We start from the raw sequence: 126,921 nt of genomic DNA on the forward strand, positions 1-126,921 counted from the left end.
TCCGTGGGCTTTGCAAGGAATGAGGCTGTCCAAAATGCTGCCTGCAGAACACTGGATTTTTTTGTTTGTTTAAGCATAACAGTGTGGGATTTTTAAAAGTTAAAAGCTTCATTATGTTTGTTTTTTAAATTATATGTTGGTCTGCTAAAACTAAAACACTCAGAACTTGCCAGAACTCTGGTTGTTTGTAAGTTGCTTTGGGCAAGATAAAGCAACTAACAAATTTAATAAATAATAATAAATGGTGGAAGACTTCTTTAATATAAGACAGTTTATAGAAGGAACAAACCATGCAGCAGGCTGGTGCTGAAGTCTGGAGTAAAGCTGCAAAACATTAAAAAAAATGTAAGCAATAATACACAGCACTTCACCACTTCTTAATTATTTTAGGGAAGAGACAGCCCCCTTCTCCCACCTCCATAAGGAATTCCTGAGAAATTGGATCCCCTTTGCTCCTCATATAAACAGCGCCTGGACTATCTGTCTGCATGGCAGGCTTAATCCCTAGAGACGACTGCTGCCAGCCAAACCACTTACATATGTTTTGCCTGTTGTATTCCAATCCTAAACAATTTGACTGTGTTATATCTAAGTGCTTTGTGTGCTGGAGTATCAAGAGATCATCCCACTACTCACTCTGAAAGGGGCTGGCTGAGCTTTAGTGAGCACTTGCTTTGAGCACTCGAGAAAGGTTTATAGGTGCTCAAAAAGCACCCACCTCTGCCATCTCCCTCTTCCCATAGCTCTTACCTTTTAAGGAAGGGGAAGATGGCAGTACAGTAAGTCCGCAATTTATGCACATTTGACTTGTGTGCATTCAGCTTTACGAGTGGCAAAAAAATAAATAAAAGGGGGAGCAGAAAGGGAGCAAGGTTCTTGGGGAAAATGGCAATCCCACCCGCCATTGAACCCAATGTGTTTTGAGTATACGTAACTGTGGCAATCGAAAGGTCGGTGGTTCAAATCCCCGTGATGGGGTGAGCTCCCGTTGCTCGGTCCCTGCTCCTCCCAACCTAGCAGTTTGAAAGCAGGTCAAAGTGCAAGTAGATAAATAGGTACCACCCCGGTGGGAAGGTAAACAGCGTTTCCGTGCGCTGCTCTGGTTTCACCAGAAGCGGCTTAGTCATGCTGGCCACATGATCTGGAAAAACTGTCTGCGGACAAACGTTGGCTCCTTCGGCCAGTAAAACAAGATGAGCGCCACAACCTCAGAGTCGTTTGCAACTGGACTTAACTGTCAGGGATCCTTTACCTTTTTAATTGTGGCTTTAGGTGTAATACCTGGAATGTAACTCCCACATGAATTGTGGGCATACTGTACTGGTGGAACTTGTTTCCTCACCAACGATGGGATTGGGATTCCCAGTCTCATAATCCCTAAAAGGAAACTGATACTATTTGTGTCATTTCCACCAGACAGAGGAAAGGCCCGGGGGGGGGGGGAGGGGTGTATCTGCAACATGATAGCAAAGGGAGGAACTAGATCTCTGACAGGCAAGGATGTTCTAGACACTAACCAATACTGCCCCACCCCCATTTGCTCCAAAGAAACAGGCTGTATTCTTGGGGCCTGTTTCTTTGGAGAAAAGGGGGTGGGGGGGTAGTGACATTGCTTGAAATATTAGTGCTAGCAAGCAAAGTGTTTACTGAGCAAGAGGCTGCATAGTCTTCCCAGGAAAGCCCAGTTCCTGAAAAGGCTCCTGGTGACATACAGTACTTGGAAATAAAGTGCATAATTCAAGCTTGGGCGTTTTGCTGTTCTGATAAATATGATGAAATCTCATAAGGAAATGAATTGTGTTTTCTAAGAAAACTTTGCAGTATTCATCTGAATCATCTGAATTTATTTTCCGTATGCCTGTTTCTTTGGCTGTTGTTTCTCCAATAATATTTTATTATTCTTGTGTGCTTTTAATGTTTTGTGCATTTTTTCTTTATTGTCCCAGACTGGGCCAAGGGTGGCTGTCGTGCAATCACAATCATACCCCATCTCTGGCCTGGTGTTTTATTGTAGACCAAGCAGCATGATAATTTAGGATAGCACAGAGCTGGCCCCGAAACATTGCATTTGCATCGACAAACATTGCATTAGCACCCAGTGGGAATGAAACCTGTTTGCATCTGTGCAGCCTGCCAACTTTCCATTCCTGTTTGATCCAGAGAGATCGTAAAGCTGGAAAAAGACAACAGATTTCAAGAGCATTCAAAACAAGTTGAGAAAGGCAAACCACTTTTGGTTGATTTGTCTCTTTTAGTGGAACTCTCCAATACCCTGCAAAACCTGGTTAGTAAGGCCCTGTGCAGGTGTCAAATTGTGGGGATAATGTGGAGGAGTAGGATTGTGCCCAGTGGTCTGGCTCCTGACCACTATATACTGAACATGTCTCTTGTGCATGTAGAAGCTCAGCAAAGAAGATTTGTTGGAGATGCTGGTGGGGTTCAACCTGCTCCTCCATCCATGCATTGATCATGCCCACATTTTGGTCATGTCCCCAGGAATTAGAGACAAAATTATTATTGATTGATTGCATTGATATCCCACCTTTTTCTCCAAGAAATGCAACGTGGTGTACATGGTTCTCTCTTTTCTCATTTACTCCCCATAACAACCCTGTGAGGTAGGTGACTAGCCCAAGGTCACCCAATGAGCTTCATAGCCAAGTGCAGATTTGAACCTTGTTCTCCCTGATCCTAGCTCAGTACTCTAACCACTATATCACACTGGCTATCAACTAGATTACTTGCAACTAGATGATTCTATAGGACCATGAGCAGTGATCCCTCTTTCAAATTACCAGAACAGAAAGCCTGTCATCTGCTCCCATCCTAGGTAAGTAAATAAGGGTTTAGAACGGACCTTTTCTATAGCTTTAACAGTGCCCAAATGCCCAAGTAACTGAAGTAGTTGGGCAACATGACTTTTTAAGATGCTGGTGGAACATCATACAGTCCAAAAGTTGTGCCCTGGGAAGGATTCCTTGAAAACATGAAAGAGCAATGCCAAAACACCATGCCCAGGTAGCATAAGCTGAGAGATGCATGTGCATGGAGCATATATTAAGGGCTGCAAAATGTCTTAGGCCAGCATGAGATCCAAACATAGATTGCTGTTTGCAAGCATCCCTGCAGATTTAAGCATATTTGTATAAATGGTAGCAGTAAAAGCTCTGCTGAATGAAGTACAATGGCCTCCGGTCTATTTTTTGGGAACTATGCATCGTGTTTAAGTTTTTTCCACCTCTGGCAATGGCATGACAGAGATGGCTCTGGACCTTGCAGCTCCCTGATGAGCCAGAATATGATGCACCTGCTTCCTCTTTTTCCTGCCCTGGTCCTTGTTGCCCAAACAGCCATGACATTGCAATGTGTCCATACATTTATCATGCCTCTTTTAGACATTCCCAATAACAGCTGTTATTTTGGGGGCTAACAGCAGCTCAGAGGAGAGTTTTCCTCAGGATGGTGGCATGGGGTGAAAGGGGCATACTCCCCAGTCCCCACAGACCTGCTCCTGCTCATCCCATGCAGTTGCCATTTTGAAAATTAAAGAGAGAGAGTCAGTGTAGTGTAATGCTGAGACTGTTGGGCTATGACCTAGAAAACCAGGGTTTGAATCCCCGCTCAGTCATGAAGCTCACTGAGGATGACCTTGGCCTAGTCACTGTCTCTCAGCCAAACCCGCTTCACAGGGTTGTTGTGAAGATAAAATGGGGAGAGGGAGAAGCATGTATGGCACCTTGGGCTTGTTGGAGGAATGGGGGGAGTATGAATGTGAGAAAGACATACAAGATCAAGAAGATGACTTTCTCAGCTGGGTTAGGCACAGCCTGTTGGCCGGGAAACATCTAGTGTAAAAAGTCTCAACTCTTGTGTTTTCCTGGGAGATGACTGAGACCTGTTTATCAGATCCCCTCAGTCCTTTCTTGGTTTGGGGCCAGGTCACCATGACTGAGTAATCAGGCAGAATCAATGGGAATTGTCCAGTATGTATTTTGCTTACCATCAGTCAGTCCATGATTTGGCAAAATTGGCCGGGGGAGGGGGGGCTTGTGTAAAGTTCTTGGGGGTTCCATTTTAGTGCTATGTGCATTGGCAGGGTGTGTTCCTATGGCTGGACAAATTCATGGATAATAAGGCTGTCACTGACTACAAGCCATATTAGCGACATTCTGCCTCCACTGTTGACGGGAGTATGCTTCTGAATACCTCTTTCTGAGAATCACAAGAAGGGAGAGTGCTGTAGCATTCAGGTTCTGCTTGTGAGCATCCCATGGGCATCTAACTGGCCACAGTGAGAACAGGATGCTGGACCAGATGGGCCTTTGGTCTGATCCAGCAGGCTCTTCTTACAAGGAGGGAGGGAGGTACCTGTTTATTTCTGGTCTCCTTCTAGGAAAGCTAGCTTTCACCTCATTTGTGCTTTCTTGGCCATCTTACTTTTTTGCTCACCAGACTCCTGCTTCCTAGTTTCACCCACTCTGCTCTCCACCATCCTTTCAGTCATCTACTGCTAGATTCAATCCATATCTGTTTGGGGTGAAACTCTCACATACCTGAAAGCTGGCAAATTAGGCCATTGCCTGCAAGAGATCATGCCACAGCATGTTGCCACACTGTTCTAGATCTGGGCATTTTTATATTTTTATTTTTAGCTGGTAGGGAATAAAAGTAAACCATGACTTCCGAAAGCAAAACAAAACAGTTCAAAGAAAGCAGAAGGCAGAGTTCCAGGGCTTTTCTATATTTGGTAATTTACGAAGGAATTGGATAGCGAAAGAGCTCTGTTTTGCAAGCTCCGATCGCCCTCTACTGAGCATTTGCTGAACTAAAGCTTCATGGATATTGTTAGGCCCCCCCCCCCCACACACACACAGAGAGAGAGCGAGAGAGAGAGAGAGAGAGACCAGACACACAAACACAAGAGTTATCAGCAATCTTGGAGGAACCCCAAGGTTTGCAAAAGTACAAACAACTGCCTACGAAAAAATTACAATGGGAACTCTGCAAAAGACTTATGAGGACTCTCTGAAGCCACAGAATGCTGGTTGATTTTGGTTGGGGAGGGAAGGAAGCTCAGAAAAGGAAAAACTCAGTGGGAGTGGAAATGACATGGAGTATCCAGGAAGGCGGGAATGGCTGGCTGGTTGGAATTCTCAGCAGGAGAACTCCATGCTGCAACACTTCGTTGCAGATTCCACTTGTGGCAATCTAACAGTCCTTTGTCCTTGGAGCTCTGTACTTGGAGCTATAACACTCTGTGAGGACTCAAGAGCCAGCTTTCAATCTCAATTCAGAGACTGATAAGGTTACATCCATACCATACATTTAAAGCCCATTTGAAGCACCTGGCTCCCTCAAACAAATAAAATAAATCATAGCAACTGCAGTTTACCTCTCATAGATTTACAATTCTCAGCACCTTAACAAACTACACTTCACATGATTCTTTGGGAGAAGCAATGTGCTTTAAATGTGGGTATGGCTTGAATAATACATGGAAGCCTCTTTTATTTACAGGTCTAAAAAAAAAGTATTCGTGGGGCATTCATGCAGTTGGGGCTGTGGTTAGTCCTAGAATTAATTTTAATGTCTCTACTGTGACTAGGGCCTTGTTAGATACAACTCTCAATCCCCCCCCGCCCCGGTGTTTTTACTTGTGTAGCTCCCAAGCTCTGTTGGATGGTTCTGCTTTCTTGCCTCTGCCATAACTCATGAAAAAGACTGTCCTAGTCAAGCCTCCTTGAAACAGTTCCTTTTATTCTCTGTTTTCCATTATCAGCCTTTCAGTCTTACTGTGCCTCTCTCTCTGTCCTTGTCAGGTAGCGGAGAGTGAAAGGAGATATGTGCTCCGTACAGTTCATTTTCACTGGGATTGTCATACCAATTTCAGGTGCTTTAAATGAATAGAACTCTGTTCTGTTTAAAAAATAAAGAAAACTTGGCAAGTGACTAATCAGTTGTGTTTTGCATGCATTTACATAGTGCAGTACCTTAATAAAGGTGCGTCTTGAAGGTGACAGTTTCTCTCGAGTATAAGGTAACTGAACATTTAAATGTTCTGAAAGCGACCACATTGCTTATGCTAGAGATGCCTGCAGGCAATACCCAGCCTCCCCTCTCATTCCCTTGTCCTCATTCATCCTCTCCCCACTCCTGGCAAGAGTGAAGGGAGCAATCTCTGCTTTCTGCCTGGCTAGCATCACTTCCAGGATGTTAGAAAACTGTGCTGGCAGAGCCAAAAGGGAGTGTGTGAGAACTGGCACTCCGGAGCTTTTTTCAACATAATAGCCAACAACAAACAAACAAGCAAGACTTGGCCCACTACAGACTGTAAAAACAAAAAAACAACCTTTGTGTTTTTACAGTGGATTTACATCTAATTGTTCCAATTTGTTTGCAATTCCTTTACTTATTTATTTCATAAAATTGATATGCCTCTCGAATGTAAAAAAAGAAGACGTCTGCACTTGTCCACAGGTTTCAGGATACAGTGGTACCTCGGGTTAAGTACTTAATTCGTTCCAGTGGTCCATTCTTAACCTGAAACTGTTCTTAACCTGAAGCACCACTTTAGCTAATGGGCCCTCCCGCTGCTGCCGCACCGCCGGAGCACGATTTCTGTTCTCATCCTGAAGCAAAGTTCTTAACCTGAGTTACTATTTCTGGGTTAGCGGAGTCTGTAACCTGAAGCATATGTAACCCGAGGTACCACTGTAGTCTTGTTGTACATAATATGCAGCTGGTGACACAGTTCAATGTACAGTATGTCTTTACATTAACCAGTGTCACTGGCAGCAGATTGTAGCTGAAAGGGAAATGGTTTTTTGCTCAAAAGCATATGAGCAAAGAGTGCAGTAAGGGTACTGGAGTGATCCCCACTGCTCCAGTATTTCTCACTAACAGTGATCCCAAAGTCAGCTTAGGACATCATCCCAGTGCTTAGATTCATCAGTGTCTTCCTGCGCTGCTTTCACTGCCTGTCTCTGAGATTTCACCTTCCTTCACTAGCTTTGAAAACTTGCCACATGCTTTGCAGTGCTGCCCATATGCTAGGCATTTTTCTTTTCTCTTTACATGTTGGTTCCCACAATACAGGCCTTGTCTCCTGCATGCTCCTTCACTAGGTGGCACATCCTATTTATAGTGATGTCCGGACTGTTGGACAGCATGCACCTGTGTCTCTTGGGTGCCTGCTAGTATTCTAATTCTTGCTTTAGAAAGTTCTGCTGACCTGCGTACGTCCAGGCAGCGATGTAGTGTTAAACTGGTTTCTCGCAATAGCTACTCATGCAAATGTTGATCTCTTGTCCCCCAAACAATTGTGAATCTGATGAGTCACCCTAAAATTACAGGTTGATGCTAGAGTCCTTAATACAGCAACATAAGCATCTGCCTTCAGCACCATGTTCCCTCATAAAGAACTTGGCAGTGTCCCACTGTTTCATTTTGTTCAGGTATACAGTATTCATCCAGTGCCTTAAAATATCTCCTCCAGAGTACTGCCAGTGATTAGGCCAAGAGACATGTCCTTCTTGCCCCTTGTCTCCAGTAAAGCAATACGACAGCTTTACTTTGTGATTTTCCTCCTCTCTCTTCAAAGCAAGAACCAGATAAGAGTTCAAACTCTTCTCTCTACTGCCTCCATGCCTGGGCTAGATTAGCTGCAGTGAAATTTGATGGTGAAACTACCCTCCTCAGTGTGTAGTTATTGTGGATGCATCAGGAAAGAAAGGCCTGTAAGAGCTTTTTTGTTGTTGTGATTGTATGCTTTTAATAGAATATCTATCTACCTATGTTTGTTTTTTGGCAGTTTCTAAAAACCTCACCTTGAGACCCATGAATGAAAAAATGAGGGTGCACACACAAATATATATAAAACCACACTACGGTTTTATATTTGCTGTAAGCCACCCAGCCAGATGGGTGGGGCACAAATAATATAATTCTTCTTATTCTTATTCTACTGCTACTATTTCTCATAAGGGAAAATGCAGCGTGAGAGCATTTTAGTATAGAAGGGCGCCGGAGACGTTCCCCCAAGGCGGGGCGAGGGACGACAACTTGACCCAATAACAACAGCAGGAGCAGCAGCAGCAGCCGCTTGGGGCGCTGTTGCTCTTTCCGCCGCCGGCCGTGCTTCCCGCCTCCCTCATAGAGCGGCAGCCCAGCAGGTGGCGCCGCAGCCCCGCGAGCCCGGCAGGGGGCGTGGCTGCGCGCTGACATCGCCGGCGAGGGTGACGCAGCCCGGGGCGGGGGCGGAGCCTGGGGAGCCGTGTTTTGCATCGGGAGCCGGCGGAGGAGGCGGCGCTGGCACTTGACCGGAGGGTCCCCTTCGGGTCCGCTGCCCTGTAGTGTGTTTTCCCCCCCCCACCCCGCCCCACCTTCGCGGCCGCCATGTACCGAGCCCTGTACGGCTTCCGCTCGGCCGAGCCCAGCTCCCTGGCCTTCGGCGCCGGAGAGACCTTCCTGCTGCTGGAGCGGAGCAACCAGCACTGGTGGCTGGTGACCCGGGCGGGCTCCGGGGAGACGGGCTACGTGCCGGCCTCTTACCTGCAGCGCCTACAGGTCAGGCGGGGGGCGGCGGCGGGGGGGGGCAGGGGGGCGAGGGAGGCGGCGGCGGGGACGGCTGCCACGAGGGGGGCGCGGCGGGGCTCCAGCCCCTTCCTCCTCCTGCTGCTGCTGCTCCCCGTCTGCCATGGGTGGGGGGTGGGCCTTGCGCCCGTGTCCCCCCCCTCTTCCAGGTGTGCAAAGCACAGGCACGCAGCTGGTCCTGGGGGGGTTTTCCAGGCGCAGCCCATAACTTCGAGGGAAGGAGGCCAGTCCGGATCTGCCTCGCGCGCCGCTCGTGTTTACGCCTGCTTCGCTCTCCCGCGCACACCTTTTTGTCGCTGCGCAGGTCCATGGGGCAGGAAGGTGCCCCTGGCCAGGGCTTCCTAGTGCCGCCTATGTAGCCTGGGTGCAGCTCCGGGCACAGAAGAAGCACTTCGGGACTGTGGAAGGAAGGGGCGGGAGCGTCCCCCACCCCCGGAGGCTTTGCTGCCTTTAGAGAGCTGCTGGGCACCCGGTGAGAATGGTGCGCGCACCTTCCCCTGGAAAGTTAGGCGGCGCTGGCCTCTGGGTCTCGGCGATGCCGTGCAGCTTTGAGATGTGTCAAGTGGCGCAGGGCCTGCTCCGAGGAGATGGGCTGCTTGGCGTGTCTCACATGGTGTGTTGACAGGGTAGGGGTCAAATGACAAGCCTCGTGAGACTTGAAGGTGACTCTGGGCTAGAGACAGTGTCTCCTTGCTAAAGGAAGCCTCACTTTACGGTGCTTCCTAGTAGTGACTGTGTCACTTAGCACCTCTCCATTTCAGGTCTTCTTCAAAGCTCTTTTGCGGATGTTTGTCCTTGGTTTGTCCCTCAGTGGCCTGGTATTGCTCTTGCGATGCACTTTAATTGACTGTGATTTCTTATAGTTGGGCCAGGCAAATGGTTAAAAATAAAAAGAATATTTTGCAAAGAACGCTTTGCAATCTTACATCAGTATCTGCTTCTAGTGTGCCAAAGGGGGGGGGGGCATTTCTCGTTACTTCCAAATATCACTATGTGAGATGGAAACTGATGGGGATTGGTACATAGGGAGAAATGAAAATATGCAGTCTTGCTCAAGTAGCAAGGAAGAGAAACAGTTGCAGAATGAAAGATGGGATAGTATATCAGATGAGGTGCACCCTAAGATGCTTGGCCTATACCTGCTTCTCATTGCCCAAGGGATGTGATACATGCATTTGGTCCAAACGTTCACAGCAGAAAGTCAAGCTCTAATGTGGGCACGTTCAAGGGTGAGTTGCATACAACCAAAGGTATTCATGGTATACTGTATTCAGAAACTGATCAATGGGGGGGGGGGTGAGCTAACACACACTACTTCCCTTTATCTCTAGTGTTTGCAAATCCAATGACCCGTCTTTCACACCTGATCTCCATGTGCAGAATATATAGTGCATTGGAGCTCGAGTGTATTGATGTGGATGAAATGTGAAGGCATTTGTAATGCTGAAAAGGAAAAGGAAAAGCTATGTGGCAGTTACTCCCAAAGGGAGCCTGTGTTGGATGATAGCCATTACAAAGGATTCAGAGCTCGACTAATGCATGTATTTCTTGATGTTTATGTATACATTTGTGTGTGTGTGTGTACGTACACACACACAAAATCAGGCAGCTGTTTAGAAAGTATCTCTGAAGCTGGCTTTCTGTGTCTACTGAGAATACTGTGACTCCTTGAATGCAGAGGAGAGCAGCAGTGGTTTCAAACCTCCTTCTAATGTGGATTATAATAGAGAGAGGCTAATAACAGGCCTGTCCAACTACTGATGAAGGGGCCAGACGGCTAAGCCTGAGCAAATGTTGTAACAATAGTGGCAGTAATTATAGCCAAGTCAGACATGTTAGCAATTATGGAAAGTGAAAGAACAGATTGCTTCAGCCCAAATAGGAATCAGAGTGATGAGTGATAACACCCTCCTCTCTAGTGTGAGGGTGTATTTAGTGGAGAATTCCTAGGGATAGCATAAACATTGAAATGTGAATTTGCTTTGAAACAAACACAGCTTGGCTTAAAGCATTTAGTTCTAATGCTAGAAACTTGAACTTGTGCCTGAAGCAGCTGCATTAAGAAACCATGCTTTTGTGCTTAATAGTTATAATTTACTTACTTAAGAGTCAAACTAGAGGTGATGTTTGTCACATAGTTTACTCTTGCACCGTTGATTCCCTCCCCCATATTTGGGGTGGGGGGTAGCCTCTTTTGGAACAGGCATGGAAGAAGGGGATCATAAGTCTCTAACCCCAACCACTGTCCTAACCTCCCTCACACTTGCCGTTTGCAGTGGGAGAAACACTCCCCTCTATCAATGATGGGAGCATGCAGCATATTTCATTGTAATATTTTAATGCATATATAAAGCTTCCAAATTTTTGAAAATGCAAACATCCCCCAGTTCCCTCCCCCCCAAACCCCCACAGCATGTGTACAAGGCCCTATAATGTTCAGAACACACTTGTGTCTTAATATAGGCAATTAATTAGTGTGCAAATTTTAAAGAAATTGTGTCTTAAAACAGGTCCATGACTCATCAGAAGCACTGGCCTTTGTGCTGTTCAGGCTTCCCTATGTTTCAGTTGCTTATTTTTGAAAAGGCCTCTTTTGCTTCAGTATCTGCCTGACTGCCAAGAGAAAAATGGGGCCAGTGTAAGTATGGTGAAGCCTTGCCCCTTCCTATTAGAGGCCCTGCCACATCCTGCCAACACACACCTCTGTGGACTGGATAAAGTGGATATGTGGGGTTGGAGCTGATGCAAACCAGCCCTGTCTGCTGTCCCATGCTCCTTATTTACATTGATGTGGACCTAGAACTTGTAAGTCATATTAATTCATGCTCCTTACTTCACGGGTAGCATTTTATATTATGTTGTGTGACGAGCTCTGAAGTAAATGGGACAACCATGACTGGTTATGGGAAGTTGTGCTTTCATCATAAAATATTTTTCGGCAACTGCTTTATAATGGATATTGGTCTGGAGCCTGTCATTAATTTAATGTCCTGTCAGAATGTACCTGAAACATTTGTTTTTTCAGCCTTGCCTGGTGCATGATTATAGGAGTGTGTGCAAGAGAGTGTGCAGGGGAGCAGGGAGCAGAATACATTCAAAACAGTAGACTCCACACTGACCTCTGCAAACAGCTCAATGCCAGAATTCCAGTTTTGTATAAAAAAACTGTGAAAGGATCAGACTGCATTGGGGGTGCGGTCTTCATTGATGATGTGAGGGTGGGAGAGAACTGTATTGGTTTTTTTTAAATAACCAAATTCAGCCAAACAGGAGTAGGGCATTTTGGAAATAGCTTCAAGCATTTTTAGAAATAACTGCACAAAAAAAGTTGTATGTGGCGCCTTCCATAGGGAGATGCCGAGTTCCCTGGGGAGACGTAAACTCCTCTCTGCCCTTGTGTAGCATGGAGCAAAATGCCAGCCTATCCCCTGTCTATGCATGCAGTAAGAAAGGGTGCTCCAAAACTTCTTTATTTTTACAGTTGAGGATCAGTGTCTCAAACTTGTATTTAGCAAGCATTTTCTTCTTCCAGCACCTTAAAATGCATTTTTGAGTCCATCTTTTGCCATCTTTTTGTCTGTATACAGAAGAAAAATAACTAGTGGACTAACTCATCCCTTTTGGTTTAGGGATACTCTGTATTGGTTTTTAAGAGGATTTGCTTTTTGAGCAATCCAGAGAAGTGAACTCCCAACTGATGAGTTATGCTTTCGATGATCAGTTTCTTTCCAGGTTAAATTGCCAGCATCTATAGCACATACTCAGGGATGCGGTTGGTGCTGTGGTCTAAATCACAGAGCCTAGGGCTTGCCAATCAGAAGGTTGGCGGTTCAAACCCCCGCAATGGGGTGAGCTCCCGTTGCTCAGTCCCTGCTCCTGCCAACCTAGCAGTTCAAAAGCACGTCAAAGTGCAAGTAGATAAATAGGTATCGCTCCGGCAGGAAGGTAAACGGCACGGTGCTGCTCTCGTTAGCCAGACATGCTGGCCACATGACTGGCTCCCTCAGCCAGTAAAGCGATATGAGCGCCGCAACCCCCAGAGTCGTCCACGACTGGACCTAACGGTCAGGGGTCCCTTAATAATAATAATAATAATAATAATTTATTATTTATACCCCGCCCATCTGGCTGGGCCTCCCCAGCCACTCTGGGCGGCTTCCATAGAAACCAAAAATACACTAAAATATCACACGTTAAAAACTTCCCTGAACAGGGCTGCCTTAAGATGTCTTCTGAATGTCAGGTAGTTGTTTATCGCTTTGACAACTGATGGGAGGGCGTTCCACAGGGCGGGTGCCACTACCGAGAAGGCCCTCTGCCTGGTTCCCTGTAGCTTTGCTTCTCGCAATGAGGGAACCGCCAGAAGGCCCTTGGCGCTGGACCTCAGCGTCCGGGCAGAACGATGGGGGTGGAGACGCTCCTTCAGGTATACTGGACCAAGGCCGTTTAGGGCTTTAAAGGTCAGCACCAACACTTTGAATTGTGCTCAGAAACGTACTGGGAGCCAATGTAGGTCTTTCAAGACCGGTGTTATATGGTCTCGGCGGCTGCTCCCAGTCACCAGTCTAGCTGCCGCATTTTGGATTAGTTGTAGTTTCCGAGTCACCTTCAAAGGTAGCCCCACGTAGAGTGCATTGCAGTAGTCCAAGCGGGAGATAACCAGAGCATGCACCACTCTGGCGAGACAGTCCGCAGGCAGATAGGGTCTCAGCCTACGTACCAGATGGAGCTGGTAAACAGCTGCCCTGGACACAGATTTGACCTGTGCCTCCATGGACAGCTGTGAGTCCAAAATGACTCCCAGGCTGTGCACCTGGTCCTTCAGGGGCACAGTTACCCCATTCAGGACCAGGGAATCCTCCACACCTGCCCGCCCCCTGTCCCCCAAAAACAGTACTTCTATCTTGTCAGGATTCAACTTCAATCTGTTAGCCGCCATCCATCCTCCAACCGCCTCCAGGCACTCACACAGGACCTTCACCGCCTTCACTGGTTCTGATTTAAAAGAGAGGTAGAGCTGGGTATCATCCGCATACTGATGAACACCAAGCCCAAACCTCCTGATGATCTCTCCCAGCGGCTGCATGTAAATGTTGAAAAGCATGGGGGAGAGGACAGAATCCTGAGGCACCCCACAAGTGAGAGCCCAGGGGTCTGAACACTCATCCCCCACCACCACTTTCTGAACACGGCCCAGGAAGAAGGAGCGGAACCACGGTATGACAGTGCCCCCAGCTCCCAGCCCCTCAAGACGGTCCAGAAGGATGTTATGGTCGATGGTATCAAACACCGCTGAGAGATCCAGCAGAACTAGGAAACAGCTCTCACCTTTGTCCCTAGCCCACCGGAGATCATCAACCAGTGCGACCAAGGCAGTTTCAGTCCCATGATGAGGCCTGAATCCTGACTGGACGGGATCCAAATGGTCCGCTTCTTCCAGGCGTGCCTGGAGTTGTTCAGCAACCACTCGCTCAATCACCTTGCCCAAGAATGGAAGATTTGAGACTGGGTGATAGTTGGCCATCGTGGCTGCATCTAAAGATGGTTTTTTAAGAAGCGGTTTAATAACCGCCTCTTTCAGCGGGTCTGGGAAGGCTCCCTCGCGGAGGGAAGCATTCACCACCCCACGAAGCCCATCGCCCAGTCCTTCCCAGCTAGCTTTTATAAGCCAGGATGGGCAAGGATCCAGGAGACAGGTGGTTGGTTCCACTCATCCAAGCAGCCTGTCTACATCCTCGGAGGTAACAGATTGGAATTGATCCCACGCAACTTGACTAGACAAAACTCTAGCACTCTCCCGCCCCGGCCCTGCTCCCACGGTGGAGTCTACTTCTTCCCGAATCTGAGCGATTTTATTTGCAAAAAACTTTGCAAAATCATTGCAGGAGATCATGTGGCCCGTACTGGGCCCCAATGTTGCAGGTGGTTCCGCTAAATTGTGAACCACCTGAAAAAGTCTCCTGCTGCTGTTTTCTGCAGATGCAATAGAAGCAGTGAAGAAATTCTTCTTCACTTTCGCTATCGCCACTTGGTAGGCTCGACGTTGAGCTCTAACCTGTGTCCGGTCAGATTTGGAATGAGTTATCCGCCACCGGCGCTCTAGCCTTCTCAACAATTGTTTCATTGCCCTCAGATCCATGGAAAACCACAGGGCTGTCCGGGCTCCATGCAATCGGAGAGGGCGCTTCGGAGCCAAACAGTCAATAGCCCTGGTTAACTCCACATTCCAGCGGGCCACCAGGGAATCAGCTGAAAGGCCATCAACATGGGATAAAGCATCCCCTACCACTCTCTGGAAACCATTTGGATCCATTAAGTGGCTGGGGCGGACCATCCTGATTGGTCCCACCTCCCTGCAGAGGGGATGGGTCATAGAGAAGTCCAGTTGCACTAGGAAGTGATCTGACCATGGCACTTCTTTCGTTTCACTTTTATTTAGTGTCAGATCACCAACATCCATAGAGGTAAACACCAGGTCCAAGGCATGTCCGCGGCTATGGGTTGGGCCAAACTTATTCAGGGACAGCCCCATGGAGGCCATGCTTTCCACGAAGTCCCGAGCGGCTCCTTGTAAGGTCGTGTCGGCATGGATGTTAAAATCCCCTAGGACGACCAAGCTAGGTGTCTCCAGGAGAACATCTGCCACGACCTGAAGCAGCTCGGGCAGGGAATCCTTGGTGCAGCGGGGAGGTCGGTATACCAAAAGGAATCCTGTACTGCCCCTATTGCCCAACTTCCAGAACATGTACTCGGAAAACTGGGTCTTCCCAATAGGATGCCTGGTGCAAACTAATGACTTCCTAAAAATCACTGCAACCCCTCCTCCCCGCCCACATGACCTGGGTTGCTGTGCGTAAGAGAAACCTGGTGGACAAGCAGCGGCAAGGACAGGCCCATCTGCTTCATCCAACCAAGTCTCTGTTACACATGCCAGGTCAAGTCCTCCATCCATGATGGCAGTGGTCTTATGAATCATTGACCTTGCATTGCACAGCAACACTTTCAGGTCATGTGGGTATCCCTTGCTGATTCTAGTATCCATCCGGTCAGGACCAGACCCGGACCTTTACCTTTATAGCGCATGCTCTGTTCTTCATAACACACTATTTTCTCTTTTGTTGTGTTCAAGCACCAGAAACTTAGCTCTTCTTGTTGTTCAGTAACTTGCTGTTAATTTAGTTGTAACTTTCCCCCCCACACCAGCCTAAAGACATTTCTCCCATGAGTTCATTCTGGTAGGTACTTACAGTGGAGTTTAGCTAGCCTAATCATAGCATCCTGTATTGTAGAATAATTAGCCACTGATTTCAAGGATTTGCTAAGTTATCCATCTATTGATTTTCAATCAAAACAAGGTTTATTTTTTAAATTGCTGTAGCATAGCTAGGCCTAGTGAGCCCAAGGCTTCAGTTGCTAGGAGACAGTGTTCTGGTTGTTTACAGTGATCCGAGCAGGAGGTTTCCAGTGTCTCGGTGACTGTAGGACGGCAACCTCTGTCCCAAATATTTCTGAGCTGCTTTCTAACTTTCAGTGTACGTCTATTGCTTCCAGTTTGGTGGTGATGCAAGTGTTGATGGATCGAAGATGCCAGTAATAATATTTGGAAATGAACCAAATCTTTTATAGAAAATTCGTGTACCAAAGAGTAGCTTAAGGGTTCAAGAGCTGTCTGTTCTTGAGTCTCATTTAATAAGTGCATTGATGCTAATTAGCAAGATGCTTAAAGGTAATTTATGTTGCCACGCTCGCTGCAAGAACATTGCATCAAATGATAAGTGACAGTGTGTTGAGATGAGAGAGGATGTGTGGTGCCAGTGAGAATCACTGTTGCAAAAAGTAAGCCAGCAGCGAACTTCATTAATAATGCAGTCAGGTTCCAGGTAAACTCCACATGCTGCAAGAGCTACAGTCAGCGGAAGAAAACCTCCCTCAGCTGATGGAACTTCCCAGTGGGAGTTATGAACTGATATCACAGCATGGCAATTGAAATAATGTAATTTAAAGTGGGATCTCTGACTTAAATTAAGGCATTACACCTGTTAATGCCACCTGCATGTTTCCTTTGAGTTCTTCCGTCACATCTTGGCTTCAAGAGGCAAAATGCACAACTAGCTTTGTTTTAGAAAACGTTCTGCCAGGCCGTGTGAGTTTTCTCCAGCTTAGTGGTATGCCAAGCTATTTTTGTTCTGTGGAACTACAGAATTCATAGTGCTTCAGTGCAAAATGGGGCACATCTAGGGTTTCACTGTTGACCTGGTTGTAAAGAGCAGCTTGAGAATTTGAGGGCCATATCTGGTGAAACCTAGAACACCAAAGGGTGGTTGATTTCAGCTGGAAGTGCATACTTGGTGAGGCTTAGTACCCAGTGAACCTACTGATTCCTGTCCCTACAGGTTACCTGGAACAGATGTCCAAATCCATCTTTTCTCTTGCCTTATCCCCTACAATCTTTCTCTTCAGTAAGAAATGCCAGATTAATTCATGCAAGAGTCCAATTCAGTTTTACTTTGGTGAATTGTTTTTCTCATGTTCAGGATTTGTCACAACATATTTGAACCGAAGAAGCTAGCAGTGATCCTGGGCTTTCTTTTTTTGCCTTCCCCTTGAAATTGTGGCTTGAGTCACCTTGAGCTCGTTTCCTGACTGCGTGGCTATTATATTCATTGTAATTTTGAACACAGATGTAGAAAGGGACATAGTGGTAAATGAAAGGTCCTTTTAAGCCAGCCGTGCTTCTAGGAAATATGTTTAAATTCATGATGCAGATTTTAAGTTCTTGGGCACAGAATTTGTTTGAATTTGCATCCATAGCGTTTTTCCTCGCATGGGGACGGGACGGGACAGCAGCTTCCATGAAGTTGTGTCAACACCACAAAGATCTGGTAAACTGCTTCTTACTCAGCTGCAACGATAATGGGAGAGTTTAATGTAAGCAAGCCTTTAGTGTCTAGAGTTTTGGATACAGGATCTGAGGTCAGCTACACTGTAGGGAACAATGACTCGAACAGGTGCTACAGCTGAGAGGTTTGAGAAGCGCACCTGACAGCATCATCTGGTTAATTGCTTGGAGTTACTTGAGAGTCCCTAGTAAGTGCTGCCAATAGTTTAATGCAAAGCAGATGTTGTGGTAGGAAAACCAGCCTATGAACTTCACAGTGTCTGACTAAACAGGAGGATGCCAGTTGTTGGAAGATCTCAAGAGTGTAAGAGTGATACTTAAATAGGTTGCGAACAGCAAAAAAAGTGTGGTGGCTACAATGGAAGCTTTCATCTGAGGCAAATAATAATTTATTGTAGATAGAAGAGTGAAGTTTTATATGGAGTAATAAAAAAAAATCAATTTAAAAGCTTTCTCAGGAGAAAGGGATTTATTCTGTGTGTCAAGGAAGTGAATAGTTGCTGAATAGGAAAGAAAGCCCAATGTAACAAATGATGGCCTTATGGCTAGGTTAAACAGTCCATACATTATCTTAATAGTAAAACATGTAATCACTTAATGGGAATCTGGATCTCTTCCAAGTTTCAGCTTTTAGGCCATAAGGGTTTGGATTGCACCATATCTGTACAGGATCTTTGTCATCAAAGACGAAAGTGAGAACAATATTGCCTCTATCTCTGCAGTTGAAATCATGACAAAAAACAACAACAATTTATTATCTGTTACTGTAGGACTGTTGTCTTCTGTCTCTGAGAGTGAGATGAGGAAAAGACTGGCTCAGCTGTCACTGTAGCCTGTTTATTCAGTTGCGGGAAATGGTCTGTGAAATATTAATCTGTTTTGAAATCCTCATACGTGCAAGCAGGCACATGGGTAACCAGTTGCAGCACAGCTACATGGGTAGAACTCAACATGACAACGAGCAGCTCATCAGGCAGGTTGGATGGATTCCAGCCATGCCAGTGCAATTCCAGCATAAATAAATAAATAAATAAATAAATAAATAAATAAATAAATAAATATTGGGGGGGGGGTTGCATTGACATGGCTAATCTATATGAACCATGTAGAGAGCTTCTCTTACATATGTTTTGCTACATGTAACTGCTCCCTTGCTGCGGCTTTATTTAAGAGCACTTGTTACCAGCTTAATATCACAAAAGATCTTTTAAGTGGCATACAAAACTCAGAATATAGAACAGTATAAAACCACGCATCCCACCTCATTGTAACAATGGATAAAACACAAGTCACAGTTGTCAGGTACAGGGGTCCAGCTTCAGCAACCAAATGCAGTGGTCAGGGAAAGCGTGGGAAAAGAAATATGTCTTTTAAAGATCTGTAAAACATAACAGAAGTATGGCAGAAGGAAGAGCATTTCAAAATGCAAGGGCACAAGAGCCCACAGGACTTGTTGCTACAAGTAGGATCTCATATGATTGAAGTGATCTATCTATGGGCAGGCAGTCTTTCAGGTACCCTGGCCTGAAGTTGTTTAGGGCTGTATATGTCAACAGCAAGACAGCCATGGACCAATGGATGAATCAGATCTGTCTTTTGAGCACTGTGGATTTTCATTGTGGCAGGTTAATTCAGACTTTTATTTCATGTCAAACTCTGAGCATTCCACGCAGCTGATTGTAGAAAGGATGAGTGGTGAGGACAGAGCAATGAGAACACAGCAGATGAGTCAGGGCAGGAGGTTAAGGGTAATGGCCAACAGAAGAAGCAGTTCAGGAGTGGGGAACCTCCAGTTCACAGGCCAGACTTGACCTGCCAGGAAACCACAACTGCTTGCCCTACACCTGAAATCAGGTGTGCGGCAGGTAACTGGGGGACTTCAAAGAAAATGGGCTGCCTGTTGCTCCTTGGCTGGAGCAAGATTACTTTGTTGGAATGTGCCTTGCTCAGCAAGGAGAAACAGTAAATATTCTGTTGGAACTGTGTCTCCCTCTCTGCACTTTGAAGCCTCCCCATGCTTCTTTCCATCCCTTCCGTGGTGGTCAAGGAACAACTGTGCTCCCAAATGTTCTTTTGCAGTGAGGCTTCATTTGGTGCTGGATCCAATCCCTGCTGAAAGCAGTGGGACTTGCATTTGGTGCTAAATTTTAAAAGAACTGAGTGCATGCTTCACTGCAAAGGGACAACTGGGATGACACTCTCAGCAGCTGTGCCCTCCCAGTTGTTCTTTGGCAGCAGGGCTTGCAGTTGTCACTGCTTAAATTCAGTGCTGAATGCATCTCTTCCACACCCCATTGCTTTTGGCAGGGATCAGGTCCACCTTAAGCCAGGGGATTGGCAGGTGGGCAGACCCCACCCACCTGTCAGAGGTGGCCCACAGAGGGTCGGCCTCCTGGACAAAAGTGGTTTCTCCTTCTAGGAGTTAAGGAAGTGCACAAGTCTAAAAAAATACAAGCCATTCTGTTTAGGTGGCTTCCTGCTTTCAGTGAGTTCTCATTGGAACGGCCTGTGTTCACGCGCTCAGGCTGGTTTGCTGCTTGAACGCTGCTTCCAGTCTTTAGCATTGTATCCTTCCTTGTGTGAGTTCTCTTGTCCTTCCCCCAACAGTATTGACCAAGTTCAAGGGTTAATCTTGCACTAACCTTATTCGTGGTTAATGCTACTGGAGTTCCCTCTGTAAGCAGAGATTGAAACCAAGACATGAACCTGGTTTGCAACCCATGGTTAAAAGGGAACCTATTTAGCATAAAGCATGCTACTGTAAGTCTTGGACTGTACCTGTGCACCTCAGAGTACCTTGGGCCTTTATTGGACTGACCTCTGAGTAGAAGTGGACAGGATTGCACTGCACACTGAGAATGCAACTACAAAATGCTAGCCATGGGACTGTGTGCTCCCTACCCCAACCCATTTCTGCTTACTCTGGTGACAAGATTTCTACAGTTGTATTCTCAGTGTGCTAAACTTGAATTTGCAGTGAAATGGTGTGGAAGGTCTACTGTTGCTTTTGATTGGACACTTCTTCCAGTCTGGGAATAGGATTTTTAATTGCCTAGGTTCACTCTCTAGTGTGATTAATACTGGGTTATTTTAAGCCATGTACAATGGAGCTAATACTCCCTCTCTCAGTGGACTAGAGGATTTTTGTGACAAAGGAGGTACCACTGCAATGCCAATTTTAAAAGGAGCTGTTCTCCTAGTTTATTAGTCTAATTTCGAGTCTTCTCTTTAGAGGAAACAAAGGCATTGCCCATGGATTATAGCAAGGTTTGTAGCTTCTTCCTTGCTCTGATCCCCCTGCCTTAATCAAAGCCTCTGAGGATCAAGTTCAGTTCTGACAGCTCTATTATGCTGGCAGTTAAAACCTTTGTTGCTTTACAGTGCTAAAGAGGGCAAAAATAACTACCTTAGTGGCTCTGGCTAAAATTGCAAAGGCAGGCATTTAACAGTCTTAGATCAGGTGAAGCTGAGTAAGACCAGGTGGTGTTCCTTCCTCCTTTGAGGCTACAAGAGCTATGTGCAGAATTGGCCTGATGTCCTGCTGCAAAAACTTGCTCATACTTACTCGGGAGTAAATTCCACCGTGTTCGGTGGGCTTGCTTCCAGGTTCATGTTCATAGGATTGGAACTCTAATGCAGTAAATACCGTATTTTTCGCACCATAGGGCGCACCGGACCATAGGGCGCACCCAGTTTTTAGGGGGGGGGGAAATCAAGGAAAAAAATATCCCCCCCCCAGCCCCAAAGAGCAGCGTACAGGCTGCACACAACCTCTCCCAGCCAGAGGGGTTGCGCACAGCTATGGAAGAAGGCAAGGCAGCGAGCGGGATGGATCCCTGCTGGAGGGGTTGTGCGCGGCTATGGCAGAAGCCTGCATTCACTCCATAGGACGCAAACACATTTCCCCTCAATTTTTGGAGGGGAAAAACTGTGTCCAATAGAGCGAAAAATACGGTACTTATGAAAGATTTTCTTCGATAAGCTTATCAGTTTCTGCAGAATTCTCTAAATGTCAGATTTAGTGATTATCACTGAATCTCAGTGCTATATTTTGTTTCTTATTATAGAGCCATAGGAACAGCACCACGGCTCAGGCATCTTGTTTGTCCAGCATTTACAAAGTCTGAAAATCCTATTTTTCTAAAACTGAGGGTTTGTCCTTTTTAGTACGTGTATAAGGTTTGGCATGGGCATCTGCTTCATAGGGGATGTAGGTGGCCAGTGTGTGCTTTTGTGTGTTGTGTGTGTGTGTGTGTGTGTGTGTGAGAGAGAGAGAGAGAGAGAGAGAGAGAGAGAGAGAGAGAATGAGAACAGTGCTTTGTGTTTACATGTGGGAGGAGGGAAAGGGGTCGCTGCATGAGAGAAGGTGTTAGGAGTGAGGTGCTGCATGTGTATGTCATTTGGTCAGGTCTATTTCCCGTTGAAAAATGTGGATGTGTTTTCTACATACCATATTTTCTCTCTCTCTTTTACTCTTACTCTTACTATATACTTTGTCTTGTGACTTCAGTTGTAGCCTCTGGGTTGACTCATTCCTTGAGCCATTGAAATTCCTGCCATGGATTTACTTGATCTGCACTCTGTGATAATAATGGGCTACATTCCAAAGTTGTTATAAACTACTCGGTCTCTGTGTTAGCCCCCACCCCACCCCTTTGGGCCAATGCACAATACTGCATTGCAAAATTGTATGCCTACTATACTTCTGGACCAAATGATGAGCAAAACAAAGAGGCAAGGTGGGGGATAATTAAAATGGCCTACATTTTACAGGGCTGATGTAAAGTGATTTCGACACATAAAAGTGCAGTATATAAGTATTTATAAAGCCACAGTGATGTTAAATCTTTCTACTTTAAAGATGGCTCATGTGATTCTGTGAATTGTTTTCAAAAACAAGAAATTGTAGCATTATAAAACCTCTAGTTTTAAGACTTCAGACTGTTACAGATTCACACATGTACAAAAAAATCACGGAAATTTCAAGTTAAAGGAAGAAAGACTCTCCTCCTGCAAGAGAGGGGAGTGGTTGTGGTCGGGAGCCGGACTCTGCCTCAAGCAGGGGGCGTTAGCCCCCTGCCTCCCACTCACCTGGCTGGCGCCCACGCCCACGGGCAGGCACCCAACCAGGTGCCTGCGAGGGGGTGTGTTTAGCAGCCTGAATTGCTGCCGCACCAGCCTTCCGGCCTCACTTTTCGCCGTCCCGTCGCGAGTCACCCACCCTCCACTCCCTTAGAGCTCAGGGTCTCAGGTTTTTTTGGCCTTGCTATGGACCTTAGGTTGGTCGCCCTGGTTGTCCAGGGGGCCTGGTAGGAATTTTTCCATTTGGCATTAGGCTTTTTGGTTTTTTCGCCTACCTCGTAGCAATCGTCACAACTTTTGCGGTATTGGTGGGTAGATTAGGCATTGGAATAATGTGTTGTCGTGTGTCGAAAGGCTAGGTGTGGCCATCGCCTGCGCCTTCAATTTTGGGTATTCCGTTAAAGGAATCCGGCCGTCATGTATTCTGTCCGATGCCTGCGTGGCGGGAGGCCATGGCACAACCCTCGGTGACATCAGGGGAGAGCTTATAGTTGGATTAGCATCAACAGGCTCCACCTACTGGTGAATAACCGCCCCTGTTTTAGACTCACCCCTCTCTGAGGGGGTGGAGTCAGCTGACGTAATCCAATGCCTAAGCCAATACCTTTTCACTTGCTGTAATCAATAAAGTTGTGGCCTTTTCTTGCCCTATCACGTGTCCTTGTGTTTTCATTCCACTATGCGGGGATCGGGTCCTCGAACCACAACCTTAAGTTGTATGTCATGCAAGCAGCAAGTACTCCATAGGTACACTCATTTTTGTTCTGTGCACACTTACAACTACTTTCCTTTGTCTTTCAGCCCCAGGCTCCTTTCTCTGCTTAGGGGAGCCACTGGTACTTGCTCTCCCAGCTCCATGGTCCCAGTTCAGATTGGCTCTGATGGCTGCTCTTATTTAGCAAAATTTGAAAAGATGGAAGATTCATTCACAGATCTGTGGTCTCTCTTATTTTGGCATTTAAGATACAGTGCAGGCTTTATTCAATCGTGGTTCTGCACAGTTGTTCCATACCTGTAAACATTTAATTTTGACATCATATTATATTTAGCTAAAAGATAGCTAGGTGTAGCCTTGGTCTCCTGTTACTAGGATGATAAAAGCAGCAGCTTGAACTGGAGGAAGCTCTTCTGAAAGTGACAGCCCTTTATCATAATATGTTTTACAAATGAATAGCTTATTTGGAAAAACTAAACAAATGTAGAACGAATGCAGAAAATGCATCACCTGGGTTATTGGTAAGTTTTCAATTCCTTACAGTTAAAAGTAATGATACAAAATGTAGTAGCAAACGTTGAAAATATGTTGATGGAAAGTTTAACAGTTGGGGTGGCAGGGTTGGGAAAGGAGATATGAACAGAGGAGCTAAAATATTCTAGGCCAGAATAGCTGAGGCTCCCTTTCTCCCTGTCTTCATACAAGAATAACCTGGCATGCAATGAATCGAGAGTAAATACTCTGCCAACAAGCAGTCTGTGAAATTCACACCCACAGCATACTGCTGAGGATATATATAGGAATAACACTGCTGCTTTAATAAAATTGTGAAGATAAGCATTTGTTTTTGTGTTCCAGAGTGCCTGCCACAAGGTTTTCAAGCAAGCCAAAGTTCCTCTAAATATCTACCACACTTGCTCTTGAACTGCAGGATTGGGCTATTTGGGGGGGGGTGCTTAAGAAGACCCTTGATGGATCAGATCAAAGACTTACATGGTCCAGCACCCTGTTGTCAAAAGTTGTCAGCCAGGTGATGCTTTGGAGTTCATATGAAGGGTATTCGGCCCCCTAGCAACTGATATTTAGAGAGATACTGTATCTGAACCTGAAAGTTTGATTGACTCATCTTGGCTGATACCTGTTGATAGTTCTGTTCTCCATGAATTTTTCTGAAACATGGGATCTGATTGTTAGGCCAGTTCTTCACCTCCTCCACTCCATGGACCAGCTTTGACACAGATGGGCACAGCCACCCACCTGTCAATTCTCTGACGTTACAATGACGATCAGTTGTCCTGCTTTCCTTTGCCCACACAGACACTGGTGATCAGCTGATTTTCAGCATCTGCAGAGCCCTGTGCCTTTGTAAGCAATGCCATGATGACTGGCACTTAAGAGGCGCCACAGGGCTTCACAAGCCTCTGCAGCCAGATGACCTGCTGTGCCTTTGCATGTGGCATTCATTGCAGTGGCTGTAGAGGGCTGTTGCCCCACATTTCTGAGCAACAGATGCATTTCCACGGTTCTCTGCCTCTAGAGTTGTTGCCAGAGTTTCTCTGCCATTTCAGACAGGGTGTATCCAGAAACGCTTGATACACAAACTGCTCCCACCAATGACTTCCACTGGGAGAAAGCTACTACAACTGCAGTAGTGTCTTAATTGCAGGCAATGGTAAGGGCAACATCCCTATGACTTGCAGTTCCTGTCTTCTTCCTACAGATTACAGGGCTAGCCCTACAAAGGTTTGAAAGGTTGCCCTGAATTACCAAGTCTTTCATCCTCTGCCACCTTAGGAAACTCTACAGATACACAATGTATTGACTGATTGTGGAATGGGGGTACCACAAGCAATACCTTGGTGTAAAATTACAGCACAATACCACTTGGAGTGGTATTTAACAATTTCCCTACCGTGCAATTCTGTTCATAAACCAAATAAAGTAAAAGGAATGTGTGCAGGCAAATGCAGGTGAATTGGTACCTTTTCCTGCTGGGTCAGACTGAAAGTCCATCTAGTCTAGCATCCTGTTTCCAGCAGGGACTGGCCAGATTCTTCAAAAAAAAGAAAGAAAAAAAAGCCCCAAGCAGCACTTGAAAAGTAACAGCCCTCCTCTGTTTGCCCTCCAGTTTCTTGGGATTCAGAGCTGTACTGTCTCAGAACCTGAAACTTCCCTGTGTGCTTTGGCAGCCCTAAGAATTCAAGGAAAATCCACAAATCTTGGCAGTTTATTGCCATGGTGATTTTTAGTCTGAACTCGTTGATATATTTGGCTATTATGCTGTTAATTGCTTTTAGTTTTTCAGGGGGCATTGAAATGGTTTTTTGGGGGGAGGTTGTATTTTGAAATAAGGGTGCTGTGGTGGTTGTAATGGTCTTTGGCTAAAAGCAAGAAAAACGTATTAACTACAACAAACCAGAAGAAGAAGAGTTTGGATTTGATATCCCGCCTTTTACTCCCTTTAAGGAGTCTCAAAGCGGCTAACATTCTCCTTTCCCTTCCTCCCCCACAACAAACACTCTGTGAGGTGAGTGGGGGTGAGAGACTTCAAAGAATATGACTGGCCCAAGGTCACCCAGCAGCTGCATGTGGAGGAGCGGGGAAGCGAACCTGGTTCCCCAGATTACGTGACTACCGCTCTTAACCACTACACCACACTGGCTCTCATGGAGGGGAGGGGGATATTTCCTTCTGCCTGTTAGAATAGCAAAGATACTCAGTTGGAATTTTATTTGAAATTAGATTGATCAGTTGCTATAGTTAGCTTCCACTAATTACTATAGCTATACAGTATTTTTATTGGAAATCCCATTTTTACACCATTCATAGTAATTAAAGTTTATAAGCTAATGATTTTTGGACCTTTTAAGTGTGAATATGGATAGACTGTCCTCATTTCTGGCATTTTGAGCAGAAATAAATTGAATCCTTGGTACTGAGTAAAATTGACTACTATGCTTGGATTCCCAAGTGTGAGTGACATTGGCAGCCCAGGGCTGACTGTGCAGTCCATTGTTCACACATTCTATCAGGCAACACCTCTGCACAAACAACTCTTCACTTATTCAGACAGCATAGCACTGGAGCATGCTAGGGATGTGTAAACCTCTTTACAGAATTTGCTGTGATGACATCTGTCATCTAGTGTTGCCCTGATCACACAAGTTGACCTCTCACTTAAGCAGTTGTTGTAGAAGATTCATTTTGAAACAGGTTTCAACCCAGTCTAGAGCTGTGTTTCTAGAGCTGTGGGGCTGGGTTAGAAGCACTCTATATTCATTCCAAACACTTTCTCTTTAAAGGTTATGCTCAGGAAAAAGGTTATTTTAAGTCTGTAGCATAGGCCACCATACATGGTTCTGATTGGTTGCCATTCTCAGAGGGTTAGAGTAGGGTCACATATGTCCAAAGCCCTTAGCCTTAACACCGGCTCACCACAGGGTTGTGTGTTGAGTCCCCTGCTCTTTACTCTCTACACGTATGACTGTACAGCCATCTATTCCAGCAACAAAATCATCAAGTTTGCTGATGACACTACGGTGGTGGGGCTCATTTCAGGAGGGGATGAGTCCGCCTATCGGGACGAGGTGGAGCGGCTCTGTGTTTGGTGTGGAGAGAACAATCTGGCTCTTAATACAGCTAAGACCAAGGAATTGGTGGTGGATTACAGGACAAAAAAGGCGGTCATTCAGCCCTTGTATATCAACGGGGAACGGGTGGAGAGGGTGGCGGAATTCAGGTTTTTGGGAGTGACTATCGATCAGGGCATGACTTGGAGCGCAAATACCACTGCTCTGGTGAAGAAGGCTCAGCAGAGAATTTATTTCCTCAGACTTTTAAAGAAGAACAATCTGAGTGAGAAACTGCTGGTGTCCTTCTACCGAGGCTCCATAGAGAGCATTCTCACATACTGTATTTGTGCTTGGTTCTCCAGTTGTACAGCTAGGGAGAAGAAGGTGCTCCAGAAGGTCATAACCTCAGCCCAAAGGATTATTGGTCATCCTCTCCCATCTTTGGAAGAACTGTACGGTTCCCGTTGTCTTAGGAAAGCAAACAACATCCTGCAGGATTCATCTCACCCGGGATACAGTCTGTTTGCACTACTGCCTTCTGGCAGGAGATATAGAAACATCAAGTCAAGGACAAATAGACTGAAAAATAGTTTCTATCCAAGAGCTGTGGCCTTTTTGAATGCTGTAACTCGATAGTGTGACCTGGAAGTTTGATGGGTGTGGGTGTGGGTGTGGCTGGAATGTGGTTTGTTTGGTTGTTGTTGCTGTTTTGCTTTTGTTGTTTTTTTAAGGGATGGCATCCAATTTCGTTGCACTGTGCAATGTTGCACTTGTGTAATGACAATAAAGAATCTATCTATCTATCTATCTATTCTATGATGTCACCAAGACCACCCACCCTCACATTCAGAACAGCTTTGCACTTTATAACGTCTAGATAATGAGGGCATAAATGTGCACGCAGCACTTAAAAAAATGAAACAGGCAGATCACGGGGAGCATGTGGAGAAGAGTAAAAGTCAGCTTCATGGTTTGCAAGGCTCATCCAAATTGCATAGCAAGGGTGAAGCCAAGCTTATCTATGCCTAAGGTCATGTTGTGAATTCTTTTTATACTGGGCTCTGTCTTCAACCAGAGGGGTAAAGTCCACCTTGTGAAATACTTTTGAAATACTACATGTTTTGGAAATGGGGAAATGGGTTGATGTCCTTTCTAAGTGTCAACACATTTGAAAGATGTGTTCATGCTAGCAGTCTGGTTTACTGCTATAATTACCCCTGGAAGTGGCTCTGCCCTGCAGATTTATCCTTTTTCAGTAGCAGATGGGTGTTAAATTATCACAAAAAGCACATAGCAGAAGTTTCAAGCATGCTGGGGATACATGTTAGAAAACAATTAAAGGGTTTCTGGATAGATAGAAAGTTCTGCATTTGCATTTTTCTGGGCACATATACTTGTTGGGGTTTTTTAAAGATAGGAAGCTGAAAGTATTCTCTTTATGCAAGGCAATATGAAAGGGACTTCTATTGATATTGGGGAGGGGAGTAAAGACAGATTCAGTGCACATGGCAGAGGCAGTACAGACCACTCAGAAATGTGCTTTTACTGCTGAAGTTAATGTTAGGTTAGTCTACTAATGTTTGAAGGGGTAAGTGTGAATGTGTCTAATTTTCAATTTGGGCTCCCTTAGAGGTCTTTAGACTACTTGACGGATGCATCTTAGTATCTTATTTTAGAAAAATAAAAATTCAATAATGCTTCTTTTCCTCGTGAGATTGGGAATTAATGTCTGCGAAACCATGATATGCTGAATTGGAATGGAAAGCACTAAAGAGAAATACAGTTGCCATTGGTACTAATTGAAATGATTTGCATTTGCTGACATGTTGTGTAACAGCAGAGATAATTGAGCCATACTAGAAGAAAAATGCCTGTGTTGTGAGCAATAGGGTTGCCCTAAGGAGAGGCTGAGATGTAGGGTACTCTGACTCTGAGCACAGGACATACTGCATAGTGCCCTAGTTGCAGCTATAGCTGTTATCATGCCCCTTGAGACATCCAGCCAATCTGCTTGCTTCCAAGTAGGCATTCACTTCCGTTCATCAGATGTAAGCTGAGAATCTCTCTCCTATCTTTTACAGGAGCAATACTCAGGGCACTGCTTCCCACCTTAGCTTGAGGGATCCCTGGAAAGAGCAAGGCAAGTGGTAGAGCAGCAGCTGATCTGTGGCTTGCCTCACGGCAACTCTTAAATGCTCTCTTAGGATTTTGCCAGTGGTCATCAGATCCACCCATCATGCAGGTGGATCCCAGGTGCCTCAAACAGGAAATAGTTCCCCCCTCTTAAACAGTCTACGGACAGTGCCCATCTTACAAACTCTCTTGAGGCCAGTCACTCTTCAAGCATGTAATCTGTTGCCCTTTCAAGTCTTACATAGGAGCCATACACATTTGGCAGGGATTTTAAAAACCATCTTCACCCTTCTGTTTTGCTTCCTAGCATCTCTCATTAAACAATCCCTCATAGCAGGGCCTGGAAAAACCTTTATCTGAGACTTCTGGTGCTGTTGGGGAAGACAAGACATTACTGGGTTGGATAGACCACGGGTCAGACTTTCCATATCAAGCCACAACATCAGCATGTGTTTCCTTGGCTGCTTGTTTTATCTCAAGCTACAAAGTTAGAGGGATGTATGTCTCTGTGTGTGTGTGTTATGTTGAAGCACAAGTGTTGACACATGGCTTGTGCTCAAACCCATGTCCAAATCATGGATGTTATGGAACATACTGGAAGGGTGCTTCATTATTGCATGTACATAGTTTACCCCTATACACAGCTAAAATGAAGGAATGGCCATGCCCACAGGATTAACATCAAATAAAATTAGGTTAAGGTTGTTCTTCTAGGGAAGGAGAAAAGGGGCCCTGTAAAGATTTGGTGGGATAGTTGGAGTTGTATCTAGCTAAATCATTGGATGCATGGAACAACATCCACAAGAAAAACAGAATTTTGCTTCTGCCTTTTGGAGCAGATTTGGGGGTGGGAAGGAGGAGAAGGGGAAGTTCTGTTGCACTCATGGAAGGGATTCTGTGCACAGTGATCTATTTGGATCCAACCCAGATCCTCTGAACACAACCTCCATGTGTGTAGTAGAATGATGGGAGTAACAGCAGAGGCTTGGTTAGAAATCTAGGCCCTTAAAAAGCACTGATAAGTAAGTAGAGATCGTTTTTTGCAAGCGTTGACATTTGGCAGTGGCTATTCTGACCTTGCTGATAAAGAGATCCTTCCTTTATAGGGTGTGTCAGTGTCTCAGACCTGGGCAAACACTTAGGCCTCTGTTTCTGTTACAGAGACCAATCTTTGCTCTTCCTCTTTTGGTAGAGTTTCAGTGTAAATAAAAATAAACAGAATTTTTAATAATGTCTTGGCGCAGTGCCCGGTGAACAATTTAAGCTTCATTCTGTCTCTAGCTAAGATTATGTATTCAGCAACTGAGCTGTCAGGGAGCTAGTAAAAGGATAAATCCTGAAGGAGTTTTGAAAATTAAATACAAAATAGCCCTGATACACAATCATAGTATCAGTCTTCCAAAAAACAAACAAACTCCTTTCGTTCTCTAAACTTGAAACACTGACACGAGTGGTCAGCCGTAACTCAGATTACATAGCCACCAGGTTTTGAAGGATCCACAGTGTGCAAAGTATTAAATAGGTAATTATATTATTCTGTGATTCCGGAGAGGCTTAAATTGCATCCTTTCTTCATTACTATAGCAATTTCAGTTGTATAATTTGCTTTGCCACCAGATGCATTTTGAATAAATCGTTGCAAATGCCAAGCAACCATTTGGAGCCCCATTGATCCTAACAAACCCATACCAAATCCAAGAGCTTTCCTTTCTGATATATAAGATTAGAATGTATGTTTGTGAGTGCCAGCGAAGGCATCTTCAGAACTGGCTTGCTACATTGCTGTGGAAAGTGCAGCACCTTGCACAACACCATGTTAAACATATTTTAACTCTGCTCACGAACAAATGCAGTAAAGCAACAAAATAAATCTGCCTGACAGGTGACAAACTAGATTCCTTCTTAAAATGCTGATAATCAATAAAAACGAACCTCTTCTAATCCATTGTTGCTGCTAAAATAAAACGGAGTACTTCATTGTAAGTCAGAGAGGCGACTTAAACACTACCAAGAAAACACATGTGTTTTCCCCTGCTAGAGACGGTTGCCATCTGTCTGTTTTTGCTTTTGTTCTAGCTGTGGGTTGGATCAAGTCTGGAGTCATTTAAGCGTTTAAGAGTTGAAGTTAGTATGATGCAGGCATCATTTTCCGTGGTACATGCACTCAAATTTAGGGCCCACTTTAAAAATAAAATAAATGCATTCCACAGGTGACCCTGGAATGACTGAACATGCCAGGAACAGTTTGGTATCTTCAACGTGTGTGAACTGTTACATTACCTTCACTTAAAATGGATCTGTTAGCTTTCCTTTTGATTCTCATGGTATGGTGCAGTGTGTTTCCATTTCTATATGTGCTAGCACATATATTTAGAAAATGATAGTTTAAACTCAACAAGAGTCTTGCTGGATCAGGCCAAAGGACCATTTATCCAGTCTCCTGTTCTTACAGTGGCCAGTCAGAAGCAAGCAGGACTTCACCTGCAACGGCCCACTCTACGTTTGTGATTTTCAGCAAGTGGTGCTCAGAGGCATACTACCTCCCACTGTGGAGTTGGTTGTTGTTGTTGTTTAATCATTTAGTCGTGTCCGACTCTTCGTGACCCCATGGACCAGAGCATGCCAGGCACTTCTGTCTTCCACTGCCTCCCGCAGTTTGGTCAAACTCATGCTGGTAGCTTCGAGAACACTATCCAATCATTTTGTCCTCTGTCATCCCCTTCTCCTTGTGCCCTCCATCTTTCCCAACATCAGGGTCTTTTCCAGGGAGTCTTCTCTTCTCATGAGGTGGCCAAAGTACTGGAGCCTCAGCTTCACGATCTGTCCTTCCAGTGAGCACTCAGGGCTAATTCCCTTAAGAATGGATAGGTTTGATCTTCTTGCAGTCCATGGGACTCTCAAGAGTCTCCTACAGCACCATAATTCAAAAGCATCAATTCTTTGGCGATCAGCCTTCTTTATGGTCCAGCTCTCACTTCCATACATCACTACTGGGAAAACCATAGCGTTAACTATATGGACCTTTGTTGACAAGGTGATGTCTCTGCTTTTTAAGATGCTGTCTAGGTTTGTCATTGCCTTTCTCCCAAGAAGCAGGTGTCTTTTAATTTCGTGACTACTGTCACCATCTGCAGTGATCATGGAGCCCAAGAAAGTAAAATCTCTCACTGCCTCCATTTCTTCCCCTTCTATTTGCCAGGAGGTGATGGGACCAGTGGCCATGATCTTAGTTTGTTTGATGTTGAGCTTCAGACCATATTTTTGCTCTCCTCTTTCACCCTCATTCAAAGGCTCTTTAATTCCGCCTCACTTTCTGCCATTAAGGTTGTGTCATCTGCATATCTGAGGTTTCTTCCGGCAATCTTAATTCTGGTTTGGGATTCATCCAGTCCAGCCTTTCGCATGATGAATTCTGCATATAAGTTAAATAAGCAGGGAGACAATATACAGCCTTGCCATACTCCTTTCCCAATTTTGAACCAATCAGTTGTTCCATATCCAGTTCTAACTGTAGCTTCTTGTCCCACATAGAGATTTCTCAGGAGACAGATGAGGTGATCAGGCACTCCCATTTCTTTAAGAACTTGCCATAGTTTGCTGTGGTCGACACAGTCAAAGGCTTTTGCATAGTGAATGAAACAGAAGTAGATGTTTTTCTGGAACTCTCTAACTTTATAGGCTTATCCAGCATGAATCTGCCTTAAGCCCTTTAAAGGCCAGTCAGTTTTATAGAAGGCACCAGCACCACTGGAAATTGCTATTGCACCCAGGTAGTTTCCTTTCAGTGCTAGGAAAGGAAAACACTTAAGTTTAAATAATAATAATAATAATAATAATAATAATAATAATAATAATAATAATAATATTTATGGCCCAGCCACTCTGGGCAACTTACAGCACATATAAAAACATAGTAAAACATCAAACATTAAAAACTTCCTGATACAGGGCTTCCTTCAGATGTCTTCTAAAAGTTCTGTAGTTCTTTATTTCCTTTGCATCCTAAGGGAGGGCGTTCCACAGAGGGTGCCACTACTGAGAAGGCCTTCTGCCTGGTTCCCTGTAACTTTGCTTCTCGCAGGGAGGGCAACAAGACACATGTGGACAGAAATGCCCATGCTGTTATGCCATTGTGGTATTTATTTATGAGTCGAACTACTCCAGTTTCTCTCTTCTGTAGCCTAGCTGATGTTCTTGCCTTTCTCCCGACTCCCATTTATGGCTTGCACGGTAATATCATTTGGGTAGTGCATGAGTACATAGGGGCTAAGTACTCTGATGTTTTATTAGAGGTTTATTTTAAAAGATTGAGCTACAAGGCAAGCAAACACCATGTACACACCTGACTTCTATGTTACCTGGGTGCATAACCTTACATGCTCTCGTTTGCTAAGTCGTTTGGTGTAAGTGATGGTGACATTACAAGCACATAATGCATTAGTTGCATTTTTCTAAGTGATCACCATTTGAATTCACACATGAAGAAACATGGACTGACTCCCCTCCATGGAAAGAATTAAGTGTTCTGCCATCAGTAATGGTGAAATTTTATGATTATGGTTCTTTTGGTTGTTGATCTCACCACAAAATTGGGCATTCTCTAGAAAGTTGACCCTGAGGGACTTATACCTTATTTATTTGTGTACTTACTGGAGAGTTGCACAGCTATATCTCTGTCATTATGCCATTCTTAAATAACATACTGTATACTGTGTGGATATGTGCATTTTGACAAAACCATTTATCATATCAAATGTATGTGAAGGCCCATCACACATGAAATAGCTGTATTCTAGACATTTTTCTAGTCCTTCACACCAATTTCCTCCAGTTCTCCTCCCCTTGTGTTAGCAGAGATCCATTTAATAAGCAGTATTAGAGAAGGTTATAGCCTTTTGAATTGTAGTATCTTGCCTCTTGCATTATAGAAACCTAGGTGGTGTTCCTTATAAAATATAATGCTAGATATAATAAAGGATGAATGCTTTTGGAGGTAACAGCTATGTGAGTAGTAGAAATTTATTACTTACAGTGATGACATAAATATTCATTCTTTCCTTAGCCTGTTGTTCACTGCTGTATTTATTCACCCAGATTTTAGTGTGATGTTAAAATGCTGCTAACCCTTTTCTTTGTTCTTTGGATATTTAATACATTTATTTATTGGTTGAAGCATAATTGGATCTGTTCTTTTTTAAGCAATGTACAAGAGCTTGCCCTAAAGTGAAGAGAATGCAGACTACACAACATAAAGTCTATTTAAAGGCTGAAAGGCAGAACTTTAAATTGCAGCTGAGAAATTTTGAAGGAAGCTGTTTACATCTCACCACTATGCTAATCTATTGGGAAATATGATAGACAGCCTTGCTTTTTTCTACCCAAGTTAACAGGCTCCCACTTGATATTGGCTGTGGAATTGTTGCAAATACTTTTAACTGCTTGTAACTCTTAATGCATCTTGTGTTTTTTGAGAGTAGACAACAAATGGCAAGTGAATAGCACATATTAGAAAATGGTGCTTGCAAAATGTGTTGTGAATTAACAGTGAGCCATAGGAACTTGCTGACACTTATCTGACCCATAAAAAATTACTTACTTGGAAGTGTTCCTCTCTGGTGGCTTGGATATCTGGGCAGCCCATGTATATATTTGAATTTCATATTGTACCTCACTTTTTTAAAGGCTTAGTATAGGCTAAAGTAAATTTAAACTGCTTGAATATGAAAACTCATTATACCATCCAAATAAAATGTACCTTAGTCGTCTGGGCAGCCCAGGACCTCCATATTCACTGCCCAGGCTTGTGCCCCATGGATATCACTTCGGTGCTGCCAGTGCAGCAGTTTGACTTGACTCCCAGAGGTACACTCCATTGTCTCTTGAGACTGACAGGGACTCAAGGTGCCTTACAGATAAAATAAGAACAGCTAAAAACATAGGGAAAAAAAAGCATTCAACAGTTATAGTAGGCCAGCAGCCTAATTTTCCCCTGGCTATTTTTAGGACAATAAATGTGCAGTTGATAACTCCATTTTGTGTAGCATTCCAGGTCTTTCTCCACTGAAATATCTTGTTGCTGGGAAATTTAGGGTTTCCCTCAGGTAGTGTGTATGTTGCAGTTAGGAGTATTGTGTGGAACATGTAAAAGCACTCTATTGCATGGACCCTGTGATAAGCGACACAGCTTTACTTCCCTAATTACCTAATACACTTTGGAAACTTTTTAATTTTATCACTTTTTCCTTGAAGGTTTAACAACTTTTGCTATACGGTAAGTGCACAGCTTATGCAGGGGTTGTGTTCCAGGGATCTCACCTAAAGCAAAAATTGCACATAGTCTGTACATATTGGGTTAAAATGGTGGATGTGATTGCCAAAGCCATTTTCCCTGGAAGCCTACTTCCTTTCTGCCCCCCTTAAAAAAATGGCAACGCACATAAAGCTGAATGAACACAAGTTAAATGCACGTAAGTTGCAGGCTTATTGTATGGCTCATTTGTACCTAACTTAAAAACAAAATATAAACAGGAACACACCCACCCACCCACTCCCCTTAACTGTAGAGATGCTTCACTCTATTGTGAAACCTCTGTATGGAACGTGTTGTCTTTCATTTGGAGAGTACCTCACTTGTCACGAGGGTAACTGAGCATTGTCCATTTTGCTTCTGCTAGTAATGATTATTATTTGTTAAAGAGGGCAGGTGAAATTTGGCCACAACCCATTTCATGGTTGCTATGAGACTTGTAACATTTGCATTCCACCTGTTGCTTTTTGCATAGCATGCATTTCCCTGGTAAATCAGGGAGCTACTTGGGCTCTACATGTGAAAGCAATCAAGTCCATAGCTCCTTCTACCTCACCATATCATAGCAAGACTAGATAGACCTTTAATGGGAATGCCAGCCTTGTCAACCAGAAACATTCTTGGAGCTTTCAGAAATCCATTGGATTCTGTAAGCCTGCGCAAGTAGAACATCTTAATGGCTCCTACACCACTGCAAAGGGGATTAGCTACTTCCAAGCAAAACTACACCAGGAAGCGGTCTATCCATGCCCATCGGGTTATTAAAACACACTAATTTCAGACCATTACCCTCCAGCCCTGTTGAAAATACTAGATCTGGAGTCTGTCCTGCAAAATGTTGGACCAGTGATGTTTTGAGGCAGCACTGTGGTTGTTATAGTAGCCATGAAGCTCTGAGCTGGTCCGCCTAAGGCAGGCCCAACATGGATGTTAAAATCCACAGGGTAGCTGTATGTGGGTTTTCCCAACACTGCAGCTCAAACAAGGAGACTGATGGGCAATGGGATGATTTTTATAACAACAGAGTTTATGTGTATTACCTGTATATCGTGACAAATGTTTATACGTGTAGATTAAAATGGTGGGTGGGGGATGATGTGTGTGAGTCTTCCAGTATTTTTGTAAAAGACAACATGAGGGGATTCTAGCCTCTCCATACAAACAGAATCCTATGCATGGGAAATAATAATAATGTAATATTCCATGCTGAGTAATAATGGTGAGTTTCCTCCACGTAGATAAATGCGGTGCTATATTGATACCTGAATTTTTTTACCATGTACAAGCCCTCCCCCCCCCAAAAAAAACCCCATATGAAAGTGACTTTTCTGTACATTCCTTGTGATGGAGATTCACATGATCATAAGCTATAGTAGGAGTTATTTTGAATGCGTATGACATTAGAATTTATGTGGGTGTTTTTGTTGTGAAGTGATGGCCCAAAGATAACCCCGTTTTAGGAAAACAGCCGCGTGAATGACCTTGTTTAATATGAGCATGTCCCGTACGAGGCAAAGCCTTGTCCTTTAGATCAGAATAAAACGTGTTCAGGGAACATCTCAAGGTCTCTTTAAAGTTTGTGCTGATGCCTTTAAATTTCACAATGACAGCTTTGTAGGAAGAAGTGGAGGCTTCTCTGTCAAGCCCCTGGGTTCTCTTCCGATTGCTGTTAAAAAGATCCTTGGGATTTGTGTCTCTGGTTTACTGTTCTCTTTGTACAATTTCTCTCACATCTGTCCAGGAAGAAAAATGTAACTAGTGGCATTTTCTTTCCAAGTCCGTCCCTTGAGCATAAGAGGAGTGCCTTTCCCTCATTAGTGGCTTTATTAAAGTACACATGGCTTTCCTTATGTAGCTTATACCTGAAAGCTATGTTTTGTTTTTGCATGGATTTTAAGTCCATAGCTTCCCCACTGGCTTCATTGATCCCGTTCCTTCCCCCTTTGCAGCTGGGCAGCTGGGCTGTTGACTGTAGAGCTGTGTGACTGCTGGCAGCTTCCCTTTTAATAACTACTTGCTGATGCTGGCTATTGATCAAGCAACAAGCTGAGCTTCAGCTCAGGGGAGTAAGGTCAGTTTATTCTTCCTCACTTTTCCTTTCCTGTCAAGTCAGTGCAGAACTCCCTTTTGAGCTGTGAAACTTCAGAACTCATGGCTGGTACTGTGCCTGTGGCAAACAGGCACTATCTACCAGGCATATGCCAGTCGTGAGGAGTGTAACCCGACTGTGCAAAGGAAGGGAGGGAATTTACCCCTTGTGTACTAAATATCTGCCCCGTAAACTATTTCTGCATGTAGCCAGGGGTGTTTTCGGTGCGGGGAGAAGAAAAGATGGAGACGTGGTTATGTTCCCTTGGTAAGGAATGGCGTTTGCTAAGATGCCAGGGTTCTTTTGGTTATCAGCACCTCCACAACTAGAGGATAGCCAGGGCATTTATTCGTTTATTGCATTCACTCCACACCTTTCACCAAATGGGCTTCACTGCAGCATACAATATAAAACAATATAAAACTTGATGGGGGGAGAGGGTGGACTTCATTGGGTGTCTAAGAAATAACAAAGAAAGCACCAGGATAACATTTCTGGGGTAGGTGTTGCATAGTTTGGGCACCATCAGACTAAAGGCTGTGTTACTGTAGTTTAGCCGATAGGTTACTAGTGCATGGATAATTAGCCAGACTGTGGACACAGTCCATGCATCACTTTAAAGTGAGCTGGTGCATATTGCTTGAAAGTCCCTGCAAGCAGCTCCTCTGCTCCTTGTTATTACATGTGAACCAGGCCATTATCAAGAGCTCTGGAAACTAGTTTTAATGGACAAGCGTATGAAAGAAAGTCATTGTGTCTTGACAATTTCATTGAGAGCTGGTACCTACTTGTATAGTATGCCAACCAGCATTCATCCTGTAGACATATTGCTAGAATGTATGAGTAGTTCTAGTTGAATATTTTACCTTATAATTTCATGGCTATTCTGCTATAATTCTAACAATTTTTCTACCTCTATGACCTTTATTGCTTCTATCGCTGTACTTGTACTCTCAGTGCTTTCTATGTTTATAAGGTTCAAAATTTATTTTTCTCTTCATTTTTATTACTCTTGTGAAAATCCATAAAAATGTAATGAAGAAATGAATCCTGAAACAGGGATGGCTTAAAGCCCTCAGTATGCACTGCCAGGAATCTGCTTATACAAAAAGCCTCACAACTTGTTTTTGCCTGGGAGAAATCTAAGGGTGCTATCCAATACTACTCAGAGTAGACCCGTTGAAATTAAAATATGTGACTAACATAGGTCCCTTTATTTCAGTGGACAGGATTTGCCTAATGTCATGTCAGCAGAAACCCTGCTCAAGAACTTCTTGCGCAATGGGGCTTCCCCTCCTCCTCCTGTGTGCCCTTGCCCTTGAAATTGGATAAGCCCCCCAGAACAGGGTTCAGGGGGAGGAGAGTGGGGATTGTTTCATCTGTGAGATGCTTGCACCGGTAGGAGGTTTGTAATAGTACGACATTGAATTCCACCCATTGGGTCTAGCATTAGGTTTGGAGACAGCCCTAATAGGGTTTCTCTCTCTCTCTCTCTCTCTCTCTCTCTGTGTGTGTGTGTGTGTGCTTTTCACATCTAACCCCTAATTTAAACCTCTTGTCCATTTAGATTCAAGAAACACACTCACAGTTCAAGACTTATTGCTTTTACTTTGCTCCATGTAGACATGAGTTTCCCACTGGCCTTTTTGTAAGTGTGAGATACTAGTTTTTAAAAATACAGTGGTACCCGGGTTAAGAACTTAATTCGTTCTGGAGGTCCGTTCTTAACCTGAAGCTGTTCTTAACCTGAGGTACCACTTTAGCTAATGGGGCTTTCCGCTGCTGCTGTGCTGCTGCCGCGCAATTTCTGTTCTCATCCTGAAGCAAAGTTCTTAACCCAAGGTACTATTTCTGGGTTAGCAGAGTCTGTAACCTGAAGCGTCTGTATCCTGAGGTACCACTGTAATGTGAAATGGAATCTGTAATGTGAAATGGAAGAGCTAAGTAATAGCATTTCTGCCCTTGAATTGCTATAGACCTTTACTCATTTCCTGGATTCTAGTTACAGGTAGGTAGCCATGTTGGTCTGCCGTAGTTGAAACAAAATTTAAAAATTCCTTCTAGTAGCACCTTAGAGACCAACTAAGTTTGTTAGGAATTTTTTAAAATTTTGTTTCATTTCCTGGAGTCTCTGCTTAATGAACCAGTCCAAATGTGATATGTACAATCAGTTGGAAAGTGGGATTCTCAACTAAAATCTGATTTTGTAGTCCTCTAAACTTAGCGCTGGTGGAACAATTCTTTCTGTCTTCATCCAGGAAAAAATGGCTCACTAAAACCAGAATTTCCACTGTTAGCAAATGTTTATTATAACACAAGGCTTTCTGAAACAGTTTCCTAAGTTTATTTTATTTATTCCCCATGCAAGTCAGCAGCAATGTAAAATGTCTGCCTGGCCCCACTGAAGTGCTGTAAATCCACGAACTCAGTAAGCTGGCACTTGTGTGAGTCTACCACATCAAGGCACTAAGAAGCAATCAAAAGCAATTTCAGAGGTATTTGACCCAACTTACTGGAAAAGTGGTCCGTTCAGCTGTCATATGTTGGCTAACACCATGTAGTTTGTGTCCCCAACTTGTATGGCAGTGATTAGGGCAGTTTCCATGCTTCTTCGCCTATATTTTTATTGCAATGGATGTATTTTTCAGATAAGAGGGGGGAAACATGGATGTATTGATCCTGACAATGTTGAGCTCCTATCTCCTTCATTTTAGCCCTCTGCTATTAGTGTTGGAACTAATGCTCGATAGCCAGATTTGTTTGGGAAGGAGAGGAGCAGCTGCTGATAAAGGAGAAGGAAGGTCTTATTTCTTCCCAGTAGTGCTGTTCTTCTAGGCTCCTCAGGTGGGGGAAGGGAGCCTTGCACATTGTGTTATCCAAGGCGATCCAAGTTGGTAAAGGTAAAGGGACCCCTGACCATTAGGTCCAGTCGTGACCGACTCTGGGGTTGCGCGCTGATTGTACTATTAATATGTATATTTTGGTCCGAGTCAGGGGTAGACAGGCTGTGGCCCTCCAGATCTGCCTCAATGAACCTGGCAAATGGCCAGAGATTTGGGAAGTTGGAGTCCAACAACATCTGGAAGATCACAGCCTTCCTATCCCAGGGTAAGAGTAATTTAGTCCATTATAATGGCTTGCCCTATAATTACTCTGAGGGGAAAACTGTCATTTGGAACAATCAGGCAACCCCTAAGGGAGCAGAATGTTCTGGCCGCTTATGGTCTCTGAGTTTGTATTGTATTCTTGGGTGCACCTTCTCTATTGAAATGGGAATTTAGAAACAATGTAGCTATTTATTTAGGCAAGTTTTTTAAAAAGAATTTACACTAAATTCTTCCATGGAGTCCATATTCACAGTACATAATCACATGGACAAAAGTTAGGGGGAACCACATGTACCTTCATGCATTACAGTACTGAGATCATGGCTAGCGTAAAAAGTGCAACTATAATCATAGATATGTTTTCTTTTTCTCCATGTGTACATGCAGGTGCACACCAACCTTTTTCCATGTGGCTGTGGACACTTGACTATATGATTTCACAGAGGAATGCGACAACTGGCCTTTTGTTTCTACATGTGCAATAAGCCTGGCCCTTGAGGACATAACACTTTAACCACAATTAAGTGTTGTGTCTGAAAACTTAAAGCTATTCTTTGCTTTTTCACTACCTCTATATCCTGCCTTTCCTCTGAGTAGCTCAAGGTGGCTCTCTCTTCCCCCTCATTTTTATTTTCACAACAATCCTGTGAGGTAGCTGAGTCTGAGAGACAAAGACTGATCCAATTGTACCCAGTTGAGATTCATAGTCCAGTTTGGATTTGAACCCTGGTCTCCCAAGCCCCGATCCAACACTTCAGGCACCACACCACCACACTCACTTTTCAGTGCTTAAGAATTGGTCACAGAGCAGGTTGTAAGCAATGTTTAGCACTAACCATGGTTAAGCATTTACAGTGGTACCTCTGGATGCGAGCGGGATCCGTTCCAGAGCCCCGTTCGCATCTTGAAGCGAACGCAACCTGAGTGCACAGCTCGTGATTTGCCGCTTCCGCGCATGCGCATGATGTCATTTTGACCGTCTGCGCATGCGCGAGTGGCGAAACTCAGAAGTAACATGCTCCGTTACTTCCGGGTCGCCACAGCACGCAACCCGAAAATACTCATCCCAAAGCTACTTTAACCCGAGGTATGACTGTAATTTGCACTGAGCAAAGTGTGATTCAGGCAATTTCTTCACCTCACAAGCTGGTTCTGATACCGCCTTCACACTGGCATCTTTTGGGTGGAAAGTATTGAAGAAAAGTGCAGCTAGCAGCAGTGGCAAGCATGATTTCTGTTGCTTCCAAAACCTTACAATTTTGCGGCAACAGCAACAAAAAGGTGAGTGTGTGTTTTCACATACTCTTCTGTTTTCCTGTACTGAGCTGAAGAGTCTCTAAAGACCTTCTGGCATGGCTCTGATTTTAACTGGGTTAAGTCAGCCAGCCATGGTTATGCAAAATATGGTTAAGCATTATGTCTGCAGGAAGCCACTGTAGCAGAAAACACCTGAACAACATCTTTCTTTCCCCTCTGTCTGCTTCCTTGGGAGGGTATGCAAACTATTGTTGACACTTGCTTGAATGTGGTACATTAGCTTCTGTAAGTAATTCAAATTCCTAACCTTGAATGTAGAAAGCATCTTGCTTCTAATTTAGCATGTGACCTCTGGAATGAAACCATTTCGGGCCTGTGTTGCTGTCCCCTAAATTGGGAGAGACAAGGAAGGAGTAGAATATTATTGTGCTTAATCTAACCTTGCCAAAGGAAAGGAAAAACTTGGTTTGAAAGGCACATTTTTCAGGGGCTTGTCATATCTGTAATAGGCCCATTGCCTTAAATATGTAAATTGCGCGCACAGCGCATGCCTGCAGTCCATCTTTGGTTCTGTCAGCAAACCCTATAAGATCCCATTTGTCTAGAAAAATGCTTTTCTGAAAGGTATGATTATTCTAGACTGCTGAACAAGTTTTCCTATGTGACTGGCATTTAAACAACCATGGTGTTTTGTAGAGTGACACTTAGAGAAGTACTCTGCAGGAGTGATATAAGTGTGTTGGAGGGAGGCAGAAAATGGAAAAGAGAAAAGTGGTTGGGGGATGGGGTGTAGAAAGAAACATACTGTACTATCATTACGTCCCCCCTCCCCTTCTGATCAGCACAAAAGCCTGAATCTTCTACAGTCAGAAGATTCCGAGCAATGACTGCAAAGAGATGGATTTTTGATGGAGAAAGGGGTGAAGGCAGTTCTTTTGGGAAATGCTGATTAGTAGCTTGAACACTTGCATGAATATTCTGTAACTGAGTTTAATTAAAAATGCTTCTGAAAAGTGAAGATAATCTGTCCTGTTAGTTGTTGGGAAAGGAGCAATTTCTTTTTATGTTGGTCTCAAATGCAGGCTCAAGCATGTTGTATGAAGCTTTCAAGCAGGAAATGTCTTATTTATATTATTTGTTGTCTTAATCCAGCAGAGAAGTAAGAAGCCCTCTGAGATTCGATGATTAAATTGCCTGTTTGCTCATGTTAATAACAGAGATTGGAAATATCTGTGTCTTGATTCAGTTCTATAGTTTTGCCTCTTGCTAGACTATAAAGAAGGTATCCTCTGCACAATTAATGTTTGAGGATTCAGGCCTCTTCCAGAGACAATCTAACATGTTTGGGCAACATGGACCTCTCATAGTACCATGAAAACACACCATGGGGTCAATCACCGCTATAAGGAAAAGCTTCCACATTTATTTGGTTATAACCAAATTTGGTTATACCAAATAAATAGTTATACCTGCTTTGACTCCTTTATTTGAAACCTGCTCTGTGTTTCTCACATCTTTAAACATGCATTCTTACAAAATTCATTCTATTGTACAAAGACATCTACATTTCCCAGCAGCGGTTTCTTTGCTGGTAGTGATTGTGCAGGGATTAGGAATGCTAAACCATTGAGGTATCTGTCGGCATTATAAAAGGGCAAAAAGCCTACTAGACCCATACAGGTGAGTCTAGCATCCTCATTGTATAGCTTCTGTCACAAATGCAACTCTTTGCCCTGGTCTTTGACACCTAAGATACATGTTTTAAGGTCCTAACCTTATTTTAAATGGTTTTAACCGATTTTAATATGGTATGTTTATATCATTGTAACCTGCCCTAGAACATTATGGTGAAGGTTGGGTAAGAAATTCAGTTAATACTATATGAAGGTTATCATTATCATCACCACCTTCTTTCATGAATTTATTGAATAATGCTCCTTTTAAACTCACATCTAAGTCAGACTGGTTTTGTCTCAGGGGCATGTCATAAAGTCCTAATAGCATGGTTTCCTTTTCAAAACAGCTGTCGATTGAGGCACTTTGAAGCAGTGAAGGAGCAGAAGGGAAGGAAGGGTGTGCTTACCCCTTTCCCCGCCTTCCTATTTTCCTATCAATCTCCCCATCTCCTAAACGCTGTATAATAATAATAATAAAATCATAATGAATGCATTTTATTTATAAGAATAATAAATCTTTATTGCAGTCCAAAGACCCATAGAGCAATTTCAGAACAAAATACAGTTAAGACAGCCAACCACAAAAGAGAGAGAAACCGAGGCGGTCATTTTGTTATGTCTCAAGCATGACAGGTCCAATGATATTACACTGGCCGTAGCATTTTATTTATATGCCATTCTTCTGCTGTCGTACCCCAGAGTGTAGCCAGGGCCAGCCCAAGGCCCTTTGGCACCTGAGGCAAACCACAAAATGCTTCCCACCCCAACCAGGGAAGAAGGTGTGAATGAAGATCTACATCAGGAGCAAGGGCAGGAGGAGACCAGCAGCCCCTCCCATTCACCAAGAAGCCCCTGTAGGAGTGGCATGGGGTTTGATTTGTAATTTACAATTGTAATGTACTGGTCTTTATCCCTGAGCTATAGGCAGGGCGAACCCGTGAAGCAAGATAAGACAACTGCACCAGGCAGCAGGGCGAAACCGTGAAGCAAGATAAGGCAACTGGACCAGGCAGCAGGACCCACGGGGGCAGCAGATCCAGCTTCCAAGGAATGCATTGCCCACTGCTGCTGATACAGTGGCAGTGACAACTGTGGCGCACTCCTTGGGAGTCGGATCTGCTGTCTCCTTGGCCTTTTGGCCAAGGCAGAAGGTGAAGGTGGACAGGGGAGATGCCCCTTTACTGTGCCGGTTCTCAGGCTGGTGCAGTGAAGAGGCCTGGATAAGTTGTTGCCATCATGGGCCAGCTCCTGAACTAGCATTTCAGGATATTTTGTTGGCTGCTGCTAGCAGAGATGCTATCAACAGTACCTTCCCCTACATTTTGGGTTGGGTGAATTGGGGTGCTCCTTGCTGGTGGGGCTCCCTCACTGATGAAGGCTGGGATGGACAGAGGAACACACCCCACTTGTATAGGGGCTTGGATGGTTCTGTTAAACAATGGTTTAAAACACTGTTTGAAGAGATCTGTCTAAATCAAGTTTCCACTTTGTCATTCATAGATCCCCTGAAAAGGAGTACCTGCTACTTGGCTACTATACCAATGGAAACATGATAGTTTACAACTTTTTAAAGGGTTAAAACTACCTGGTTTTAGCATGCTCTAAAACCTCTGGTCTTGCAGATCATGCTTACTTAAGAAACAAGGGGTTAGGACTGGAATTGTGAAATAATGAATTTCTGTCTGGCTCTTCTGTACACACTGAAAGGCAGTAAGCAGGGTCATTTGCCTAAAGGTAACTTTAATTCAGGATAGAGTTCAGCGTGCTGGGTTGTAGGTTTGTTTCCAGAAGCAACTTACTGCTTACTATTTGATAAAACTGTATTTCTCCACAAGATGGAAAGTAAATTTCTGTGAAGCTAGTTATAAATATTCATAATTTGCTGTAATACATTGTCTGCAATCCATTTTAATACAGAATTAAGCATCCTTAAATCCATTGAAAACAATTGGCTTAAGCATACTTTATGTTCTATTTATAATGCTTGACCTGACAAGTCTTCTCCACAGAGAAGAGTAGGCTTAAACTCAGGGTGTTTGATGGAGGGCCATGAACAGAGTTTCATGAGCAGCGCAGAATTTAATACGTTAGTATTAAATTCAGATTTTATGTTTAACTGGATTTTTAAAAAAGTGACAATTGATCTAATGTGGGAGGGGAGACTGACCTTTAAAAATATGGTTGTACATGATGGTGGTTTTGCATCAATCATGTGATCATTCTTCCTACTGATCACAGCCCTTTGTGCCATAACCTGTACTGTTTGAGGGATCCCCAGTGCTTAGAAGAAGCCAGCGGTGGAACGTATGCCTGTGCTGCCCAGGGTGGGTTCACGGGGCATGGAAGCCACCCTCCGTGCGCCACGGTTCAGGGTTAGAAGACGGGCAGGGAAGCTGCTGTCCACTCTCCTGCTCTCTACCACCAGGTCAGGCACCAGGCAGAAGCACTGCAGCCCAAGGCACAGCTCCTTCTGGAATGGAGCCAGGCTCCGATGAAAGAGTCTGCTGTGGGGGTTCCTGTTTGCGCCCCTCTCAACATTGCCCCTGGGGCCACGGCACCCCCTGCTATGCCTCGGGGAGAAGCAGGCATCCTGTCTTGTGCAAGGAGAAGCAATTCTGCTAGCACTACAATTTGTTAATTTTTACCCGCTCCGGATGTGATGCTGGTGGCATAATCTGCAGCGCTTCTCTTGAAAGAGAGGTGTCTGTTTGGGGTGGGCTGTCAGTCCCCGTTGCAGTTTTTCTACTCGGAAGAACAGGTGGTGCCTAGGGCTAGGAGCTGCTTTTAACAGCAGATCAGCTGTGCTCCTGCTCCAAAATTGGGAATTTTGGCATCTTTTATCATGCATTTGTAGTCTTGAGGATCATTTTAAGATTATGCCATTCTACCAGGGACTGCTTTGAATATGACTTGCAGCTTTAATTTAGTGCAAAATGCTGCATGTTGCCTCCTTGTAGAAGTGTGAATGTGAGGATGTATTCAGCCAGTGTTGTGGTCACTGTAGTGGTTCTGTTGGTTTTCTCAGCCCCTTCACAACCTGTTAACTATATATACCACCCGCCTGGGTCGCTTTGTCAAGAACCTCGAATGTAAAAGAAGCAATAACTGCTGTGGGGTGGAATATGACGTTTGTGCAGCAGCCCCAAGACTTTAAAACATGTCCCTCCCAAGTTATGCTTTAAAAAGATGACATTTTAAGAAACCATTTCTTTAGGTGCTGGTGGTTTTGAGGGCTAACTTGGTGCCGCTTATGACGTAGTTTAAGTACTTTTGTGTGTGACAGAAGTTACTTGAATTTTAAGAAAAGAGGGGGTGCTTTTTAAAAAAGACATGCAATGTTAACATGATAACTGAAGGGCTGTGTGTGTGTGCATTGCGTAGCATTGTTAAAGTCAATAAAGGCACATAGCTTATGTTCAGAAGCTTTTGCTGTGAATTCATAGAAATGATGTAGTGCCTGACTCAGAGGAGGGAAGAAAGGAGGGGAAGCCCAAATGAGATGATAGCTGACAAAGATGCTCTAAATGTCTTAATTGTTCAGTTTTAGTTGACGCCAGTAAGATGATGTCACAGGAATAAACAACAACCTCTTCTTTGGAGAAGCCTGCAGAGTTTGATACTGCTGTTCGGGGGGCGGCGTGGGAGGGTGAGCTACCCAAAAGGGTAGCTCATAGTTGTACAAGAAGCATTGTTTGTGGTGAAGGGTGGGATTCTCAAGGAATTACCTCAGCTGTAAACTGACTTCATCTACATCTCCTTGCCTGATGTATGGATCAAGCAAAGTTGCTCTCATATTTTATCAGTTTGTAGAATTGTTAGTAATTAACATTGTTAGTAACTTTTGCACATTTTTTAAAAAACTAAAAATTTTGGTAACATGATGGAATGGACTTGGTGTTAGCATATGCAATGACACAAACTGGAAATAGACTCTTCCATTTGTCTCTAGGTGACGGTGTTAAATTGATTTAAGAACTGGTTTATGTGGTGCTCTTATTTAAATGTCATTCTAATAGCTATTTTAAATTTTGGAAATGTGTTGATCTGTTGTAACCGCTGGGCCTGCACCCAAAAAAAGTATGTGAGACCTTCATAAAATGATAGTGAATAGTAAACTATTTTAATCGTGATTTCGTTATTACTAGGGCAACATCTTTGGCCTGTTGGTAAAAAGATCAGGGAAGATTCCCAAAATAACTTCTTCCAAGCATGAGAAGCAATTCTCATTTGCTGAGCTTCATTGTCATAGAAGACAAGCTGATTTTCTCCTCAAGTTTTTTACTAGTCTCGTTGGGGCCATGTCCTCTGCAGCCATCACCATGACTTTAGTGGTCTTGAATGCATGAATTGTTTGGGAGAGGGTGTGGCAGATTTACAACTTGGGTGGGAGATTAGACCATGTGACCATTTGGATCCTTTCTACTCTGAATTTAAATACGTAATAGCTTTCCCTACAGAAAGCTAAGATAACCTGCAAATGTGATTCAGTTATCTTCTGCTTAGATTATTAATCACACAGTATCTCACACTCTCACTCTCCATAGGAAAGGTTTAGAGAGGGCTTTCTCACAGATTTGTATTAAAAACACCAAGGTAGCTTAGCCCCATTTTTGATATTTTTAATGAGTCCACAGAGTGTTAATGAAATTCAGACTCTTCTCTCCCATTTCTTCTCCCTATCTTTTCTCTTGTAAGATAATTATTTTGAAAAAACCCCGGAAGTTTCATCTTGACCTGAAAGCTCAGCTGATGACAGTGTGGTATCTAAATTTTGGAGGACTGCGAGGTCACTTCCCTTTGTCATCTTTGAAAGTCTATTTCCATAGTATTCATAGAATTCTTTAAGTACAGATTTGACATAGTAATGTAATGCCTTCATAATGTACAGTGCTTTATGGCATTCATATTCCTTTGTATGGGCAACAAAGATCTTAACCCCCTGGGGAGCTGGTACCTTCTGCTGTACAAGAATCCTGCCTAAGGCAAATAAAGTTTCCAAACACTCCTTAACTGAGCAGAGAAGATGGTTGGCATTTAGATGGCATTAACCCATCTAAGCAAATTGGGTTTTGCCCACTAAAGGCTAATACGTGAAGGCTAATACAGCAAATGTCAGTCAAGTACTCTTTCCTTAAATGTGGTAGGGCCACAAAGCTGATCCTGTGCTCTGCTTCATAAAATGAAACATTAGGCTTACAGTACTGGTAAAAGGAATTTTCTAAATATTGCTCTGACTTGGGGAGTTGCCGCAACATCCGTATCTAACAGATTGAGGTTGAATCCTGACAAGACAGAAGTACTGTTTTGGGTGGACAGGAGGTGGGCAGTTGTGAAGGACTCCCTGGTCCTAAATGGGATAACTTTGACTCTGAAGGACCAGGTGCACAGCCTGGGAGTCATTTTGGACTTGCAGCTGTCCATGGAGGTGCAGGTCAATTTTATGTCCCTATCTGCCCGCTCTAGTTATCTCTCTCTTGGACTACTGCAATTCGCTCTATGTGGGGCTACCTTTGAAGGTGACCCAGAAACTACAACTAATCCAGAATGCGGCAGCTAAACTGATGACTGGGAGTGGCCGCTGAGACCACATAACACCGGTCTTGAAAGACCTACATTGGCTCCCAGTACGTTTCCGGGCACAATTCAAAGTGTTGGTGCTGACCTTTAAAGCCCTAAATGACCTTGGTCCAGTATACCTGAAGGAGCGTCTCCACCCTCATTGTTCTACCCAGACACTGAGGTCCAGCGCGGAGGGCCTTCTGGCGGTTCCCTTTCTGCGAGAAGCCAAGTTACAGGGAACCAGGCAGAAGGCCTTCTCGGTAGTGGCACCTGGCCTGTGGAATGCCCTCCCACCAGATGTCAAAGAGAAAAACAACTACCAGACATTTAGAAGACATCTGAAGACAGCCCTGTTTAGGGAAGCTTTTAATGTTTGATGGACTATTGTATTTTAATATTTTGTTGGAAGCTGCCCAGAGTGGCTGGGGAAACCCAGCCAGATGAGCGGGGTATAAATTATTATTATTATTATTATTATTATTATTATTATTATTATTATTATTATATCTGGGTAGTTGTAGCTAGAACTCTGCTGCACTAGCATGGGAAGAGTGGGGAAAGAGTGCTGGGCAGAAGCCTTGGAGCCAACCAGCCACCATCTCTAGAGCTAGATCCATGTCTATCAAATACTGGAATAATTGAGTGATGGCAAATGTAATGGTGGGCTTTGAAGCAGGTTTTAGCAAGGAGTGGAGGGGCACAGCTCTGCCCCTCCCTACTTTCACAGAATGCCCCTAAAGCTGCAGACTTGCAATGGAGGTTGGGATTGGGCTTCCCAACTTCATAACATGCTGGCCTTTAGTGGGTCAGAACCCACTACCAGCCACAGCCTGATCTAAGTTGGGTTGCAACAGCAGTATCCAGCACCGTACAGATATATGTAAAATAAAAATAGGAATGGGTCCTCAATTGCATGTTTGGGTTAAAGGTGGGTCCTGAGTTAGCAAACATTGAAGACTATGGATCTATTGAGCTCCTGGTTGCTTTTCCCTTCAGATCAGGGCCTTTTTGTACTACGTAAACACTTACTGACTAGTCAGTGGAAGTTAAAAGAATAGCTATGTTCTTGACCAGCAAGAATTCCTTCTCCTTGACTTCACCTTCACATAATACTTTCCCCATTTTCCACCTTCCAGTTTTATAACTTTCATTTCATTACAACTCCTTCAACTTTCCAACAGGACCTTGCCACTGCTAACAGCAGCATATATAACTAATCCAAGAAAGGTCGCACTCAGTATGTCAGATCATGCAGAGCCAATATGTGAGTGTCAATGATGACTTGTGCCTGCAGTGAAGCGAATGGAAGACTGTAGCCAGCAGCCATCAACATTCATTTGTTTTCATAAGCATATTAAATGTCTGGAGTAGATAACACTTTGGTGAATGTGAGATTCATGATTTGCCTTAAAAAGATTTGACAAAAACAAAGCTGGTTGATGAAAGGCATGCCCGTTTGCTTGGAGAACAATAGCGATAGGGATAACCTTACCACAAGGTTGCTGTCTAAAGGGGCTATAGTGCAACAGAAGTAGGATGAAAATAAACCTGAATAGTTGTGGTATAAATGGTACAGGATTTCAGAAGTAACAGGATATGCGCTGACTGGAAATGAAGCAATAGGACCACCCTACAACTTTTGCCGGTGCAAGCAATATTTAAAGTGGGATCATGTATGATTGCCCTGATAACAGCATGAGCACAAATCATCATGAATGTGCAATAAAAGAGGCTGTCTGGAGGAGCCTTAAGTAGTATGAATCATGGGATAGCTGTTCTCAGGTGTTTGGTTGCCTGACGTATTTCAAGTCAATGCTTGCGCCTATATTTTTTCAAGATGGGTGTTGGCAGTATGTGGGGAATCTAGCCCCTTCGTTCTATTCTAAAGTCAAGCAAAGATAGTGGAAGGAAACACGCTTCAAATTGTCACAACTTGCAGTGGAGGGTGGAAGAGTCACTGTGGCAATTTGAATGTGAAATTGATCTGAAGAGCTGCTTTGCGCCTCTGAAGTCTTGCCATTGATCTTCATGTAATGAATTGCTGGGGCTCCAGGGCCCAGGATGGGTGAGTGGAGTTGTGATGTATCCTCTGCTGCTTCCAAACAAATGTTTTTCTACTCCGCCAATAAATCTTGCACAGACAGAATCCATTTTGTATATTACTTTTTAAAAACACACGCATACACACACACACCCCTTGGGGTTTATTTTTTGTTTATTTTTAAAGAAACTTTTATCAAATACCCATAAGAAACAAAATGAGGGAATTGATTTCTGTTACGAATGTACGTTGTGGTTGAGTACCAAAACAATGAGAGAGTTTCTAAGTCTGTCCATAAAACAGAATTAAGATGGCTATGCTTGTCAGGTTCACGTTGTCATTATAAGTGTTGATGGGGAGATGAAAGTGAAGGTGTTTAACCCAATGCCTGTTACATTCCTTAGGTGCTGGAACAAGATGTGGTTCTGCAGTCTATTGACAGAGCTATTGAGGCCATTCATAATGCCGCGATGAAGAATGGGGGGAAATACAACTTGGAGCAGAGGGATGTCCTCCAGTAAGTACAGCAAGCAGGAATATTCAAGACAGTATGGAAATAATGTTAGGGAAGGCACATCTGAAGGCCAATGACTGTAAGGCATGTGGTTAGCATTCAGGGCCAAGCCAGGTGTTTAAAAGACACATGGAGCGGTGCCTGCTCTATCACTTTTTTGTACTCCAGTCTCATCAGGAATTGTTGGAGCTAACACCTGATTGCTTCCCATCTCTGCATAATCACAAAACCTGCTCTCTTAAAAATAAAATAATACTAACAACAATGTTATTATTTGTACTCCGCCCATCTGACTGGGTTGCCACAGCCACTCTGGGCAGCTTCTAGCATATACAGGATATGATAAAATATCAAACATTAAAAAGAACCTGGTGCCTCCAGAGAATGGAGAGGGAGGAGGGAGCAATGAGTCCTGGAAGCCTAGAGCTTCCTTAGCTAGCAACTCCTCGCAGCCACTTTGAACCCCAAGAAGCGCAAGGCAGACACATTTAGAAAAATCGGACTAAGCACAACCCAATAGTGGACAAAGAAACATGGGTTTTCTGGAGAGGGTCCAGGGCAAAAGTAGAAAGTGCACACGTGAACCTCAGGATTTTGCTAGCAATTCTAGATCAGCCCTGAGAAACTATCCATTTACTACAGATTTTCTCATGTTAGTCCCACCTAGAAAAGGCTGCTGGGTATGTGGGCTTGACATGTGCAGACACAATCTTTCTTTTGTAATATATTTTTATTTGTTTTCCAATTGGTGAGTGTTATCTGGCACTAATAATGGTGGCTAAAACTACTACCCATTCCCTTTCCCAGCCCTGCCCACCCAATAAAGGAAAAGGGGAAAAAACAGAAGAAAGCAGTAGGCTACTAGAATAAGCAACCCAATGTGGTAAGCAATAAGGAAGACAAAAGGCTTGAATATGCAAGAAGAAGTGAGAAGGGTAGGGAGAATGGGATATAGGAGGGATGTGCAGCAGCAAAGGAACCCAGATAATATGAGAGTCACAAAGAAAACCATGCCATATAAATGGGAAGATGTCAGCATGCTTGCCAGTGATTAAGTGATTCTAATCCAGACACCCTCCTGGGGGAAACATGAGGATTTCCATGTAATTTCCAGTTGTAATAAGATGATCCTTTTGGCAACCAAAGCACCTCTATGAATCCAGAGCACCTGATTTTTCAGAAGTGCCCATAGAATTGGTATGTATTCCAGATCAAAGTATTAAAATTTAAGGAAGAAGATAAAGCCACAGTAGTTTCATCACAAATTATGTGCAGGTGCCAAGATACCAAAGAGTTGTGTAATCTTGAAATCAATGAAGCTTCGTTTCCAAGGTGGTAACCAAAGCTTAAAATGCTGCATTCACACTGTTTGCAATCCAGTTTCATTGGAGGGGAAGTAAAGAGCTTTGCAGAGTTTCTTCCTCTAAACTGAACTCGTGGTTTTCTAGGCTAAAAATGTCTGGTGCCTGCAAATCAAAACAGGTTTGCTTTCCAACATTGGTACTTCAGTTTCATGAGAGATACTCTCTTTCCTTGCACATCTTTTTGTCGTCAAATATCTCATGAATCATGAACAAAAGGGCAAGAAATAGTAAAATACTAAACCTTGCACACCATAAGTAGGAGATGGGAAAATTCATTGGGAGGAATTCGACATTGCACAGTGGAAGCTTTTCAACTTGTCAGATGGAATGATCCCCTCCCCGCTTGCATGGGAGTTCTCCCAAGCCCCTCCCAGAGCCAGTTTCTATGGGCGCAGGGATGTGGGGGAGCCCTGTTGTGAAAGTGGAAGACCTTGCAAAGGCACTCATTAGATGAATGCTGCCCATAGCTTTCGATAGCTCAGTGGAATTGGATTCATTCTGCCGTTGAAGTAAGATCTTCAAGGTCAGTCCGTGTTCACAGTTCAGTAATATGACTTCAGCTTTGGAACTCTGGACCAGTCCTGTGAGCTCTACTTCCTCAATATGGCTGTTGTTTTATGTTGCCAGGAAGCTGATACATCATCGGAAGGAAACTGTTTCCCGCAAAAGTCACTCACCATCCACTCAAGGAATGACTCCATCTTCCAGTGATCATCACCTGGACCTAGCCAGGCAACCCAATGGCGTCTGCAGGACTGGATATGAGCGACACCATAGCTTGCCTAACACAGATCCCCAAGAGGAGGAAGTTGGTGTTTACCAGGTGAGATCTGTGGCATATTTAATCCTTTATCTTACAAGATACCTACTCCATGTGCTAATCGTGTCAAATTTTTTTCTTGGGTGGGAAAGAGAGAATTTCTACCTCTTACACTTAACCATTTATAGCTGGCTGTGAGTGTTGATCCTACAGAATAAGTAAAGAGCTTCTTTTTTATTGGACCTGCCAGCTATTTAGAAGCTCAGCCCCCATGTGTTATTTTATTGAGCATAGGTGAAAATATGTTACATGCCACCTGCTGCTTCTTGTCGGTGTTCTATTTTGAGAATGAAGGAGGTGACTGCAGGTGATATTAACTGAACAGCAGCTTGAGATCAGTTCTTAAGTTGTGTTCACTACAGTTGACAAGCACTATAGAGTAGCTGAACCTATGATAGACCTGGCTACTGTGTGTGATGGTTTCATTTGTAAAACTTTGGGGAACTCCCGGGAAGAGGCCAATAGGAGAGAGATTTGTGAGAGCAGATTAGGGCATTCAGCAGTCTCGTAACTCGCTTTTAAAGAGATACTGATTTCTCAGATAAGTAGGAAAAATGTATTTGGGACAGTGTTTCTTGTTGTTTTGCCCATTCTTCGACAGATTAGTTCTTTTAACTACAGTGACTGCTTGTTCCCCAGTTTACTGCATTGTGCAATATGCCTTAAATTTTCTGTGCTGATGATAAACTAAGGAAGGAAGCACAGGAAATATGATTTGTAAGCAGAGATTTGTTTATTTAAGGCATTTATATCCTGTTTCTCTAAAAAGACTGTTGGAGCAGCTTACAAAAATTAGTTCTAGGCTGGTTCATGGCACACTAGGAAAAAAAGAATGGGAGGGACGAAGGAAGCAAAAGCAAAAATGTAGACATTTAAACATATTCTGAGACTTCTCAGATGCCTGTCTAAGTCTTTCAATTGGTAGGCTGAGTTCTGAAGGTGATAGTACAGTTTGCTGGAATTACAGGCCCAGTAAAGTATGGCTTCCTTTCCCTCCCAAAGGAACAGGGAGACTCTTCCTTCAGAAATGACGTTATTTGTCTTAGTGATTGTTAGGACATTAATATTGACGGGAACTATAAAAAAGGTCGTCTGAATGGAATGGAGCATGTCACTTGCCATAACAACTTGTTCCTTGATCTATTTATATCTACACTCAAGGCAAATAAACTCATTAGATCTCCTTTGGAAGAGGCCAGAGAATGCTTCTTTATAGACAGAAAAATGAATGATGGAAATCCACTCCCCATCTGTATTCTCCATCATGACCCTCAGTGCCAGTGAAGCTCTAGCAAAACATGAAGTGCCTTGACTAATAGGAAGGAAGCTTCCCAAACCCAATTTGGCTATAAATCCTCCACAATCTCTTTTGAGTATGCTCCTGATGGAACGCGCTTTGCACTGTGATAAACAGATGATGAATTTAGAATCGCTGGAGAGAAAATACTTTTTGAACATCCAAATTGAAGAATACCAACCTGTCAGCTCTCCTGATTGTTAAGATTGACTTCTCTTTGGCACCGTCATCACCGTTGTTTCCCAAGTAGAGTTGTTAGCAAAGGTAAACAGGGAATTGCCACCAAAATGATATTGAGGATGGGGCAAATGGGGTTTGGAAGACACGTGTCGTAGGGCACACATTTTGCAGAGCCAATGCCCCTCCCCAGATTCTTTTAAAGATCCTTAAAAAACAAACAAACCCAGAAACCTTGGACTTGGAGGAAGCATGTTCTGTTAGACAGCTTGCTCTCAGCCCCCCATACTAGGGATTTTCTGGATATTGGGACATGCGTTCCTTTTTGCACAAGAATCTCTAGCTAGCAAGGGTATGCTAAACCTGAAGTGATCAGAACTCATTTAAGGGTGTGACCTGTGATATGGTCTTACACATGAAACCAGCTTGCAAGGAGAGAAGGAAGGTGGAAGTAGATTCACCAACAACAACCCCCCCCCCCCCAATTTCTTTTCAGTATTCCCTTGTTATTGTTGGTGCTTCTCTTAGAAAGCATCAAAGCATCAGCAGCGTGAAATTGACCTGATTCTTTGAAATTTCACAGGCTCTCACTTCTGGTCGACGTCCAGAAAAGCAGCAAGCAGCAAACATGTTCAAAACTGGGCTATTCTTGTCATTCTACAAAGCCAGGGTAGATGCAGAGGAAACTCAGGCAGCTTCAACATTGAGAGCAGAATTGTACATCATTATGGAAATATGCCTGGTAGTGTTGTGTTGCCTGGTAGTGCTAAATAGGGACGGGGCATTTACATGGGAGAATTCTTCAACCACTGAGTGGTATTGACAATGTCCCTCTCCCGGCCATTTAAAAAAACTGTTCTGCCCACCATCATGGGCTCTGAGGCTAGAAGAAATCTGGCTGTTGGGAGAAAAACATTCTTGTGGGTATTGACAGGGGAGGATTAGCAGGAGCTGTTGAACTTTCTTGCCCGCAGGCACACTAACCAGCAGGAATGTATTTGAGAAATATATATTTATTTGCCCGTGCAAAGCATACTTACAGCTACAGCTGCAGATAAGCTTCCAGCCTTCATAACAATAATGAAGGTGTTGCTTTATAATCTTATGAAGTCTCAGACGGAGGTTTTAAAAATAACTCATGTTTATGCAAAACAACAAACTATATTTGTCTTATCTGTGTTGCATCCTGTTCTGGGGTTTTTAAAAAGATTTCCTGAACACCACCCAGGACTAAAGTACAAATTTTCATCATTTTGTTTTTAAAAAAGAGAACAAATAAGGGTCAATTTGAGAAGTTTGATGGAAACCATTGAAAAACCAAGATCCTTTTTTCTTAGCTGACTTCAATGGAACGTTTAAAATAACTGGCTTATTTAGTTATGTTTATTTGTTGCTTTCCAAGTGGCGTGAAGCACTTTTATTTGCAGTTTTGCACACTGCCCTAGAATCCTTTATTGGAGCGCTGCTAAGAAGTAACTTAAATAAATAATATAAAAACAAATTCTGCTGCTTCCTTGTCATACCAAGCAGTTTTCAGAGCCCGTGAAATTTACAGAATGCCAAGGATTGAAGATTTAAGTTGACTTGGTGCATGTGCATATACATAATCTTTTAGGGCAGGTGTGGCCAACTCCCAAAAGACTGCGATCTACTCACAGCATTAAAATCTAGCAGTGATCTACCCCCTTTTTTGGGGTTCAGGTCAGTTGTTGAGCTTTTTTTAGGGAGGAGGAAAGCCCCGATTTTTGATAATTCAAGCCTAAGCTCTAGGGACAAAGGGGAAAAGCGCTACTCACCAACGGATCACTGGCAAAACAAACAGCCTCACTGAATAAACTCCGACTTTCATTCTGCAGATCGTGCAACAATGGGGGCGAGGGGGTGGGACCGGATTCTATTTTACCAATGCTAAGGAAAGGGACCCAGCCATTGACCGCAATCTACCAAAACCTCCCAGGGATCTAACAGTAGATGGCGATCAACCTGTTGGACATCCCTGCTTTAGGGGAAAGGAAGAGGCATTTTGCCAGTATTTTGAAAGACATCCTTTATGTCCTTAACTCCCAGCTGTCTGATATTTATTGAGATGGAATACCAATAATTTCTAAATGAACAAATGAGTTGTTGTCTTTCATTAGAATCATGTGTAAGCATTGCCATTTTTCAAATGAGTAACACTTTTTTCTTTAAACTTAAAAAAAGGGGACTGAGCTTGAGCTTCATCATGGATTTAAGTATTGTGTTTATGAACTGTAACTGTTAATTCTGGGCTTGGAGTAAAGAATGACCGTGGAAGGCAAACGCATAGGCCTCACTATGGTAATGTAGTGAATGGGATGGAGCTGTTTAAATAGTATCTTTCATTTAAAAAAAAATCATTTCATTTTATCTATTTATTTATTTTTTATTCTGGATTACGATTGTCAGAATGATAAAAGACCAGAAACAAAGTATGGCGTAAGTTAACATATTTTATGGTTGTAGTTTCTAACTCCATATACCCTAACTTTAACTTTTTCATACTTAAGTGTAAAACGTTCTGCAAAACATAATCATAGGCTATGCTTGTTTTGTTCAAAAGCTGCATTTCATTTTAGTTTCCATTTATCTCCTGCCCACTGCTGTTTAACCAATAATGTTTATGTATAATTCCTAGAATACCGTTGACATGAAGCTGCCACTTGCAAATCACTATTCTGCAAAATATGCTGCTTACACTAGAATATGCAAACGACTGGCTATTTGGGATGCATGGAGTTCCACAAATAAGCTGGCCTAAACACATGAAAAATGTTGAACATTTTTTTTTCAAATGAACATCTTTTGAACATCCTTTAAAGCAGCAGCCGTCCCCAACCTGATACCCTCCGGGTGTTGATAGAATATAACCCCCCTCAGTTTCCAGCCAGCATGGCCAGTGGCCAGAGATAATGTGACTTTTAGTCCCAAACATCTGTTGTATCTTCTAGAAGAGCCAGGTTTGATTCATTTTTACTTTATTTATAAAGCACATTATAAAATGATAAATTGAGCAGCAGACCATAAAATGATAAATTCAACAATAGACTAAAATAATAATTTCCAAAACAGTGCAGCTTGCTGTGTGGTGATGCATAAAGGCATTTAAATAAGTACAGTGGTACCTCGGGTTACATACGCTTCAGGTTACAGACTCTGCTAACCCAGAAATAGTGCTTCAGGTTAAGAACTTTGTTTCAGGATGAGAACAGAAATTGTGCTCCGGTGGCGTGGCAGCAGCAGGAGGCCCCATTAGCTAAAGTGGTGCTTCAGGTTAAGAACAGTTTCAGGTTAAGAACAGACCTCCAGAACGAATTAAGTACTTAACCCGAGGTACCACTGTATAAGGAAAGGACTGTCCTTTTTTTCTGGGAAGGGGAGAGAAGAGAAGGGACAAACATAGATGAGGAAAAAGAGTGCAAGAGATGAGTGCTGGCCCAAAGGGTGAGATTTTTGGTCTCCGCCATCCAGACTCCTGCAAATAAGCGTTGGTGTCAAGAGAGTTGCCTCCAGCTGCCACCTGAGTGGCAAGAACTCCAGGGGCAGAATGAGGCCAAATAAAGGAAATCAGGTGCAGGACCCCTGTGGCGATGTAGCCCTAAGTTTGGGGAAGTGGGCTGTGTTAAGGAGCCCAGGATGCCGTGTGCCACTGAATGGGAAACTATTCTCTAGCTGGCTAACTGCCTTTGTTATAACAAACACTAATGGGAAGCAGTGTTAGAAACTGAGATAGGAGCTAAATGGCACCTTAAGCCTAGGTTATAGGCACAACAATGGAATGTCTAGGCACACTTTTTTATAACAAGAATACAAAGCTGAAAATGAATGAACTGCAGCTAAAATAATATGTTCATTTTTCACGTGGTCTATTCCTTCCCCTGCCCACTCCCCTAATATTATTAAGAGAGTCTCTTCTCCAGTCTTCAGAAAGTAGCTGAAAGTAGGCAGGCAGAAAAAGGTCCTCTTTTCCTTCCATTCTGCAGTTTTAATCTGAAATTGTAGGCACAGTACGGTGCCTAAACTGATTGTGCTAATGAAATTCCCTGTTGCAAAATGCGCCTAGAACAATGGGAGTTTCTAAGATGGATGGGAAGTGCTTCTCCTGTATCCCAAAAGAAGGAAATTGAGCCTTAAAACCTAGAGCTACTTCTGTCTAATCCAGATGTCACAGACGGACTATCTAATCTAGCCTCTGCCCCACTCACCTCCCCCCACTGCTGATCAAGCTATGCAATTAATATTCCAGCCTTATCTGCTCACAGAAGAATTGTGTGACTTTGGAAGTGTGCTAGCTGTAGGGAGCTCTAAGCACTGTGCACGAGTCAAAGCTTTCCTTGTCAGGAGCCTCTGCAGGGAATGAATGGCATTGTAAATGGCCTTGTCTAGCCTGAGACTTTTTTCCGGTCTCAGTAAAAAATGCTCTGAATGCATTAATGCGAAGAAAACCTACATGCTTCTAGTCTTTGTCTTTATCCCTTTGCGAGCATAATTTGTTGCATGGATCGCTCCGAATGCATCTAATATGCACATGGCTTGCTGCCTCTGTGGAGGGGCTGAGAGGAAGGCAAAGTGTACGTGTTTGACAGGTCTGTGTAACACAAGCACAGTGCACTGCTGAACGTAGCAATTAAACATGCTGCTTGTCTTGTCCATGGGAGGGAGGAAAGCGACACTTTCAGACGCTTCCGCTTTGCTCTTGGAGGAAACTGATTATTATTAACATTGCTATCCTCCAGCGGCATCTTTAAGGAATGAAAAGAGCAATATTGGGACAAATTTGTGCACACAAAGAAAAAAAAATCATTTATTTTTTATGTGTCTGTCTTCGCTACTTCCTTTGATTGTTCTAAAACCTTTCTTCTAGATCCCACCACAGCCACGCCGTGCTGCTCCCGTTACTCCGCCACCACCAGAGAAATACAAAAACACACAGATGGCTGCCTCTGTTAAAAGTAAGAAAAAAGCTTTTTGCAGCTGTATGACACTGAGGATCAGATGCATTGCTCAGCTAACTTATTTGGTTGTCAACGATTAGGAATGTGGAAAACTTGCTTATAGTATGTCAGGCTGTTGATCCGTCAAGCTTAGCATTGTCTACATCACGGTGGCGATCCTCTGAGTCACAGGCCTGGTTAGGCCCACCAGGCCTCCCCGTTTGAACTGTCAGGTCGTTTTGGCCAAGGCACGTCCACCGGCCCTATAAACATCTGGTGTGGGGTGGGTAACGTACCGCTGAGCTACTTCCGGCTGTGTGTCTTCCACAAGATGGAAAGGAGCATATTATAGATAAGAGTTTATTCCAAATGTTTTGCTTTTGTATTTTTTGCCATGGAACTTTGAAGAAGGCTTGCAGTCCTAGAACGATTTTTTCCAATTGCTCTAAAAACTTCTAGCAGAAAGCTTTCCAAACTTCTCATGTTGGTGATACACTGTTTAGACATGCATCATTTTGCAACACAGTAATTCAGTTTTACTAGCAAACTGGAGGCTAAACTAACCCCTTTCCAGCCCTGGAAGCAGCATGGGGAGCATTTGCGTGACACACCTACACACTGCAGCCAACACACTAACGTGACGTGGCACACGATTTGGAAAGCTCTGTTCTAGCATGATTTCAGCTAGTTGAGAACTTCAGGCTGTTCCCATATGATTTTTTTTACAAAACCACCAGTCCTATGACTTAAAGTTATTATCATGGGAAGATTTGTATGAGTAAGCACACAATATAAACATGAGTATTTCAGAAAGCTCGGGAATGGATTGGTGTATCTTTGTGTCCTTTGTGGCTAGATTTAGGTATTCTAGAAACTGCTGGAATCTTTCCTCAGTTAGAGAGATACATGTGCCTAGGGCTCCCACCTTAAGAATTTTGGTTCTGGTAGTAACTTGGAGGGAGAACTTAAGAGATTGGTGATAAATAGCTTCATGGGAACCACCATCCCTCCTCCTTCCTTTCTAGTCAGCTTCAGATGAGCTGGAAGTGGCAGTGGTTGGTCTTTCCCAAATGACCTGGCAATATTTGAATGACAGACATGCCTCTGTGCAGTTAGTTGCTTTGGCTAAGGTGCATAAGCCCTTGTTGTTGTTCTTTGGAGTACTGCAACCAAGTGTACTGAGAATCCCAGCTTTCCCCTGACCAGGATGTGATAATTCCATAGATCACCAGGGGGAGCCCACTAATAATGCAATGATGAAGGGCTCAATTAAGAATGAGCTTTCTGGGAACAATCCATCCTGCTCTTTGTTCGGAGCTGAACATTGTAGAAGCGGTGCTCTCGGGAACCATATTCTTTCAGCTTTTATCAGGAGGGTGTGTCAGTTATGTAACTGCTGGCCGTCAATGATGTATGTTCATTAAATCTGAAATGCCCAGTGTTGTTGAGAACAAAGCAGATAATTCTCGGGTGCTATGCTTTTTAGAAAAATGAATTATCCAAAGGATCAACCTTATTCAACAGAAACTATTTTCTTCAGGAATGCCCAGTGCAGACATAAAACATAGCCATGGTTAGAACCAATCAGCATTTGTTGCTTTAACCCTGGTTAAGGTTCCTAAGCTAAGTGTTGCCCCTTTAAGTCACCAGTGAGACCCACTTGTCACCTTGTAATCAGAAACGTTTGAGTGTCGGAAGCTGAGCTAAAGTCATAGACCAGGGTTGCTCATTCTGGATTTCAGTCAGTCCTGACTACTTCTAACCATAGTTATAATAGCTGTACACACAGCCTCTTTGCCCCTGCTTCACTCTTTCTTTCATGCACATAGTAAAACAAACCAGGAAACTGCAGTTAATGAAAGCTTCCCGTTATTTCTGAAATGGGCAACTGTGGTTAATGCCTTCCAAACAAGTCGGGGAACTAGAGGTGAATTTTAAACCATAGATCCATATCTGGCTTGCTTCTAAGCCATTAGTTTGGGCATGTTACCATCGGCTTTCTGCCTGCTTCCCCTGCTTATGCAAAGGGAGGAGTGAAGAAGGAACGAAAGGTGCATGTATAGATTCCAGCTGAAATTTGCATTAACAATAACTCCAACACATCTAGAATCAAGAGCACTAGGAAGAAACTTTGTCCAATATTTTTTCCGTCTGTTTCCTCTTCAGAGATTTGTTTAGTCATTTAGTCATGTCCGACTCTTCATGACCCCATGGACCAGAGCATTCCAGGCACTTCTATCTTCCACTGCCTCCCGCAGTGTTCACTTCAGAGATAGATAGCTAAAAATCCAAAAAAGTTGGAAGGAACCATGAACCTTACTAAACTAGTCACATAGTGAGGCAAATACAACAAAAGCAACTCATATTGCTTATAGGAAGCTTGAGGTGTGACGGTCAAAGTATTGGATTGCGTGTAGGTACTAATAATTTACTTAGTACCAGATTGAGCACATACAATGAGTTTCATTATTTAAAGTTTAATCATCCTGGATTATTAGGTGCAAAGGAATTATGCTAGATGAGCCCTAGTCACCCAGGGGAAATTTATACTCTGTTGAAGCAACCAGGCAAATAGCATTGAAAGCATTGAAAAGATAGCATTGAAAACTTGGTGTAAGGAAAACAAACATTGGTTAAGCATTGTGACTTAGGCCAAAAATAATAAAGTATAGTACTTGTGTGTTACTTGAGTCCTACTGGTCTTTGGCCGTAATAAATTATCTGAATCTGAGTCCTACTCTGTATAGAAAAGAGATCAGTAGGTATAGAGGTTACCAATGTTTCTTTTAAATAAATAAAGGAAAGGAAATATTCTGGAGCCAGATCCTGCTAGGCGTGTGTGCTGAGTACAAGGCAATGAGAGCATGTTAGTGATTCATTAGCAATTTAAAAAATCTTTTTGGGAATTGAGAATAAATCTGTTCCCCTTTGGTTTTTAAGAGTGGTGGGTAACATAAGGGTGATACAGTTAATCAAGAATTAGAATCAGCGTTGTTGCCATTTGAAAGTACTGCTTCTTTCCTTTTACAGATAAGGTTCTCAAGTTGTTCATCTATGTCACTATTTACTATATATACTCTTCCTTGTCTTAGCAATGAAAGACTGACTGTGGCATATATAGTAGCCTATTTTGGGAAGATAAGGAATAAAACTTAGTACGGAAATGCAGGCAGAATCTTAAACAAGACATTCCAGCAGTTGGACTGTTCATACATATATGCTTGATTTGCCTTGAGTATTTGGGTTTGTGAAGGTATGAGTTTATGGCTGCAAAAATAGCATGGTACTTAGAAAGCCTTAACCAGCAAGATTGCTGAAGAAAATAAATTACGCAAATCTAATTTATTTATTTATTTATTTATTTATTTATTTATTTTACTTATTAGGTACAAACCATTCCTATTATCTGTAAAAGTTGTAACTGGTTGTTTCCACTTCTTAACAACGCCAGCCATGCAAGACCGAATCATAATATAATGCAAGGTTTTTTTGTTACTGAAAACCAAAGGGCATCCAGAAATTCCATGCAGGAGGAAGATCTCTGACCAATTTTAGGATAAACCTTGTGAACCAACATCCCATTGTGTTGGTTAACAAGCTAAAGGTCAGAGATGCAGAACTTTTTGGCCTGGAGGGCCAGATCTTTACTTCCACCCCACGGGCCAGTTTTGTCAGGCGGATGGGACCACATACTGGTCAGTCATATGACAACATAATGATGCCAGGTGATTGACACCTGTCTAAACACAGTGCTCTTCACAGTGCTTTCCAAGTATCCAACATCCAACTGATTGATGGGTACTTCTGAAATGCTGCATGAAGCACTTTGTAAGTCGTGTAGTTGGTGACTGTCAGCCAGCCAGCAGGTCCTGCAAAGCCCATCAGTCATCATCCTATGACCTCACTTAATGTCCTATGACTTCAGGCGTATGTTAGGTGGGCATGGCTTACCTGAAATAGCCTTGTGGGCCAAATGGACAGCCCAGGCAGGCTACGTTTTGCCCATGAGCCACGAGTGTTATAGAGGGGTGGCGGTCAGTACCTTGTAGCCAGTGATCTCTGTTGTTGACTTCTGTACATAGTACATTCTCAACTGGTGCTTGAAAGTAGCTGCAGAAAGGAAAAGGGGGATGCTTCAGCAATGGGCAGTTTTCCTCTTGTAATTTGAAATATGTAAGAAACATTATTCAAAAGTAATAGCTGTATGCTTAAAAATGAAAGAGAGAAAAAAGTGCATCTATTCCTGCGGGGAAAATCTCTTCCACCCGCAGATTAATGCTTTTTAATAAAAATACTGGGATCTTTGAAGAAAATTCATGTCTGCAGAGCAGCTTTTTCTCCCTTGTTGGAAAGAGGTTAGTGATCAGGAATACTCAAGAGAGACTTAATACAATTTTGCTTTGAGATAAGTGAACCAGGAAGGCTAGTTAAACTACTTTGGAAGCATGCACAATGAGCTTCTTAATGGACTCTGCTGTTGCAGTTTGTTTTTTCCCCTCCTTTCCTTTGATGCTGTTGCTAAGACATTTTAATCGTTGCCTTTCAGACGCAGTTGAAATCACCTCTCGGTCAGTTTCTAGTGCCTCCTCCGTAAGCACAACTTCGCTGGATACCTTGTACACTGGCTCGACAGAGTCAGCTCTCCCGACTGCTACTCCCAGCCCCAGCAACACCCCTCCCCCTGTCCCCAGCAGAAGTGCCCACACGATGGCATCGCACAGCTTGGATATTAGCCCGTCAGGGCAAAGAAAGCATGGGAGTGCAAGCAAATCACCCCAGACCAAGAGGGCTGCCCCACAAGTGCCCGTGCAAGCAGGGGCTTCAGGTGCAAATGAAGAGAAGACCGTACAAGCCAAGGAGACTGTGCCAGTTGCTCCTGCGGAGGCAGAGGATTTTGACTCCCTTTGCCTGGAAGATAAAAAGTCGGCTGATGTAGACGATGCAGATCATGAATCACCGAGCCTAGTAGTATCTGTGCCAAAGACAATAGGCGCCGAATTGATTGAACTCGTCCGCAGGAACACGAATCTCAGCTATGAGCTCTCCCGGGTTGCCATTGGTGTAGTAATTGGCCATATCCAAACTTCTGTTCCTGCCACTAATAGCATCATGGAGCAGATTCTCATCTCATTGGTGGAAAGCAAGGTAGGAAAATACAGAGGTTGAGAAGCATTTTCTGTGGCTTGCTGGCTGATGAACTTTGTTTTTAGAAGGCATGGGTTTTTTTGGTGTGCAGGCAGTAACATGAGTTGGGAGCTGAAGTACTTAGGTGACTGAGGCAGCGTGGATCATATTCTGTCCAGCATAAGAGTGGACATATCCCCTTGAGGATATGTTGGCTCCTTTAGAGATGGTTGAACTTCAGACTAGCAGGGTGTCCTTGATTCTTTTGTTCTAGAATCCCAAGATCCACCAATCACAGCCAGGTGCAAAATACATTGAATAAGAATTAAATAATTTTGAGCCCAGAAATTTGATTCCAGAACCAGAGCTGAATTGAGGTCACAGTCCTTTCAGACAAGAATCCGCTCCTAACTACCCCTTCCCCCTGGTGTGTCAGAAGTGTAATTTGTGGCCGGGAAGGGGGTGTTGTTATTGTTAAAACAATTGGGAGTCAATAATCCTTGCCAATCTGCTTCAAATTACCCAGATCTACCAGTATATCCTGCTTTCTGCCCATCCCTACTCTATGGTGTATTTGTCACCTCAGAAAGTAGCAGAATGCATGTTCAGTTACTGGGCTTTATTTATGAAGAGATGGTAGAATTACTGAACACTTCATATGCCAGAAGAGCAACAGAATAAAAAGGGAATGGGATCATGCGGTCTTGTTGACATCCTTATTGGTAAATAATACACTGGCAATGTAGGGTTAGGCATACAGAGAAAGAACTGCATAAATCTGGCCTGCATAGTTTGGAACCCTAAATTGGAGATGATTTAGGCAGCAACTTAATGACCCTGGTTGGTATAGACTGAGTTAGTGTTATAAAAATAGCAGTTGTCTATAAAGGGAAAAAATAATACAGAATCTGCAAAGAGGTGGGAGAACCATAAGCAACATTGGTTCATTGCGAGGTCCTGTTCAGATTATTTTATCCAAAACCACACCCCCCCCCCAAATGAAGCGTTCTAGAGATAAGGCTGTTACACTGCTTTGCGTTCATATGGCCCCAAAAGTCAAATCCTTTGGTCACTGTCAACCTGGGGTACGATGTTTTCGTTTTCTTTTATTTATCTATAAACTAGTTTTATTTCTATCCTGCTACATCTTTTATTTACCAGCGTATGGTCTGAGGTCACGGCCTTGCTGAAGCTAAGCAGGCCTGGATCTGGTCAGTGCCTGGATGGGTGTCCGTCTGAGAAACAAGTGTAAAAATTAGTGTAAAATAATCCTAGCAACATTATCACAGGACAGAAACAGCATCAAGGGCATTGCCATAAAAAGTGTGTTTGGAGAGGGTTCTTGATTTCCTGGCTCAGTGCACTCAATGACATGGAAAGCCAGATCTCCCACAGCTATGAATTACATGATGTGAGCACTGATTATGAGAAGGTCTGATCCGTGTCCTCTACACCTCACAGGTAGATGGATGCTTAACACAGATTCTGATGGGTGCAGCATGTAGGGCCAGGTTTATGCTTTGTTCACAGTTTCCAATTCCCTCTTTAACTCACCAAGTGGCATCTTCAAACCACTTGAGCTATGCTGGAACTGCTCGTTCCCCTAACATTAAATTGCGCACTCTTGCCACTGACTCCATAGTCTGTCTGGCTAACTGGCTTTAAGTGGAAAAATATTAAATTCAGTTCCTTTCTGTTTTGTGGTAGTGGAGAAGGAAACTTCCTACTGACCTCTAATAGGAAAGCTTTATTGATGCTGGCAAGATTACAAACGGGTTTAGCGAGGCATACAGATATGGAAAACTGTTTTGCTCAAAATTCAGATCAAATCGTAATCCAGTTAGCTGTCCATAGTGAACACAATCGCTAGATGCAGCAGCGGAACTTCACATTTCTAGGATCATGTGACCCACTGGGTAATCAAGATAATTGCTTTTTAACTTGATAAAGATGGCGTATCAATACTCAGCCTCAATTCAGCAGAAACCTATAAGCAATTTCATGCTGCAGCCTTTTCTCCCCGCAACCTCTCTACAATATGGCTTAGACTGTTGGTTTCTGTTCCTGTTCTATGGCTCAAAGGAAACAACTACAATACTTTGAGCTGACCGTATCCTGATAAAACACTAACAAAACCATTTTTTAATTGAAGACTGGAAATGTGTGGAGTCTGTGCACCAACTTCTCGTGTAAAGATAATTTTAAAGGGCTGTATCCAGTGCTACTGCTACTCAGAGTTGCCCCATTGAAATTAATGGGCATGACTAGCTTGGGTCTCTTAATTTCAGTGGGTCAACTCTAAGTAGGACTAGCACTGGATCCAACCCCAAATGTGGAACCTCTCTTGTCACTTTTTCCCTACTCAGAAAAACAAGACCATGGTTTTTCCCCCATTTGGCAGCGTATGGCAAAATATTAGCAATATTATTAATTCAATTTCTGTACTGCTTTATATTTTAAAGAAAATTTTCAAAAGTGTTTTAGAACACATTAAATAATCAAGTAAAACAATCCAGAATAAAACATTACTGAAGAAAGTCAAATATAAAGTATACAGTCAAAGCAACAGGGCAGCCAAGAGTGTCTATGAACCCAGGCAATTTCCGTAATACTTTAGTGGGAGTGAAGAAACCACCAAAATCTTAAAAACAGAGCTAAACCACAATCCTAGAAGTATTGTTCTGAGTTAGAGGGGCGGCATGTAACAGTATTGCTTCAAGATTCATCTCAAGGTCAACCCCATCCCAATTACCTTTTTTTTAGCTGACTATAACAACCTAATTGCATAGTGTTTGGGTGAACTAATTCAGCACTTATTATAAAATAAAACCTACAAGCATGAAATTGTTGACAAGGGAAGCCATGTGTATAAAAATTATTCGGGGCCAGCAACAAATTTAAAAAACCAAATTAAAATTGCGATGATAAAATGTTGGGGCAAGCAAAGCCTTAGAGCCCACATATTTTCACAATTGCTCTGAAGCGCTTTCCCCACCTTTAAACAGTCCACTTTATTTCCCTCCCATCTCCCATCCACAGGGTTTCCACTGTGAACCAAGCCGTTAATGGACTTGAACGAGATTAATCTATTAGCAAAGCTCTCTAATCTGACTAACTTCTTGACATATCATGCGCCTCCTTAATGCGATTTCATCACTAACTCCATTTCTTTCACTCGCACAGCTAGGGTCAGATCTGCTCTTATTAAGTAACTAGCAACTATTACTGCTGTATAGCCACCCCATACAGTTGTTTCCAGGAACCAGACTACACCTTACGAAAGTAACAGCCAACTTAAATGATTTACACAACAGTATTTGTAAGATGTGCCTTAAGCTCATCTGTGTTTTGTCATTCTGCATTTGGAGGGCAAAATTATAGGCGGGAAACATCCAAGCGCATTCTTTTCCGCTGAAGAGAACATGATTATTTTTGGAAAGTTCCCTCTGCCGCTATCTCGCCTCCACTGCTAACAGATGGAATGACAATTCTGCTGTGCAAACGTGGCTGCACTTCTGCAAAAGCTGCTCTGGTCCTTTCCCCCTAAGTCCAGGCTATCCGTTCTAGAGAGCCAATGGCACTCTCAAAAAAATGTAGGCAATATTTTTAGGGGGGGGTGTTGTTTGTTTTTTGAGTGGGTGTGCACAATCATCTCCCCCGAGCCCTAAATAAATAAATAAAAAGGTATCATTGTACATTACTCCGTTGATGACTGTGTGATAGATCCCTGTACTAACCTATGCTTAATGCGAAAGATGGGGCTGCCATCTCAACAGCACACCCTAGGAGACTCCAGCCCAGATTAACAGTGCCGAGTGAGGCAGACACTTAATTCAATTTATTGAGCCTCTCTCTAGGGTAGAGCCTTTGGAAACTTAGTGTTTCATTTAGGAGCAAGCTCAGCTCCCTGAGCTGAGTGTGTAGTAATTACAGGGTGTTTCCTTCCTCCTTCTTCTGCAGTTATAATCCTCTTACAGAGAAGGCTATTTTACAGCGCAATGGAAGCAAGTGCTTACAGATGTTCAGCAGCACCGGACAGCAAGAGGAGTTTTTTTGGCTTCTCCTATTGCAATAATTATGCTCCCCCCACTTTGCCTGTCAGGTATTCCCATCGTCATCTGTAGGCCAGTCACTCAAGCACTCCTTCCACAGAGTTATTGTGCTGCAAGATATGCTTTGGTGACTGCAGACAAGGGACTTAAGGCGCAGCCAGGTTTCCTGATCCCAGAAGGATCCCAATGTTTGTCTTGCAAAACTGGAAGTGCTGAACAGCACCGGACACCAAACTGGGTTTCTTTTATTTATATATAAACTTACATTTATTTCTATCCTTGTGTGTGAATCCCCACACAGTCACTTCTGCTCCAAATGTAGTAACTTTCTCCGTACAACTAGTGATGGCTGTCCAATTCCGGTACTTGTTTCAGCTCTGGATCTGGCTCTCCCATATTTATAGGAGGATGCAATATCATGAAGCATTTTCAATTGAAGACCCCATAGTAATGCAATGGGCATAGGCCCCAGCCAAGAAAAAGCAAATCCCATAGCTGCTTATAGATCAAACCAAACCCCTACAAGAGGATGTTTGGAGCTATTTACAGATAGGTAGCTGTGTTGGTCTGCCATAGTCAAAACAAAACAAATTCCTTCCAGCAGCACCTTAAAGACCAACTAAGTCAGTTCTTGGTATGAGCTTTCGTGTGCATGCACACTTCTTCAGATACACTGAAACAGAAGTCACCAGACCCTTCTATATAGTGAGAAGGTGGGGAGGGGTATTACTCAGAAGGGTGGTGGGAATGGGTGATTGGCAGATAGCTGTGATGAGCCTGTTGACGACTCTTAACGACTGCAATAGGTCTTACAGGAAAAAGCAAGGGGTGAAAAGGTGAAAAATGGCTTTGTCATGTATAATGAGATAAGAATCCAAGGTCTTTGTTCATTTTATGGCATACACAATGTTAGACGATGAGCAATTAAATAGTCCCGAGATGGTATGTGTGATGTTGTTGGGGCCAGTAATGGTGTTGTCCGGGTGTATGTGGCAGCATAAAATGTGTATGCCATAAAATGCCAACAGTGTCCTTCAGCTCTCTATATTGGACAAACAGGCCAGACCTTACGCCAAAGAATAAACGGACATAAATCGGACATCAGGAATCACAAGACAGAGAAACCAGTAGGAGAACACTTCAATCTCCCAGGACATTCTATACAAGATCTCAAAGTAGCTGTTTTACTACAAAGGAATTTCAGAAATAGACTGGAAAGAGAAGCTGCTGAATTACAACTTATCACCAAACTTAAAACCATGGAGAAACCTGGTCTGAACAAAGACCTTGGATTCTTATCTCATTATACATGACAAAGCCATTTTTCACCTTTTCACCCCTTGCTTTTTCCTGTAAGACCTATTGCAGTCGTTAAGAGTCGTCAACAGGCTCATCACAGCTATCTGCCAATCACCCATTCCCACCACCCTTCTGAGTAATACCCCTCCCCACCTTCTCACTATATAGAAGGGTCTGGAAACTTCTGTTTCAGTGTATCTGAAGAAGTGTGCATGCACACGAAAGCTCATACCAAGAACTGACTTAGTTGGTCTTTAAGGTGCTACTGGAAGGAATTTGTTTTGTTTGGAGCTATTTAGTCTAGGGAGAATTTTTTTAAAAAATGAGTAAGAGGGGACGCTATGGAAGTTCACAAAAATACACATGGTGCAGAGAAAGCACACTGGGTGATTTTTTCCTCTCCCCTCCTGTCATAATAGCAGAACCCAAAAAGCCATCCAATGAAGCTAAACAGTGGGAGATTCAGAACAGACAAAAGGAAATACACAGTGCATCTTTGCATAGTTAAACTATGGAATTTGAAGTCCAAAGACGGCTGACATTAAAAGAGGATTAGTCAAATTCCTGTAGGATAAGGCCTATAATGACCATTATTCATTCATGATGGCTGTAGATTACATTGAGTGTCAGAAAATCAGTACCTCTGGGTACCAGTTGTTGGAGATTATGAGCAGGAGAGTGCTGCTTCCCTCACCCCCTGCTTGTAGGCTTCCTGCACAGACATTTGGTTGGCCACTGCGGAAGGAGAATGCTAAACTTGATAGGCCTCTGGTCTGATCCAGAAGGGCTGCTCTTTTGATCTTATGAATGAATGCATGTTTGCCACACTTGGATATTAAATAAAATGTGCAGAGGGCATGTGTGCAGGGGCACCGAAGTTACCACAGGAGCAGCTTACACAGTGTGCGAGTGGGCCTTCAGCAGCCCGTCATTATGTGGATGTATGTTCTCTTACATTGCCCAAATGGGCAATATGTTAAAAGGCAATTTAGAGAAATAAGTGGAAACCCAAAGCTCAAGGGAAAGCTAGCTTCTACTGACATTTTAAAAAGAAGTCTCTCCTACATCAAAGGAGGCCTGAATTACACCTTTGGCTAGATTCTCTCCATTCCTGCCTTATTTAGGTATATGAGAGTACCTGAGAGGTACAAGTTCCTTCTTTCTGAAATTGCTTCCACTATAGAATAAGTGCAAGGACACCCTGGCAGACTATGTGCAACATCAGAGGTATGAGTATATTTCTTTTCCCTTGATCCTTGTATTGCATGAACACAGCAGCAAGGCAGACCTGAATGAAAAATACCACAAGCAATTCATCCTTCAAAAGAGCACATTGGGAATAAGTCTGTGGTAATGGATTCTAAAATTGATTTAGTAAAGCAGTGCTTTGACTTTTAATTTAAAGTAGGAGGACAGAAGAAAGGATACAACTAATTAAAGAATGTAATATGAAGCCTGAAAAAAGGTTGAGAGATTTAGTATAGAGCAGCAGGAAGCTTTAATCAATGATGATCTCTTATTCCATTTGGGAGGAAAAAATTCTTAGAAAATCTTTCAGCTCCCTCCTCCAATTCTCACTTTCCCCAGAGAGAACATAGTTAAAGTTGTTTGAGAAAGAAGCAACTTTATGCTGAAGCTAGCACTGCTGTCCATACACACTTCACGAGTTTGTAAAAGAACATGCTCACATTCTCAGAAACAATACTTATACTAAAAAAGCTTGCTTATACTAAAAAATTAGTCAAGCACCATTTTAGCTTGAGGCACCCTGATGGGCTGCACAGAGGTTCCTTGAAGGAAAGACCCTCAAGACAGGGAATTGCCCCCACCCCAATAGTACGGGGACCATGCTGCTTTGAGGCAATCCCCTTGGGGCTGGGAACGTCTCAGTGTTGCAAACCTGTGAGGCCACTGCCTCATCACTATGCCCAGTGTTCAAAACTCCCATTGTTCTAGGCACATTTTGTGACGGGCAATTTCATTAGCGCAAACAGTTGCTGAGCTCAGGGCGCCGTACTGCGCCTAAGATTTCAGAATAAAACTGCAAAGTGGAAGGAAAGGAGGACCCTTTTCTGGAGAAGCCTGGTTTTTGTTTCACCAAGCTTTTGTGGTTTTCAGAGCCTAGTATCTTTTGTCCTTATTCCACTCTCCCACCCTCATCCCAAATATAAGGCCTCGGGTTCAATCTCTGACATTTCAAGGAACTGCTGGGCATTCCTCCCATCTGAAACTGTTGAACTACAGCCAGCCACTGTAGTAGGGTCAGCATGCAGCTAAGTGAACTAATGGTCTGACACTATAAGGCGGCTTCCAATTTCCTTCCTTGCAAATTGCTCAGATACTGAGAGATGACATTTCAAGGTGCTGATCGCAAATTCTAGGGCATGTTTTGCATGGAAATCAGGCCTCTAGAGAAATCATCTTGCTCAGTTCCAACCATGTGTTATCCTTTCTACATGAATTACTTTTCAAAGATCGCCCCCATCCACACTGCAAATTAGCCAGCTAAGGAACTCTTGGATGCATCTAAGCAACTGCCCCTGTATGGTTTTTGTTGTTGTGGGTGGTGGGGAGGCACCCCAAAAAACATTAGCATGATCCTTTACCTATTCCCAATATAGTACCAGTAGTGCTCCGTCTAAGGAAGGGAGAGAAAGGGTTGGAGAAATCTGATAAGAGTTAACAGTGTTTCAGTTCTCACACTGTTGATTTAAAATGAGGTTGAATGAACAGTGTGATGGGAGATGGAGATTCTTACCATCTTAACTCTAAAATGATGCAAGGATCTTTTAGTTGGGTTCCTAGGGCTATGATTTTCATCACATTTTGCAAGCACATAGGGTCACTTTAATGCCTTGTGAGAAAACAAAAGTTGCACAAATAGGGAGAAATAGATTTCTAATCTTCAAGAGAATCACAGTTGCTTTATACACCCCCTCTGCCAATGTGAATTCATTTGTTTAATCAGGTTAATGGCATAGTTGGCAGGTGCAAAAACCCAACAGTTGTAAGATTCCCAAACTGCCTCCTTCCTTACAGATATGATTGTGCCCAATGAGCTGTATTGTGTTGACACTTCTGCTCCCCAGGTTATACACATCTTTGAGGAATAACGTATTCTGTGTACCAGCTGAATTAACTAATTGTTCAAGCTGTTTGCCATCCATTTCCCAGGACACTGAGCAGAACAGACATTTCAGTTTTCAGAGTACTAATTCATGCTTCTGATTGAGTGTATTCTCATAAGGGATACTAACCCCATTCAACCTCTTGTGGCCAGTTCAAATAAAACCTTTATTATTATGACCAATGGCCATTAAGAAACCAGGGTAAGAAACAAATAGAAGACATTATCCAGATGTGGAATAAAATAAAGTAAAATAAGTCACTTGTGGCATTTATGGATGCCTGTGCGTGATTTGCAAATGGCAGTTCATTGAAGGCCTTCACTTGGAAGGTGCACTTACCTTAGCCATTTAAATCTCAGTTGAAAATTAAATTATAGTTGAAAACAAGTGCTTTTCCAGTAAGTGCTCACTGTTAAAGCGATGTATATTATATTTGTTGCAGGATCTTTGTTCAGGACTGCCTTCTGGTCAGATCTGCCATGATGAACAGAGGCTAAAGGTTATTTTTGCGGATCTGGCCCGCCATAAAGATGATGCCCAGCAACGCAGCTGGGCCCTCTATGAAGATGAAAACGTCATTTGCTGTTACTTGGAGGAACTGCTTCGTATTCTGGTAATTTCCTGCTCTGGCTTTTGCATGGCTGGAGACTTGGTTACTTTCTCAGAATTCTGTTCAGCAGAAATGTTAAATTTGATTTATGTATTATTTATTGAATTTATACCCCCACGTATCCTCCCAGAGGAGCCCTGAGTAGCAATCAAGACAGGGTAACTTAGAGCTTTCCAAACTTTTCATGTTGGTGACACACTTTTTAGACATGCATCATCGTGCGACATAGTAATTCAGTTTTACCCATTAAACTAACCCCTTTCCAGCCCCAAGAGGAGCACTGGGAAGCGTTCGCTTAACACAACTACACACTGCAGCCAACACACTAACATGTTGCGACAGTTTGGAAAGCTCTGGTATAACTTTTTAGCTGGGGTGGGGGATGAAAAACCCCCGATACAGATGCATTTCTGTTATATATGTGGCATGATAACCTTGTCTTGATCCATATCTCTCTTGAGAGGCCAGCATGTGTACGAACATGAATGTGAACTGAAATGTGAAATTGCCTAATGTTGCTTGTTTTTAGCATGAACTTCAATAGCGTTTCTAAAGTAAGGAGTCTGCAGGTGGGAATTTACATTAAAAGGCCGACTCTTTCAGAAGAAGCATCTATTAGCAAGCGGGAAAGTCCAAAACAACTTATACCTCTCATATTTGGTGCATTTTAGTGAATGTTCATTGTTTAAGGATGTGATTGGCTCAAGGGGATCCTTTTCCTCCTCCAGGCCTGAAATAGGAAATTTGGGGGTTGGGGGGAAACCCTTATAAGTTATTTTGTCTTCCAGAATGAGAGATAAATTACTTTATAGGTAGTGGCATGCTCTTGCTGGGCCTTTCAGCAGCTTGCTTAGCTCTCTGGAATTATATATGTTTTTTTGTTTGGACCATACATCTATAGACTGTTTTTGTTTCAGGACAGAGACTTGCTTCAGTACTGGATGTAACTTTAGTTTGCATTATATTAGTTTATGTTTGGGGAATGGAAAGATTGCGGTTTGGGACAGATCTGCAGGTTCATCTTGCATGGCTATTGTCAGAAACAATCCATTCTTAGTTCACTCGGAAACTGATTTTTCTATCCACATTTCCAGACCGATGCGGATCCTGAAGTCTGCAAGAAGATGTGCAAGAAGAATGACTTCGAATCGGTTATGTCCCTTGTTACATATTATCAGATGGTATGAGGCTGCAGTCAGTATTTTTTGTTTCTAGAGAATGGTAGAGGATTTTTATCCCATGTTGATGGCCTTTCAGCTGATTCCCTGGTGGCCTGCTGGAATGCAGAGTTAACCAGGGCTATCGACTGTCTGGCTCCAAAGTGCCCTCTCCGATTGCATGGAGCCCGGACAGTCCCGTGGTTTTCCCCAGAGCTGAGGGCGATGAAACAGTCGTTGAAATGGCTAGAGCGCCAGTGGCGGAAAACTTACTCTGAATCTGACCGGACATGGGTGTAGAGCTCAAGAGTGGCTGAGGAAACCCAGCCAGATGGGCGGGGTATAAATAAATTATTATTATTTTTGTTACCATCATCATCGCAGCTGCATGTAGGGGCACACTGTTTTTATGTAATCCTTGTTCACAACTCAAAACTGATGGAGAGTTTTTGGGGACAGGAATAAGTGAAAATGTGAACACAAGTTTACAACAGTGTTGTCAAGAACCTTAACCTCCTCCTGGCATTCTCAGTTCCAGGAATATTTCTAATTGGTTTGTCTAGCCTGTGAATAGTGAACCTTTAGCCATCCAGGTGCTGTTGGAGTCCAACTCCCATCTGGCCAGTGGTTATAGATAATGGATGTTGTAGTCTAGCAACATCTGGTGGGGGGCACAGTTTCCCCATGCATGGGCTTGTCAGTTAAATCAGGCAACTATGAAGGCCGTAGTATTCCACACTACAATCAAGTAGCCAAACAGTAAGAGCAAAGGAAGAATATGAGCATGCTGAGTGTGAGCTTAACACTGTAAATCTAGAGAGCGTAAGCTGTAAATGAACCCATAACAAACTACTGCTTATTTCCAAAGTTTATTTGTGGTATCAGGAAAAGTGTGCCTGAAAACAAGCCTTATATCTGGGTCATGGACACATCTCTGCTCGCAGCTTGGAAGATAAATCTAGCTGCCCCTTATAAAAACACACAAAAGCACTCCACTCAGGAACAGAGGTAGCTGCTTTGCTGTCATCGAGAGGAAGGATTTCTGAGAATGCCTTGGGAACATTGGCAGGCTGTTCCTGCTCTTCTCTTAATTGATGCACATCTGTGCATTCATAAACAGCTTCGGGTAGGAAATTAGGTTATGAAGATACTTCTCTGGGACAAAGGAAGGAAATCAAGTATGCGGAGGAACATGTAGGTGTTTCTCTTTAGTGCCTACAAGAATGCTTCTTTGCTCCATCCCTTTCCGAGGGCTCACTGTTACAGCCATCTGCCCTAGATAATCCACTCTCCTATGCTTGTCATAATTAATTCATGTTATTTTAAACATGTTTTTATTTTAAAAAATCCAGTGCATGGAAAGTAGGGGGAGGTCTCTAGTTTACTGCTGGAGCATCAATGCCCAGCATCGCCAGGTAGGGCTGGGAGATGGAGATATTCCTGCCTAAAACCCCAGACAGCCACTACCAGTCATTGTAGTTGCGTCTGAACTAGATCGACCAATGGTATGACTTGGTACGAGGCATGTTCCTGTGTGGTGAGAGTTGCCATTGTGACAGATAGTCCACTTGTATGGATCAGAAATTAGTTTTACAAGTGTAACGTTTCCTTTCTGTGATGAAATATCTGAAAGGATCTTCACACACAAAAAGAAATTATAGAGGAGTTGGAGTTATTTATTAGTGGATAATTCATCTGTTCCCAGTTGTATCAATTAGAAGACTCTCTCTTGAGGAGTAAACTTACTTTCCTCTAATCCCAAACAATGCTTGGATTGCACTCTATCACAAAACTTGTGTGATGCTACAAATTGACACAGAAGGCAAATTGGAAGGTGGTAATAAATGGGTCTGCCTCAAGTAGGAAGAGGTTATCTGGCACTGTCTTGTAGTGTTTAGAGCTGGTTTCGACAAACCAGGAAGTCTAGGTTAACTGTCATTTCTCTGTACTTCGAATCCAGGAAACAGTGGTTAATAACTCCCAAACAAGCTGTAGCTTCATTTCTGGCTTGTCACTAACTTTGGTTTCCTGGTTTATTGATTATCTTATTCATAAAGAACTAGGCAAGAAACACTAATGGTGAAATCCAGTTCACCACCATTTTCCATACCCTGAAAGACCAGCTTCCATGTGAGCTCACTAACTTGATACTGTTCCAGTGAAGATAAATGTACTCGCTTTGCTGAGCTCAGTTCTTAAACTAAATACTTAACCTTGGTGAGTACTGATAACAAACAGGAAGTATTTTCCTGGCATTTTGTCATTTAAAATTTGTCGTTTAAAACTTTTTAGGAGCACAGAGTGCCATTACGGCTACTGCTTCTGAAGTGTTTTGGAGCAATGTGCAACTTGGATGCTGCTATTATCTCTGCTCTGGTGAATTCGGTCCTGCCAATGGAGCTAGCTCGAGACATGCAGACTCATACCCAAGGTAAGGCAAGCTTATAAAATGGCTCTTGCTACATCTCTGCTGCTGGTCATGGAGATCTTGAGGTGTTGTTGTTGTTGTTGTTGTTATTACTACTACTGCTGCTACTACCTACCTACCCACCCACCCATCTGATCTGACTGGGTTGCCCCAGCCACTCTGGGCAGCTTGTGGGGTATTGTGGGGTTATGAAGGTTGGGCATCCAAAATAATTGTTACAGGTATTTGGACAGCAATCTAATCCACCATTGCAAGAGCCTCTGAGATGGGTGTTAGTAGGAAATTAAGACTGATGGGCACAGTGGAGTTATGCCACCAAGTTGAAGCAGGGCTGAGGCTGGACTATAAACAGGAAGAAAAGAGAGGGAGGGAGAGTAGATCTGAAAGTACATTATCTTACCCGTATCCTTGATCAATTGCCTGGCATTTCTTCCATGCTTCTACATCCTTGGAAATCCTGTTGCAAGCTGAGGAAGCAGCTCACGATAGCCAAAGAGAGAGTGCTTGAGTTTTAGTTTGGGTTTTGCAAGCATCTCCCAGGTAGCTGAGTGAGTAGTAAGGTGCTGGTCTATGTGTTTTGAGTTTACTGGCCTCCTTCTAAATGATCATCCAAGTAGCTTCTGTTTCCATTTCCCCAGCTAAACTCTTCAAATCTTGCTCATTCTGAATTGTCATGAATTTGGGCCCCTGGGATTGTAGTTGAATGTTCTGTTTTGAGTATTTGGCTTCACTAGCATTTCATGTAAGTGACTGCATGTCTCCCAGGTAAACCTTCAAGTGGCTCAGAAGATGGCTTGGGTGAGTTTGGAAACCATTAATAAAAGTTTTTTGGGGGGACGATACCTTGACCGTTCTATGATGGAAAGTGTATGTAAATCTTGGGGAAGGGTGGGTTTGTGTATTTCTGATTTAGAAATGAGGGAAGAGCAATAGCATGAATATGGCTGGGTGGGGGGTGAACTTGCCTGGTTCAGGCAGTTTAAAAAGGCGCAGTAGATCTTGATCTCATGGGTGACCTCGTGTGAAGCCATGTCTTTGAAAGCAAAGTTTCGCAGAAGAAAAAGATTGGAAGTGCTTTCATTAGACAGAGAACATTTTTTATTAACTAGGTTTAGCAGAGCCAGCTACTTCTGCTCTTCGATATGTATAAAATATGCAGCAGGCTGAATAAATTAATTCTGCAGTTTGTTTATTGCTGCCAAGTGCCGATTTAAATCTCTTGGCTTTCTATCTGTTCCATGGCTTTGATGGGCAATGCATTCTGTCACAGCCACCCAGGTGGGTCCCAGCTCACGAGAGACCTTACTCCGTTGTAGTTTACTTACAGGAAAAGTTTATTGAAGATAATTGCTTCTTTCACAGTTCAGCATTGTGGCTGTACGTCTGTCACGTTAGACCGCCGAAGTCCCCCTCTGACTCCTCCCCTCCTCCACACCAACTTAATAGCCTGGCTCTAGACCACCTCTTCCTCTCCTTTCTTTTCCGCAGGGTCTTTCTGCCCCCCTGGGTTCTCTCTTTCCGGGATTCGCCTGAGGCTGAATCCTCTGCCGCCTCCTGCCCCCTCCTTCTGGCTTTGGGGCCGGGCTCCTCCTCTGAGCTTTCCCCACTTCCGCGCGCCTCTATGTTTGAACTTGGCGCGCGTACGTTGCTTTTGACCTTTCCTTCGTCCTCTATACTGCCCCCTGTTCCACTCTCTACCCTTTCCGGCTGAACACCTTGCTCCAACCCCCTCTCTCTGTTTTCTCCTGTTCCTCCTCCCTCCGAGAGGCTGACAACTCCACCCCCTTTACTCCGTTCCGGCTGAGACCCCTCTGACAGCGTCTGTGCTTCACTGGGCTTTCTCCCCTCCTTCCCTGACTTTTCACAGCTTCTCTCTTCTCCTGCTTTTCGCCTGATCATGCTAGCTCCCTTTTGGGAATCCTCTGACTCACTGCTTAGGCTCATAGATTCCCTTCGAATTCCGTCATCTTCTTCCTCGTCTCTCTCTCCCTCCTCCCACTCGCTTTCCGTCTCCTCTGCCATCTCCTCACTTCTCCCAGAAACCCTGACATCCATCCCCCCCTCGAAGCCCCCCCTTCCCCCCTCCCGGTCGCTGGGTGCAGGTTGAGGGAAATGTGGTTCTTCCTGGGTCGGTTCAGGATACCGGGTGTCCACGTCAATCTTCTCCTCTGGCAGCTCCGTATACGTGTGTTCGAACTCGGGTTCCCCCCCTGAAGGCATCACAGTCTCTTCCTCCCTCACTGCTTCTCCTGGCGCTGCCTGCCAAGGACCTATCATCCACCTCTGACTCCATACCTCCCTTGGCTGATCCACCCACCAATAAGGGTTTGTCTCTCCCCCCCCCAGGCGGGGATCCCTGGTCGGGCTTGTTTTGGGCGTAGAGCCCTCGGGCGAGGAGAAACCCCCGAACGTGCTGCCCGACAAAGTGGGCGTGAAAAGCCAATCATCAAAATACTCCTCGGGCATGGGTTTGTGCGGAAAAATTGCATGAAACTCCTCCTTCAACAGGGGTTCGTCCAAAGCGTAACCCGGCACCCAGCTATTTGCAGAGACTGGAGTGCCTTCCCTGGCGAGAAAATATTCAACTCCCTCCTCCCCCCATCGTGAATCCAGTATCTCTGTGACCTCATTAAGAGGTTCTGGTCTTGGCGACTCCCCTCTCTCAGGCGCCCTTCTACGTGGCTCTGGAGGTGCTTCTGACTCTTGAAACCTGTGTGGGGCTTTGTAGGGAGTGAGCACCGACCTATGAAAGACCGGGTGCACCCTGGAGCCCTCCGGAAGGGCTAGGCGAAAAGCCACCGGATTGATCTTAGCCTCAACTTGATATGGTCCTAGCTGCCTGTGTTCTAACTTCTTTTTGGCCAACGACCTGGCCGGCATCGCGTGGGCTGCTAACCATACCCAGTCCCCAACCTGAATGTCTTCCCCCGCCCTTCTGTGTTTATCGGCTTGCACCTTATACGCCTGCTTTGCCAGCTCCAAATGTCTCCGCAGCTCCTCGTGCACCTCTTGCAACTCTGCTGCAAACTGGTCGGCATTTTGAGGTCCCCCCCCTTCAGGTGCTGTAAAGCTCGGGAAGGTTCTGGGATGACGTCCATAGTTCGCGAAGAAAGGCGTCACCCCGGTGGATGCGTGCTTCGTGTTGTTGTAGGCGAACTCAGCCATCGGCAGGTAGTCCACCCACGCCGCGGGTCGCTGGTTGGCGTAACACCGTAGGTACTGCTGCATGATCGCGTTGACCCTCTCCGCTTGACCGTTGGTCTGTGGATGCCTCGCCGACGTCAGGTTGATCTTGACGTGCAAGATACCCAGAAGCTTCCGCCAGAAAGTGGAAACAAATTGGCGCCCCCTGTCGGACAAGACGGACTGCGGTAGTCCATGCACTCTGAAGACGTGATCGATGAAGAGCTTTGCGGTCTGTTCTGCCGTCGCCACCTTGGCACAAGGAATGAAGTGCGCCATCTTGGTGAACAAGTCCACAACCACTAACACCGCCGTCTTACCTCTGGAGCTGGGCAGGTCTGTAACAAAGTCCAACGCTACCCTCTCCCACGGTTGCTGCGGTGTCTCCAGCGGTTCTAACAATCCCGCCTGCTTCTGATGCACTGGTTTGGACCTCTGGCAGATATCGCACCTGGCTACGTAGTCCGCCACCTCTCCTCTCATCTGGGGCCACCAAAAGTCCCTTGCCACCAACTCCATCGTCTTCTCTTTGCCGAAATGGCCCGCACTCGGGGCATCGTGCAATTGTTGCAAAACCGTGGCGCGAAGCTCGTCGGTGGGCACGTAAAGGGCGCCCTTGCGAGTCAAAAGTCCATCCTGCAACTGAAACTCATTGTTGTCAGGCGACCCTCTGCGGAGCTCCTCCATCTTGGATTGTGCAAACTGATCCTCTTGCAGCGCGCGTCGCACCGCGTCCAGGTCGACTGCGATGGTAGCGCACGTCCACGCCTGCGGTGCGAAAATGTACTTCGCTGCGATTGGAGCTACTTCCTCCAGGTATTGAGGCTTTCGGGACAGCGCGTCTGCTATAACATTGGAGTCTCCAGGGATGTATTCTATTTTGAAATCGAAATCCGCAAAGAACTCCGCCCAGCGCATGTGTCGTTGGGTTTGCAATTTAGCCGTCCGCCAATACTCCAAGTTCTTGTGATCCGTGCGGACCTGCACCGTGTGCTTGGCTCCTATCAAGAAGTGTCGCCACGCTTTGAAAGCTGCATGAATGGCCAACAACTCCCTGTCCCATATGGTGTAGTTGCGCTCCGTCTTGCTGAGCTTCCGGGAGTAGAATGCACCCGGTCTCCAGTTGCCTTGCGAATCCTCTTGCAAGAGGACGGCCCCAACTGCTCTGTCTGATGCATCTGTCTCTACCCGCATGGGCCTGCCAGGATTCACGTGCAGCAGCTGCTCCTCGGAGGCGAAAAGGCTTTTAAGCTTCCGAAAGGATCGCTCTGCTTGTTCGGTCCAGACGAACTTCTTCTTCTTGGAACTGAGGGTGTCAGTGATTGCCGCCGTCGCGTTTGCAAAACCTTTAATAAACTTGCGATAAAAATTGGCAAAGCCGATGAACCTCTGGACCTCCTTCCGATTTCGAGGGCTTTTCCAGTCCAACAGCGCTTGGACTTTAGTCTTGTCCATGGCCAGTCCCTCGTCGGACAGCTTGTAGCCAAGGAAATCTACCTCTCTCACATCAAACTGGCACTTCTCCAACTTGGCGTACAGCCTGTGTTCCTTCAGCCTCTGCAGAACTTCCTTCACGTCCTTATCGTGATCCTCTGGCGATTCCGAGAAAATCAGGATATCGTCGAGAAAACAGACACACTTCTTGTAGAGGAGACCTGCCAGGACGTGATGCATGAATGCTTGGAAAACATGGCTGCCATTTTGTAGACCGAAGGGCATAACTCTGTATTCGTACGTGCCCAAAGGAGTGAACATGGCCGTCTTCCACTCGTCGCCCTTCCTGATGCGGATGAGGTTGTAAGCTCCACGTAAATCCAGCTTGGTAAAAATCTTCCCCCTCCTGACTGTAGCCAAAAGGTCGTCAATTTTGGGCATGGGGAAGGCCTTGGGCTTAGTTAGTCTGTTTATGAACCGGTAGTCCACAATGAGCCTCTTCTGGGGCGTGTCTTTCTTTTTCACAAAGAAAACAGGACTGCCTCCCGCTGCTTTAGATTCCTGGATGAATCCGCGCTTGAGGTTGTGTTCTATGAACTCCCGAAGCTCTTGCAGCTCGTCTTCCGACATGGAGTACAGCTTGGCAGTTGGCAACTGCGCGCCTGGCACTAAGTCAATCGCGCAGTCGTAAGGTCTGTGAGGCGGCAATTTGTCAGCTTCCTTTTCGCAGAAAACCTCCAAGAACTCCGCGTACTTGTGAGGAACCGCTTGCACCATACTCAGATGCAGCTGCTGTTCGGCTTCTCCTCCTTGATCGGTTTGGATGCAATTCTGGGCGCAATACGATGAACAAAAGGTGATCTGCCTCTGGTACCAAGCAACCGCGGGACTGTGCCTGTCCAGCCAACTCATGCCCAACACGATGGGCGTGTCCGATAAGTGGGTGACATTGAAACTAATAAGCTCTCGATGGTCTCCAATTTGCATCATCATGGGAGGGGTTTGCTGCACCACTTGCCCCCCCAGCAACTTCCTGCCGTCTACCGTGACCACGTTCAGAGGCGTCGTTGCAGGCAGGAGCGCTATGTTATGCTGCTTGACGAACTGTAATCCCACGAAATCGGCGTTGCTTCCCGAATCGATGGTTGTTGGAACCTCGAGAAGTCGCCCATCAGGCAGCTGGAGTGTTGCTGTGAGTAAAACTGCTGGTTTGGGAGGTAAAGGGTCCATGCGCTGCAAGGATGCTGGGGACTTCTCTACAGATCCGCCTGGCTGAGCCCCAGTAGCTCTGCTTCCAGCCAGGCACTGCAGTTTCCCTGAAGCTGCTCCTCTGATTGCACCTCTGCTGTCACAGTTGCTAGTGCTGCAGTGTGCTTCTGGAGCCTCTGGGGGCACTCTTTCGCCATATGGTGTGCACTGTCGCAGATGTAACACTTCCTGGTCCCTCTAGGAGGCTTCGCTTTGGCTGCAGCAGGGATGGGGCTCTGGGATGGCTTTTGAGCCCTAGCACCACCAATCTCCATTGGCTCTTCGCCTTCCTTCCCCATTGGTGAGGGGTGCGCACGGCTGAAATCCCTGTGCACAAAAGGGAGAGCTTTTGCTTGCGCGCGCGCTTGGGGCCCCCCCTCCTCGTGCCACGGACGTCCCTCATGTCGAATTCCTATAGCCAAAGCCCGTTGCACCACGTCTTCCAGGGTCTGGGGTCTGTCCCCCCTTGCGATCTCATCCTTGACGGAGGGGCTCAATCCCTCCCAAAAAAGATCCCTGACCGGTAGACTGTCCTTCGGCCAATCTAAGGCGGTGAGCAATGCAAAAAATTTAGAATGATATTGGCGTACAGTGGCTCTCCCCTGCCTCAGCCCGTGCATCTGCCGGCGCGCAATGTCCTTATCCACAGAGGATTGAAAACAAGCATCCATTGCCTTGATAAACGCATCTGCATTGCGACGGGCTGGTCCATCTTCGCGCCACAGATTGCGTAGCCAAGCCCTGGCCTCCCCATGCAGGTGCGAAACAATAAATCCCACTCTCTCCTCCTCATCTCTAAAATCATGACGGAGTAAATGCAGTGCATACACGACATCTGCCCTGAAGTTGGGATAGTCTTGCAAGTTGCCATTAAAATGCGAAACTAGGGCACCCCCCCTCCTTCCAAGCGCAATGCCCTCCGCTCTGGAGCCCGGGGTCCCCGCTTGTCCGCATTTTCCCACCTTGCTTGCAAATCCTGGCACGCTTTCTCCAAGTCAGCATTCTTCTTCTGCGAAGCAATGACTGCCGTTGTGAGAGTGGTAATCTGATCCCGGAGTGCAGCCAGCTGTTCCTCAGCACTCATGGCTGCCCCGTTCGTGAGCTTCGCAAAAAAAAATTTTTGCTTTCAGAGGGAGGGGGACTTTCTGTCACAGCCACCCAGGTGGGTCCCAGCTCACGAGAGACCTTACTCCGTTGTAGTTTACTTACAGGAAAAGTTTATTGAAGATAATTGCTTCTTTCACAGTTCAGCATTGTGGCTGTACGTCTGTCACGTTAGACCGCCGAAGTCCCCCTCTGACTCCTCCCCTCCTCCACACCAACTTAATAGCCTGGCTCTAGACCACCTCTTCCTCTCCTTTCTTTTCCGCAGGGTCTTTCTGCCCCCCTGGGTTCTCTCTTTCCGGGATTCGCCTGAGGCTGAATCCTCTGCCGCCTCCTGCCCCCTCCTTCTGGCTTTGGGGCCGGGCTCCTCCTCTGAGCTTTCCCCACTTCCGCGCGCCTCTATGTTTGAACTTGGCGCGCGTACGTTGCTTTTGACCTTTCCTTCGTCCTCTATACTGCCCCCTGTTCCACTCTCTACCCTTTCCGGCTGAACACCTTGCTCCAACCCCCTCTCTCTGTTTTCTCCTGTTCCTCCTCCCTCCGAGAGGCTGACAACTCCACCCCCTTTACTCCGTTCCGGCTGAGACCCCTCTGACAGCGTCTGTGCTTCACTGGGCTTTCTCCCCTCCTTCCCTGACTTTTCACAGCTTCTCTCTTCTCCTGCTTTTCGCCTGATCATGCTAGCTCCCTTTTGGGAATCCTCTGACTCACTGCTTAGGCTCATAGATTCCCTTCGAATTCCGTCATCTTCTTCCTCGTCTCTCTCTCCCTCCTCCCACTCGCTTTCCGTCTCCTCTGCCATCTCCTCACTTCTCCCAGAAACCCTGACACATACATATCTCGGAGAAAGAAGCCAATGGTGTCTTTCTAGTGGGCTGTGTCTTGTTTCCTTTTACCTTTTTATATTCAGTTGCTGAACGTGGAATAGTTAAAAAAAAGAGTTGCTGTCTTTGACTTAGCAGTGATGTCACTTGTTGCCATCTAGTACACTGGCAAAAGAGTGGGAGTTTTCTTGGGATTTAATGGGCTATTTGGTTTTTTAAAAAATCAGTTAAGTATCCCTTAAAAATTATCTGGCTTAGTATCACACACACACACATGCTGCAACGGACTGCCACCATGGGAACTAGTTTAATTAGAACTCTGAAACTAATGCAGGCGCACATGATAAAGTCTAGACCCTTAATCTTTTAATACTGAATCCATAATCCACTATCAAACGTGGCATTAACAGCCTGCTTTTCTATACAAATGAATAACCCTTTGAAGGTAAGCATTATAAATGGTCATTATATGACTACCCATATTTGCATCCCATCCTTTGACTGAGCTCAGGGTAGTGAGCTACCTGTACAGGTGAATTAACTCACTTTATCCTCATAGCGTACTAGTGAGAGGTTAGACAGATGGTGTTAGCTGTGTAAGCTTAACTCTGATCTTCCCAGTCCAAGTTCAGCGCTAACCTTTGCACCCTACTGCCTCCTGCGATACAATCCTGTTCAGGTCTGCTCAGTAGTAAGCTCCTCTGAGTTCAATGGGACTTCCTCTCATCCAGGTGAGCATAGGATTGCAGCCTTACCAGCTCTGGGTGGGATTCAGCTGCACAACATACATCCGCACAAGCATTTCAGCTTGCCATATGGAACAACTCCCCCTTCCTCTGTGTAGCTGTATACAGTGGAACTTCAGTTGTCGAACGTAATCCATTCCGGAAGGCCGTTCAATTTCCAAAACATTTGACAACCAAGGCACAATGGGTGGTCGGAAGATTCCATTGAGAAACGCGTCTCGGAAGCCATTCGACTTCCAAGGCATGTTCGAAAACGGAAGCAATTACTTCCAGGTTTTCAGTGTTTGAAAATCGAAACGTTTGGCTTCCGAGATACTCGAAAACCGAGGTTCCACTGTATCTAAAACGAGGTTTGCTGTCAGACATCCCAAGGCTTCTGATAAAGGATTTCGAAGCTTAATGGCTTTAATCTAGAGTTACGGGTTAGAGGGAAGAACCGGATATTTACCAAACGGGTGCAACATAGCTATGGTAATGAGAAACTGTGTTCCATCTGTCTAGGGTGCAAACAGATCTGTTTGATAAGTCTAAACAGAGGCTCACTACACAGTTTCTTTGAAGAACAAAACTTTGAAGAGAATCCATTGGCCATCTTTAAGAAAACCACAGTTCTGTTTTGTTTCATTTGTCGCATTCAAAAACCATTTGAGGGGTACACTCGGGTGCTAAGCATAGGGTTAGTATGTACCAGTAAAGCGGCCTTTCCTCAGTGCAAGCAGCAAACAAGAGAGGGGGGATTAATTAAAGCCAGCAGAAGCACAAGGTAGGCTAGAGAACATGAATGCCCTACGCTTGATCGGATGCAACTCTAAGCCTTGCTGAGCTGCAAGGGGCTGAGAGGGAATGCCATGCTGCTGTTAACTGCATACAGATAGCCAAGATTGTTCTGCCCTGAAGGTATAAACAATCCGACAATCACACTTAACACAAACAAAATGGGAAAACTACAGAGCAGAACTAGCAGGGGGAGCAGGCGGGCGATGTGTGTTCTTGAGTGGGTGGGATGGTGATCTGGGAGATGGCAAATGGCTTCTCACGCAACGACCCGACTATGCTCTGTGATACATTCATTCATTCCCTGTGTTGCTGCAATGCAAATATGATCTGTGCCTTCACTTTATACTTGTTATGCTTATAGATGTCTGAGCTTTCTCTTTATCACAGCAGTTTATTGATTGTCCACAGTGTCTGAAGTTGTTAGCATTTTTTATCTTGGCATGCAAAAGTCTCTGTAAGGGTGTTTATTTCTGCTGGTTAAGATGGCAGTACTTGAAGCTGTAGTTCTCATTGTTCACTCTAGCGGGAAGCTTGCCTGGATTTCAAGATTAGTCCTAGCTTGCTGGCATCTAAAAATAAACTTTCTGCTCCATACATCACTAATTTATAAGTTCGTCTACAGGCAGATGTTTTTATTCTATACTCCGTATTTCTCACAAATGGATTCCTTTTTTCATCTACTGCTTGGATAATTCAGAGTCCAGGTGCCCTTTTAGACCTCTAACTTGTCTTTGCTGGGGGGCGCTGAAAAAGAAGGTCTTTTTTGTCTCCTGTTTCTTCCTTCCTCCTACAAGTCTATCTTGCCAGAGCTGTGTGGTAGCACCTGCACAACCTGGCCAGCCAATTTAGCTGTCACCAAATGTGCAGACCATGTTCTCCTGGTAGCTGCCCTGGGCTGTTCCTTTGTGATCTCCCTACAGATAGTACCTTCCAGTCTTCTAGAGTCAGCCTCTGGCTTTGTGGCCAGTAGTTGCTTCCTGGTTACTATTAACTAGCTTTTGTGCAATTGCGCCCTAACAGTTTTGTTTTTCAATTCTGCGCGCTTCAAATACGATACAAATAAGCTGCTAAGGGAAGAGACCATAAGGCTAGATTATAAATATTACACATGCTTTTGTTTGACTGAAGCATCTGCTTCTGGAAAGGTATTCTGCCCCATGCCCTCCTGTCACGTTTATTTTCAGCTTGAGCATTTTCTATCCCCACACAGCACATCTGAGGAGCATTCATCTTGTGCGCACACTATTGCTCATGTGTTAGCAATGGCAGACCTTGACAGGTATGTGATTTTGACAGCCAAAACTATCCAGCGTTTTCCCTTCATGTCAGTTACTAGTTCATTTGAAATAACACTTCACAATGAAACAGGACTGATCACCGAGACAATGAAAAAGTGGCAAGGGGCAGTGAATACTTTGCCACCGGTCCATGTCAGCCATTTCTTTCTTTCCAGGGGCCATTTTGTGCAACAGTGCTTAGATGATTTCTTTTTCTTTTTTTTTTGCTGTTGCTGTCACAAAACTGTAAACAGATTCTCTCATGAAAAATGACCTTGAGTGCTGGAGTGATAGAGGCTTACTTTGTTGCTTGGAACTTGGGAATCGAGGCTGATCTGTCTTCTGATAGACTGCAGAGCATCTAATCCCTTTTGCGGATGGCAAAGAGCAGAGCAATCCATGCCAACTCTCAGGCGGCTGGGGATTGTTGTCAAGCAGGTTCCATTGGATCCTGCCTGGTGCTTAAAGAGGAATACTGGAGGCTAAAGCTCTCTGCATGGATTCTGGATGCTTTTGATGAAATAATGCTTTCCCCTTGTGCTGATGCAAGCACCTTGGCTGCTGTCCAACTTTTTCTGCTAGATGCTTCTTGCCCCTGGACAGCCACTTTCCTGTGGTGCTTCTAGTCTGCAAATCTTTTCCACATGGTATTTTGGGGGGGAAGCTTATTATAAGACGCAGCAAGGCAGTATTAACTAGAACAATTCTGTTTATAATCCACTCCTGTAATCAACTGTCCCTTGCCATTGCTACATAGAGACACAACACTGCTGTCAGTTCTACATTTTTCTTTTGCTCTCTCCTTTTTTATGAGCTTCACTTTTCGAGCCCTTCCAAAGTCCTAATCTTCCTTTGTTGCATTTGTGGTCCAGAGGATTGGCTTAGTGGTTAAGTTCAGAAAACATTCAAGCTGACTCAAAACTCTGGGTAATGCGTTTTTCATTTCCTCTGCCCTTCATAAACTGGCTTCAGCTTTGTGTGTAGTGTCAGTCATCAGAGGTCCCCCCTGGTGAATTGCAGTACTGTATCTTCAAAGTGAATTGGGTTGAATCGTGGTTTTTCAGTCTTCGTAGAGCTACTGGTAACCCTTTCCCCTCCTCCTTTAATATGCCCAGGATAGAAAAGTGACTGGTCACATTTGCTAAGGACGCACGATTTTGCCATGGCTTAAGAGAAATGAACTAGGTGCTCAGAACAATCTTAAGGTTTTGTATCAATGAATTTAGCATGCACTGAATAATTGAATTAGCTTACATATTGCATTCGGCTTCTAGCATTCCTGATATATTTCTTACAAATCTTTAATTGCCTTAGCTCTTTTCATTCCTCTGCGAGTAACTGCTACCGGGTACAATACCAGAGAAAATGGTAGCAGGGGCCAGTGGCAGCTTGTACGTTGCCACTTGCCACTGCTGCCCAGTGCAAAACCTGCTGCAGTGATGGCTAGATATCTTTAGAAGGCCCATCAGCCCCAAATAGTTCCCTGCTTAGAATCCCCATGCACTGGTGGGCGTGATATTTGAATAGCAGAGACCCTATACAGCAGAACATGTTTCATTGTTCTGCTCTTTCCTTGTTTTAGTTTTAGGGTGCTTTTGAGTTGTTGACATATTGTCAGATCATATATCGTTTCCCCCAGTTTCTTTATCCTTTCTCTTGGCTAACTGGGGCTTCTGCTCCTTGACTCCTTTCCCAGGCAGCCAGAGGCCTTCTCCCAGGCAGCTGCACCCATAAACAAAGCTGATGGTGTCTGGACACGAGAGTTTCCCCTACAGGGCACATTTGCTGGTAAAATAACAGAGTGAGGTACATATGAAACATTGGCGCTCCTTAACCTGTTCTGGAGCTTCGGGGAAACCTCTGTCCAACCCTGCCACAAATTCTTATGTTCATCTGCCTGACTGGTGGTCACATCCAGCGGAGGGGGATGGTTGTACCAGATGAAAGTTGGGACCCACCCGGGAAACAAAACATGTTGAGAGAGAAATGGACAAATCCACACTTTCGAAGTCCAAGTACTTTCCTGCTAATTGTCACATAGAGTACATAACTCAAGTATTGGCCTATACAGAAATGAGCCAACTTTTGCTGGGTTATTCATCGCTGCACATAATAACTAGGCTGTGTAAACCTCTCCATGCTTTAATGATCTCTTGTAAACAGTGCAGTGCATATTTCATTGTGGCCATATGCCCTATCATTGGGCGTTTCTTATTTAAACCCCTACTGGAACATGCCAACTAATTAAGATTCAGGAAAGGCAGTGGCTGTGATTCTGTGGAGCGCTCATGCCAGTGAAAATTGTGCTATACTAGCAGGCTGCAGGACAGGTTGATGCATGAGGTACAAATGTGCACTGGAAAGGAAGCGAAAACGCACACCTGGAATAGTCTGAATCTCAGGTGACTTGTAGCCAAACTATTGCTGATTTATGAGAAATAAATGTGTTCTACAGGAATGGCTGTAAAAAACAACAACACCAAACCAAATTACAATATATGTGAGATCTTGAAATACTATTTGTGGTAGGGGGAGCTGTTTAACCCAGTTTTATTATATTTTTTAAATTGTCCTGCTTTTCTTTCACGTAGGAGCTCAACACAATTAACAGAAAAGCAAACAAACAAATCCATATACAAAGGGCAGAATTTAATGTGTGAGCAAATTTCCAATCATGCCCAGAACCTCCCCTTTCCCCTTTTCCCCTTCCCCCTTGCAGCCCCTCCCCCACTATCCAGAGGCTCCCCCTACCTTTTGGAGAAGACTCTGAGGTCCGTGGAAGGCTCTGGGAAGTGGGGTGGGGAGAAGAGCGGTGAAATTCCTCTGGGCAAGCAGAAGTCTGTTCTTCTCCAGCACAGCATTTGATAATGTGCCGTACCCCCTGTTTTATTAAAAAGCAATCAGATCAGAATTTAATACTACAATAATACAATTAGCAGTCAGAGAAATAGGAGAAGAGGTCCTGTCCCAATGTGCATCAGTAATGAGTTAAGACCAGGAATTTTTATTAAATCCATTTTTCTTTAAATGTGTGCTCTAATGCCTTAACCAACCTGGTTTTCCTTTGAAAAGCAAGTTTATCCTCCACAATGAACTTCGTTTGTGTAAAATTTACTTCTGGTTTGGTCTAGTCAATTTCACCAATCTGAAATGTATTGGGCAAGAGGTGATTAGAATTAGGAAATATGAAAGCAGGGACTGAATAGACTCTTTCCTCTACTGCCGATTATGTTTGTGCTATTAGAGCCAATGGATAGAGGCACCCTTTGCAGTAAGGAGTAAGTCACTACTATTTTGCTCAACAGCAGGGGTGGCTAATCTAGGACTCTCAGGTGTTGATGAGCTACAACTCACATTGTCCTTTACCATTGGGGCTGGTGGGACTTGGAGTCCAACAACATCTGAAGGGCCACAGATTTCCCATCCTTGCCCTGCAGAAATCATACTCTGTTGCCTTAACTAGACAGAATGGATATCTGAAAGTTCAGTTAGAATTAACATAGAACAAGGATTGTAGAAAAAAGAAAAATCCAGCAGACATGGAGCTTGGCCCTTGCCTTTTGCAGTGACATGCTGGTCTTTGGACCAGAGATGAGGAACCTGTGGACCTCCAGATCTTGTTCAACTCCAAGTCCCATCAGCTTTAGCCAGCATGGTCAGGGTCGGGGATGGTGAGAATTATATAGCAACATCTGGCAGTGGGCAAATTCCCTATATTTAAACTTAACAGTTCTGCAAGTAGCTCTTGCATACTCCACTTCAAGACTCAAGACTTTGTTGACGGTATCAAATATCGAGAGAAATGTACCATATTGGCCCAAATATAAGCCACACTCCCCCCCCCAAAAAAAAAATTCAACCGTGTAAAGTTAAAATGTAGCTTAAATTTGTGACCTTACAAAAATTGGCTGTTATGATATCATTGCTGAAACACATACAGTAAAATGGAACGGGTGTGAGTGCCTGCGGAATTTTAAGGGAGCTGCTTGTATTTGGGTATTGTCTTTTTTTTTCTTTTCCCCCCTTGAATTTTAAAGATGCAGCTTATATGCGGTTGCGGCTTTTATTCAGGCCAATACGGTATCAGTTTAAGAGCTGACACCATGCCGGAAATGTAACGCATATCTTCTGATCTGCTGCATTCATTGTATAATCTATTTTTCCCATCTTGACTTTTTTCAATGTGGCAGAAATTTTGCCTTAGGGAAGAAAGAGAGCAGAGCTTCAAGCAAGCCAGCTGCCTTCCTTCAATGGCTGTTCTAGATGCCTGCCATGTTTAGATCGCATGAGCATGTGCCCTGGCGCAGGTGTAACTGAAGTCATGGCTTTCTTTTCCAGACCATCAGAAGATGTGCTACTCTGCTTTGGTGCTGGCTATGATATTCTGTATGGGAGAACCGCTGCCATATCATCACTATGGTGAGAAAAAGCTCCACCACAGGGGGTGGATGGCAAGCTGCCACTGAGCAGTTTTTCTGCAGTTTTTTTAACCTATAATTAAAGAGAGACAGCTTGATCCAAGATTGCTCTCCACAGTCTGGGAAACGGCTCACCAAAACGCTTACAGGGAATATGAGAACTGGATGGAGCCCAGATGAGTGAAAACTTGCTTGGTCTTCCCTTCAGAACTGTGTGTTGAATTCAGCTTCCCCGAGATCAGTCAGGACATTTGTTGGAGGGCAGCCATATCTTTCTTATTAGCTGATAAATGGCCCTAAGCCTTCAACTCTGTCCTTCCACAGTCTGTGTCTGTCTATTTCATTTATACCCCACCTTTCCTCCAAGGAGCTCAAAGTAGCATACATAGTTCTCCTCCTCATTTTATCCTCACAACAACCCTGTGCACTAGGTTATGATGAGAGCAGGAGAGACTGGCCCAAGGTCACCCAGTGAGTTTCATGGCTGAGTGGAAATTTGAACACTGGTCTCCCAGATCCTAGCCAGGCACTCTAACCACTACACCATCCTGGCTCTCAGTAAACCACCCTTTCAGGGCAAACAGCAGCTTGGGAGGAGCAACTTTTCAAGAGAAAATATGCAAGAGGAAAGGGGTGAAAATCTCCGTCTCCCAGCACCATAGCTACCAATCCTAGTCCCTCTCCCCAAGAGCTGTGTTTAACCAGCAGGTGGGTGGGGCGAGGGCATAACAGGGATTCATAGTTGGATTACCCCTCTTTTATCATCTAGTTTGGGTCCTCAGTTAATGGAACTGTTTGGCCTTGGTGACTGCTGTGCACCTACTTAATACGAATACAATACAATATGATCCATTTAATGCACATCAGATACAGACTTCCTGTCTTTATCACATGGACATGACTAACATAGTTTCATTTATTTCAGTGGATCTACTCTGAATAGGACTTAAATACAACCCAAAAATGAATAACCCCAGTTTCTCATTTGCTACTCAGCTTTGTGAAATGTAGTGGCTGGACTTATAGTTTTGCTCCGCATACCAGAAATCACATTCCCTGTGGAGTCTTTTAAAAGCGACAACAGAACAAAAACATTTCTAAACATACTTTATTTTGCACAGAGCACCTCAATTCCCAGTTTGTCCAGTTTCTGTTGGATGTGATTGAAGATGGGTTGCCATCAGACACCACAGACCAGCTGCCTGACCTGTTCATTAATGTTCTTCTGGCTTTCAACCTTCACATTCCAGGTGAGTAATAAAAGTTTTCCCAGCTGAGACGATGCCAAGGTTTGCAGTGAGCTGTGGAAGATCTTTCACTGTACTTTGTTTAAGTTGTAAGAAGCCTCTCTCTAGGTTTTGGAATGGGTAAGATACAGATTTAAATAAGACACTTGGCCATGCTCTACAGGTGGAAGGGGAGCAGATTTACATTTCTGAAAATATGAGCTCAGGTATTATTAAGGGAGATTTAAACTGCTTCCGGACTAGCCAGCAAGCTCTCATTTCTGCACCTCTTCCTCGAGAGGGAACACTTTTCTGCCAACTTGGTAAACATGGTTGGCAGTTTTCCCCTTGGAACTTTACACTGACCTATCAGAGCTCTCCTTTTGCGCTGTGATTAGTATTTCCAGTTGGCTCAGCAACATGCACATATCTTGGCACAAGTCAGGATTAAATCCACAGTCACCTCCTTTCTAGCCAGTTCAATGGCCAGCTCTTCTAGGGCACTGTCATTTGAGGTGTCTATAAATTTTGCCTCTTTGTCCGAGTCAGAACACACACTTGCCCAGTCTGTGTGAGGCACATTGAAGTCATGCATTATGACCATGCTTTCTATGTAGGATGCTTCCCTGATGGTATGTCTTCAGTGTGGAATTAGTTTGAGGCCGGCACTGCCCCCTAAAATTATTCTGTGGATGAAGTTGTTCCATTGGAGAGTCCTGGTTTGTTTGGCACTGTGCCCTCTTTGATGTCCACAGTATGCCCTTCCCCCCATTTCTCTTTCCACTCGGTTTCCTTTTTGCCCACTACATCTATGGCCCCCTTTTAAAAATGAGCACGCCTATTCGACTGTCTTGACTTGGAGGCTTCTATTGGTAGGATATAAACACCTATACGTGTTTCCCCCTGCTGGCTGTATGCTCATTGTTTAATATTAACCTGTCAATATTAACCTGTGGACGATCAAAAACAGTTTCATCCTCCTCCTCCCTGCTTTCCCCAATAGGTAAAGTGTGCATGTGAGAACTGCACTTTCATAGTTGTGCTCCATGAAATGTGGAGACTCAAAGCTGGGTTGCTGGGAGGAAATTCCAGTCTGAGACTTCGTTGTAACAAGTACTGGGTCCTTAGCAATGCAGTTAACTGGGCATCTTCCTCCTTTCGGTGATTGGCAGGTGTTCTGCTTATCCCTTGCTGTGCCTTGTGAATTTCATTAGCCGTAGACGCATTGTAGGTTATTCCTTATAATGGTATTCTGCTGGGCAGCACTTTCTCCAGGAATACTTGATCTCCCCTTGTTCCTGCCAGGCTGAGCCTTTTGGGAAGCAGCTTAGCTTAGCCTTGCTGTTGGTGATTGCAGGCACTTTTTAATGTAATTTTTTGAGTGGGCAGTCATAAGCAGGTCAAAACACACCGTGGTATCAGGCTGCATCATGTTAATCCTGAATATCTTGGCAAATTATTACGCTGCCAAGTTCTCATGGCCTTGCCTTAATTGCTTTCTGCTTTTGCATGGGATGCCTTTCCACCTTGGCTTCATGAAGTGGAATGGATTAAGCAGCTATAAACACATCCAGTAATTTGCCACGTAGTATTTAAGGGATAACATCATTAAGATATGGGTTATAGTAAAGTTTGTGTGTGTGTAAATAAATAAATCTGTTGCATTATTAATCACCTAATAGAAATGGATTTAAGTCTATTTTTTTCTTCCCTTTTATTCATTACAGTTTTATTCTTTCAGTGCTGGCTAGTTTGAGTAATTACAGTGTTTCACCTGACGGGCTGAGCATTTATATGAATTATTTTGTGCCCACCTGGGGTACAGTGGGAAACTGGAACTTAGTCAAAAACTTAGAAACTAATGCTCAGCCTCTTTTTGGACTGCATTTCTTTTTATGTGGAAAAAAGTCTATGTCTTTCAAGCCACCAGAGTGTGTAATGCAGAAAAGGCCACAAATTCTGCTTCTCTGAAACCTGTTCTCTCTCTCTGTGTGTGTGTGTGTGTGTGTGTGTGTGTGTGTGTGTTGTCTTCGGCATGACGCTTTCTGAAATGTTACAGATATTTCCCAACACGTAGAGGTTCTACCGTTTTCTTCCCTGACACATCTCTACCTTTCTGTTGTCTTGCTCTGATTTGCCCTAAGAGTGCCAACTAGTATTAGACACAGCATTCAGTAAGTGCACATGGAGGGAGCAGTAATGGAGGCAAAGATGTCACCATGGCAAGTTGAGGTCATTTGCAAATTGCAAGGGATGGCAAGACAGAATCAGTTGCCTTCTTCCATCCTTATGGGTTTCCCTCCCCACTTCATATATAGCCATATTGTATGGTTCTGAAACAAAAACAAATAAGCCCAAATTCTTATTATAACCATGTATCTCTTCCATCCTAGGCCTTCCAAAGCAACATGCAGTTGAAAAAGCATAAATAATGAAGAAGAAAAAAATCATGTAAAAGTGGCAGCACAATCTTAAGGAATAAGATTCTTTATTTAAGGAATAAAGCACAAAAACATAAAATAAAATAGAAAGAAATCCTTAAAAATATCCCTCCCTACACATGAATAGTAATGAGATTGTTGTCCATGAAACAAGGGGTGGGAGGTAGCTGGTGCAAAGTCAGGTGACTCAGACAGACCAATGGTAGCTCTGATTGGACAGAGGCTATGGCAACTCAATGTTGTTGGTTTTTTTAAAAAAATTAATCATTTGCATTCATTTGCTGCCTTCATTACAAGTTGTTCAGGATGTGAGTATGAAACATTCAAAATTAAACTTAAACCAGACTGTGAAATACTAGCTTTTTCACAGGGAGGAAGGGAGCTGTTGACTACTTACTCCTGTCGCTTCCTCCTGCACTTCCATGCCCATGCTGTGTGATAGAATGGCATCAATTATGGAATGTGCCGAAATAGCGGTGGGCCTCCACTGCATGGCATTGTCTGAGCCTCTTTTTGGCGTCTTCCCATCCCCTGTGGTGGTGTAGCGTAAGTAAGCTCAATTTTCTATATGGTTGTCTGAATAATCTTGGCTTCTTGGTTGAGCAGGTGTAGTTTGCTGACTGGAGAGCAGGGAGCTTCACATTACCTAGCAAGACATATTTCTGCAGCTGAATTTTGCAGCACAAACCCTGATGCCTATTTCAGGAGCAAGCTGTGAGCCCCTGTTTTGAAACAGTGCCTGACACAGTGACTAGATGCAAACGCACACGGTAGAAATGAAGAAGTGTGTATTGTATAAGTTAAATATTTGTTCTAGAATCTTCGACCAGATTTTGAATACAGGCTTCCATGGCTTTAATGCTTGATAATGGCTAGTAGCAAATTCAGTAGTTTCATGTATGAAAATAACAAAAAGCTATATTTTAAAAAAAGAAAGTAGTGGTATTGATTTTTTTTCAGGTGTATAAACTAATAAAGAAAACTAATAAATGGAGGATACAGGTGACAGCCCAAAGATTGCGGAGGGGACACATGTATAAAATGAAAATGGCATTTTTAACGGACAACTACATTACAGCACTGGTTGCATCATAACAAGGCTTCTTACAGCCAGGGTTTCTCCAGATGACATATTTATTGTGCATTCATCTTGACACGCTTACAGAAAGTTTATACAGAGGTTATACAGTGTCAGTTGTTTACTGAACATTGGTCCTGATTGGTTCGCGAGGAAGTTATATGACAGTGAACAGTCATTCGGATTTGCTTTCACCATGTCTTTGTTACTTCATTTCATTTCATTTGTTCATTTATTAAATATACTACCCTTCATCCAAAGATCTCAGGGCAGTTCACAAGATAAAAATACAGGATCAAAGTGCAAATAAATACAGTGGTACATCAGTTTAAGAACGGTCCGGTTTAAGAACCGTTAACGGTCCAGTCCGGTTTCCTGCTTGGCAGGGGGTTGGACTCGATGGCCCTTGTGGTCTCTTCCAACTCTATGATTCTATGATTCTAAGAACAATCTGGTTTACAAACACTGCAAAACCGGAAGTAGTGTCTTGGTTTGAGAACTTTACCTCAGTCTAAGAACGGAATCCAAACGGTGGAAGGCCACCGGCAGTAGGAGGCCTCATTAGGGAAAGTGTATCTCAGTTTAAGAACAGTTTTGGTTTAAGAACGGACTTTTGGAATGGATTAAGTTCGTAAACCGAGGTACCACTGTAGTTAGAACAAAAACAAAACCATAAGCCACCCCCCAAACACATTTAAAAGGCCATAGAATATTAATCAGCTTGACATCCCTATCTACTTTCTCCACACCAAGCATAATTGTATACACCTCTGTCATGTCTCCTCTTACTTGCCTTTTCTCTAAACTATAAAGTCCCTTGCCTCCATTCCTTTGATAATTTTGGCAACCCTTTTTATTGTGATCTTGCTTCAGCTCTGCAGTGGCTTTACATGGCATTCCCGGTGCAGTCCCATCTTAGGCAACAGCATTATGATATTGATGTGTTCGTGTTTGTGAGACCTGATGGAAGTGGGATGTTCATCCGAGTCGAGTGATCACTGTGGGGTAAACAACACTAGCCCTGCTCAGTCATTCTGCTTGGTTGCAAGCCTTAAACACAAGCAGAGACAAACCATTACCCATGTTGCTATCCCCATTGTGGAGGATGACTATGAAGCAGGGAGCCTCCTCTACTAATAAAAGATTCCCACACATTGTAGGCTCCTGAATAAGCGGCATTCTGATTGGCACAGAGACCTTCCACTTATAGAGAGAGACTTTGCATCGCGACACTCCAGAAGTTGGGGGTGGGCAGTGGAGATGTGTCTTCCCCCCCCCATCTCTTTTTTTCCATCACTGATAGGTATTGCAACTAAGCCAGTTATAGGCAGCTGGTCACTTCTAATAAAGCCTGTTTTATTTCCTAGTGCCTGAGCATAATGTGATCATGGTTACCGTGAGCAAGCACCCCAATGTCAAAACCTTCACAGAAAAGCTTCTTCTTCTCTTGAATCGTGCGGGTGAGTTTGTCTGCAGGTTTCTATTACTGTTTTGAGATAACGGCAGCACTAATGGCCAAGTAGATCTGAAGAGTGGCACCTGCTGACATTGCAGAGGAGGAATAATTGGGAAACAGTTTCTAAGCTCCCGTGAAGTTTTCTGCCTTTTAAAGTTTCTAGGCCAGGGGAGTCGGTTCTGCCTCTGTGGTATAAGGAGACTGACCTACTGGAATGCAGGTAATTGCTCAGTTAGTGGCAGAATGGCATGCAGTGACCTTATCTGGCCAAAGAGCTGTATTCTAGGTGTGTAGAACTAGACAAAGCGCCGTATGGAGTGCAGCTCCCCCAGCATCTTAACCGTGGTGTCCTTAGAACTGTATTTTTGGAAACTGAATTTTTAATAGCTGTTTGCAATCACTTTGGAGTGTCTTGGTTGCGAAGCAGAATAAAAGTATAATAAATATTTAGTGCAAAGCTCTGTGCAGCTGTTTCTCAGGGGTTTTGAGATATGTATAACCAGGGAAGATGGTATTGAATAAAGGATCTGGTAGCTGATGTGAAATCCTAATAACCCTCCCCACTACTTAAAAGCATGCTTTCTAGCCCTGGTAGTCACTGTAATAAACCCAAGGGACTCCCGCCTTTGTTCTGCATTTTGCCTCTGCTTTTCCCTTCCCTCCTTCAAAAGGATTTATGGTTCGACAAACTGGTCTTGTCATCAGCTTTGGATCTATACTGATTCTCTTTGTGCCCAACCTCCAGGGATATTTTGAAACCAGGGTGTGTGAGTGGTTGTGTATGTCTCAACATCTGGATTTTCTTCCCTGTTGGCACACTCTGTGAACCAAAAACCTCCAGAGTCTAGCTTCTTAGGGGATCCTGTTGTGTTTTCTTTCTCTCCCAACCCACCAGCTTTTCAAGTAGCCCACCTATAGAATACTTTGCCAGCGCTGACCATTGTGTTGAGTCTGCTGTAGAGCCTATTGTAAAGCACTTCATTAAAGCAGGAGAGCTTTTCCCCTACACTCTCTAATTCCTTAAGTATTCTACCTATGCCTTCCTAACAAAGGATTGTGTGGACTAATGTATGTAGGAGCATGGGGGTCCTGCTTGCTAGTGTGTGTGTTCAGGCTCCCTTTACTTTGTTGATTTGCTCTTAAATGACTTCCTGTGTTTCATGCTTCTACTTTATTCCTGGTTTAAGCCCTTTTCCAGACTGAAAATGATGTTCTTAGCACACTGCAGGCTGTTTTTAGCTTTTGAATCTCCTTGCCTTGGCCTCCTTTCAGATCCTTAGTTGTTGCTAGAAAGCCTACTCTTGACATCTCACTTTGAGTTTATTTCTCAAATGCCAAGACTTAAGCAAGATTCTCCTTGAGCGCCTCCCTGCAGCTACCGTCTTTGTCCCTTGTGCAGGAGTATATGTCCTGCACTTACACTTTTTCATGTACAGAGCGGCCGTGAAGTGGTCCAGGGAAGAAGTGGGTGTCTTAGGGGGTAAGCGAAATGTTACAGTTGTATGACCCATGTGTCACAATACAGTTTATGCCAATTTTCTATAGAGAGAGGCGCTGATAGAGAATACAAGGCGAGGGTAAGGCACTTGTGGAAAGCTTTCTCTCTCCTCCTAGGGCAGTTCTGCAATGGGGAGGGAAATCTCTCTGCTCTTCAAGAGACTGGTTTCTTTGCTGCTCAGAAACTAGCTAAGCCTCTCCGTCCACGCACATTGTGTATAAATTGCTTCCTTCGGCTAAAGGAAGCTCGTGTCTATGCATGTCACAGCAAGCTTCTTTCTCTCTAACTTGTGATCAGACGACCCCGTGCGCATCTTCAAGCACCAGCCGCAGCCGCCCCACTCTGTGCTGAAATTTCTACAGGACATCTTTGCCAGCAAGGACACGGCAAACATCTTCTACCACACAGACATGATGGTGATGATCGACATAATTGTGAGGCAGATTGCAGATCTCTCTCCTGGAGAAAAGGTACTTACAGAAAGAAATAGAAAGCCTCCTCTTTGGAAGTTTGAAAAAAGAGAGGCAGAACTGAACATGAGTGAAGAGGTAGAAGCTTCCTGGTGTGTGTCTGAATGGATAGGCAGCTCTTCCAGCTTGCAGGCATTTGCCACACACTTAAAAGCATATATTCGCATCCAGCAGGGTTAGAAAGACGCTTTTTTTAATTTTAAGAAAAAGTAAAGCTCTTAAGAAGCCAAAAGGGACAGCCAGTGCTACAGCTTCTACCTTTTGTCGGTGGGGTTTGTGTACAGGCTCTGAGGCTACACTTGCTGTATAATGAAGGTGCATCTCCTGGTAGTGATGGAATGCTAGAAGCACATTATGCCAATGTTCTAGAACTGCAGTCTTCAACCTTTTCAGACCCAGGGCCCATCTTCAACCCAAACATGCATTTGGGGACTGCTTAAGTTTTCAGCCATATATTTGTGTGGTGGAAGCACTGCTGTTGTGACTCACCATAGATCAGGCCACAACCCAATACAGTTGTACCTTGGAAGTTGAACGGAATCGATTCCAGAAGTCCGTTCAACTTCCAAAATGTTTGGAAACCAAAGCGTGACTTCTGGTTGGCTGCAGGAAGCTCCTGCAGCCAATTGGAAGCCACAGAAGCTCTGTCAGACGTTCAGGTTTCAAAGAACGTTCGCAATCCAGAACACTCACTTCCAGATTTGTGGCATTCAGGAGCCAAAACGTTCAACTTGCAAGGCATTTGGGGTCCAAGGTACGGCTGTATTAGGTCCTGAACCACCTGTTGATGACTAATGGTCTAGAGTCTGCATTTGCCTCCCAAGACCAATTCAATGTGCTCCTGTTTTGCAATGAAGTTCTAATGGGTTTGGGGCACCAATATTTTGGCAGTTTTATTCTGAAATCGCTTTAATATCATCCTGATAGCATTTGTGCTCCAAAAGCTCAAATGGGCACAAAGGTTGTGTTTTGTTCTAGTCTTTCCATTGCTGAACTACTTTTTCTAGTGATTCACTAAAAGCCTGAATTATGCATGCATAACATATATTTTTATATTTCATAGTTGCAAAGAACATCTGTTCTTAAAGCTGTCACCCATCTCAAACTTTTTCCAATAGGCTAGACTACAAGACCAATAAATATGCATGGCTGACAGGTTCTTTTCAGAGGGGGGCTTTTCAGTTTATTGGGCCTTTGGCCGGTCAGGGTTGGGGATTTTAGCTGTCTCACTTTTTGGCTTCACACAGTGAGCCTGAAACCTAGAGGAATGTTTCTCTAAAGCATTATCTACCATCTCCTTTCTCCCCTGTGTAAAGCAATGAGGCTGTATATTCTAGAGTCTGCATTCTTTCTGGCCAGGGTTAGTTGAGTAATTGTTCTCATCCCTGAAGCTGCTTGAAATGGAAGAGGCAAATCTAGCACTGGGATGTTGTTTATTGAGCCACCTGAGTCCGAGTCCACTTGACTAGTATTTGAAAGCCAATTAGCTATTTCGATTGGTTGGCTAAATAGATTTCCAGAACTCCTCTGAAAGTGAGGGCCCCTATGGACCAATGGCGAAAACAAAGATCGCAGAAGAATCTTTCACCTATGAGCCTATTCTATTTGCAATTGCTTATGCTGCAGTCTTGCGCTTGACGAACAGGTTGTTTTCCAATGTCTGTGTTTCCGCTTGTGTTTATGTTGCTGCTAAAGCCCTTTTCGATGTCTTCTGTTCCCGCAGCTGCGGATGGAATACTTGTCTCTGATGCATTCTATCATCCGCTCGACGCCATACCTGCAGCACAAGCACCGTTACACTGACTTGCAGAGGACCTTGCAGCGCATCATGGTGGAAGAGGAGGAGAATCAGCAGTGCCAGATGGACAAAATGATAATCCAAGAGATCTATAAGGAGTTTCCAGAAATATCTCCTGGAGACAGCTAACTCGTGCGGGGAAAGGACAGTTTGGGATAAGAATGCCTCTTGTGGTTGTATCCTTTCCATCCCTTTTTCCAGTACCACTCATACCTTATTATCCCTTCAGGTGAGCCCTAAGGTTTAAGTGGAGTGCCATAAGACCCTACAGAAGAAATGTTCAGCATTTATGCAAGTCAGTGGGCAGTTAGCTAAAGTTGATGGTTGTCTGCCCATTTCTAAGGGGTGGGGCAAAACAGCTGGAGGCAAAAGACTTGTCTTCACAGATGGAGTGCTTTGACAAGTCTAGGAGAATATACCTCCCTAGTGACCTTTGCACAGGAGAGAGGGTAGAGGCCTGTGACCTTGAGGGTCTTTGAGCTGCACCTAGGATCCCAAAGCAAGAGGTCTCTGCTGTCAGCATCCATTTCCACCGGCATTTCTTGTCCTGCCGCTACCCAGTGGAGTAGGCCAGTGTTCGCGGCCAGCTTTTGTAACATCTCGTCTGCTGTGTCTAGTGCTCAAGTGCTGCAATCCTAGCCAAGGGAGCTGCTGCTTGCTACTCTCTTAGTCCTGTGTCCAGTGAGCCTTTCAGTCCTTTTTAAACCCCGCTGCTTGATTTCTGGGTTAGAGACCGGCTTATCTGGGGTCTAATACAAGTAAGCACCTGCTTCTCTTCCTGTTCTATGCCGTGGTGTTTGCGCTTGAATTTCTCGCCCATGGCGCCAGCAGAGAGATAACGATGGTCCAGGCAGCAGGGGTTCCTTCGACAGATCTTCTGCCTGGACTCACTGCGAAGGTGTGTCCTTTTTGAGAGTTGCTGCTTGTCTCCTGCGATGTACTGGCCTTGTTGCCTCTGGCACTGCACACACAAGGACCATGTATCTGTAGATGGCAGTGCACGTTCTTCTCCCTTCAGCCTGGGGGTGTTTCTTGCCTTGAGCTTAATAGCAATTGGTTCTGCCTAGCTTTACCTTTTTATGTCCTGAAGGCTGCTTAAGCCTGGTATCTGATAGCTCTGCTCCTTAATATGCACAAATCGGGAGAGCTCCCTTTTCTTTATCTAATTCCTCCAGGTCTTCTGCAAAATGGATTTGCCTGCTTTTTTCCTATTTAGATCTTTCCGACAGGCTCACATACTAATACGGGTCTGTAATATCTTAATAAACATGCACGCTGCCAAAGCTCTTTGCAGAGTGGGTAAACAAGAGCTTTGCAACCTTCAGTGTAGAAGTAGCTTGAATTAAAACTGGAAATATTTGGATAACCTCTAAACCTAATGTGAACCAAATAAATTAAGGAATTGCCTTGGGCCAGGGCATCTGCTTTGGTATGATGTCAGTGCCGGGAGCCATCAGATTTGAGCTGGTGAGCAAAGTGTTAGTTTGGGGGTCACTGTCTGAGACGAGTGAGCAGCCCTGTTTTTAAGTGAAATGTTTAAAATAAAAACCATTGTGAACATTGAAAGGGATTTGTATTTTCATAGAATCAAATAAACGTAGTCAATGGATAAATATTTGTGTGTGTGTTTTTAATTTGATAATATGACTTCAAAACCTGGTTGCCCCCTGTTCTCCCTTGCCTGCTCCACTTCACTCCCAGAACCAGCTCAACGATGCAGGTAAAGTGGATATCTGGCTTGTCCCAATGCAACAGGCACCCAGCCATACAAATAGGAGCACATGAACTTAGACCATTGCACTGCTTCTGGTGCGGCAAACTCCCAGTGTGAATGGAGAGAGTACCCTAGCATTCTCTGCAATTTGAGCAGGGTCACCTCTGCCCTGTCTAGGACAACCATATAATGCTTGCAATTCTCCTCCCTGTCCCTACCTCAAATATGGGAGGATGAACAAAATGAGAACCACCACTCCAACAGGGTTTGAGTCTATTTGTTTTACTGTAAATGATAAAAAACCTTGCAACTTTCCTCCTCCACTTTGACATACAGCTTTTGCCAGGGGAGGCGGGTAGGAAGCACCAAGAGTTTCTCTTTGTTTGTTTGGTTTGTTTGTTTGTTTGTTTGTCTCATCCTAGCAATGAATGACATAGGTGGCTGGCATTGAGGAAACTGCCAAGAGCTTCTGCAGCCCTGTGTGTTCATTTGATTATCTTAAAATGATTCAATTACAGTTGCTTCCTAGCTTTGGGAGTTTGGGCGATTTCAGCTAGTCAGTGAGAACAAATAAGCTCCAGGTGTCTTTACTATTGGTGGGGGTTGTTTAAAACACCATCTTTTGCTTGAGAAGTGCATTAAGTGAGGATAATTCAGCTTCTCTTCTCCAGTCAGGATGTCATGTCCAGTGCCGGATTTATGTATAAGCTAAACAAGTTATAGCTTAGGGTCCCACTCTCTTGGAGGCCCCCCCCCCAAAAATTAAAGGGGGATAAAACTGGATGTACATTTCCAAAATATAAGATAAAAAAACAAATAAAATAAAACCTACATACCGTTAGAACTTAATAATTATTTCACTATTAATATACTTCTTCTTAATTGTATTGCACTATTAATATACTTCTTCTTAATTGTATTGCACTATTAATATACTTCTTAATTGTATTTCAGTTCAACAATTACCTTGATAAAATACATATTTTGTTATGTGCAAATAGCCTTAGATACCTATTAGGTCCATAAATTACTATATAGCATATATTCAACACAAAAAACAGTGACGATTTGTTGTTGACAAAGGACAGCTGGACATATAAAGGGCCCCATTACCTTCAGTAGCTCAGGGCCTCATCAAACCTAAATCCGGCCCTGATCATGTCCTAGTGTGGTCAGATAATTGCTTCTCCCATCTTTGCTTCTGCAGATCATGAAGAAGTCTTCTTCCTTTTTTCTTCATAGATTAAAACCATGACTGACCACTCGGTGGGCACTCCTCCTGTGTGACACAGAGCACTTAAGTCAGGGATGGCAAACCTGTGTCCCTCTGTATGGTGTTGGACTGCAACTCTCATGATCATTATCTGTGATGGCTAGGGGCTGCCACCCAACCCCCTCAAATATTTTATTGGGGGGACCGAAGGGACCTTGGTTGCTAGGAGTTGGCTCCTATGCTCCTGACTTCCTACCTAGTTCAGTATTTTGTGAAACTTTTTAGAACATCAAGAGGACATTAACTGAATACTTCATTCCTTGCTGCAGAGGCCAAATTTGCTGGGCTTATAAACAACCTATGCATGATAATACATCAAAATTAAGGTAGAGATAGATCTGTCACCCGTGAATTGCATTTTGTCTGCATTTAAAATTGCAGACCATCACATTTTTGCTTGCAGGGCTGAATTCTTTTTTTTTTTTTTAAAGAAAAGCAATGCATGATGGCAGCAGGTACTGCTGACTGCTCCCTACACAATCTCTCTCTCTCTCTCTCTCTCTCAGATTGAAAATAGGTGTAGTGCAGTTATGCTTGTCTGCCAATCTCTGCTCTTCTGTGGCAGTGAAATAACTTCAATAAATTGAGAAGGAACTAATATCTCCAAGGTGCTTGATAAGGCCTTTCCAGGATATTGTACAAGGAAGATGAATAGCTTTTGCAAAGCCTTCCTCATATTGTGATAAGGCCCATTATGTAATAACGGTGTCCTATAAACTGAAGGAGACATCTTGTCAAAGAGTCTGATTGGAACAGAGCAGGCCTGGCATTTAATGAGATGCCTTTGACCCCTATGTCTGCCTAAACGCCTTTCCTAAAAGAGGGTAAGGGGAGGGGGGTGCCCCCTAGTAAGGCTGTCTTTGTTCACTTTTGCATGTATGCCTTGTGCTGTACCCACTGTTGGCCCTAGAAATTTCAAAAATTGTGTGTATTTTTGCTTTCATTTTTGACCCTACCGTAAGAGTCCCTTAATCCTTTTATACATTTAGTTGATGTCTTGGAAGGCTGACAAAAGGTGAAATGGGCAAGGTTGTTCCTGGTGTCTGTAGGAGGGGTATGCCACTCTGAGGACAGTTTTGACAGCATGGGAGTGAATTGTTGGATAGTCTGCAGTGGGGAAATAAAAACTACATTTATGTATATCTGATCGTACAAGGATATTCCTACACAATGCAGAAGAGAGGATGTACATATAACATTTTTAAATTCGTTTTGCTAGCTGATCCTGGGTGACTGGCTCCCCCCCCCCCCCCCCCGATACTATAGAAATGCATCTCCTCCGATTTGAAATTTTACAGATGAGCAAGATGTGTTTTTTGCTCACGAATTTCATGGAGGAATTCAGAAGGCCCCTTAGTCCTTGTTCCAGTGAGAATGTTTGGCTTTCCCTTCCCCCTCCCCCAGTTGGTATAATCTGCATTCATTTTTTTTACTTTGCATTTTCTGAAAGAGGCAACTCAGGAGTTGAATTAGTACTTACTTACTAGAAAAAATGGAAGTGGGTGCAGGATTAGCAACTAAAATTCTAGGTTGGAACTTAATTGTTCTTATTCTTTGAGTGTGCGTACATGCACATGTCTGTGTTGGTGCGGATTTAAAAAAACCATGTACAATGATTTAAAAATCTGGCTATTAAGCAGTATATAAATACTTGAAATAAATAATAAATGTCATCTTCTCTGTAAGAAACATCTCAAAAAGGAAACCCTTCAGTGGTTAGTTGTTGCCAGAAGATTCACTGACATTGTTGAAAATGTATTTTTAACCACCTGCTCTGGTAAGAGGGGGCAGTCTGTGTTTTGATTTGTTTGAAAGACACCTGTCAGAGCAGAATTGCAGACTTGGAAAGTTTGTAAAGCAAATTTTTATTTATGTGTGTGTGTGTGTGGTTTAAAATGTAATTTTAATGCAAACATGGTGCAGGCTGACTCTATCTTCGGGTGGGATTCGGTCACATACTGGTAAATTCAAGTTGTGCAATTATAGTGGGCTAGGAAGTCTGCCCAACAAATGAATCAGAACGAAAGCTCATTAAATAGCCAGTGTTGTCTAAATTTCCTGCAAGAACATGTAATCTTGCAAACATATCACAACAAATGCTCAACAAACAGGTCATCTAGAAGTGTCTCTTGTCTCTCAAAGCTGAATCCATGAACCTTTACTGAACACAGAAGCTGAATGCTGCTCTTTCTGCAGAAAGAGAATCTGCAGGCAGTGTTATGACATCCAACCAAGAGTTGGGCATGCACTGAGTTTAGGAAGCTTGAGAATGCCCCAAGCTGGGTTCAGTTTAGGCCTAAAAATATTGCCACAGCAGGTGTCCTATTACCGGTATTTTACCCTGAGCTTAAAAATGGGGACCAGAAACTAGTTAGCCATCACAGCATCCAGGCCCTGCTTCAGAAGATGCTCTCCTCAACCATCCCTTGGCCATCTGCATGCACTCACACTGCGGTGCAGCTAGGGCTCAATCTTGGGGCTGAAGTCCAGAGGTCTACAACTTGGAGGGCCCCCAAATGACCAACCAGAGAGCAGCAGCAGATAGCAAACTGGCCAGTATCAGCCCCTAGGACTGTCATGGGCATGCTGGAGCTATTGGGGTTGATGCTGGTCCCGACAGCATCCTTTCACAGCCATCTGGGGAGACATGTACAGGGTTACAGAGCCTATTTTTATCGTTTGTACTTTTAGAATATATTAACCTTGTCTACAGCAACATGGGGGGGACAACAAAAGCAACCATTTCATCCCTTTCGCCAGGATGGTGCTATGATTTAACTGAGGCTTTTTTTAAAAATGGGAAATTGCACATGCTCAGAAGGTTTTTTCTTACTAGGGTTGGCAAGCTGCTTTTTGCTCTAACACAACAGGAAAGTAGAAGCAGTTGTATGGGGAGGTGTGGAGGGAGGTGTGCACAGCATCACATAAATTTGCAGCTGGGTTCTCTCCAATTTTTCTGTAACAAGCACATTCACTGGTCCCAACACAAGAAAGTGTAATGTTGTGACGGCAATCTGCCCCAGTTACAACTTTTCCCTCTATCCCTTCTTAAGTCGCTAATTGGGCCACCGCATTCAGTAGATTGCAGCTCCTCTAAATACAGCATGGTAAGAGGGAGGAAAAATGGAACCCAAGATACTGATGAGCAAGGGTTAAAAATACTGATTAACCAAAAACAAAACCCTTCCTCCTCTCCCTCCACTCACTGCCACATCCCTGACAGTTTGTTTCCATAAAGATAGTCATCTTTGTCTTTTTAACTTCCTTATCCCAACATCTCTTTAAAATGTGGTTGCCCGAAAGGGAAGCCTTGTTGTGGGTCTTTGGAGCTGAAACTGTGTGCATTGTGGTCTTGTGTAAGGCTAAAACAAAGGCAGCTTTGGGAGTTAAATAACGAAGCTGATGACAGGTTTGCAAATGGAACAAAGCCTAGGTTAGCGGACAGCCTCTTGCCTCCATTTCTACAGGTGATTGACTCTGAACTGCCAGCTGAGATAATGGGCATAGGACTGATTGCTCTTTCCATTCCAGGTTTCTTTCATACATTCAATAACCTGCTTTTCCCTAATAACAGGCAGGCTGTGTCCCACAAATGCTAGGTGATGGGTGAACCACAGATGAAATGCCCATTACGTCAAGGTTATGTGCCAGTTCATTGAAAGAGCTAGAAAAGCAACCTTTTGCAAAAGGTCAATTGTATATAGTTTCCCATTATCTGAATAGTGCAATCTGCAGGAAGTTTTTAAGCCAGGAGATACGCACTTAGAATGGGTTCTGTCTCTCTTTGAAGTCAGCTGGACTCAACTTCCTTGAGTGTAGCTACCTCTGCTTAAGCGCTCAGGTGCACTAAACATGCCCAAAGAACAGCATGGATCACTTACAGGTCTACAGACCTTGAAAATGATGGGCAACCTTGGCCTTCTTAATGTAGTGCATGGTGACTTCATCAGCTATCGTAACCCTCAAACTTAACTATCTTTTCTGTAATATGCCAACTCCTCCCAATGTGAACCACTCTGCACCATGCTGCTGGTTCAGACTAGAGCATCTGCATCAATGCTTGGACCATCCATAGCTGCTGGAGCCTCTGTCTGAGGAGAGATGCTCAGCTGTTGAACTCACCTGTTTTAGTTTTTGGTTTATGAACATGCTTATATCCCTGCCCTGGAGCTGTAATGCTGTTGAGCAAGTCACATCTAGTGTGTTTGCTGCCTGCCAAAGGGCATGAATTTGTGCCTTGTATGTCGTGGGGTAGCCTAGGAATGTGAGTTTTCTGCTGTGCTACAGAAGAGACAACCTTGACTTCAGCTCTTTTGCACAGCTTGACTTAAGTTTAGCTGGACCACAGTGACTGAACTGTCAGTGTTTCCTTGGCTACTCTTTTTCTTAGCTCCTACCTGTTCCTTTTTTATATATAATCGACCCTTCTCTGTGCTGCTCGCCTCTTATCCTTTCCTGCTTCTAATATTTCCCCCTCTGCTCTCAACAGGTAAGCAGGCTCTAGCCATGTAGCAGCCCACTGTTTTCTTTTGTGCAGAACTTCCCCAATTGTACTTGCTTCTTATACCTAGTGCTGAACATTAATGAGGCTGTAAACCCCTGTTATTCCTAAGCCTATTAGAGGCTTCAGTGGATTATAGTATGATATTAGCTTTATCTCTATCAGCTGATGGCAAAAGTCATAAGAGTGATGTAGTCATCAGCCCTCGCTACTCAAAGAGCAGATTCTCTTCCCTCTCTCCCCCCATTTTTTTTTTATGAAGGTGGGGAGGGCATTTTGACAATGCCCCGTTTCCCTCCCTCAGATGCAAAGATTATTTTTTGCTTGCAGTGCACGAGAACAGACTTAAATCCATGCATACATGTAAATAAACCCACACACGAAAAGGCAAGTGTCTGCAGCTAGGAGCTACATAACCAAACATTGTGTTAGCACTGTTCAGGCAAATCTTTGCTTGTATGCATATTTGAGGGACTCCTTTGGACCTGTGACTGGATTTTAAAGATCTGTCCCTGCAGAGAGAGAGTGTGTGTGTTTGCTCAGTTACAAGGACAAGCAGGATGAGTGCTTTTGCATTCAGCTCCTGCTTGCACATTTTCCTGTGGGATATGGTTGGTGACTGAGACCAGAATGTTGGAATGCAGGGGCCTTTGGCTTAATAGTGCAGGGCTCTTCTTATGACTACACTTGTAATTAGGGATATCCAACAGAGGGTGCTTCTTCGCATGAAAGGAAAGGGTCATTACAGACCTTCCAAGCGTCCATATTCTCCAGGAACAGTCCCAAATTTACAGTCCCAGTTTCTGATTTGATCCAAGGGTGTCCCACTTTTCCTTAGGACAGGCATGTCCAAAGTCCGCCGGTCGGTTTAATCCGGACCCTGTGGTAGTTTATTTCCTGGGGTAAAGTTCTAAACAAACCCTCAACTTCAATCCTCCAAAAAGCTCAACAACTTTGGGGTAAAATAAAAAAAATGTCAACAACTCTGGTTGGCCCTCTGGTCAGCCCTCATGGCTCTCCACTTCATCAAATCTGGCCCTATTTGAAGAAAGTTTGGACGCCACTGCCTTAGGACGTCCCTATTTTCATTGGAGAAATGTTGGAGGGTATGGAGTCATGTGACCCCTGAGCCAAGGAGATAAGTAACTATACAACCTTTAGAAGACATCTGAAGGCAGCCTGTGTAGGCAGTTTTTTTTTTACTGTTTTATTATGTTTTTTTTCTATGTTGGCTGGAACAACCCAGTCAGATGGGTGGGGTATAAATAATAAAATTATTATTATTGAATAGAATGTCTATTTTCATGAGAGAAACGTTGGAGGGTTTGCACAATGGGCCTAGGCTTCAGCCCCTGCCAATTCTTTGCCTGCCTGTAAGACAGTTGAAGACCAGCAGGTTCTGTGCAAAACCCACAGCTGTCTTCTTCTAACTATCACCCCTGGAGCACCCAAGGTAAAGGCATACCTGTCTCTTCCCAGAACACTTCTGGCCCTTCATAACATAGCCCAGAACTAGGTGAGAGGGGCTAGAGAAGAACCAGTACAGGATACTGACAGGACGTATGAACATCAAAATGCCAGCTCATTCTCTCTCTCTCTCTTTAGAAAAACCCAGCCTACATTTAATCTGGATTTCGCCTAACTGCAGAAAAACTGATAAGTGAAAACATGATCTGTAGCTGCACTCATTACTATTATGGAAGCCTTTAGCATTTGGGAGAGGGGTTTGTTAAGTGGGTGGTGGTGTTTTGGTGGGTGGTCTCTGTCGTCACACACACCCTACTTCCTTTTGCTCCTGACCTGAGCACCACCTCCCCATTTTGTTCTGGCAGACTCCAATACCAAACAAAAGGCACCTATTTCCACCCATTTCTGCATCCTGACAGCGCACTTGAATTTCAACGGCCTGGTTAGAGGAGTCTCTGAAGACCTGGTGCAGGCAACCACATACAGTGGGAGAGTACACAATCAGGACATGAGGGCATCTCTAACTGTTCTGTTCAGCATCTCCTGATGCTGTGCCGCCTGGGGCGACATCCCGCCAGGCCTTCTCTGCCCCTTCAAGATGGGGGGGCGGGGCTGAGCCCCATCCCAGCGGACATTAGGGGAGGCGCTGTAGAAGCCTCACCCCCATGGAGTTGGTGTGTGCCATCATCCACACCTCTGCCATCCAGGCAAGCAAGAGGCATGATCACATTCCACCCAGGCAAAACCACTTGAGAAGGGGACACGGCTGGAAAGAGAGGTCTGGAGGTGGGCCAAAGGCTCTCTACCTTGGCTATGTAGAAACTGTGGTAAATTTGCCCCCCAGGAGGCCTTGTGGCTGGCAGTGTGTGCTTCTTACCCCACTGAGCTCTCCAACAAAACTGCTCTTCTCCTCGCCCCCACCCCCCTCAGATCAGTATGCAAGAAGAAAAGCAACATTGCAGCTACAGGCAGAATAGAAAGCAAAGGCTTCTTTCTGTTTTGTGGCTTCCCTGAAATATCTGCACACCTTTATGTTGTCAGCCCTTTTGATCTTGGCTTGCAGTCCATGTAGCTGCTGGTGCCAAAGGCTTGGGGCTGCACTGTGCAGAGGAAGGCTGAAGAAAAAGTAGGACACCTGAGCTTACAGGAGAAGAAGGAGAAAGAGGAGGAGGAGAAGAAGAAGAGGAGGAGGAGGAGTTTGGATTTGATATCCCGCTTTATCACTCCCCGAAGGAGTCTCAAAGCAGCTAACATTCTCCTTTCCCTTCCTCCCCCACAACAAACACTCTGTAGGTGAGTGAGGCTGAGAGACTTCAAAGAAGTGTGACTGGCCCAAGGTCACCCAGCAGCTGCATGTGGAGGAGTGGAGACACAAACCCGGTTCACCAGATTACGAGTCTACCGCTCTTAACCACTACACCACACAGACTCAACGTGCATCTTAGTATTGATTGATGTAGAGCTGTGTATTGGTGTTTGCGCATCTCTTACCATTCAGGTGGGTTCATTAACCTCACTTCCAAGTCCATTGGGACGGCTTGCTTATGCGCAACACACTTTGCCAGGCTTGCCTGTTACATATTTGTCCCATGGAGTAGCCACTAAAGCAAGACACAATGGGAGGTTGGTCAACAGGAGCCTGGGGTCAGAAGCTTCTGGTAAAGACCCTAAATTGGCACTGTTGTTTGGCTTGCTCACTCGAGCCAAGAAAAGAACCTGATAAGCTTGGCTCCACCTTAGCCAAATTTGCTGGATCACAGCTTTTGCCAATCTGTCTCTTCCACAAACAGAGGCAGGTTGTTCAACTAGATGACCTCCTCCTATTTTAATAAATACTTATACAGTCTCTACAATTTTCTAAGCTCTCTTTCTCCCATATGTTGGAGATATAGATACAGATATAGATTAGATGTAGATGTAGATGTAGATGATGTAGATGTAGATGTAGATGTAGATGTAGATGTAGATGTAGATATAGATATAGATATAGATATAGATATAGATATAGATATAGATATAGATATAGATATAGATATAGATATAGATATAGATATAGATATAGATATAGATAGATATAGATGTAAAAGGCAGCTCCTGCCCATGCAATCACAGTCTAAGGGACATGCAATGAAAGGGGAAAAGGAATGCAGAGGGAAGAGGAAAGCAAGCATTGGAGCATCTAAAAGGTAAAGGTAAAAGGAGCACTGGACAGTTAAGTCCAGTCAAAGGCGACTATGGGGTGCAGTGCTCATCTCACTTCAGGCCAAGGGAGCTGATGTTTGTCCACAGCTTTCTGGGTCATGTGGCCAGCATGACTAAACTGCTTCTGGCGTGACGGAAGCCAGAGTGTATTGAAACACCATTTACCTTCCCACTGCAGAGGTACCTATTTATCTACTTGCACTGGTGTGCTTTTGAACTAAGTTGGCAGGAGCTGGGACAGAGCAATGGGAGCTCACTCCGTCATGGGGATTCGAATCACTGGCCTTCAGATCAGCAAGCCCAAAAAGCTCTATTCCTTCCCTGGCCAACAGATGGGGTCAGGTGTCTCTCTCTCCCTTGCCGTGTTTCAGGTCTCCTTTAAGTGTATCTGAGGCATAGAAATTTGGATGGAAATTCCAAGTTTGCAAAGGAATGAATCACTAGTGCAGGGACTGGGAAACTGGCCTCCCAGGTGCCACAACTACCATCATCACTGACCATAGGCCCTGTTGGCTGGGGCTGATGGGCATTGGAGTCTAACAACATCTGGAGGGCCACCTGTTCCTTGTCCCCCTGCACTAGGGTAAACAAGTCAATATGAACATATCAGTAGAGATAAATAACTTTTTAATTATGGAAATATGTGGAGTACCCATTAGGATAATCAACAAACAGCATGTGGTGTGAACTAATAAAATACACTTTATAGTCAAAACAGGAATTGCTGAGATTCAGTTCACAATTTATGGACAAGGGCTCAGATTCTAAAGACTGTATAGAATAAGTCCACTCATATGTGTATGGAATAATCCAGGGCCTCAGCAGGTCACTCCACTGCAGGAAGCAAGCACCAATCTGCATGTTGGTCTTCAGCAGTCCTCAAGAACCTGCCAAAAGAATCACTAGACCCGGAGAATCACTTGGCAGCATCCATTCTCCGAAGTTAACAAAACACATTTGGGGAGGTAAGCCCACTGAAACGTTAGAAAAGGCAAGCTCTGTGCCGATTACTCTGCTACAGCCTTTCCCTGCCCCCATTTGGTGGTTTTAGACTCTGACTCTCACTTGACTGTTTGGACAGTGGTCAAGGATGATACTAGTTGTAATCCAAAACATCTGGATGGTGCTCAACTGTGAAAGGCTGTTCTGCTACATGAACTTGCAAAGAGTGCCTTTAAATGTAATGCTAATTGTAAGAATGTATAAAATACATTGACACTGCCACATCATCTGGGCAGCTTACCAAAAAAACAAAAAAACAAAAAACAAAAAACCCTCAATAAAATGTAAATGATCAAAGCAATTAAAACAAATCAGCGCAACTACCCACACAAACAGCATAAAATAATTAAAAACAGCACTAGAACACAGCTCGAGGAAAAAAGCTTGTTCCACAGACAGAAATAAAATGTCTGGGAGAATAAAAAGGACTTTTAACTGATGCTGAAAAGATTTTCATTAAGGTAGGTGCTAGGCAAGCTTCCCTGGGGAGGGCATTCTTTAATCAGGGCACCAACCCTCCCCTAAAGGTCCTGTCCCTATTGGCTTGTTGTTTAATAGTTAAGTCATGTCCGACTCTTTGTGACCCCATGGACCAGAGCACACCAGACACTCCTGTCTTCCACTGCCTCCCGCAGTTTGGTCAAACTCATGCTGGTAGCTTCGAGAACACTGTCCAACTATCTCATCCTCTGCCATCCCCTTCTCCTTGTGCCCTCCATCTTTCCCAACATCAGGGTCTTTTCCAGGGAGTCTTCTCTCCTCATGAGGTGGCCAAAGTATTGGAGTCTCAGCTTCAGGATCTGTCCTTCCAGTGAGCACTCAGGACTGATTTCCTTCAGAATGGATAGGTTTGATCTTCTTGCAGTCCATGGGACTCTCAAGAGTCTCCTCACCCCATTCAGAGAGGGAAACTGGAGAAGGTTCTCTGATTAAGATGCATCAGGGTTTCTGCAGGCAACATGTTCATTGAGCATTCATCCTGAATTGCTGGCACAAAGTTTGCATGGAGGTTATATGATCTCCTCTTGATTGAGTTTTTGTTCTGATTTGTATGCGGGGATGTTCTAAACCAATGAGAACTCATCCTGATTCATTTGTGCAGAGGTTATACAACGGCCCATCAAGTGAACGTTACCCTACTCTCTCTTTTTTTAGTGCATTTCCCCTTCACTTTCTTAACCCCAGATAGGTTTGTGGGGTTTTTTTAAGAGGACTTGTTAAAACAGAGCACTGACAGAGTGAATTCAATTGCACAAACCTACATTTCCAATATGTGATTGAATTCCTCCCTGGAAAACAGTGACAGTTTGGAGGCAGCTCAAAAGTGTGGCCAAGTATATAGGGCAGGCTGTGATCCTTCAGGAATTCTGACCCATCTAAAAACTGAAAAAGGCATTGCAAAATATAGATGTGCTGGTGGCTGAGCAGCCTGACAGAGCATTTGAGATTTCATTATCTCTGCTTCCTTGAGAAACTTGCACTCCAGTTGACAGGGCAGATGCAGGTGATTGATGGAACATATAAAATAATGTGAGAGGAGCCTTGCTGGTCTATCTAGTCTAGAATCCTCTTCCAGACAGGGAGCAACCACATGCATAGGGGCCTGAGGGCATCTCCCACACTTGTTCCCAGCAGCTGGTACCCAGATATGGACTCTGGCCATGGGAGGAAGGAAAGACCCCTGCAAATAGACTCACTAAGTAAGAACATAAGAAAAAAATCTGCTGGATCAGGCCAATGCTCCTTGCAGTCCCACATCCTCTTCTCACAGTGGCCAACCAGATGCCCATGGCAAACATACAAGCTGCGTAAAGAAGTCCATTCTTTTATCTTCCAAAATTAATCTTCACTGGACAACTACAAGTTCAATTGTTATGCAAAAGGGAGAAAACTGTTTCCCTGCCCACTTTCTTCATGCTCTGCATACTGTACTTTTATTCACTTTATTTTATTTTATTTATTAAATTTGCATGCCGCCCTTCATCCAAAGATCTCAGGGCAGCTCTCCACATAAAGATACAAAATACAGATGCAAAAAAAGCAAGAACAAAAACAAAGCAGACTCATAACGCGCCATCCCATAAACACATTAAAAAGGTGGAGAAGAGAAGAGAAACGTTTTTGCCTGGCTCCTGACAATGTATAGTGAAGGCGCCAGGTGAGCCTCCCTGGAGAGAGCATCCCACAAACAGGGAGCCACTGCAGAAAAGGCCTGTTATCATGTTGCCACCCTCCGGACCTCTTACTCGCCTTTCCTCCAAACTATCAAGTCACAGACATAGCAGCCTTTCCCCATAGGGGAGTCTCTGCCTTGCCTTGACCATGTTGGTTGCTCTTTTCTGAAGCTTTTCCAACAAATGGGCTTTACACACAGGGGGCTTTGAGGTGACCTGTTTACATCCCAATTTGTTTGCTAAGCGGTTAGATTACACTGGCTATTTAGACAGTGTTACATAAAGCAAATGCTATCTCGTGTTTCCCAGTGCCTTTTCCCGTCGCTTTCCTTGTCGCAAGAAGAAGAGAAGAAGTCAAGTCTTTGGGGGGAAGTGGGTTTATTGTACACCATCTCCAACCCAAATTTCATTGTGCAACCTGAGCAGCAGTTTGGACGTGTCCACAGTCCTACCACTGGCTTTATAATGTCACCGTAATTAATTCATGTGGCTCTGTGGAGAATGCTTCCTGCGTAATAAGCATTTCATTGTAGTCTGTGGTCTGTGCGGTTATCTTCCTGCTGAAACAATGTATTAAAGAAGGCTGCTAATAAATCACATTGAGCTAGAAAATAGCAGCAAAAGATTATTTGGAAACTGAATGCAGAGGAGCATCCTTTTCCCCTTGAGAACTCTGTCTTAACTGTTTTAGGATCTGATGATAAAAAGCATCCTATCTGAGAAGCTGACGGTGCTTTTAAAACAAATGTCTGCTTAAGGAATCTTTAACTTCTTTTCTGTCATTGATACTGGTAGGTGACCCAGGGGTACTGTCGACATGGGACAACAATGAGTGGTCCGAGGGAGAAGAGGCGAAGACTGGGAAGAGTAGGTGGCAGAAGCTGAAGAGGCAACAGGGCTTAGTGAGGAAGGAAAGTCCGTGACAAAGAGAAGTCTCTTGGGAGAGACCAAGAGACAGAGATGAGTCAGGATGGTGAAGAAACAAGGGTGTCTCCCCCTCCCGCTGCTACGAGTTCCTCTCCCCCCTGGTTTCCCCGGACCAGGAGAGGCATGGAACAGGAGGAGCAAAGGCAGGCATGCTGGCGTAGTCTCAGATTGCTTGGGGAAAACCCTGAAGAGGAGGGGACTTAGGCAACAGTTGGGAGGCGGATACTTACTGAAGAGAAAGTGACAGGAGCTGAAGACCTTCAGGCAGTTGTCACCACTTCCATATAAAAAATATGAAAATCGGCCCCACCTTCAGTTCTTATCAGCTGTCCAGGGCACAGGTCCTTTGCTGTCCTATTTCCCTATGGAAGATCTTCCCCCAGCCAATTTCCCCAACTTTCTCATTCCTCTCGCACTTCTCTGCCCCTTCCATTTGTGTTTCCAGTGAAGCTGGTTTCCTTCCCACCATCCAATTTGTCCCCTTTTGCAAGTAACTGGCAGTTAATGAGGGACATTGCACTGTGAGGAAAATAAAGTCTGTTTAGTGTCTGCATTTCATTGGACAATGATGATATAACTGTGGCTGAGGTAGAGTGACTGCCTTTTAACACTGCCTTTTTCGATTCTGTCATTATCAGGGCTCATTCAGATGGCACCAGAGCTTATTCCAATCACGTTCTCAGAGAGCAGCCATTGCCACCGGTTTGCTTTCGCTCCTCTTGTCTGAAGAAATGAAAGCAGCCCACTTCACTCAAGAAGTTCTGTCCGCCCTCTGCTCCCCAGAATGACCCGCGCTCGCACAGGTGCTAAAGTTTCCACGGCATTAATTGGCTGGGCTGTGGTGGCCAGATCGCTATCTGAGTTGTATAATTGGATTTTTGCAAGTTGGCAAGATCACCCCATTATTCAAACATGGAACTCTAAATGCAAAGTAATGGCTACACAACTTAGATTAAAAGAGGCTGGGGACCTATTAAATATTATCTCATTTGAGCAAATAATTAGATTCCCCCCCCCTCTCCTTCCTGCCACACTCAGAGCCTTTGCCCAATAGGTACTGCTAAAAACTGTCAGATTTCCTGAAGCTGGGAGGCTGGTTTGTTTTCTCTTAGCCACCTGACCATAGAGTAGAACATTAACAGAATTAAAATGCAAGAGATTTTTTTAGAAATCCCAAACATTTGCATCACTGAGTGCACACAATGAGAGCAAGCATCAAGCTCCAGAATCTGAGCCTTGCAGAGTCTACAAGGTAGACAATGAGCAGCTGACGGCCCCTCGTGCTGGGTATTGGTGGGCGTGAATTGGGTGGTTTCCTTCCACTATAATAATGGGGACAATGAGCCTCTGATTGGAATTCTCTTCCCAGCCCGGCTTCTATTAAATCATTGTAGCAGCCTCCTATTAGCCAGCTGAGCACTGGCTCATGCCATCCACATGCCATAGCCAGGGGTGGACAGGGCTGTACCACTGGAAGCCATCATTGGAACTGGCAAGGGATGGTTAACCCTATGATGCACAGGGCATTTCCGATTTCATTGACCGCTTTAGCCATTGCAGGGAGAGAAATGCTTTGAAATATTAAAGAGTGTCTTAGTTATAAACAAAGCTAGGTGATTGGGGTGGGGGGAATAAATTATTTGTACTTTGCCTATCCTAACAACTTTAGAATCTCAATTCCTTCAGATGAAAGTTTAGAATGGGCTGAATGCAGACATAGCCAGACTTAATGAAAACCTCATGAAATCTATGGCTAATTTTAACTCTCATTGATTTTAACTGGTCCAATCTAAACACAGACAAGTCTGGCTCCAGCCCAATGTTTTGACTGGTGCTGTTCAAATTGGAGAGATTGTTCAGTTAAAGGAAAATCACTGTTCAGCATCCCATTTTACAAATATACATATACTTGCAGTGCTTTTTTCCCTAGGGGGTACCCAAGAGTACACAGTACTGGCAACCTCCTTTTTTGATGTTTAAAAGTGTAGCACTTACGTAACAACTTCATGGTGAGTACTGACTTTTTTTCTAGGGAAAAAAGCACTGTATACTTGTTATTATATACCAGTTCTATATAAAAAACTATATAAACTACAAGAAAGAAGATTCCACCTAAACATTAGGAAGAACTTCCTGACAGTAAGAGCTGTTCGACAGTGGAATTTGCTGCCAAGGAGTGTGGTGGAGTCTCCTTCTTTGGAGGTCTTTGAGCAGAGGCTTGACAACCATATGTCAGGAGTGCTCTGATGGTGTTTCCTGCTTGGCAGGGGGTTGGACTTGATGGCCTTTGTGGTCTCTTCCAACTCTATGATTCTATGATTCTATGATTCTATGATTCTATGATTCTAACAATGCTGTAACCATCTTGTCTGCAAAAGGAGTCCTCTGTGCGGTGTGCATATTTCCATCAGCTCAGTGGTTTTTAAGCCCCCAGTGCAAGCTATCCTTTGTTCACCGAATGTGTAATGAAACAAGCCACACCTATTTCTGAGCAATTCATTTGAACTCCTAGTTAGGATTGCCTGTCAGGCTTCAATATGTAAACCAGCCATATAACCTAAACCTGTTGATTTTCAACTGTCTTTCTTTCTTTCTTCTTCTTTGCATCTCCTTCTCTCCTAATTAAGCAGATGAGACATGCAAACTTCAAAACGTTGTGCCTGCAATCCTGAGAGTTATTGTTACACGTGCTCAGTTGCCCACCTTTAACTAGAAGGACTTCATACTCTTATTGGCCACCCCAATCTCTGCTGGGCAATGCGGGATTCCAGGGGTCTTGGCACTTAACCGGAGTTTGTGTTTCCTTTGGGGGGAGGGGAAGAGGCACAGTGCAGACCGTAGTGTCTTTATGAAATATGGTTTATTCACATGTATTTACACCCAAGTCAGGGTAGAGAGAGGGGACCAAGCATCACATTTCAAGAGGAGCTTGTTTCCCACAACTGCACAGCATTGAAGGCAGCCAAAGCACCATATTTGCGTCTCCTTTACACAGCATGTCCATTCAGCATTCTGCATCACACAGGGGCCCATCTTTCTTCCCCCAAAAGCTTGCTAAAATGCAACCCAAGCCTCAAAAGGATACTTTTTCCCCCTGCAGTGACATCACAACCCCTTGTAACCCTGGCTCCCTCCCAGGTCTGCTATTGTATTTTTGCTAACTAACACACAGCTGGAGGAGGGACTCCACTCCTCCTCTTGTCTGATGTTGAATGCTCCACTTTTTGTCAAGGTAATGACTCTCTCATCACCTGTTTTGTTCTTTGATAGCACATCTCTCAGCCACATTTTTGTGTGCTTCCTCCATGTGAGGTCTGGGGGGGGTGGCAACATGAAAATGGGCCTTTTCTGCAGTGCCCCCCCCCCCATTTGTGGAATGCTCTCCCCAGGGAGGTTCACCTGGCCCCTTCCTTATATATATTTTAGGAGCCAGGCAAAAACATTCCTCTTCAACCAGACATTTGGCTGATTAATATTCTACTTTTAAATGTGTCTGTGGGAAGGGGAGGTGTTATTGTGTTGCTGTTTTGTTTTACTTACTTACTTGTTTTTATCGTGTATTTTATTCTGTGAACCGCCCTGAGCTCTTATGATGAAGGGTGGTATAGTAATCCAATCAATCAATCAATCAATCAATCAATCAATCTTGAGGAAGCTGCCGTGACTTATTTTTTAGGCCTTGCTAAATCCATTGAACACACTCCACATTTACTAATTTCAGAAATTATGGGGAGAACTTGGAACCCAGGAATTTTAGGGGATCCTTGCCCCCTGCAAACCCATAACAATACCTTTTAAAAAAATGTTTTAAAATTACTATGTACTCTGTCACAGATCTATGGTCACTCCCTACAGCAAGAGTAGGGAAACCTTTCTCAGATCATGGGCCATGTGGAACTGCCTTCTGGGGCACATGATTGTGATGGATAGGACCATAGGCAAACATGGGCAGAGCAACAGAGGTAACCCTTACTTTTTGTACAGTGGCCTACATTCCAGCCATGCAAAGGCCAGTGATTTCTACACAGACACTCCTCTGACCAACCTGGCTTGATTGGTCTTCTCCCAAATGTCTGGATTGCCATATATGTGACCAAGAGTCAAAGGACCATCATGCAAGACATGGCAGAAGACCTTTTGGAAATAGTCCTGCAGTAATCAAAAGGCTTTATGAAGGACAGAGGCAAAGAGTTACAACTCAGTCCTCTGTATGTTGACTCAGCAAGTTGTATGGAGGGCTGTCAATGTGCATCAGGCTGAAGCCTCAGGCACAAAACTATTTTAAAAAAACAAGAATAGATTCCTAAAAAAAAAAATTGCTCTCAAAACCTAGAACAAACCACAAGGCACTGGAGCATTAGATTTTTCATACATCAAAAAGATTTCTCAAAATCTCAGCTTCCTGAGTGGCAGCCCAGGAAATGCAGCTTTTTTCGTACCATTGATTTCCACTCAACGCCTTTTTGTCATATTTTGTATTACTAACACACAGAAAATGAGCTGTTCGTGCAAGCTCTAAAAGAGCAGAGAAAATCCTATACGAGGAGCCAGGGTCTGAAAAAGGCGGTATGTTCAGACTGTAATTTGTCTGACTGCCCATTCCGGGAAATATCTGATGTAACCAAACCCAGAGCTCAGTGCAATGCATAATTAGCCTCCTCGCATTGGAGTCATCGGATCTAGTGATTAACTGAGATCGACTCTCAAGCAAGGGGAAAAAGTAGGTGAAAGCTAATGTGTTTGTCACTGTGACCTGGGTCATCCATTAATGTACATGAAACTCAAGTCCCCTCCATTCCTACAAGAAATGGAGGTTTACTCTCCCTCCTAAACACGTACTCCTGATTTCCCTAGTTGAAATCTAATTCCTGCCCTGGCAATGTTACCATTTGGAAGGAAGCATTTCAAACTGCCATATGTTCATGGGAGAATCTGTGGGTTTGCGGTACTTAGCAAAGAACATAGATGTAATTCCGGGCTACAATCAAGCTCTGTTGGGTTACAAAAGGTCACTGGAATCCAGCCTGTTACCAAGGTTCTCAGGCCCCCTGGCACCCTGAGCGCGCCCCTGAACTCCACGACATCGAGCTTCACTGTGCAAACTGTGTGGCTTTTGTAGGCATGACAGAGGAAGCACATCTTGGCTCCCACTAGGTATCCTCCCTAATAGGAGATAAACTTGCCTTCATTGTCTGGGAAGAGAAGGTGCTTCAGATGTATGCAAATGCCTTAATCTGCACCCAATTCCTGTGCACATCACCAACCCAGACATGGACCTCTTTTTGGGCAAACAAAAGCACCTTCTCAATGAGCAAGCAAGTCCTGGTTTTTACTTTTTGAAATATGGCAACCCTAGCTATTTGCATTTCCTAAGTTTAGGATTCTCCATTTCCTCTTTGCTTTTGTACACAACTCTCTTTGCACTGGCTGCTTTTGCAGTTGGTGCTCAGGGTCTCCCTATTCAATTTTCTTCTGCTACTTAAGGCTGCTGCATACTGCTCTGTGGCCAGAAACTTAAAGTAGCCTACTTCTGGCTACTTAGCATACATACATTTTATTTTGCAAATTCCACCCTTCTCCAGTCAACCTTGCTGGACTTTTGTTTAGGGAACCCATTCCTTAAGTTCTTGTCCCAAATGGGCCATGAGGTTCAGTCTGCCAGGATTCCATGGAATACTCCAGGACCCAGGAATACTTCAGCTCCAGCAAGCATCTCCTTCATCCCTCTTCTACCCTGTCCCCTTGCCTCTTCTCTGTGCTGGTCCATTTCTTCAGGTCTAGTCAGGAACCTAAAAAGTCATTTTTCTGTTCTTAACCATGGTAGTGGGTGGGGGGGGGGTTCAAGGAGACGCCAGGCTGCTTGATTGCATACTGTACCGCATGGGGTTCAGGGTAACCAGTGAATGTGTGTCTACTTTTGGTTTCCCATCATAGGCATATTGCCCATACCATTTGCATACTAGTTCTTCCTGTTGCATTTAGGCCTCCAGGCCGCCTGTTACATCCCCAGTACCATCTCCTTATATGGCAACAATAATATTCCCTGCTTCCATCTATTTTTGCATCCATAGAGATGAGCAATTTTAACCTGTTAGTCCATAAAATTTTGACAATTTTATCCTCTCTAGCCATTTGAATGTTATGGATTTTACGCATTTTACTCACTGTAATCATTCTGGTGTTTTATGATAAGCCTTCAGCTCTACCCAGATTTGGATTTGGTGAACTAATACTCATCCCCCTTGGTAATTAAGGCGCAAGGCAACATCCATGAAGAATGCCACATCTCGAGGCCCACATTCTTGAATAACCACATCTCTGTGATTCCATGTGTTTGCATTTGTGTCGTGTGTAAGATGGGCTCAGGTACAACAAGCCTCCCTACCACAGTTTTCAGCAGGACTGGGGAACTTCAGCTTCCTTCAGTCCCACGAAATATGGCTGGGGTGGGGGGAAGAGACAGGAGTTACAGTCCAACAACATAAGGAGGACCACAAGCACTGGTCTTCAGCATCCAAGGATCTTACTTGAAAGTACCTACTAAACCAGAAATACCACCTATCCCAGCATTATGGTATTCTGTTGTTGTTGTTTAGTCGTGTCCAACTCTTCGTGACCCCATGGACCAGAGCACACCAGGCACTTATGGTATTCTAGCAGTAGTTTATTTGGGTGGGGTTTGCGGGGGGAGGGGAGAAACCACCTCTCTTTGAAGCTGCTATTCATCCTGGAAAGAAGCACTCCTTAGAATCAATGGAACCTCCTGAGTTGAGGACAATTTAACTGAGACTGCAGCACAGAGGGTTAACTCACTCCCCATGCTGCCTGGTTTTGGTCCTGATGACAGCTCTCCCACGACTGCTATTTACACTTAGGAGAGTGGGAGGGGTGAAATGCCTTCACATATTTCATGCTTGGTCCCGGGCTTATCTCCTGCATACCACAGCAGTACATATGCAGCTTCCTTGTGCCTTGGAGCATTTTTTTCTCTCCTCTAGCTCATGGGTAGCCAACGTGGTACCTTCTAAATGTTGCTGGTCTACAGTTCTCATCCACCGTGGTTGTTGGCTATGCTGTTATGCTGTTGGAAGTGGGAGTCCAACGCCATCTGAAGTGCCCCACACTGACTACCCCTGGTCTAGCCTACCAAACCAGGCAGCCAATAGCACAGTATTACAGGCAGAGGTGACCACGATAGGACCTTGTCCATGGGACTTCTTGCTCTTACATGAAGGTGCAACAAAGCATGCTGCCTGAGCCAATTGTGGTGAACATATGGCAGGTTTGTGTCCGATCATATAAAGGACAGCACACACATATGCATGATGGTGTCATGTTCTGGACTTCACCAACACTGCTGCTACTGTTTTTGGGGTCTCCTGTTGAACACCAACTCCCTTCAGTCCTAGCCATCACAGCCAAAGGTCTGGGATGATGGACTGCAAGCCTGCACCTCTTCAATGAAGCAATATTTCTTTTCCTCAGCAATTTTATTAGGGAGGCAGAGTTAAAAGAAAGTTAGCCATCTATTTCATCTCCTCCAGCACTATTGTGTATAATGACATTTGGCAGACAGCCGATCTGCACCCTGTCAGAAGTGTTGTACCTCATCTCCCTTGATTGGGGAATTTTATGAGCAGCATGACATTGTGGGGGTGGGTGGACAAAACAAGAGGAAGCCAAAGCTATGCTTTGTGTCTTCAATCAGCAGTAAGAACATGTCAGTCCACCATCAATTTCCTGGTTCCCCGTTTTAATTAAAAACCGAATTTCCTGAGAAGGTGTTAATTCCCCACCATTGATGCATTAAAAATGCATGTTGAGGGAGATGTGATGGGGGGGGGGTCAGCTTGGGAGACTTAGACTAAATCAGCAGATCATCCCAACTGCTGGGAAGGGAAGGGAAGAGTCAAAGGGAAATGACTGGTGCCCCAAGGAATGGATTTCATATCTTTTCCATATTGGTTGACCAGAAAGCAAGGATAGGAGGGGAGGGAGAAAAGGGAAAGGGGCAAAGAAGCAGGATGGAAAGGGGAAATGATCAAATGAAAGAAAATGGCACATGGAAAATAGGAAGGCAGGTATTCTAAGTATAGCAGGCAAAGCATCATTTTGATCAGGGCTGGAGAAACTTTTGCCCGCCAGAGGTTGCTGAGTTTCAGTTCCCACAAGCCCCAACTACCATGCCTGATGATCAGGGTGCTGGGAGTCATAGTCCAGTTTTGTTTCCTTATTCAAAAGAAAACTCCCTGAGCTGTTGAATAAGAAACTGGTGTTTAATTGCTGCTGTGCTGTCAAATAAGTTTGGGGCTACCCCATATCCTATAATTCATTGACTAGGAGTCCTTTATTCCCAACACACTCCCTGTAGCTTTATTCTTTGCTGCCCTCCAGTGAGGTTACCTTCCTCATCCTGCCCCTCTGACCATCATTCTACATGACCCTTCCCCCAAACATCTTGCCACCGTCATCTTCAGCAGCTATGCTAATTTTGGCATCCTTATAATCTTCCAGTGTCGTATAATTTGTCTCTAGATCTTTCATTCCCCTGGCCCCTGCAACATATTCTAATCCTGTAGAAACAACTTGCTTCACTGTGGCCAGGAGCACACCAAGCTTCATTGAATGAATGCTCTTAATGAATGGAGATCTAATTAAGTCTTTGGTCCTAAGCACTCACACATGGGCAAACCTCATCGGTGAGATTTACTTCCGAACAAACAAGCATGGGA

The 126,921-nt window shown here is 44.1% G+C and overlaps 1 protein-coding gene across 2 annotated transcripts; it reads left to right on the plus strand.

The window, feature by feature from the left end:
* Nucleotides 1–8,257: 8,257 nt before the first annotated feature.
* On the plus strand, nucleotides 8,258–104,542 carry NCKIPSD (NCK interacting protein with SH3 domain). 2 transcript variants are annotated; one of them, XM_081851001.1, is made up of 14 exons: nucleotides 8,258–8,565; nucleotides 51,434–51,546; nucleotides 53,535–53,730; nucleotides 57,629–57,658; nucleotides 60,084–60,171; nucleotides 64,700–65,298; nucleotides 74,199–74,369; nucleotides 75,461–75,547; nucleotides 77,816–77,954; nucleotides 92,883–92,963; nucleotides 94,084–94,212; nucleotides 99,075–99,167; nucleotides 100,959–101,131; nucleotides 102,855–104,542. In XM_081851001.1, the coding sequence occupies exons 1-14, from the start codon at nucleotides 8,395–8,397 to the stop codon at nucleotides 103,056–103,058; spliced, it is 2,274 nt and encodes a 757-aa protein (XP_081707127.1). In that variant the 5' UTR covers nucleotides 8,258–8,394; the 3' UTR covers nucleotides 103,059–104,542. The 2 variants fall into 2 exon arrangements, with proteins under 2 accessions (XP_081707127.1, XP_081707128.1); XM_081851002.1 differs by lacking the exon at nucleotides 57,629–57,658 and having other exon boundaries at nucleotides 8,259–8,565.
* The last annotated feature ends 22,379 nt before the right edge of the window (nucleotides 104,543–126,921 follow it).

This window comes from Podarcis erhardii (genome assembly GCF_964252035.2).
Source record: "Podarcis erhardii genome assembly, chromosome: 2".
Classification (NCBI taxonomy): Eukaryota; Metazoa; Chordata; class Lepidosauria; order Squamata; family Lacertidae; genus Podarcis; species Podarcis erhardii.

Excerpts from the sequence above, each read along its gene's own strand:
- NCKIPSD (XM_081851001.1), top strand. The coding sequence starts at position 8,395 with ATGTACCGAGCCCTGTACGGCTTCCGCTCGGCCGAGCCCAGCTCCCTG. Across the intron at positions 92,964-94,083 it reads GCTGCCATATCATCACTATG|AGCACCTCAATTCCCAGTTT; the intron begins GTGAGAAAAAGC and ends TATTTTGCACAG. Across the intron at positions 99,168-100,958 it reads TCTTCTCTTGAATCGTGCGG|ACGACCCCGTGCGCATCTTC; the intron begins GTGAGTTTGTCT and ends ACTTGTGATCAG.